Consider the following 140,731-nt stretch of genomic DNA (forward strand, 5'->3'; position numbering starts at 1 on the left):
CAACCCAGTCTATAAAAATGACATGTGTCCATTTTTTTAATAACATGTGGGATGCACATGAGTTTTTAATATTATTTATTTCAACTTTGTCCCTACTATTAAAAAACATGTGCATGTCATATGTTCAAATGACACGTGTTATTTTTATAGATTGAATTGGAGGAAGTTCTTTTATATATATATATTTGAAAATTTTTATTATTTTATAGTAATAAAAACAAGGGTATTTTGGACACTTTGATAAAACTTAACGAAAAATTTTAACGGAATAAGATAATTGAAAGAAATTGAAAGTCCAATATCCTTAATCAAAGAGTTTTTAAACTCTCAAAGGTAATATTAAATGGGAAAAAGTTCATGAACATTTTTAAAATTTTCCCTCCTTAAAAAAAAAAAAAAAAAAAAAAAAAAAAAAAGGGCAAAGAAGAAGAAAGTCAAGGTCCTATTCAATCCTTGGCTCCTACTTGCAATACATTTTTGCTAAAGTGTAATGATAAATGATTGGGCCCTTAAATGTCATTATCATTATTTATAAAAGAGTGGGGGAGGTACCAAAAACATTTTTCCAAACGTATAGTTTAAACCTACTTTCCCTTCTTTCTTTTGTATTTATTTATTTTTTTTTTTTGGGGGGGTGGTCCAGGAGTTAAGCCTACTTTCCATTAGCTTTATACACCTTCCACAGCCTTTTGGGAAGAAGTGGTCCTTCACAGAGAGAGCTTCTAGCAACTTCTTAGGCCATATACAGGCTAGGAAATGGAGCTGTCCACCTCTAAACGACAAATGAAAACAAAAGAAAAGCTGTGTAGTTTGGAGCCAAAGGCACATGTTTCATTTGGGAAATTAAGGAGAAGGCCCGAAATGCACGTTCAATTCATTAAAACAATCCCACAATTTCAAGTTATTTGAGACAGTTTCTTACATGAATTTCCCCGATGTGGGAAACATCTGCAGTAATTAGCCTGCGTATTATTGTCCCACACCCCAAAGCTCGTACGCCAATTGCTTGCATAGCTAAAAAGGCTATCCCACAAAGGATCCAAGTCCATGCCATTTACTCAAAATTAATGCTTTGAATTAGGCACGTTATCCTTATAAAAAAAAAAAAAAAAAACACAAAAACAAAATCAAAGTAAGAGTTTGTTTGACCACTCTTAGAAGTGGTCGATCGTATTTTAACCAATGAAGATGATCCATCGGTAAGGATAAGGATTTTCTATAATTTTCTTTGAATTTGTAGATTCTAAATTTACGTAATTTAGGAATTATCATTATTAAGAAAGTAGCTTGTTAACGAGGCAATTAAACATATTTTTTAGGGAAAAATTCACTTTATCTTTTAAAGTTTCAGAAGTTTTTCAATTCGAACCTCAATGTTTAAAAATTGATAATGTACCTCTTAATATTTCAAAATTTTTTAATTTAGACCATTCGTTACTAATTTTCGTCTATTTGGACGGAAATCATTCCACGTGCGTCAAAAATCATAATCGAAAATTAGAATAAAGGGCATCAAAATTTCACGTGAGACGCACGTGTGATGATTTATGTCCAATTAGACGAAAATTAATAACGAATGGTCTGAATTGAAAATTTTTGAAACATTAGGGGGGTACATTGCCAATTTTTAAACATTGAAGTTTGAATTGAAAAACTTATGAAACTTCAAAGGATAAAATGAATTTAACCCAATTTTTTAACCTAAAAGTTTTTTTCACTCTTGCAGAAATACTAAAATACTTCTTCAGAAAACTCAAATAGAGTAAGAACTTGAGATAAAAACTCATAAAAAGCTGCAGTTTTAAAGACGTCAGAATCCGCAATTTCAAATAAAAATTAGGGATTTTTGATCCAACAACAGTCACCCATCACCCTCAAGAGGAAAAGATGCTACGATTTCTTTTAGTATTTTCCTCCTCGTCCTAAGTAAATATTATTTTTTTTTAACAGCATACATCAGGTAAAGTAAAAAAAAAAAAAATCATTTTTTTATATAAAACAATATCCACGTAAGATGAAAAGAACGTTAAGAAATACAGCAACAGCATTTCTCCGATTAGCTGTGATTAGAATTGCATGGAAAATTTATGGAATCCCAACGCTTTTAGGCAGGTAGCTTTCTCACAAGATCATCTCTGCAGAAAACGAGTTGTCAAGACAATCTGTAATCCCGAGTTCAGAGGTGAAATAAGAAAGTTAAGTGAGAGCTCTTTCTTTCGATCTTTTTGGAAAGTAACAAAAAAAAAAAAAAAAAAAAAATCTTTAGAGTTTTGTCAGTGAAGGGAATGAACCGAGGCGCACAAGGCAGCGAGCATTTCAGATAATGAAGAACTCAGTGAAACTTTAATCATAATCGCTTGAGCAACTTTACAAGCGTGTTCCCTTTGATTTTCATGGATAGTGACTCTTCCTGAATTCTTTGCTTATTACTATTAATTTTAAGCTAATTAATCCAGTTTCTGAATATAGTAAAAATAATTAAACAATCTCGGAAAAGAATATATATATCGGTAATTGCATCCACTGTATACTCAACTTTTCGGATATCTGTTTTCTGATGCGTGAAAAAGAGCGAAAGATGCTGCTTTATATTTTCGTTTTTTCTTTTGTTTTTATCTTTGAAAATCAATTCATTAAATAAAAACAAATTAATGTTTAATATTTCTTTTTCTTTTTTTGCTTTATTTTTGCATATGTTGCGGCTAGCACATGTATACAGTGATTGCATTTCAGGTAGAACATTATAATCAACTTATGAGCTTAGCGAAAAGAACCCCCCAAAACAATGGAAGACTTTGACCATGACCAGTAACATATATGATTAACATTATTGTGCTTTTTATGTATTTGTATTTTTAGAGTTTTTAACTTTCAAAATTTCCCTTTTTCCCCCTTTTTTTGGAAATTCATCATCTCCGTTTCAAATGTCATTTAATGAAAAATGTCTGAAAATTGAGACAAAATTATCCTCATCTTTTAAGAAAATAACAATTATGTCTCACCCTTTTGCCTAAAAGGATCCTTTTCGTTTCCCTCTTTTTCCTGCATTGATCTTACAAGTTGATAGTGATGATAACTAGTAAGCCGCATGGTGATTATTGAGTAAGGGTAACAATTTGTGTTTGTGAATCGTGAATCGGGTTTGAGTCATGTCATATAAAATTATATAGGTAGGTCAACTCTAATTGGTCGACTCATTTGATTAAACGGGTCAGATCCCTCAACTCTATCCTTTTAATTTCGTGTTGAGTCCATATATCGTAACAAAAATTATCAATCCTAAATATCGTATGTCAGGTTTATGCATATCAAAATATGTGTATAAGATTATATAGGTCAATCATAATCCGACACATTTAATTCAATTGATCAGTCCCTTTAACCATAATTCGTTAATTTCGTGTTGGGCTCGTGAGTCATATCAAAAATTGTCTACCTTAATATTGAGGTACAATTACGACTAACAAATATATTTCCAACCTAGAAAAATCAATAATTAAAGGCCAAAATAATGAGTTGAGCATAATAGCTTTCATCATAATGTTTGAGCTTTCCATTTTCTAGAATTACAGAATTTATTTGTTTCGGATACAAATATATAGTGGGAAAATTTTAGGTTAAGAAAAATGTAAAGGAAATTTGAATGGAAGTACATTGGTTTTCTTGCTAAATTGAGCAAATAATATTTTTCCAATTTGTCTGCATACTAGTTATAAGAGCTGACAAGTGACAATTATTTATGACTTATACCATAAACAGGTAAGGTATAATATTAAAAATAAAAAAAATAAAAAATCACTTTAGATTCCTAAACTATCATGCGTTTTGAGAAAACTCACAAATTTCAAAATTATCAATTGAACTTCCTAAACTTTCAATTTGATTTAATTGGTCTACTTCCGTCAAATTCAGTCATTAACCCCTAATGGAAATTATTAAAACAACCAAATTACCCTTCGATTTTTTTTTTTTTTTTAATTTGAAACTAAGGGTAAATTTAGAATTTTATAAAAAAGTTAGGGGTATAAATATTATTTTATCACTTTTAATGTTTAAAATCTGACAGATGAGGGTACATTGCATCAAATTGAAAGTTCAATTTGTGAAATTGAGAGTTTTTGAAATTTAAAAGGGTTTTCTCAAAGGAAAATGCTAGGCTTACAAACACATTTTACCAAAAAAAATTACAAACTAATGTGACACAATATGATTAGATTTTTCTAAATTTAAATTTATCTCATATCCAATCATGTTGTACCACTTCAGTTTGTAAACGTTTTTTTGTAAAATGTGTTTATAAGTCTAGCATTCATCTTTCTCTAAATGCATAGTAGTTCCAAAATCTTAAGTTAAATTTTCTAAAAAATTATATATATATATATATATATATATATATATATATATATATAATTCCAAGAGTGCTAGACAGGCTGCAAGAGTACTATTCATTTATCCTGGTCACGAGAGGCCTCAAACTTTTATTTTATTTATTTTATGTTTTTTATTTTTTGAGCGACTCCAAGCTTTTCTTGTCACACTATAATATGAAGTGGGATTTCATAATATTATGGTACCTCCCTAGCATGGACACAGAGATGTCACGGTATAGACAGATCGAGCTTGATTGTTTTTGCAAATGGACACATAGGTTTCCTAAAATACTGCAGAAAACAGTTGAATTATAAGACCCTGCTGTGGCTGCCATGAGATCCTATATATTCATTATTGTCGCAAAAGCTTACTATCTTTCATTATTGCTTCATTTAAAATTGAAGTACTGTTTGCAGATAAGAATTTGGATGGATTTCAGTCTTATTCAAATAGCTTGAATGAAAAAATAGCTTGAATGAAATATAAGATGTACTCAGTTTTTTTTTTTTTTTTTTTTTACTAAAGAATTCATTGAGGAATTTGAATTTTGAGGTGATTATATATAAGCTTCACCAACTTATTGAATACCAATGGAAATAGAACACACAACTAAAACAAAACAAAACTTAATAGCAGCATGACAATTCTCAGTTCTTCCGATTCCTTAATGCGTTGACATGCATTAATATATGTTAATATATATAAAAAAAACCGGCTAACAAGAAAATAGTCTTAAAGAGCTTAGACTTAATCCACGTGCAGAGGATACTAGAATTATAACATACCATCAAGGGTGGAATTAGAACGTTTAGTTTGGGGGAGGCAAAAGTTAATTTTTAAAGGTATATTTTATTTTATTTTTTGGACCACCCTATGGTGGTTCCGTCCTTAATTAATGCGTTGACACGCATTAATATATATTAATATATAAAAAAAATCGGCTAACAAAGAAATAGTCTTAAAGAGCTTAGACTTAATCCACGTGCATAGGATACTAGAATTATAACATACTATCAAGGGTGGAATTAGAACGTTTAGTTTGGGGGAGGCAAAAGTTAATTTTTAAAGGTATTTTTTTTTGGACCACCCTATGGTGGTTCCGCCCTTAATGCGTTGACATGCATTAATATATATTAATATATATAAAAAAAAATCGGCTAACAAATAAATAGTTTTAAAGAGTTTAGACTTAATCCACGTGCATAGGATACTAGAATTATAACATACCATCAAGGGTGGAATTAGAACGTTTAGTTTGGGGGAGACAAAAGTTAATTTTTAAATGTATATTTTATTTTATTTTTTGGACCACCCTATGGTGGTTCCGTCCTTAATTAATGCGTTGACACGCATTAATATATATTAATATATAAAAAAAATCGGCTAACAAAGAAATAGTCTTAAAGAGCTTAGACTTAATCCACGTGCATAGGATACTAGAATTATAACATACCATCAAGGGTGGAATTAGAACGTTTAGTTTGGGGGAGGCAAAAGTTAATTTTTAAAGGTATATACATATATATATTTTTTTTTGGACCACCCTATTTTGGTTCCGCCCTTAATGCGTTGACATGCATTAATATATATTAATATATATAAAAAAAATCGGCTAACAAAGAAATAGTTTTAAAGAGCTTAGACTTAATCCACGTGCATAGGATACTAGAATTATAACATACCATCAAGGGTGGATTAGAACGTTTAGTTTGGGGGAGGCAAAAGTTAATTGTTAAAGGTATATTTTATTTTATTTTATTTTATTTTTGGACCACCCTATGGTGGTTCCGCCCTTGCATACCACAACGCTTTACAACCGATATTCACAACTGCCCACTTTTTCTCTTTTAGCGACTCTACTCATCTATCACTACCTATATAGGTCGCCCTCTCTATGACTAGACCACAAAACCGTATGTGCAACCTCTTTGATTGATTCTATTCTCGACGAGTTCTATCTGATCCCATACATCACTTGATGTTGGTTTTGATACCAAATAATACAAACCTTCGAGCAAAACTCACTATTGAAAACCGGTTGGCAAGAAACGGGTGTCAAGCGTTCCATACTCTCATGATTGTTCTTCGTGTGTGTGTGTGTATATATATATATATATATATATATATTTGAAATCCTTAAATTCAAAAGCAACCTACGTACGTGAATAACAACATTTCAACGACCATAATGCATGCCCTACATATAATTGTGGTTTGAAGATTCTCGTTGGTTGAGTTGCAAAATATGTTTAGCTTCCCCCACAAATATCGTTTGCCGTACAAAGAATTGGTTGAATATATATATATATATAGAGAGAGCAAACATCTAGATTAAAGATGGAAACATCTCCGGGGCATGTGTAACACCTTGATCCCATATTGGAAAGATGAGAAGAAGTTTACATAAAGTGAATGATTTATAAAAATAATTATGAGTGTTAAGTCTCACATTGCCTAAGAAAATTGAGCTTTATAATAAATTTTATGAAAGCTCTAAATTGACTTGTCATTTTGAAGTGATAGTTTAGATATAGCTAGCGTTTTTTTTTTTAGTTGTTACAACGTAGAGGTGCCCACTCTTTTAATGTTGTCGTTTGATTCGCTGTAACCCACTTTCCCTTATTTGATTAAAAAAAAAAAAAAAAAAATGGAAACATCGGTCTCCAAACGCGGTGGATGGAAATCTGGGCCCGGTCTGAAAATTGTAGATCCTAAAATCAGCATCCAAACAAAACATATTTGATTCTTTGAGTTTTCTCTTTCTTTTTTCTTTAAGACACGCACACACGGACAGACATTATTATGAGTCACGATCGACCCAAAGTTATCTGATTCTATCTGTTTTCCTCAATCTTCAACGCTTTCCTAATACCTGGTTGAAAAATCTGAGCTATAAAGTTGCATTGTCATTGTGTGGTCAATCCATGAAACCACCATTTTCACTGCTCCCCCCTAATGGGTTTTCAAAAAGCGGAAGAAAATGTCATATTAAAACGGTACGATTTGTTACACCAAATGACTTTTTTTTTTTTAGGAAAATAAATATATATTTTTTATTGTGAATAAAAAAAATAAAATGTACTCTTTTTAATCATCTTCAACCATATATTCTTCATAATAATTTAGCTAATAATTACCATGAATTTCACTTTTTTATTTCTACTATGGATGAAATTATGAGCAAACAGCACGGAAGAAGAACCGCTACAAAGAGGATGATGGTTTGGTTTTACTATGGGTGGCGTTTGAGATTCGAAATCGACGATGAACTTTACTGTTTGGTTTTTTCTTGATTTACTTTCACTTTATGACGTGTGTTAATAGGCTGACTTAGGGCTGAGCAAATTCACTCAATTGCGGCCAACCGACCGAGTTTCAACCATAGCCGACTGTAACCGCCTAAATGATGGAGGAGAGGCGGCATGATTTTTTTTATTCTGAATTTTTCAGTACGGTAGGCGGAAGAGGTTTTTCTAACTGAACTGACTTTGCCGACCAATTTTTCATTTTTCATTTTTCATTTACCGACCGCCATTATCGAAACCGCCATTACCGACCACCATTCGGTGACGGAACAAAAAGTTGACGGAATAAGTCGGTGAAATTTTTAACTTTACCGACATTGTCGGTGCAAAATGCAAAAACACAAATTTTCTATCGAAATCAACATTACTGACCGACTCTCAGCCTTAAGTTGACTTGTCAGTCCATCATGTATTTTTTGTCGTAACCAAAAAAATCAGACACATGTCATTATACCATTGATAAAGATGTGTCAAGTTAACAAATTCCGTTAACTTTTATGACGGATAACAACAATTAAAAATAAAAATTTAAGAACAACATTTGAGGTCGTCAGATTTAACAAGGATTTCACTCATTAACACCACAAGTTAGTGAGGATTGGATCCATGGACCATATATGGGTAATACATAGACTATTTGTATGACGTCATATTTACATATGACAAAAGACAAGCATAGTACAAGTTGAATCTTTTCTTGTTTTATTTATTTATTTATTTATTTTTGTGTTGAAAAGTTGAATCTTAATTATTGCTATGAGTTTACCCAATAATTTTCTTCTTTTGTGCGTATGTGTGTAAACAGAGTACATTAATCTTTACTAAAAGAAGGGTTAGAAGTAGATTTTATTCCCGAAAAGGCCATTCTCTCGTTTAGATTCATCTCTCAAAAATGACCACAGACATTTTCAATATACATATATTATATAAATATAATTTGAGGGTTAAATAGGTAATTTTGGTTAAAAGAAAAATAAAGGGAAGTGTAAAGATTAGATGCAACAAAGGTCCCATTATTGGTCCGTTCAATCCAGTCACTCTCTTTTCTGTTTTTTTCTTTTCTATATTCATTATCTTTATCGTTATGTCCTTTTTACTTCTTAACAACAATAGTTTGAAATAATTTCTTCAATTCAATCTCTAAAAAAAGTCACCGTATCCTTAAAACATATGAGAGTCATATGTTGTTTTGCTAAAGAAATCACGTGAAAAGTACATGATATTTAAAAAGGGGTGATGTTAAACATCACGCCCAGCGTGATGCACACCAGAGTGATTTGATATTTTAAAATAATAAAATATAATATTTTATTATTAAAAAAAAAAAAGCCTGGCGTGCATGAACAGTCATGCACGCCGGCGTTCTTAGTATCATGGCCCTTAAAAAAAAGTAATGTTGTTTAATAAATTTTTATACAACTTAATGATATAACAGTGAAACCCAACATTTGAAATAGCACTTGTAAAAAAAAATTAAGGATTTACTTTTATTGTTTAATGATTTCAATTGTATGACAAATATATAATAACATACTCATTAAAAGACATGCATTTCTCCCATTAAATGAACATATTTAATTTTTAGATACTAAGTTTGAAGAAAATTTAAAATATGTGTTTCTCACATGTTAAGAGATGCATCTCTTTTTTAAAGACTGAGTTGAAATAATTGGTATAGGACTGTCAATTTTTAACACGACTCACAAGCCCAACACAAAATTAAATGTGTTAAGATTGAAGAGTCTGACCCGTTTAATTAAATTTGTCGGATTATGGTTGACTTATATAGTTTTTAAACTCATGTTTTGACACGAGCCGAACTCGAAGACGATACATAATGATAGACAATTTTTGACATAGGCCGTGAACTCAACACGGACCCAATACAAGATTAAAGAACCACATGACTTAAATCCTACATGCAAACACGAATTGTCATTTTTAAATTTTGAAAAAACTTCACTTTTAACCCCTGAACTACTATATGTTTTGATAAAACTCCACAAATTTTAAAAACTCTGAATTTAGCTCCCTGAGCTTTTAATTTAATTTAATTAACTTATTCATAATATTCAGCCATTAATCCCTGACAAAAGTTACTAAAAAGGCCAAATTATTAAAATTTTATTATAATAAAAAATAAAAAAATAAAAATTATTTTATTACTTTTAACGTTTAAAATTTGATAAATAAAATGCATTGCATCAAATTAAAAATTTAAAAATAAAATTAAGAATCTTTTAAATTTAATTTTTTTTTTTAAAATGCGTAACGATTCACGAGTCTTAATTAAAAGTTTTCTCTTAAATTTGTCTTGAAAATTTCAATCCGGTAAAATATACAGTAAAAGCTGGTTCGGAGCAAATTTACAGCGAGTGAATGAGACGCTTAGCACGGCCTTCTAAATATAGGCTGTGTCAGCCTTTGTCCAATGTCAACAACAGTGCTTTTGCTTTATGTCAACAACAGTTTACTACTATCTGATTGGACCGTGGATTATAGTTGCGCTAGAAAATGCGTAGAGATAAAGCTCTATGAAACCAATAAGGGAGGTATGAATAATAATGTTTTATTTGTTCTGTTTTTAGTGGTATTTGTGAAAAAGTCCACTTCTTGGTTTTAGTTATTAACAATTTCACCCATGGACTCTGAAGAGATTTTTTTAACAAACCCTCGTTCAAATTCCATTGTCAAATGTCAAATCGCGATTGCAAAAAAACAAAGTTCTCTATATAAATCACAGCATCTAGCATATGATGTTTGGACTGACATATTTAAATGTGAAATCCCATCACAGTTGAAGTCTAGATTAGCTGCATTTCTATATTCTAGTAATAAAATAAATAAATATCATTTCAATTCATATCCTTTTTTTTTTTTTTTTTTTTTAATTTTTAATTTTTAATTTTTTTTTATGATAGAATTTGAACTCATTCATAGTGGTTATTTGAACTTATTTCCTAGTAAAGATTAGAGAAAATTTTACTGAAGACCTCGAACTTCCACCAATTTTGAAATATTCCCCCAAACCAGCTCATTTTTAATATATATATATATATATATATATATATATATAGGAATAAATATATCAAATTAAAATATTGGGTAAAGTTCACTTAACCCTCTTAAACTACCATTCCAATGACAATCTACCTCGCAAACTATCAATTACGACAATTTATCTCTCAAACTATCAAAACAATGCAATGTACTCCCAAATGCTAGCAAAATGACGAAATTACTCATATACAATTTTTAATAGGGCAAACATACCCTTAAAATTTGGAAAAAATAAATAAATTTTAGTATTTTTGTTTTTATTTTAGTAAGGGTAACTTCGTTATTTTGTTAAAATTTTGAGTACATTGTCATTGTTTTGATAGTTTATGGGGTAAATTGTCGCAATTGATAGTTTGGTGGATAAAATGTCATTGAGATGGTAGCTTGAGAGGATTAATTGGACTTTACTCTAAAATATTTCATGAGGTCATCAAACTTAAAAAAGAATAAAAAATAAATAAATAAATATTATTTTACATTTTTTGTTCATTTGTTGTCAATGGACCAAAGAATGCAAGGCAGTATATCTAGAAAGAAAGAAAGAAAAAGGCTTGATAACTTTAAATTTTCAATCAGTATGTGAAAATATTCAAGTATCTTGACCTAACCTAAAAATTTATGTATTTTACCATTTCAAGTTGTTAATTGAGGTTTTTCATCTAACTTGGTATGAGGTTGTACATTTAATTGGACGATTATAGAAATTTAAAATTGGGTTTCATTTGAACGCAAAGAAATCTTGTCGTGACAATCAGGGGTGTGCACAGAATAAAATGAACGGTTGAGACTAAAGTTTGAGGAATCTCGTTCGAATGAGAATGGTATCTCCACGTGTAGTTGTTATATATTTGCTAAATTCACGAACTTCTCAAATATAAGGCTCATTGTTTCAGCGTAAAATATTTTTTGAAAAAATGTTTTATGTATTTTTCCGTGTTTGATATGACTGAAAATAATAATCAAACCAAAAAACATTTTCAGTTTGACCTAAAAAATTTATTTAGTTTCAGAAAATGGTTTTCATTTTTAAATTTCGTAAATCTTTTTTCCGAATGTGAGTTTCTCATTCTCAAATCACCAAACTAGTTACTGCTCACCTTTAGTGTACATCTATTGGACCATCTCCAGTCCTCCCCTATGACCATTGCCGAACCTTCCTTGCACACTGACGAACCTTCACCAAAGATTGCTGAAAGCTGTCGATCGTTTTCTGCACTTGCTCATTTTCCATGCGAGCCGAATGTCAACAATTATTTTTTTTTTCTTTTTAAAATATAATTTCATTAAAAATATTTATTGTCATAGAACATTTTACGTAAAAAGAAACAGAATTTAAATCTTTTAATTGATTAAATCTTATGTAATAATAATAGATACCATAACAACTCACAAACGCTCCCTACAAAAAAAAAAAGAAAAAAAAGAAAAAAAAAAGAAAGAAAAAAAAAAGGTGAGCTTGAGCCAGAGCCTACTCATTTGGAAAATGATGGCATCAATGAAATCCTAGGAATGATAATTATTAATTAGGCTTAAGCCCAGCTGTTTTTAAGACATTTATAGACGACTAAGAAAGAGGTATTTACAAACAAGGGCTTCCTCTACACCTGAGAAACACTCCGATCCCCAGCCTGGAAGAAATGGGCTCATTGATCTGGGAAAAATGATGCCATGGAAGAAGAAATGCTAGGCTACTATTTCAGTGTATTGTGAATTAGAAAGAAAAAAAAAAAAAGTGTAGTGGTGTTAAATATATTTATGTATGAGTTTGTGGAGATATTTATGAATAAGTGAAGAATATAAGGGCTTCATCCACAACCCCCCCTCACTTCTTTATATTCATATATTTTATGATATAAAAATTGAATCAAGAATAGGCTCACTGTTGCGACGCTTTCGGTACCAGGGTCCCCAAACCCAAACTCTCTCTCTCTCTCTCTCTCTCTCTGAGACTCTCAGCCCCTCCACGCTATCAAAAGCTCACGATCTAGTTTAATTAAAATAAGCCTTTTTCTTATGAAAACCTAGATCAGAGGGGAGAAAGAGAGAGAGTGACTCACCCTTAGCATGAGAAAGGACCGGACGGAAATGTCCGAAGATGACGATCGCTCCCCGCCGTTGGATCTTCGAGGAGCGGACATAGCTGAGTCGTCCAGCAAGACCCGGAACTGCAGTGGAGTGACCGGCTCGGTGGCGGGGCCAGGGCCAGGGCCGAGTTCCATGGACTTTCAGGCACCGTACCCGGACCAGGTGCTGGAGAACGTGCTGGAAAACGTGCTCCAGTTCCTGAGCACACGGCGGGACCGAAACGCTGCGTCATTGGTGTGCAAGTCGTGGTGCCGCGTGGAGGCGCTGACCCGATCCGAGCTCTTCATCGGGAACTGCTACTCGGTGTCGCCCCGGCGGGCCACGGCCCGGTTCGCGCGGGTACAGGCTGTGGCCATCAAGGGCCGGCCCAGGTTCGCCGACTTCAACCTGATGCCGCCGAACTGGGGGGCTTTCTTCGCGCCCTGGGTGCTCGCCATGGCCACCGCCTACCCCTGGCTTGAGAAGGTGTACCTGAAGCGCATGTCCGTCTCCAACGACGATCTGACCCTCCTAGCCGATTCCTTCCCGTCCTTCAAAGAGCTCGTCCTTGTTTGTTGTGACGGCTTCGGCACCGGCGGCCTCGCCGTCGTCGCCAGCAAGTGCAGGTACCCCCTAAGCCCTGACCTATTTAGATCCATCTCAGTTTATGTGCGTACACACGCGTGTATGTAAGCTACTGAGGGTTTTATTCCTCTTCTGTTTGGGCTTCTGTTTTTTTGTGTTTTTTTGGTAAGAGGAGACGAGCGTGCAGATCTGTTTGGCGGATTTGGTTGGTTTGATGTGCTTTTTGTGATGCTTTGCTAATTATGGTAATAAGAACACTAATTAGTAAGTGATGAGAGTGAGGAAATGTTGGTGAATTTGGGATGGGAAAGATGGGTTCTAGTGTTATATGTGGATGTTGAATGTGATTTTTTGCTATTTAACTTTTGCTGGCAGACTTCTGAGAGTGCTTGATCTGATCGAATCTGAGCTTTCGGATGAGGATGTGGATTGGATAGCTTGTTTTCCGGAGAGCGGAACGAGCTGTCTGGAGTCGCTGATTTTCGATTGCGTAGAACGCCCAATAAATTTCGAGGCATTGGAGAGGCTGGTGATTAGGTCCCCCTCCTTGAAGAAGCTTAGATTGAACCGCTTTGTTTCAATTGGGCAGCTGTACCGCCTGATGGTTCGAGCTCCGCAGCTCACACACATTGGAACCGGCGCGTTTAGTGCACCAGAGGGCGTAGCTCTGGGTGATCTAGAGCCCGACTATACCGCTGCCTTTGCTGCTTGCAAATCGTTAGTTTGTCTCTCGGGCTTCAGGGAAATCTTGGCGGATTACTTACCGGCCATCCACCCTGTGTGTGCTAATCTCACCTCCCTGAATTTCAGCTATGCGAATATTAACGCAGAACAGCTCAAATCAGTGATTCTTCACTGCCACAAGCTCCAGACTTTCTGGGTAAGTTTCTGTGTGGGTGTTGTATTTATGTGCAAATTTGTGATCTAGTTTTTGACTTGTGAAGCGTACTTGTGCTTTTCGTAATGCAGGTCCTTGATTCAATATGCGATGAAGGACTACAAGCTGTGGCTGCAACTTGCAAGGACCTGCGCGAGCTTCGGGTTTTCCCTATCGATGCTCAGGAGGATATTGAGGGCCCTGTTTCTGAAGTGGGCCTCGAAGCAATCTCCGAGGGTTGTAGGAAACTGCAATCGATTTTGTATTTCTGCCAGCACATGACAAATGCGGCTGTGAAAACCATGTCGAACAACTGCCCGGATCTTGAGGTGTTCCGCCTCTGTATAATGGGTCGACACCGCCCTGACCATTTGACTGATGAGCCCATGGATGAAGGTTTTGGAGCCATTGTTATGAACTGTAAGAAGCTCACTCGGCTCGCAGTTTCTGGTTTACTGACTGATCGTGCTTTCAATTACATTGGAAAATATGGGAAGTTGGTTCGGACTCTGTCAGTTGCATTTGCTGGAGATAGTGACATGGGGCTTAAATACGTGCTTGAGGGCTGTCCTAGACTGCAAAAGCTTGAGATCAGGGATAGCCCATTTGGGGATGCAGCTTTGCTTTCTGGTTTACATCACTATTACAACATGAGATTCCTGTGGATGTCCTCGTGTAGCTTATCTCCCCCAGGTTGTCAAGAGATTGCCCGAGCATTGCCCCGGCTGGTGGTTGAAGTGATCAGTAATGAAACTGACAAGCTGAATGGGGATGACACTGTTGACATATTATACATGTATCGATCTCTTGAAGGTCCAAGAGAAGATGCCCCGGGATTTGTGACCATCTTGCAGTAAAAGAAGCTGATTTGGCTGTTTGGTGGCTACTGAGCAAGTTGAGAGCATTTTTGGGGGGAAAAAATTGAAGACAGCGGGTGGCTTTTATACAACCCGCAAGGATGTCCATGCAATCCGTGTCTGTCAAACAAAGATGAACGAACAACTCCTGTTCCTGGCTTGAGCAGTTGCAAAAGCATCCAAAGCAGAGGCAAGGTATTGGACCGTCCAGTATTGTTCTATTGGTAGCGCTTCTAAATTTTAAGTTTCTTTTGCTTTCCTATTCATTTTATCATAAACCAAGGCTGCCAGAAGAGGAGAAGGGGGAGCGGTTGTGAAGCTGCACTGAGAGAGACTAATATGAGTGTAACCTGGATCATATCATTTATCCTTTGGTTAAGAGATGGAGATGGATCTTGAAGAATTGGAGGTTCAGAAAGGTGAAATTTCGATTTTCTCTTCCATGCCACCACCAGTAGAGAAGCAGGAGCTAGTGTTCACTATTGGAAAAACTTAAAATCTGTTTATTTTGATTCAAATGGTAGTTAGTTTAAGCTGTAGCTGCTGAGAACTAAATGCCCAGGTTATTGCATCTCTCTTTCTCTTTCTCTTTCTCTTTCGAAGTGTTTGTTTTTTCTTTTCAGTTGTGTTGTAGCACCTGACTGTTGAATTTATTATTGTTATTGTTAGCAAATGTGAGATGGGTAATAAATGCCAAATATGCATGGACCATATGCCATATATACTTGGTGGGATCTGTCTTTGCCTCTGTTTTTTTTTTTCTGGATGTTGAATGATCAAATTGACAGTGAAGTCCATTAATGATGTGCCAAAAGTGCTGTATAAGTACAGGACAAAAATTCTCTCAATTGCAAATGAAAATATTATTCATTTTATAGTCGAGATTTAAAGTTGGAGATTCCAATGTACATACACCATCATAATTCCATTTCTCTTTGGTCGTTGGAGGAGGAGCCTTCCTTTTAAAATGAAAATGGAAAACCAGGGAGGGGTGTTTTACTTTGTTGCTCTGTTTAGCTAGCTGCTGAATTTGCATTTGTTGAGTTGCTTCTGACTTTCATTCGAGTATGTGGTGCTATTGGTGGGGTGTGGGGCCTATGATGATTTGTCACAACCCCTGCGTTTGCGTTATAAAGCAGCCAAGGTCCACCAATGGACTATCTCTTTCTCTCTCTCTCTCGCTCGCTCATAATGAGGATAGATATCCATCTGCCTTCTTTGTTGGTATTCTCTCTGGCAGGACGGTAAAAGCAAGCCTATCATCAAAGTGGGATCTGACTGTGCAATTGAATAAGTGATGGGAAGCAAAGCTTCGGCTTTCTTTCTTGTCGATCCATTTGCAGCCGGCCAGCTCTCTCAATAAGTGGACCTACGCCCAAATGTTTTCCTTCTTCCCCACCAGCCCGAATGGAAAATCAGGAATTTTCCTTTTCTCTCCATGTTTGTGTTATGTGTATTATGATGATTGATGAGGTTGAGGGCCAGTTAAAAGGATAAGGTAGGATGTGGGTGGGTTCAGCAGAAACGATAAAAACAACACACATTTGGGTTTCAGTACTTGTTCTCTTAGCTTATCCATATTGCTTACGGTGGGAATAGTGAATAAATAGTGAATAGTGAATAGTCAGTCCCCTGGACGACCATTGCCTTTGAATCATAGCCTTTGCTTTTTAATTATATCTTCCCAGTTCACCTTTTATTTTTCTTTTTCAGCAACCATCCTTGTCCCCATGAGAAAAAGTGAAACCAACCAAACAAAAAAAAACAAAAAAACAAAAACAAAAACAAATGATAATGACCTTACTTACACAAGGACGGCGACGATTTAGTGATTTACATCCCCTCTCCATCGCCGCCGTCTGATATTTTATCAATCCCATCATTTGGCAGATAAATATTCACCAAATTATGTGGTCCTGAATGAATAAGCACATCAACCCCATTCCCATTTGGTTAGCACATGCATTATACTGTTTACTAAGCACATATATATAATAATAATAACAATATGGTGCAATGACAAAAGTTGGGCTGCTTTGGGGGTTTGATTGGTTGAGACCCATCTCAACCTCTGTCCCACCACCTGATCATTCAGTGTGTGGGCCACGTGTACGGCATGGGAGCTGGAATACATTAATGCCCCTTGCCCCTTACACACATTAAAATAAATAAATATATAAAAATTATTAATAATACTATAGTATCCTTATTGTTTATCTATTACGTACAAGAGAACAGACAAGAAAAACCAACTAATTTGCAGGTTGGTGGTGCTAGTCCAGTGGGTGCAGTGGTGGTGGGAGATAATAAAAAGTCGGTGAAGAAGCCAAAAGGGGTTTTGTCTGTTAACCACATTCATGGCTGAACTAAGCACGAGGTCAACCACTAAAGTATGCTTTTCTTTCTTTTAAATATACATTTCACTCTTCATCTCCATCTCCATCTCCATTTTCATTTTCATGTCTGTTTTTTACTGTTGCATATTTTGTGTACACACACACACACACACTCACCAATGGGAAACATTCAGCTTCATTGAATTTACCATGAAATTTCCCTTGGAGTTGGAACCATCCACCCCCATTTATTTATATTTTCTCTCCACATCTCCATCCGATCGGATCACACGGAGGTGATTTGTTTAATTATTAATATTAGAGCTAGGTAGGCCTGATAGTGACAGTGTTGCCAAACCTGACATGCTAAAGAGCTTCTAATTAACCTCAAAAGTGAATAGATAAATCTTTGGAAATTGTGGGCATAAGCATCACGTAAAAACAAAAATCTTGGCTTTGACGTTAACCTAATACTTGACTTCATTTGAATGGACTGACTACAACACACACTATATATATTATATATATATATATATATAGTACTTTAAGCAATGTGAGACACTAAAGATGGTATGCATATTTAAAAACAGTGTCAAATGTAAAAGAAAGAGAGGCTATTATTGGAGGAAGATAGTTTGACACATAATTAAAGCACTAAAGGGTTAATTTTATTGTTACGAAATTGCAGTGAGAGAGGCTCTCCAGACCAGAAAAAAAAAAAAAAAAAAAAAAGGTTTGAAATTTTTTTGAAACTTTTTAATGGGATAATAATTTGAGGAAATGGGAAGAGTAGTGTACTAGACCTATCATGCATTAGTAGTTTTTCTTTTTCCTTTTTCAATGAATGAACCTAAAAGTAGCATCATTAAGGTTTCATTCAAACGACTAATCACCCAATTTAAGAGCTGTGTCGTTTATGTATGTTTGGTTCATGTATATTTTACTTCGTGCGCTAAGTATCGAACGAGTACATAACAACTACACTCTTTACTGAAATTTCTTCCCAAGTTGTAACAAAGATCTCCATACGAGAGAGGCAATTAGTGATTGGTGTGTCTCAAAAATGGGTCAAACTCAATTTCTCTCGTCTCATCAACATCAACCGTGCTTGTAGCTTCCATCTTTTACGGTATCCTATAGGGCTATACGTGTCAGAAATGTGTTGTTAGGAACGGGCATGATAAAGATTTCTTACAATTTTAAAGAAATTATAAGTTCTAAAATTATGTGAATTCATGCAATTTTTTGCATTGATGGGTTAAAAAATACTAATTAAAAATGTAGCATATTATCGAGACAACAAAAAAGATGTTTTTGTTTTTTTTTTCCAAAAAATATCTTTACTTTTGATGACATGCTTTTTCTTCAGTAAATCAAAAAGATAGTTTTTGGTTTAAAGCTTTTCGACTATATAAAGCGCAAGAATCTGATGAAAATATACTAATTTATAATATGTAGCATTTTTCACGTTGTTCGATGCACAAGACGACCTAAATTTAAATAATTTGAGAATCTATAATATTTTTAAAATTGTAAGGGATTTTTATCCTGCCAGTTCTAATATGCATTGTACGGATCGATATCATATGTCATACTTAGGGTATCTACGGGCTGTAATTCACTTAATCTTGATCATTCTTTTTGAATGAATGGTCCAATTTCTGTCTCTCATCTCTACCAACCACTGCCTCTTTCTGTTCTGCTCTTTTGTGAAAGAATGGTCCACATGAGAAAAGATTGGACGATTAAGATTAGATTAAGATTAGAACTTGAGAAAGTGCATAGGAACAGGAAAAGCAATCCAGGATGACAAAGCTGATTCGGTAAAATTAACCTTTTGGCCAAACCAATTAGATGATTTATCTAAGCAAGATAAGATGGATAAGGCTTTAGAGTTGTTTGCTCTTGAAAAAGCAACAACTCATCCACAAAGAGCAAATGAGAAATAGGAGGCCTACGTCTAAAGATTTTGATGCCATGAATGGACCCTCTATTTTCCTCTTTCAGAATAAGTTTGAAAATAATTTCAGATCCCATAATAAAAAAAGAAAAAAGAAAAAGAAAACAGAGAATCTCCTTGTCTAGGCCACACAAAAGAAAGAATTTGCCTTATAAAAAGGCTTCAAAAAGAATGGAGAAGAGGCTGTGGAAAGGCATACCCCTTGCTTAGGCATGCGCTTCATGTGCCAAAAAGACTGACATCAGACATGTTAGAAGTGCACCTTGCATCCATGCACCCAATAGGCTGACGTGTTAGCATGCCTCACATCCACTCATAGTCATCGGGGTCCAAATAAAAGTAGACCCGTCCAATTTCCTACCTCATTATGTCTGACCACAACCCAACAAGCTAAGGTTCGAATCAAATTCGACCCGATTCGTACCCAGTATCCATAGTCTTGCCTTCCTTCTCTAATGAAAGAGTCTCTTGCTTTTCTTTCAACTTATTTTAGTTGGTTTCTGTCAAGTTCGGTATCCAGCCCGACGCCCGTTCGTTTCGGTCCACACTTTTGACCCGTCCGACCTTAGTCAACTAATTAGAAGACTAGAAGTAGAAAAATAAATAAAACCACGTGCATGTCACGCTCATGAATCCCATATGCTCCTATCACAGTCTAGGTTGCGTGCTAAATTTTCATTTAAAGTCATTTATATCGCACAATCTTACTTAGTATATAATTAATGTTGAATTATGACTCTTTTGTCTAAGCCGGTTCCTAATTACACGCATTATTCATACTAACCGTATGCTTTTTTACATGACTGAGAGCATATTTGAAATTGTGTTTGAAAAATAAAATTTTTAAATAAAAAATAATTTTTTGTAAAAGCTTAAAAATTAAGTGTTCGAAAATTAAGCTTAAAAATTAAAAGCTTAAAAATCGTCAAGAGTATTAAAAGTGTATTTTTTTATTCATATGAACTTTTTGAGTATTAAACGCACTTTCGAACCCTTAAAGCGCATACACAAATAGACCTTGACTTCTTGAGTTTAAAGGAGATGCTAAAGTACTAAACGTGTGGATTAAACTACCATACTACAATTGAATTGTGTGTATTTTATTGTTACTTTTGGAATACAATATATTTATTGTATGTAAATACACGATAGTGATCAAGTCAATAATAAAAAAGATGTAGTCTATTGGACTTTATAGGTAGGTCATAGGTGTAGGTTTAATAGACCGAATCATGTTAAGTCCTTGGGTTCTTTTTTACCCCCTCAATATTTTATACTTAATTCTATTTTCTTCTTATATTTAATTACCTTTCTTCCTTATTTATTTTCATATTTGTTTCTGTCCATTGAAATGAACTTTGACTTATGGCATACAATTTCTTTTCCCTGTCCTTTTAATCAATGTATGTAGTACATTGGACTTTAGCCTTTTAATTTAATTCAGACATTTGTAAACCATTTGGAGGGTGCGGAGTCTACTGATTTAGAGTGATGTTGTACACCGCACCAATATTTTATAAATATCTCATTATGTTGATATTATAGATTAGCTATTGTTTATAAAACAAATGGGTTAAGTATAAAATTGTTTCATATGTTTAGGTGCATATCAAATCAGTCTTTGAGTTTTCAAAAGTGATAAAATTAGTCATTATGGTTTCTAACAGCGTATAATCAATTCTTACGTCTACTTTCGTTAACAAACTATTTTTTTTCTTGGCGATTCTTGGTTATAGGTGAAGGGGTAACGATGGTGGATTAGGTATGGAAAAAAATATTCAATTTGATGATGGGTTAAGTGGGATTTTGTTTCTGGTGATGTGGCAGGACTGACGTGAAGCTAGAGAACCGTATGAAGAACTGATTTGACAGTATTTGATGATTGTCAAGTAATAATTATATGGAGATGATACACGTGACCCAACACAATTGGACCAATTAGCTTCTTTTTTTTCATATGAGACAAGCAACCCACTAACGAAAGTAAACAAAATGATTGACTTTAAACTGTCTTAGAGCTAATTTTATAACTTTTGAAAACTTAAAAGTTGATTCGATCGGCACCAAAAGCACATTGACCACTTTTGTATTTTACCCTTAAAAAAAATATCTAGTAACTATTAGACTTTATCACATCAATATAACAAGATAGATTTGATATATATAGCATTTCTCTTTGACACATAGCTCTTATCTTAAGCTCACCGGAGAGGTTATGGAAGACAACAGTGGTGTTTGGAGACCCCCCGTTAGATGCCTACGTGTCCAAATTGTATGGCTAGATGTGGGGGGGTCCTCACCCGTAATCTAATTTTTCTTCATTGTTTATGAGGGACACCATTATTTGGGTCTAGAAGACTCAGATTGAACCCACTTTAAATGTTCCTCCCCATTCAAAAAGGCACTGAAAGGAAAGCTCTTTTATCTCTTATCTCCATGCCTCAACCATTGTCCCAACCGCCAATTACTACAATCTCATCTCACCATTGCCCACCAAATTATTATTATAACCATTCTTTCTCACTAAATTTTAAGCAAAAAAGTATTTTTCCCTTTTGACCAGAACAAACCCCACATCCAACTTCCTATCGAGTTGGACAGGAAATATTAAAAACTATTAAAAAAAAAAAAAGGATTCTTGGTGAAAGTGGTTTTCTCTCAATGCATTTAGGGATTACAACATTCGTTTTGGGACGTGGCCACTTGCAGCACAAAGAGAGAGTAAATCGGGTCAACTTCCATTAGTGGATAGCTCCAACTCCAAGCATCAAAGGGGAGGGGGGGTTGAATGAGTTATGTGTTTTTCCAGGGTCAATGGTCTTTTTGCATACAAGTGATGACGGGGATCGAACAGCTTTGCCCACTTGTGGGATATTAAAAAATCAGGGGCTCCAAAGGGATTAATGGGTCATATGCAAAGGGCCTTTTTAGATGCATGATTTGAAAGAGAGAGGGGGGGAATCTGCTAATCATTTCTCCTTTAGAACTAAAAAAATTCCGCCATATCTACTTCTTTGGGGGGGAGGGGGAAGGGGATTAGGGGAAGGTGTACCAACAGAGTGTTTGAATTTTCTCTCAACGCATCTGAAAAATCTTTTTATTTTTCCACTCATTGAGAAGGAAGACCACCATTACAAAAAGAAAGTGGGTGGTCACCTACCATCAACTTGCCTTTCAGAAAAAGAAATAATAAAAAAAAGAAGAAGAAGAAAAAAAAAAGGAAAAAAAAGTAGTGTTTCAGGTTTGAGCTTGAGCTTGAGCTTGAGCTGGTCAAAGAACCTTGAAAAGATTTTCCAGATTTTTTCAATGGTGGAGCCCGTTTTGGTCATGATTGACATCCCCTTTCAACATAGCCCATCTTAATATCTAGAACCATCCATAAAGGAAACATCCAAGCTTGAAAAGAAGGCTACACCAACTACTATTGGAAGTTACACTTACCCGTCTCTATCCATCGTACAATTTGCAATGCCCTTACCATTCTAATCTATCCTTAAATCTGACCGGATAGAGGATATATGAGCATTTTGCGCGACTATTTTAAAACCCACGGCGGCTTGACCCACGGCCAAGTGCGAGTCTACACAAATTCAACACTATTTTTTAAGTTAAGGCTATAGTTGTAATTTTAAAAATTTATGAAAAATTGATGGTCATTTTTACATAACATGTGGGTCGCGTTATGTGCTCGTCATCTAACTTTATGAAAATTATTGATGGAGGGAGACATTGCAACTCCATTGATAAATTGCTAAGAGACGTTACAAATTTATTACATTATTAACGAAATTGGCAGATTGGGAGGAAACATTGCAAATTGCTTGGTGGAATGAGGGGACTAAATATAATTTTCCCTTAATAAGGAGAATCCATTTCTGTTATGCCCGTGAATATGATTATGTTCATTTCACTTCTATTTTATGGTCAGGATTTAAGGTTTGTCGTATCTTAGTGCAGATGATGTCACTTGATAAATATATTAGCATACCATTCAAAAAGTTCAAATAATATGGCATCATTTATACCGTTAGATGCAATAATACTAAATCATGACAATTAAATAGCTCAGCTTTATCTCAAATAAAATTGTATCAGATTTCAGATTACGCATAAAAATTTATAACTCTTGGATATAAATGTGCCCTCACAATGCCATAATAACATTGCAAACTTGCAACAAATAACCTAGAGTTGCTTCACAACGAAGATTTAAGTTATACTCATGGAGCCAACCGCTCAATTTCCCACACTCGTCCTCCATTGATCTCCCGTGGAGAGTACTGCAACCTGTCAAGAAGATATAATTGTGATAATGATGAGCACAAATTATGTGACATCTTTCAAAATATGTGAACACAAATTTCTAATGCAATTTGTGCTTGAACGACCACAAACATGAGTTCCCCATGTCAAAGATAGACAAGCAAGCAGTAAATAGGGCATGAAACAGATATAATGATTGGAATCCATGAAGATTCAGCCCAAATGTTCTGCAGAAACCTGGATTTCAGCCAAACACTACTGCCCTCACGAATCGCATTTCAGATCACTCAATCTGGAATGTAAGATCAACACAACAATGGAAAGCAAGGAATGGGAGAATCAGCGAATTTATTCACGGGTTCTGGAGATTCAAGACAAACCCAACTGGGATTTTTGAATTTACACCATAGGCCCAACGAAATTCTATTTGAACCTCTACAAAAGGTTCAAGCCCAGGATATATGAACCCCTAAATTTAACTGAATTTGGCCCAAACCAGCTTCATTCATTCATCACAGGCCAACCACAGAAATAGTAGCAAGAAAAATGGAACAAAAAACGCGTTTCATAAATGGGATGAAAACCACCTGTCATGCAAGCGAGACCGCTGTCCTTGCCAAAACTCAAACAGCTCTGGTTTAAGCCTGTATCCTCCCCAGTTTTTAGGTTTTGGAATCCAACTTCTGCAGAGGCAAAACAAGAAAAATTTTATATCAAATTTCTCCGTGGTATATATATTTATATAAGATAGTTATCTTTTGGGTGTGGGTGGGTGGGAATAAGTACTTAATATTCTTTGACATTTGTGATTATTAGCTTATAAAGGTCTAATACATGGAAGGTTTGGAAGAAATGTAAAATTATTACGAAAATTGTACTTATGGTCCACAGCCAAGGGACAATCATATCTCACCCTTCTTCAGCTTCCCCCCCCCCCCCCCCCCCCCCCCAAAAAAAAAAAAAAAAAACACACCACATAAAGAAAAGAGAATAAAGCTTACCCATCAGAAAATTTTTCCTCCAGTTCTTTATATTCTTGGTGCAGAACATGCCGTCCAGGCACTACAGTACTCTGAAGATAGCAAGGTAATGATATCATACATCTATAAAAATATGTTATTGATAACCCCAGAAAATAAATCTCAGTTCAGAAGAAAAAGGGCAGAATAGGAAAATATTCTGATCCTTAAAGATGCTAAAGTTTCTCAAAACAACTTCCTTCCACCCCAATTTAATTACTCGGAAATTCTCACAACATTACCTCCTTAGCCCACTTATTATTTTTTCTTTTTTATTAATAAGTTACACGTGCATTCAGCAAATATGGACCATGACTTTACCTTTCACCCTATTCTTACAGGAAGAGGAGGTGATATTTGAAATTTTTACAACAACACTTCCTTAACCCACTTATATTTCCTCTCATTAGATTTATTTTCTATTTTTATATATTTTTTTCATGTTGGTTTTAGCTTTAGGGCATGTTTGAGATTGTGTTTGAGGGTCCTAAGAGTGATTTTAACACTCAAAACATTTGTTTGAAGAAAAAATTGCTTGTTTGGTAAAAAAATTAAAAGTGATTTTAAGGGTTCAGAAAGCCTAAAAATGACCAAAACAAGCTTTTGAAACTTTTGCCCAAAAGCTCTTTTTTACTTAAAAGCTCTATTTCTCAAACGCAATCCCAAATAAACTCTTAATTAATTTAAGATTCCTACTAACCATTGTAACATTGGAATAATCCTAAAATTCAACTAACATAAAAAGGAAAAAAGAAGAAACAGATTAACATAAGAAAAAATCACAACAAAAGAAGAATTATGCTACAATTTGTGGATAGTCTCTACTGCTCATAAAAGGTTTGCTAGAACTTTTTTTTACCACATATTATTGTATATAACTGAAATATTAAAAGCGTCTAGAATTACAGCAAAATATCTGCAAGAAACACTTTTTAGAAAAGAATAAATAAAATAAGACTTTGCACATGCTTTGTGTGTACAGAAAGGCTAGTATTCAATAATCATAAAAACATAGTGAAACAAACCTGCTTGCTGACTATTGCTCCAATCTGACTTCCTCGAGGACGGCTATGAAAATACTGCTCAGATTCCTCATCAGAAACTTTCTCCACAGATCCTTCAATCCTCACCTAGAAATCAAAATTAATGTTAAATTTGGTTTCATCGAGGAAGACTGATAATGAATTGTGTGTGTTTAGTGCAAAAGTTAATTAAGTTACCCTTTTTTATGGCAATTTTAGATTGAAAAATGGCAGCTTGGTAAAGATTAGGTTACCTCGTCTAAAGATCTAGCAGACTTTACTGAACTACAATGTTCTTTCAGAATGCCAAAACAGATTTACATCACCATAAGGATTTACTATGGAATTTCAAACATTAACTAATTGCAAAAGAGCAGATTTTACAATGCAGTGACCTCACAAAATACCTTAGATGATGAGAAACAAATTCCATAGCATACCGCCACAACCACTTTCCCAAAAGAGCTTGATTGAATTGAATCAAATTTCTAATTCCCAACCCACTTGATTTTATTGGAGTGCAAATCCTTTCCCAATTCACTAAGTGAAATTTGAACTCATCCCCAATACCACCCCATAGAAAATCCCTTTAAAGTGCAAATCCTTGCACAATTCACTATTTATAATTTTTCTTTTTCTTTTTATATTTTTTTACATTTTTTATTAAAAGGGATACGTGTCATCTTTTGAATGGATATGACGTGGCAACAATGTTAAAAATTTAACAGAAGGTGGATGGAAGGATCTCTTTCATAATGGTTATAACCTTAGAGAGTAAATTTATAACTTTTGAACCTTAGGAACCGATTTGATAATACCTCAGGGACCAGTAGTCATATCCAAGTTCTTTCAGTAGAATCTTCAACCACAATAATTCCCATACCCCATGGGTCATGGCTCGGAATTCAGCTTATGCAATAAATCTAGCAACTAAGAATTGTTTCTTATTACGCCAAGTAACTAGATTTCCTCCCGCAATAGTGCAATATCCTGAAGTGGATCTACAATCCGTGACTAACCCAACCCAATCTGCATTTGTACAAGCTTCTACTTTCAGGCGATCATGTCGGGCAAACAACAACGCTTTCCTTCGTGAAGATTTCAAATCTCGAAGTATTCTGTAAACTGCTTTCATATGAGATTCCCAAGGTGAATGTACAAATTGACTCACTACACTGATTACATAGGCAATGTCCAGATGAGTGTGCGACAAATATATTGACCTACCAACCAATTGATGGTATCCACCTTTATCCACCAAAGAACTCTCATCACTTTCTTCTATATTTTTATTATGCTCTACTGGAGTCTCAACAAGGTTCATCCACTATAATCATATTCCTAATATATATAATATATAGATTACTTCTATACGATAGAAATAAAACTTTTGCAGGATCCATGTATCTACTCCAATCATAGCTATTTGTTTTGTACCATTATGGAAGAAGATTCGGCCTAGCATCTTCAACTCCAACCTGGAGGCTAGCACTTCCAGACTTCGTCGGACCTCCATTCTGAACCTTCAAAACAGCCTCAATGACTCCCATTTGCAATGAACCAGAGACAATGACATGGTAGCCATCCGCTAACGGAACGAACCCCATACCCCCCTTTTGATCCTTAGCTCTATACCTTTGCTGGCTGGTTGTCCCACAGGGACTACTCCTTCTGTTCTTTATTGTTGGATGGGCAAGAACAAGGTTAGACTGTCTTTGTGCAGTGAAACCTACTATTGATGGTCTTTAAGTTTTGAATCTACTGGATTGTCAACAATCTTACAACCAAGCATCCTTGTTTCCTTGAGTAGATCAAGAACATATTTTCGCTGGGAGAGGAATATACCGTGTCTCGATCTTGCTACTTCAATACCCAAAAAATATTTTAAATAAGTTAACTATGTCATACTTGTTTGACAGTACATTCCAAAAATAGGGGTCATATTTCAAGACCTGAGGACTTTCTTCAAACACTATCAGTCTATTTCCAAGTGGCTCAAGAGGATTATAGGATGCATGATTCCAGGTCAATTCATTACTCTACTGATTTCCAGCATCATGTTAACGTAATTCTAATTTTTGCATAATAATCCAGTTTATCAAATTTCTAAGCAAGATAAGAATTCTCAAAATTGTTTTAAACTGATGATAGTGTACCACCAGTCCCAAAAGCCTAGCCTAAGCTATGGGAAGCGAGAAATTTAATCATGTAATTCTTATTCTAACAACTCAGAAGTGCAGTTACCTGTCGATTAAGACCATCCCAATAGAAAAGCAGTGATGCATTGGGATTATCAGATAATTCACGTGCCTTTCGACTTTCATAATTGGTGTACCTGCGTATAGTAACAGCAGTAAGATAAGAAAAAACAATCATTTGCAGGAAAACATTGTCAACTGTATGTAATACCACAACAGTTAGAGATTAGTACAAACCAGACAAAACCATCCCTATCAACTCCTTTTAGCAACACCATTCGTGATGACCTATAGCAGAAAGTAAGATGACTTAGAATGAGTAAGAATAGGTCAAAAAGTTCCATATAGATGAATTCAACATTCATATAAATGTTCAAAATGAGACAATGGGCATGAAACTTGCTTATTTTCATCAAATCCCCATCCGTTTCTTTGAAGAAACCCAAGACGAAAGGCAATATGTATGTTCTGAATGCAGCCCCTCCACCAAATCATCATAAAATGAGTAAAAAGGTTACACAAGAGGAGACTATATATATACAAGCAGCAGACAAATCGAGCCATTTTTTCACTAAATTTGGGGGAAGTTTTGAAGGTTCAACACCAGTCTCCTTCATTTTAAAGGCCCAAAACCAACCCCTGAGTGAAAATACTAACTGGCTGTGGTGCATAAGTGCATACTGGGCTTCCCCCTATTTAGGAAGGGTGCTTTTTCTGTTATCCTCTGTATAAAAGAACCTAAATAAGGAAAATATAGAACAGAAATGGTAGAATAATGAATGGTGGCAGCTGACTCAACCAAGTCACGCATTACAACAAGATAGATTATTTCTTGATCTGTGCAAATATGTTGAATTAGAATGGCAATGATTGTCGAATTTGACAAAGTTTACAACATTAAGACTTCGATTCCCATGTGAGTCAAATTTCAACAGGCTCACAGGGTACTTAGTTAGAAGAATTATTGTGCATGTATTAATATCAATAGAACAAGCCAAAACAGCAAAGGAGTGAATCCTGATATCTGTGCAGATATGTCGAATTAGAATGGCAACGAATACCGAATTTGACACATTTAAATCTTTAAAGTATTAAGATTTAGGTTTTCATGTAAGTCAATGTCCAGAAGGGTGACAAGGTACTTGTAAGAATTATCAAGCATATATTAATATCAAGAATCAAGCCAAATTAGCGACGGAAGTGAATCTTACGGTTTTCCGTCCTTCCCAGCGGTTGACAATGCCATAGCATTTGGTTCCCTCAAGCCAGCAGCCACGGCATCATCAAACCATTTGCGAAACTGCAAGAAAGCTAACAGCTTATTTCTGATGTGACTGATGGATTGTACAATTGATTGTGACAAATCATGCAAAAATGTCTGTTCTTATGTATAAACCTTAAAATTAATTATTCAGCTCAAAAGCATCAAGAAAATAAATATATGAACCCAGATTAATGCTTTACTAGAGCTAATACCTGATCAATGGGATCAGCATCCACCTGGTCCTCACGGAATTCTGGAGAAATATAGTTTTCTCTGAGTGCTGATATATCAATTTTTGAAGGCTTCCCTATTCGGACGCACATTGAAGTGCCAGGATATGGTGGAAGACGAAGCTTATATTTTTCTGCAACAGATGGTGGGACAAATCTACCACCTAGAAAGTGGAGTGGGCCACAAAACTTCTTTGCACACAACTTTGGAGCAGTTAAAGAAACCTAGAAAAATACCAAAGTTGCATTTCTTTATTATTCAATATGTAAGTTCGTGTAATTCACTAAGAACATTTTGATGCATGTTTGCCTAATTGAGATTTCTATCAGAAACATACCAACATGTCAGGTTTAATGCCTTCACCATCAATGTCTCCTTCTTCGACATGCCACCCAGATGGAATGTCTATAGAGACAATAACAGGGAATTTTTGACGTGCTTGGTCATAATGTCGTAAAGAAATCAGTCTTTGTATTAGATCATCAAAAGGCGGCCTTGGGGTACCTAACCAATTAAAAAAAGTACTTGAGTTTGAAAACGCACAACACTATATGAGTAGGTTCCAATCAGACAGCAACCCTACCATCAGCCCAAGATCATTGACATAATGGAGCCTTAAACTATCAAAGAAGAAATGTAATGGTGACAACACAATGTTGAGCTTTGTTTGCAGATGCGCTATATACTTTTGAAACACTTAGGAATAAGTCTAAAATTCATAAGATTTTCTAGTTCTAAATAACATCCATACGACAAGAACAAACCATAAAAGCTAAAATACTAGCAATGAAGAGTATACTGGCCTATAGTAGACATTAACACATAAAATCAACAACCACTTAAAATAAAACGACTGATTACCATGTACTTATCAAAAAAAAAAAACGACTGATTACCATGGAATGAGAACCCAAACATTGCATCTACTAGAATATCAAAATCCTTTGACAAGTCCAAAGGCAGATCTTCCACTGACAAGAAAGGAACTGAAAGCGATTCCAGCTACAAAAGTACTAAATCAAATAAGATAAATTCCGACCAACCCAAAATTCAAAAATAAAAAGAAGGGGCACTATCTAAACCTGAGTAACCAAACCAGAATAAAGAGGCTTCGGAGTGCGCTTGGGATAACAAACAAAGGGTTTGTAACCAAAGTGATGCAGATGACGAGCAGCCACAAGACCATCGCCACCGTTGTTCCCAGGACCGCAAATAGCGAGAACACGGTTGTACTCACTTGCTTTGTAAGCCTGTCCAAAACAGACACAAATATTTTTGACCATTTTCACACAGAAAAGCAAAGCATCAATGCAAGCCTTGAATTCCTACAACACTACCTCTGCTATGGATGTGGCCACGCTCAAACCAGCCAATTCCTAATTGCACGAACGAAAACGATTCTCAGGAAAAAACAATACACAAAAGAAAAAAGAATTTGGAAAATCAATCGGTGATTAAGAACGACCATAAGCTGATCGACGCTAAACCCGAGAGGACCCATGAGGGTCTCATCGATCTCGGCGGCTTCTCGCTGCGTCAGGTACGATATAGAGTCCGCCGGGCTTTGAGCCACTTTGTCTCCCATTCCTCCACTTCCCTTCGAACAAAAAGCACGAATTGCAGGACCCGGAATTGGAAAGCGAAAACCCTGACCAGCAAGTGGGTTGGCAACAATTGTCAGTTACAGTGATTCAAAGCTTATGAGAGAGCGAGAGAGAGAGAGAGAGGGGGGGGGGGGGGGGGGGGGGGGGCTTACCGGGAAGAGTGTGGCGAGAGGATTGTGGAGAGAGCAAGAAGGTTTGTGAACGTTGGAGGGGTTAAAAATGGGAGGAAGCGAGTGTGGAGTGAGTGAAAGGCATGTCATTCTTGTTCGGCTTTTGCATACCAACGACCGCCACATTCTTGAACGCAGCGTTTGGTTTGGGTGTTTTGCATCTCTCCAAAATGGTTGTTGCTGTTTTTGGTTTCTTGGATTGTGTTTGGAAATGGTTGATGATGGAAACGCAAATGGGCGAGTTTGTCTGGGTCCTGGTTTTGTACGCGGCCTCTATCACCGTTCGCAGTAGCTACCGTCATCTTAAGCTGCAATTTGTCCACGTAAATAAGTTTGAGAGTTTCATCTTAATTTTAAATTAAATATTTATGTTTAATTTTATATCTAAATCCTTCGTGATGATTCTCTGATAACAAAAAGCAACAAACTTCAAGATTATTATTGTTATTATTATAAATAAAAATCTAGCGAAAAAAAATTATAAAACTAGTCCAACATCATGATTTTATTGTGCTGCAATATTGAGACACGTGTCCTTTACAAGAAAAAATTTTAAAAATATATATTAAAATAGAAAGACAAAAAAGAAAACTTCACTTCCCGTATTAATTGGGTAATTTTTTTTTTTTTTTTTTTAACATGTCTGCACAAGAGGGGGATGAGATTCGAACTAGTGACTTCTGTTTCATTAAGCATGGTCACAGTCGATTGAACTACCTTTTGAGGACGCTTTGTTATTAATTGAGTAATTTTAGAAGGCCTACTTGTGTCATACTAGAATGATGTGACTATTAAAATCATTCTTTGATCAAAATTTACTAATGATCGATCACAAGCCCAATGATGATTTTAATAGCCACATCATTCTTAATAAGACATAAGTAGGCCTTATAGAATTACTCTTATTAATTGTTTTGCAATTGTAATTTTCAAGTTTAAAAAATTTATAATGTCGGTATTTTATGTGTCAATTCTTTTTTTATTTTATCCCTTTATTGTTAAAATGTCCAATATATATATATATATATATATATATATATATATAACAAAGTGAAAATTTAAAAATGCCTTGCACTAATCCACGGCTTCACTATTTTTTCTTTTATTATTATTATTATTATTATTTTTTCCAAATTTTCACTTTAACAAGACGAAGGGCATTTAGACAAAATGATTAAAAGTTTAATTTATCTTCTTTTCTTTTTCTTTTTCTTTTTCTTTTTTCCTTTTAACTGGATAACATTCTTGTAGACGTTTCACTCTTGGGCAATCATAATGATTCATGCATAATGTTTTTCTCTCATATATATATATATATATATATATATATATATATATATATATATATATATATATATTTCTAAGCCAATTACAAACAAAGGAAATGATTATACATGGGATTGAGAATCATTTCAAACACAAAGTTGATAGTGGTCTACTTGGCAAGATGATGTGCACCAAATACAATCTTAAAAATGTCAAAGTTTCAATTACAGATCATAAATGATAGGAGCAGAGGACCAATCTAAAAGATGAAAAAGGCTTATTAATAACCATAATTGTAACGAAAGAGTCACCTTCCATTAATTTAGAACAGCTATCAAATAGGGTGATATATCTACTCCCGTTGAAGCTGCCATAGCTTCCCTTTTATTAATATTTGAGAATTCAACTTTTTGGTGAAGGCCACAAAGTTGCCCTCTCGTTTAGGAAGTCAGAAAATAAGTGTCGTTCATCTAAGGTTACACAAGTTACTAAAAGACGAGTGCCCCTTTGTATGGATTGGCTGCTGTTTGACAGTTTAGACGATTATGAATTTTAGAAGAAGTGCCGTTTGGATCTTGAAAAGGCCATTTTTGTAAATGATGATAATAAAAGATGTCGAAAAGGCCCTTTTGGATTGCTTAATGTAGAAATTGAGTAGTGATTTTTAGCACACCAGCGTGTTTAAACAGTAAACTCATCAGTGTTAAAATATTATTATTATTATTTTATTATTTAAACATGATTTTAATAATATTAAGCACGCCGGTCTACAAAAAATCATGCTCGTAGAAATTTTCTCCCATTCAAAATAAAAAGTCAATGTGGGTTTTGCTATATGAATTTGGACTTTGGAGGAAATTTTTTTCTAACTTATTTTAATAAGTGGTAAGTGTCATCTCTCACATGTTTTATTTAATAATCATTTATTGTCATTCTATTAACTTATGAATCTCAACAATCATTTTTTGTGTCCTTGCCATATATATATATATAATGAATCAATTTATTGCAAACATTTGAAGTTAAAAACAGGTTATCAGCCTTCAAAAAAAAAAAAAAAAAAAAAGATATTGACACATAATTATTATTTTTATTTTTATTTTTTTTAAAAAAATTAGTTCAGTCTCATTCATTGATAAACGAGCATAAAGCTCAAATAACACAGCAAAAGTTCGAAAACAACCATTGTCAAAACTACGAGATTACAAGCATAAAAAATGACGTTACATGACACAGAATTAATCCCTAAACACGTTGAATGAAACACATATTATTTTCTAATGCCAGAAAAATATCCTCGTATAAGCATCTAGCCGTTACTCTTCTTTGTCGGACAACATCCTTTGAATCCTCTCAACGAAGCTCTCCACAGTTTGCAAACTCTTTTCATCTGAAATATAAAAAACAGAAATTTACATCCTCACGCTAGCGTACAAGAATTATAAAGAGAGAGATAGAGAGAGACACGTAGATTACCAAGTCTGGGTATTGTATGGCCTTTGGGATGATGAATCACTACGGAGTCTACGCAAGATTCCAGGAGCTCCTTTCCATATGGCTTCAAGAAATCCGTCTCTCCTGAAACAATGCATTTCTCTATTGGTTGGTTTTACTATCATCAAGCTTAGCCGGTTAATCAAATTATGTGAGGGTTTAAAACTTTCATTAATTTTTTAAAAAAATTAAATTAAATAGGATATATATATATAGATTAAGAAACAACCAACGTTAGTTCCAACAAGAAAACAAACAAACAAACAACGAGAGTACCTAAAAAGTGGAGGGACGGGCATTGAATGGGTGAGGAGTATGCATTCTCAGCCACCGATGATGCTTTCAACTTGGCGCCTCCGATAACGATGAGAAATTTAATCTTAGGAACCTTCGTGAGCGCCACGCCCTGCAATAATTCGACCAAAACCAAAAGCACCGACTTAGCCGACCAAATCATATCTCAATTTTACCCGTTAACCAATCAACTGTTTACACGTACGTACCTTGGCTTGCAGCCCCGGCAGCCCAGCCGACAATATAGCCCCCTGCGAATCGCCGACGAATTGTAGATGAAATGAAATCCAAATTAAAATGATTTTCGAATTACTTGTTGAATTTTTGGAATTTCATTTTTAAACAATGTGAATAAGTTACCTGAGAGAAACCAAGGAGGCCATCAAATGGTCCGTGCTTAATCATGAAATCCTCGATGAACGCAAGACACTCATCGAAGTTCGTGTATTCTGTAAATTCCTGTTAGAAATTAGCAAGCTTCTTCAGGGCTAAGAGATAATTGCTTTGCTTGTCAAGAAATGGAAATCAAGGAAACAAGAAAGAGGTAAAAACTGACCTTGTTGAACTGGAACCATTCGTAATAAGGAGGATCGAAAATTCCTTCGACGTCGGATTTGCCTTGGGACGGAAAAGGACCATCGGCAAAGACGAGATCGATTTTTTGTAGCACGGATTCCGGCCACTTCCCCAGCTGTTTCTTGAGAATCTCTCCGCTTGTTCTGAATCCGTGAAGGCATAGAAACCTCGGCTTCCTCACAATCTCACCTTCGCTTCCCATCTTTCTTTCTTTCTTCCTTTTTTTTTGTTTTTTTTTTTTTAGGTAAATTTGTTTCTTGAGAGGTCCTCTCGGTTCCCACAAGAATGCGGGAGGGTGAGGGGGGTTTTGGCGCAATTTAAAGCGTTATTAGTGACGCGCCGATTGGGACCCACTGCCCACCTGTCACGTAGACCTCTCTCAAAGAGGCAATCGATTGAGATTCGAAACGGCGGCGTTTGAGAGATGAACAGGTGACCAAAAGTGCACACGCGCGCACAGGAGTTTATTGCTGGGAATTGTCAACCATTGCCCATCGGTCCATTTTGGTGTGGACAATGTGCACAAAATACACTCGCTTTTACCGGCAGATCACGCGTCTAAAGTATGTTTTACTTGAGGGAAATCTGCACGTTACTTTGACTCGCGTGGGCTCCCACCAACCGCCGAATTTATCGGACAAAATTTTCCTCCATATCATTATAAAAATACGGGAAATAGTAGGTGCTTTCTTGAAATTTTTTTTAATGTTTTTTTTTTTTTGAATATTATTTTCTAAAATATTAAAAAATAAACTTGATATTATTTTTTACTTAGTTTTTAGAAAATGACAAGTTTATTTTTTATTTTTTTTTAAATAATATCCACCTAAAACTAAAATGACCGTAAAAATATTTTAGAAAAACACCTAGTTTTTTTTCATATTTTATGCTTACATTTTCTGATTGCAACATTATTGCAGCCAGTAATAATGTGATCTCCCATGTGATGTGCTACCTGAATACTCAGGCAAATTAGGCAATCTCCTTAGGCCCAATAAAAATAAGGCTCCAAATAATTACTCAATGCTTTTTTACAACAATAAAACAATGTGTTAATTGTAAGATAAAATTCCAAGATATTGAGACTTTGAAGGAAATGAAAAAGTAAAATGGAAAGTCAAGTTAATTGCAGTCACAAAGTAGTTATTAAACTCTTAATTTCACTTTTAACTTAAAACCAACATATTTGGCTAAGTTCGCTCCTTAAATTTTACATAAAAAAGAATTATATGTAGTTCAACACAAAATATGATATTTGTTGAAATTAAATGCCTTCTAACAATTTTTTTTTTTTTCCAAGTCATTTGAAAAAAAAAGTTAATGAGAAAAAGTACAAAGAATAATTTAAAATTAAAATTATCTAATTAAATATTTAAATATAAAAAGACCCTACTTTAAGTTTGTGGCCTTAAAATCTATTAAGAGTCTGTTTGAAAAATTGAGCTTTTAAGTCAAAAAAAAAATTTTGGGCAAAAGTTTTATTTTTAAGCTTTTGCCAAAAGTATATTTTGGCTATTTTTAGGCTTTTTGGACCCTTAAAAGCGCTTTTAATTTTTTTTTACCAAATGAGTACTTTTTTTTTCAAACCGACTTTTTGAGTATTAAAAGTATTTTTAGATTCCTCAAACGCAATCTCAAACAAGCTCTAAGTCGACATTGTTCTCATTTATCTCTTTTTTTTTTAAGAAAAAGTGTATCCTATATAAATCCTTTCACGAGTAATGATATAAAAATGATATAGTCATTCCAAATGTGCTATGACATTTAAAATTGAATGGTAATTTTAAATGCTACATCACATAATGCCACGTCACATTTGAGATTACTATATGAGAACCTTAATCCTCATTTTATCATTACTCCTCTTTCACACGTGCCGACCCTAACGGACTACTGTAGTCTGTCGGCAAGCTCATAAATAGAAAACGGGTGTCCTATCTTTCAAGCCGCCGATCAAAAAAACAAGAACGAACGAGTGGATTTCTTCTCCGACACATCATCATTCACCATCAACCATTCCGTGTAAATTTCGGAGTCGCGTACCGAAGCCAGCCAAGATCGACCATCTTTATCAGCTTCCCCTGAATTTCGCTGGTGTTTGAATTGAATTGAATTGAATTCCACGCAGTATTCTTTTCTTCGTTCTAGGGTCTCCTTTTTCTTCTCCTTCATCTTCAATGGCATCCAATTCCTTTTACGGCGGTGCAGCCCCGTACCGATCAAGGTACTTAGGGTTTCTATTCGATATTTCTCCCATGTTATGCTCCTTCTGAAGATTTCGAGGGGTTCTGTTTCTTTATTTTTTTCCTTTTAAATTTGCGAAATGTTGTGTAAATTTGGGTTTGCAGAGAGGGTCTTAGCACGAGACCAGTGGCTAGTTCTGATGAAATCCAGTTGCGGATTGATCCGATGCACGCTGATTTGGACGACGAGATCACCGGCCTCCGTAGCCAAGTCAAAAAATTGAGAAACGTATGTCCTTCAATTATTATGCATTTTTTGTTTTCAATTACAAGTTGACTGCATAAAAGATATTGATTAGGCTTGTGAAACGAAACAAAAAGATGCACGTAAATAAATAAATAAATAAGGGCTAATAATATTTGTTGGGTGGTTCTGACTGTTTCTTTGCAACTTTGATATCTAATGGCTGTGTGGATTTTACAATTTGTATATGTTCTCTGTAATTGCTTGTTCCAAGTATTATGTGCTGTACAATGAAGAGTGAAATTTTCTTTAGAGGTGCAAAGTGGACTAGTTGTTAACATGCCCATGTCTTGAGCATTTTCTTAACTGTACCACTTGAGAGAATAAATTACTTTTCGAGGTGGCATGCCTCCATTTTAGAAAGCATTTGGAAAAATTTGTACATGATTGGGGGGTCTGAAATGCTTTGTTCTATTCAGAGTATTAAAGTATAAAGAATTAGCTTTGCTATGCAAATTGTTATGAATAGAGAAGGGAAATTGAAGCTATTTTATTTGACATTGTATAATAGGCTATTTGCCGTGAATATATGATATATGATATATGAGTGCATGCTCTAATCTTTGATACATGTATTTGGGCGCATGTTCTACTTTTGCATCTCGATTGCATGTATAATAGAAAGCAGTTTTTTATTTTTTGGCTTTTCTCTGGTAATGGTTAGACAGATTTCGAACCCCAGGCACAAATTTCACTATTGGTTGCTATTAGCTTTAGTAATATTGGTATATGTGAGCCAGCGAGAGGTTTCTTATTTGGACTTAGTATTGATTTGTAACAGACGGATTATTATTTTTTTTACTCAGTGCAGTATCCTAGTTCCTGGGAAATTGTTCGAGTGTTCAAAATAATTTATTTATATTAGGAAGGTTAATTTTGTTTGAACTGATTCTTTATATTTATAGTTCTAGCTAGGAGAGCCATGTAACCCTCGATTAGCATAAGGAGATTGAACCTAGGACCTTTGATCCGAAACAAGGAATTTGAATTCAGAGTCTTAAAAAGGCCTTGTGACGCAATGAAAGGTGTAGGGATGTGAGTTAAGCAATGTTAACTCAAAAAAGATCTAGAACCCATCATAAGGAAACTAGAATCAATCAAAAAAAGAAAAAATTCTCTTTGATCATTTGGAGTTATCTAGTGTCTCTCATTAATGGAATGCAAGTTTTTTAGAGCGACACACAATTAGGAGGTGGATGTCTTTGCTTTGTTTTTCAATTTGTGGTACTCCTTTAGTTTGAGACGGAAAGGTGAAGATAACCTTTGTTGGACCCCTTTCAAGAGAGGCTGTTCGATGTTAGTTATTTCTACAACGTCGTTGTTCCCCATGATAGTACTCCTTTGTCTGGGAAAAGTATTTGGCAGAATAAGGTCCCCATGATATCAATGTTGTATAGGCATTTTTACTTGATTAGTCTATGCAATCTAATTGTTCAATTTTCTAGATTTTACTTTATTCATCCCCATTTCTCTTCATTTCAATATTTCTGGTGCAGGTTGCTGAAGAGATAGGGACAGAAGCAAGATTTCAAACAGATTTTCTTAATCAGCTGGTATAGCAAGTTCAAATACCTTTTCTCCACACATAAACATGTATATTCTTAAGATATGTGGTAATCTCTTAGTTGTTACTGTCAGGTTATCCTGAATTTTGTCAGAGGGACTATCTCGTCTAATTAAAATATTGATTGAGCATGATGAGTCTATTAAGTAATTTTTTTAGACTGGTCTGCTGAAAATAGAAAGGAATAGGGAGGGATACTACAGTCAGCATGTAGTAATATAAAAAATTCAGGACAGAGAGCTGATTACAGTAAGTTCAAGCACCTATTACTTAGAATTTGTAACATTAGATAAAAATGAATGAAAGGATGATATGAGTAATAACATGTGTATTGCTGTTGTGCTTATAAGAAAGAACTAAAATGATGAGGACTTTGTGCTATGTTTACCAGTAGTTCCATGTCTCACCAAATAAGAATCTTTTCCAACAATCTCTCTCTCTCTCTCTCTCAGGAAAAAAGGAAAGTTTTTGGCTTATCTTGTCTTTGATACATCTTTGGAATTGTTTGTTGGCTTTTTTAGTCATGAAGTAGATAATAGGACAGCCTTCTTGAAAGTCATTCTTTCATCTGTTCATTACAGCAAATGACAGTGATCAAAGCTCAAGCAGGGGTCAAGAACAATCTCAGAAGATTGAATAAAAGCATCATCCAGAATGGTTCAAACCATATTGTTCAAGTGGTTGTTTTTGCTTTAATTTGTTTCTTTGTGGTTTACCTTTGGTCCAAGATGTCTAGAAAATGAGGACTAGTCCAGTGCTGACCTGCCGCATCAAAGAACTTCAATTGGAAGGTTTTTCTGGACCAATTGATTTATACTGGTTCTGTTGTAAAGCCTTTGGCATGACACATCTTTGACATGGTTCTGTAACACTAGCTTATTACATGTGAAAAAGGAAAGAATTTTAGTGGTCATCGCGTGTTATAATATTGTGCTGTATACCTGCATTTTCAGAAATGGTTTCTGCATAAAAGGAAAGATTGACTTTTTAAATGATGTGACAACGTATTTATCACGTGGTATTATGTACACTGACCATCACTCACAAGTATATTCCATCAATATATGTCTAAAGGCACAATTAGGCAAGCATAGGTTGGAAAATACTTCTCTTCTAAATTATTTTTGGTATTTTTCAGTGTTTCTGTTGCTTATGTTGCGTATTTTAGCACAAAAACGTCATAATATGTATCAACTATTGCGCGTAGTACAGAAGGAACCATATGGCCTCTTCTTCATCGAGAGAAACAACTATATTTCATCCGTATGTTACCGACAAAGATTTTCAGCAATTTGAGCAGTAAATTGATGACACTAGCAAACACAAGCGCTTGGTTTCAGCGGTGCACTCCAGGTGGCTTCTTCAAGCTTACGCATCCTTACTTGGTTGAGGACACTTCTTGTCCACACTGCAAACAAGGTTTCGTTGTGCCCAACTTTGCCATCTTCTGATTTTGGAAATCAAAGCATCTGGGATCTTTCTGGGCAAATTGGCATTGCTTTTCGCCACGTGGATCCCACCAGGCACCCTGGTGTTTCATCCCGGATAGGTCTGCCATCCAGTGATGTGCATATTGGCCTACGCCGGCGAGCTCCAACCATCCTTTGGGAAAAAATTCCATTATGCTACTATTTCTATCCATGAACAACATGTTTGTTAGCTGAGCTCCATGAGGCTGGCTATGCAACAATGTCGGTGTTTGTCATAACTCTCACCTGAAACAGCACCATACATTATAGAACACACTGACATTAGAGGCAACCTCAATTGTGAGTACACACAAGATTCTTAAGACCCGATTAGCTTAGCAAGTCAACCATGAAAATTGGGGTTTATTGTTGGGGATATAAATTTTAGACGGATCTGACTCAAGCAGCTTTTACATGGAAGATAATCAGGCCATTAAATCACACAATCTCCTTCATAAGAAAAACAAATCAATCGTTTTAAGAATCTTTTCCACGTGAAAACTATACACCCCCATGGCCATTAATAAGATCTACATGATAAAATCACACCCTATAAGGAAAAGTATATACCATTAATACTGGTGTTACCATGTTGAACAAAGAGACTCCCATGTTAAAGGGGACACACTTCTCAGATTATTCTTTTCACTCCCATATTTTCTTCAAAGCAATGTCATTAAATTATTTTATTGAATAGTTTATTATAGGAAGCTTCCATCACATGTAAGAGACATTTATCATGAAATTATTCTATTTTTTTTTTCCTAATTATTGAAATTATTAAGTGTGGCTAGAAGCTTCCATTACATGTCATGAAACCATTTATTCTAGGGTTTAAGTATTACAAAACCCATTTTATTTAACATTCATTGCATCAAATACTATAATTATTATTTTTTACTTCATCTTTTTCACCCATATAACACTCATATGAATTGTTACGGAAATTTATTACAAAAAAAAAAAAAAAAAAAAAAAAAAAGAAGGTAAAAACTGTAATTAATATCCCAAATATTGTCCTTTTTCTGATGTTTCCGTACAATTATTGAAGATGAGAAACAAGCCGTGAGAGAGAGAGAGAGAGAGAGAGGGGCTCAAAAAGTCCTCAGCCAAAGTGGAATTGAAGTGGTTTAGATTATGAGTAAAGCACATGGAAATGATAAAAAGAGAAGAAGCTTGTAAACTCGTCAACAGAGTACCGGAAACAAGCTTACTTAAACAAGCAAACTTTGGGGAACTTGCAGTGGAAGAATTCAAGAAAGGAGATGGGGCATACTGTTTTTTGAGAGAGTAATGATACTGTTTTTTTATTTATTTAAAAAAAAAAAAAAAGAAAAAGAAAAGAAATATCGATCGTCCAGGACATTTCCCCCCCACCCCAAAAAATTTCCCCCGAAACCCTTTTTCCCTCCACCCCATTCTCCCTCCACCCAAATTCTCTCTCCACCGGCACCGGCGCCGGCTCTGTGATCCCACTGAAACCGGCGCCGTGATCTCCTCTCCCCCACTGAAATTATTGCTCAAAATTGTCCCTCTGGGAAACCCTCTCTTTTTTCGCTGCCGCTTTCTGAGGCTTCTTCGCCTACCCGACCCGGTTCACGCAAACCGGATCCGAACAACCCATCGATGCTTGCCGTATTTCTCACCTGGTAACCAACCTTCTATTCTCGCATAAACCCTAAGCTCAGGTCCGATCGCTTCGCCATGGGAGACTACAACGAGGCTTTCATGCGCAACCAGCAAAACGCCGCCGTTCAGGCCAGGCCCGCACCAAAGTCCAAAACCGAGCCAGCGTCCAACAGCTCAAACTGGTTCGTTCTCTCTCCGCTTCCGGCTCCTCGTTCTTGTTTGTGAAATTCTCTGGGTTTTATTGTTTGGTCGTAGTTAAGGTTTTTTGCAAAATCTCCTCAACCCTAGGTCTGACTCAGAAAAAAAGGTTGATCTATATTTTGATGGTACAGATTTGTTAATTTTAGTTGGGTTTTATTTGATCCATATTATTACTTTTTTATATTTGGTGGATTTGGTTCAATGGATTGATTATACATCTAAATTTTTGATACAACACATCTTAGTAGAGGAAATAGAAATATAGTGTTCTTATCTGAATTTCAAAATTGCTAATTTTGCTGTAAGGAATTTAGTGTTGGAACAATTTTTTAATCACAATCATTGCAACAATTTAGTTGGGCTTGCAAAAACATCATGGTGAAGTTATGTGGTGGACTTGATTATTGACTTTCGCTTGCAATGCAGATTGGGCAGAGCCATCCCACTGGTCTAACAGCCAACCTGTTAAAGCTTTTTGAGCCTCGACCACCTTTGGAGTTTAAACCGCCTCCAGAGAAGAGGAAATGCCCGCCATTAACAGGTTTATTGTTGTGGTCTAGAGCGTGTTTGAATGGTTTTCGTTTTGATACTGATTTGTAAAATTATAATATGATCATCGTTCTTCTTAATATTATGAAGGGATGGCGCAATTTGTGAGTAGGTTTGCCGAGCCTGGAGATCCTGAATATGCTCCGCCTGTCCAAGAGGCTGAAACTCCTGTAAGATGTTACATTTCTGTAGGGGGTTGATCTAGGGTTTAGGGTTTAGGGGGTTGATCTAGGGTTCAACTTTTCAATTCCTAAAGACCCAAAAAGATGATAATATTACTTCACGCTCACCATTTCTCTTCCCCCATTTTCCAGAACAAGCTCAAAGAGAGAGGACGAGAAATCAAACTCACCAAAACAAGCGCAACAAGAGAAAATCGGAGAAATTCAATACTTTGCGCGCCCCAAACTCTACGAAATGAGAAATGAAGTCTGAACTGGGACTACTGAATCGTAACTGTGAAGTTTTTTGTTTTGTAACTGGATTTCATAATGGGCTCATGGCCCGGTGGGGGAGAATGGGTTTGGGGAAAATTTAGGGGGCAAATGAAATGTGTGGTAGGAGGGAATGCTTTTGGGGGTTTCGGCCGGAGCTAATGGAGGGCAGTGGAGGTGGTCGTTGGCCGTGGTGACGGTGGGGAGAGGAGAGGACACATGGTGGAGAAAAGGGGTTGGGGAGGAAAAATGGAGAAAGGAAAGGGGTCGGTCGATGGTGGGGGAGAGCAGATCACGGCGCCGGTTTTAGTGGGATCACGGAGCCGGCGCCGGCGCCGGTGGAGAGAGAATTTGGGTGGAGGGAGAATGGGGTGGAGCCGTGGAGGGAAAATGAGTTTGGGGGGAAATTTTTTGGGGTGGGGGGGGAAGACGATCGTGTTTTGTTTTTATTTTTTTTTTATTTAAAAAAAAAAACAGAGGTTACGACGTGGCACATGCCACGTCAGCGGCGTGCGTTACTGTTCATGCACGCCGCGTAACCTGTATCATTACTCTTTTTGAGAAGGCGGTAGCGATGAGGCATAATGTGGGGGGCATGGGGAAGGAGAAGAAGCTGCAAGTTTTCGATTTATTGAGATGTAAAGCAAGGGGGTTTTGTGGAATAAACCCGGGTGGTAGGGGAAGAGAAGTGAATGAAAAAGGGGAGCCAATCATAAGGCTAACTTTGCTAATGAGGAGAGGTTCAAGATCATTTAAGAATGTGAGCGCTGTGATTGACATATTTGCAAGGGAGTGTGCGACGGTGGAGGGATGCCTGTTGAAGGTAGCTCAATCAAAAGATCTAAGCTTCTGCGACCAGGTTTGTGGCCTCTTCTATATATGTTGCCTCATGCATTTCTTGCAATTTTCATTTTGTCCCTTTAGTTGTAGAGAACTTACAACGCATTAATGGTCATAAAAAATCAGAGAAAATGGTCATCAGAAATCCGTTGGTTTTCAAAGAATTGGAGATACTCTAATACTTAAATTAGTAAAGATTGTCTGAGAAAAATGAATCGGGAATGGAAAGCAAAGTGAGTATGTTCAAAATCATTCATCTATACGTTAGGAAATCTTTTGAAATTGGGTTCCAATTGAAAGACTTCCTAAAATATACATTCTTGGCGTAGACAGTTTTACTTCTAGACTTTTAAACGTTGACTCGTCAACAGACTTCTCTCTGTCTGTCTGTCTGTCTCAGCCTCACTGGCCCTGGGTCTGGGGGCAACAGTATAAATTGCACACCTTTGAGCATTTGAGTTTCATTGCTGAATTGCTTTTGTCAATCCAAAAAAACTCAACAAGTCTGTCTTACCAAGTCTTTACGAAGATTCTTTAAGACTTGGTAATTCTTTTTCAATTTAAATTTCATTCTTTTATGGTTAGGATATATAGGACAATAATTAAATGAACTTTTTGCATTCTGAATACCTAAATTTGAGCTAAAACTCGATTTTGGAATGACCACCCCAGTTGTCTTTTTGAGTTTAATTGTGCTTATCAGCAGTTTGTTTGAGTTGATTAGAAAACTTACACTTTTTGCAGCTTAGGCTTTCGGAACCCAATATGAGTTTGAGGCTTTAGGATGGGAAATACAGAGTACTGGAAACAAGCTGCTCAAAGCCTCAAACTCATATTGGGTTCCGAAAGCCTGAGCTGCAAAAAGTGTAAGTTTTCTAATCAACTCAAACAAACTGCTGATAAGCACAATTAAACTCAAAAAGACAACTGGGGTGGCCATTCCAAAATCGAGTTTTAGCTCAAATTTAGGTATTCAGAATTCAAAAAGTTCATTTAATTATTGTCCTATATATCCTAACCATAAAAGAAAGAAATTTAAATTGAAAAAGAATTACCAAGTCTTAAAGGATCTCGGTAAGGACTTGGCAAGGCAGACTTGTTGAGTTTCTCTAGATTGGCAAAAGCAATGAAACTCAAATGCTCAAAGGTATGCAAGTTATATTGTTGCCTCTAGACCCAGGGCCAGTGAGACTGAGAGAGAGAGAGAGAGAGGAGTCTGTTGACGAGTCAACGTTTGAAAGTTTAGAAGTAAAGTTGTCTACGCCAAGAATGTATATTTTAGGAAGTCTTTCAACTGGAACCCAGTTTCAAAAGATTTCCTAACGTATAGATGAATGACTTTGAACATACTCACTTTGCTTCTCATTCCCGATTCATTTTTCTCAGACAACCTTTACTAATTCAAGTATCGGAGTATCCCCAGTTCTTTGGAAACCGACGGATTTCTGATGACCATTTTCTCTGATTTCTGATGGCCATTAATATGTTGTAAGTTCTCTAGAACTTAAAGGGACAAAATGAAAATTGCAAGAAATGCAAGAGGCAACATATATAGAAGAGGCCACAAACCTGGTCACAGAAGCTTAGATCTTCTGACTGAGCTACCTTCAACAGGCATCCCTCGCACACTCTCCTGCAAATATGTCGATCACAGCGCTCACATTCTTAAATGATCTTGAACCTCTCCTCATTAGCAAAGTTAGCCTTATGATTGGCTCCCCTTTTTCATTCACTTCTCTTCCCCTACCACCCGGGTTTATTCCACAAAACCCCCTTCACATCTCAATAAATCGAAAACCTGCAGCTTCTTCTCCTTCCCCATGCCCCCCACATTATGCCTCATCACTACCGCCTTCTCAAAAAACAGTATGCCCCATCTCCTTTCTTGAATTCTTCCACTGCAACTTCCCCAAAGTTTGCTTGCATTAGGTTCTGAAGCCATGATCCTATTCTACCCCTGAGCTCTCCCCAATGGTACAGCACCCATTTTGTTGGCCCTATGCACCCATTCATGGACCAACCAACGAATGGAGCCATAGCAGTCACCCCATGCCATAAATTTACATAATCATAGTAAGTGTCCGACACGAAGGCCAAGCCCTTCATGTACACTGCTGATTCTGGAAGACTCTCTGGCCATGCCAAGGCATTTGAATTTTTGGTGCCGTCTCCTGTGTTGTGACCCTTGATGCACAGAAGCCTTCCCATGGATGCTTGTGAAGGGAAGTAGAGGTACTCTGCTTCTTTATCCTCGTGGGTGTCGTTCAAGGAGCTCATGCACCAAGTGTTCCCTGTCATAGCAGTTGCAGCAAATCTGAGGTCTTTCGGAAGGAAAGTAACCGAGTCTCGGAGCTTTGAGGTTAGAATGTCGGTTTTGTCGGGCTGACTAGGATTTGGGTTGGCATCATCAAGTACCATTCCTCTCCATTTATTGAAGAAAACCCATGATGCAGTAGAGGATGAAGATGAAGAATCATCGAAAGGGGAGGTTTCTGTACGGGAAAGGATGAGAACCAGAAGCAGTAAAAGGACCCATATGATGAGTTTGGTTGAGAAGAAGTCACACTCGTCCTATATATGGGTCAAAAGCTTTGCGGGTACTTTCCTCCAACACCATCTCGCTCGAGATGAGTTGACATGCGAGAGTTCAGAGTATTTTCATGATTTATATGATAGAAGTTCTAGTCTCGAGATTGATCTCATTTTATTTTGGATATAAATTTCTCCAAAAAAGAAATTTCCAGCCAATATTTTAGGCTTTAGCAGAGCAGCGGATGCCGAATCTTCCTTGGTGTCGTGTGTACAACTCGCATTAGGGGTGGTTTTGATACACAGAACTGATCTACAACTGATGTTGATAAGATATAATAAGATTATATATAAGCCAAATATCGAATTCTTTACCTTGTCAGCGTTGGTGGGAGAAAACATTATGGGTAAAGTTTATATACCCCCTCAAACTACCACCAAATTGATAATGTTTCCCCCAAACTTTCAATTGTGATAATGTCCCCTCAAAACTACCAAAACATTGTCAATGTCCTCCCCCAAGATTAACAATAAGACAAAAATGCTCCTATAAATTTTTCAATAAGACAAAAATACCCCTATAAATTCAAAAAAACAAAATTTATTTTCTTTAAAAAACGAAAAATTTTAATTTAAAAATAATATTAAAAAAAAAAACATTTTTTTTAAACAAAAATTTTTATTTTATTTTTTTTAAAACGGAAATTTTTATTTAAAAAAAAAACTATTTTTTTATTTAGTTTTAAAAAACAAAAAATTTCATTTTATTAAACGAAAATTTTATTTTTTTTAAACGTAAATTTTTATTTAAATAAAATTATAAAACAAAAATAAAAACGAAAATTTTTCAATTTTTATATAAAAAAAAAAAGAATCGAGATTTTTTAAATTTTTTTCTTATAAAATTGATTTTTTTAAAAAAAAAATATTGGCCAACGTTTGAATTTTTTTTTTTTTTTTTTTTTTGTTAGTTTTAGGTTTTTTCTAGAAGTTTTAGTTTTTTTTTTTTAAAAAAAAAAAAAAATTATTAAGGGTAATTTCATCACTGAGGGAACATTGACAATTTTTGGTAGTTTGAGAGGAACATTGTCACAATTGAAACTTTAGGAGAGACATTGTCAATTGAGTGGTAGTTTGAGGGGGTTATGTGAACTTTCTCCAAACATTATTTATGAAGTTGTGTTGAGCGATCCACCATTAACGGCAGTTGACTTTGAATAGAGCAAATTAAACAATGTCCAGTGGATGAGAGACAAGGCAATAAAAATGCTCTGAAAATCCAGGAGCCACTAAACAGTAAAGAAACGTAAGAGAAGACAGAAAATATCACAACTAGAAAGAGCCAGAAATTCCTTACATCAAAAAGCCCCACGTTTCTTTTCTTTTAAGGAGATAATATTCTACAATTTTCTAACAAATATTTACACGAAGGGCCAGTATTTGCCCATTCTGCAAGTGTGGGGGGGATGTCAAATCATAGAACGCTAATGATTCTATTTACACATTAGTTGTGTCAGTAGATCATATTAGAACCATTATTAGGTCAAAATAGCAAACACCAAAATAAAGAATAGAAATGAGATCTCAAGCTACAAATTATCCGGTCACCATCTTGATCTGGAAAGTCAACTTGTAATCATCATTTGCACCAATTCAAGCTCATCTCAAATCCACATAATGAAAAGAGTGGAGAAAGTGATATTGGTGGAGTCAGTCTTGTCGGTAGGATCAAAAAGCTCTGCAGAGATTGTTAGCCTTCATGTTAGATGAACCATGCTGCTCTATTGGACCTGTAGTACCACACACTCTACTCCTCTTTGGTCCAGAAATCCTAACATGTGAGACTGCAGTGGCTAGGGCATCGACTAAACCCAAGTCATCCTGATCCTCTGACTTGCAACTTTCAGATAATGAACCAGGGCTTGAATCCTGGCTGAGAGAGCCGCTGAGTATCCTGTTTCCATCTGACTTTAATCCAGGTGCAACCACATGTTGCCGGTTAGGTGCTCCGATATGGTTCTTCAATTTCGATCTAAGGGGTAGAGTCTTGGGCGTGCACTCTGTGTAGAACAATAACCATGGATGCCCTGAAGCAACACCGATTCGAATCTCAATTAGATAGAAGAATTACATCCCCAGAAATCAGTCGTCATTTAGTCTAAGAGCAGATCAGGATTACAAAGGAAACACACAAACACGGCCTGCTCAATTGTGCTAAAAGGTTAAAAGGAAACAAGCAAACAAAGAAAAGAATAAAATAGGCCAGTGCAAGCAGATATAATATGACCTTCAGTGATTGACAGACCAGCAACGTGTGTCAAAATAAAGGGACAGGTTCACCGTGAAAACATTTTAAGGCAACACGGCATCTGAATGCAAAACTTACAAGATTAGGCAATATTTTGTAGAATATTTAAGTATGCAGGGTCAAAAGGGGAGCAGATACAGAAGTTAGCATAGTCCTAATTAAAAGTTTCCTTGCCGTTAGTGGAGTAAGGAATTTCTCGCTAGTGGTATAGATTCTTACTTAATACTTCATCTGCAGTTATCCTTGCCGAAACATCCCTCGTCAGCATTCTACCAAGAAGATCTTGAGCAAATTTAGATATCGACTTCCATTCCCCACTGTGGAAATCAAGCTCGACATTCTTAATCGCCTCAAAAATCGCTTCTTTGGAATCTCCACGAAAGGGAAGAGCACCGACCAAGAGAGCATGGAGGAGAACACCAGCACTCCAAATATCGACCTTCTCAGAATATTTTCCTAACAAAACTTCTGGGGCAACATAAGCAGGACTTCCAGCCAATCCGGTCAAGCTCTGGCCTGCAGTATAATAATTTTCTCATTTCATAAGTAGGCTGACAGTTTTCACAGATAACCAACAATCTACAAGAAAGATGCTAACGACTTAGTTACATTTAAAGAGGGAAAAGTGTAATGAAAGCCAAGCAGGAACATAGAACACAGGACCAATATCAGATATGGTAATAAAAAAAAGGGTTGGCATACAACGGTATATATAAAAGCAGTTGAGAAATAATTAAAAGAGAAAATCCAACAAAATGATGGCAGATGGTTGACAATGATTTCACTAAAGATGCAAGCTCATTACTAGTGGTTAATATCCTCTAGAAATTCTCATCCCTTTGCTAAGGCATGCAATAACAAGACCCTTTGACATGCAAACCCACAAGCTTAGTCACAGATATCAAGTTTCAAAATATAACCAGGAACATGTACTACCAGCAAGTATAGAAAAATAAAATCATGCACTGCCAATTTAATGAGACATTTTTTTTAAATGATCACCAATATCATGAAACATGATAGAAATATCCACCTGCAAAGACTCGAAACATGATTATGTGTTTTATATAATTTTTTGATTATCTCCAACCAATAAAATACACATGCATACATGCACGCACATGCAAACACACAGAGTATATAGGGACAGCTTGGGTTGACTCCTCCATTGGTCTCTTTACATACCAAATATGAAAACTAACCCTCTTGACTTTTTTAAGTTAAAAAGTAATTCAAGTTATAGTAGTAATTATTGAAATGGTTATTCAGATAAAGATAGGCACCCTTTTCCACAAAGTTCTGTCTGGAGGAAATGAAAGAACCCCTTCACTTCTGATCTTCTGCATTTGATTGTTCCATGCAATGTTTCTGAAACAGACACAACTTTGGCCCCCCACATTCAGCTACCTACATGTTGTCTGGGAGTATGCATGATGGTTGTCTGATATGCCTATGGAAAAGGAATGAAAATACAGTTTCAAGGATCAATAAATTCGAGAGGCCTAATCCTAAGTCCTCCACTTTAGACTTCCCCTTAAGACACTCCTCTTCCTTTGCTGCTTCACTTGCAATCTTGGGTTTCCCACTTCCAAATGAATGGAAGCCTAATTAATCAAGTTTGAACTGCTTTGCTGCCCCTTTTCCAGGGAGACAGATGACTGGCTACAGGATGACCATTGTTTTCTAGTTTGAATTTTAACAAATAAAATTTTCAAGTCTAAGTCTAAGTCTTATCTAACCTAATTCCTAAATTAAAGAATACGATATTAAGGGTTCATTTTCCTAGCATACATTGATCATCCTTCGTCCAATACATTATTTTTCAATATAAGGATGTCTAGTTGACATCAGAATAGAAATCAGAATTAAATGTAAGGATGCATAGATGGCAGTTCAACTTAATGGAACTGTGATAAAAGACATAGAAACACTTCCTAGGAGCATCCTTCATCAAACTTCCATATTTGATTCTGATTCTTAATCAGATGTCAAATAGACATAGTAATTGACCCTGTAGAGCATATACATACGCTCGTTCTGATAGAATTTTTTTTTAAAAAAAAAAAAAAAAAAAAAAAAAAGAATCATTTCTCAATTAGGTATAATCAGTCATTATAGAAAAATGCTCAGCAGGATTCCTTTTAGAAGCTAAATTGATACGATCCATTTGGCTTTTTTTCATTTGTTGTGGTCTTGTCACAGCTGGCAGATCAGGCGATGCATGATCAGCGCCACCCTTTTCGACGAATCTTTCCACTTTTGGACTCCTCTGTCACCCTTGGTCTAGTTTATCCGATCTTTGTAACAAGCCCTTCTCGAACAACACATAAAAGAACTTCTTTTATAAGAAAATGAAGAGAATGGGCTGATGTTTTCTCCTCTATATACCATGGTGAAACACTTACCACGCTCAACATCAAATCATTCTCCTATGATCCAGATTGACAAAGGTGTGCCTTTTCATCAGTCTTCATTCAATTGTCGGAGCATGTAGATTAAACACAGAAGCGTAATACTTAGTTTAATCAAACAGCAACAGAAAGGTACAAGCTGGGGGTATCACTCCCTGCTCTCTTGGTTAATCTATATCATTTATCTATTAAAATGATGTATCCTTCGCCCGACCCTCAACCTCTGTATTTTCATGTGCTTGGAATATTTGTTGCTGCTCTAAACATGCATTTAAAACATTTTTATTGCGCAAGAAGCATTCAAAAACATTCAAACACTAAACTCGTGGTGCTACAGAGTCAGGTGAAGAAATTACAATAAAAAAGGGAACAAAATAGACAATTCATAAGTAACATTCTGTGTAGCAGGTATTCAGAACTAACCATTAGAAATTCTCGTGGCCAGGCCAAAATCAGCTAGCTTTATCTTTCCCAATGTAGTGAGCAGAATATTCTCAGGCTTAATATCTCTATGCACAACTCCCATATCATGACAATACTTTATCACTAACATCACTTCCTTGAATATATTGGCCGCACGGTGCTCTGAATACTGAACTTCTTGGACCATCTGATTGATCAAACATCCCCCAGAGCACAACTCCATCACAAGATGAAAACAGTCAGACTCCTCGTACACAGCCTGCAATGTTACAACCCCGGGATGACCAGACAAGTGCTGCATTATCTCTACCTCCCTATGAACTGTTTCCTCCCCCTTCCGCAAAGTCTTGCATGCATATTCCACTCCACTAACCCTAGACCGACACATCCAAACTGATCCAAATTTGCCTTTCCCAATTGTGGCACCTGAAATGTAATCATCCTCAATCTTATTCTTCCGACCCATTTGGGTAGCAACATCTATACACCCTATCTTTCTCTTGAGACCTCTCCCAGGTGGGACCAAAGAGGAAGTCCCACACGGCGGAGCAGTGGCAATGCCCGCAAGCCTATTTTTACAAGAAATAACGGATTCAGTATCGGCATCTTCTTTACACCTCTTGTTCAGCCTTGTATAATCTTCTAGCGAATAATGAGAGGTGAAATACGATGGTGGCGAGTCATGGGTTGGTGTTAAAGTGGCTGGTGAGCTCGCATCTGTTTCGCTTCCTTTCCTCTTCTTCCTCATCAAATCAGATAAACTGATAATATCATACCCTCTATTTTGCTGCTCAGAAAACATTTAAAAACGAAAAAAAAAAAAAAAAATTATTCGAATAATAACAAAATATCGTCATACACTACCCAAAATTTCCAAGAAGAAGATTCAAAACCCAGTAAAATGAAATTTTCAGCTCTCTAGGAAAACGAAAAGCGATGAATTACACAAAATATGATTTCTTTGCATTTGTCGCACCAATATACAATTGATGTCAGATTAATCTTCAAATACTAGGAAAAGAAATTGAGGGTCATTAAAGAATTAAGGAAAAAGAGTTAACCTTTGCGCCAAGACAATGCCCCCGACTTCGAGATATCAGATTGTTGGGTACACAGAAAGAGATCCAAAAGCTATGAACAATGATTGTTAGAGAAAATTGGAAACGAAAATTGGCCTATCCGTATCAAATCGGGAGGAATTAGGATCGGAACAGAAACCCTAGAAAAAAAGATTAGGAACAGAAGTCTTAATTTCTACGTATCAAATAATTAGATAGAGGTGGGTTTGGGCTTTTGCCTGTTTTCGCCTAAACCACGCACGTGTCTTAGCAAAAATATCTGACTCTGACCCTGACCCTGACCCTGACCCTGAGGGCCTGAAACCTTTTTGTGTTGGAGATTATAACCCGGGTGCAGTAACACGGGGGATTCGGTGTGGGCTCGGAATCTGTAACGTCGATTTCTTGAGATGCGCGGATATCGGAGAGATCTTGGGATTTGCGCCGATGTTTGTTGGTCTGAGATACCGACATAAGACTATTTTGACACATGTGATGATTGAAGAGACGTGTGCGACAGCGTTGCAGGCGCACTTAGATCTGTTTCTTTTTCCCTTTTTCTATTGGTTGGGTAATCTTTTAAAATTCTTTGATTGCATTTAAGGAAATAAAATCATATTTAATAGTAGCTTTTTCCAAACAAATAGCGTTTTTTTTTTTTTAATATAAGGACAGAGATTTCTTCTAAATTGGTTGGAGGAATTTTTTTCAGTTCAGGTTATAAAAGCAGAGTAATGCTATAAGTTTTCTTAGAGTCTTTTTGGAGTCATCTCAAATGTGATATGGCTTTTAAAATCATTAATAGATCAAAGTTCAATACATTATATCTTAAATTCAACTATAATTTTAAAAGTTGCATCACATTTGAGAGGACTCTAGAATGACTCTAAGAAGACTCATAATATTACTCATAAAAGTAATATGTGTCAATTTTTTTAATAGCATGTGAAATGCATATGAGTTTTTAGTAAAATTTATTTCAACTTTGGGCAACCGGTGGGGTGTATTAGGCCATCCAGGGGACTAAGACAAGGGGATCCCCTTTCCCCTTATCTTTTTCTTCTTTGTGCGGAAGTGTTAAGCTCACAATTACAACAAGTGGAAAGAATAGGTCGCTTAAGAGGTGTCCCCACCTCTCGAAAGGGGCCTAGGCTGACTCACCTATTTTTTGCTGACGATTGTTTGCTCTTTTGTAAGGCTAATGTGGGTGAATGGCAATTTATGTCTGGATTGCTCGAAATGTATGAACAGGCATCAGGGCAAAGGCTAAATAAAGAGAAGACATCGGTTTTTTTTCAGCAGAAATACTAGTCCAAGCTCTCGAGATGAAATGTTGCAATTGATAGGCGTCCTAGCAGCCAAACGTTATGACCAATATTTGGGGCTGCCTGCTTTAGTGGGGAAGTCTCGGGTTCGAGAATTTCAACATATCGCTGAGAGGGTTAGGAAAAGGGTGAATGACTGGAAAAATAAGTTTTTATCGCAGGCGGGAAAGGAGATTCTGCTGAAAGCCGTGATCCAGGCTATTCCAACATATTGTATGAGCATCTTTTTACTCCCAAAAGAATTATGTCGGGACATAAATTCCATTATGCAGAAATTCTGGTGGGGCCATAAGGAGAACGATCGGAAAATCCACTGGATGAGTTGGGAAAAGATGAGTTTGGCGAAATCAAGTGGTGGAATGGGTTTCAGAGATCTTCGCTCTTTTAATAAAGCCCTTCTAGCCAAACAGTGTTGGAGATTAGTGCAGCAGCCGGAGAGTCTATTGGGGCGAATTTTTCAAGCCAAATACTTCCCTACATCAGATTTCTTGAAGGCAAAACTTGGCACTAGACCATCTTTTGCCTGGCGGAGTTTACATGCAGCCCGTGAGATTATTCATGCAGGAATGTTATGGCGAGTGGGCGATGGCAAATTGATCTCGATATGGGGCGATAAATGGGTCCCTCGGCCTATTACTTATGAAGTGCAATCCCCTCCTTGCAACCAGGTCCAACGGGAAGCAAAGGTGTGCGATATCATCAACCCAAGTACGGGAGAATGGAAGATCTCACTAATAAAAAATGTGTTTCAGGAGGAAGAAGCTGCAATTATTTGCAACATTCCCATTAGTAAATATGGGCAGCTCGATAAGTTGATTTGGAGAGGGACAGCCACAGGTGAGTTTACTGTTCGCAGCGCATACCACCTGGAGAAGGAAAGACAGGAACGAAAATATGGGGAAGGCTCTAGAAGATCGGGGTTTTCTCCCTGGTGGAAAGATTTGTGGGGTCTAGATATCCCAAATGCAGCAAAGATCTTTCTCTGGAGGGCATGTCAGAATATCCTTCCCACTAAGGTTAATCTTCGCAGGAGGGGCATTCTCAAGGATGATAGTTGTCCTCTGTGTAACAGAGCTGCTGAAACAGAGCTTCACGCTTTATGGGAATGTCCAGCTGCAGTTGACGTATGGAGTGCATGTGATAGAAGTATTCAGAAGAGCCATGGAGTGTTCCATTCGTTCTTGGAGGTATTACTTAATCTGAGGGAACGATGTCAGCGGCAGGTTTTAAACAAAGCAGTCTTAGTTGCAAAGAAGATTTGGGCACGCAGAAATGCCGTAGTGCATGGAGGTGCATTCATCTCTCCGAATAGCCTGGTCAGTGATGTGGAAATAGTTATGCAGAGTATCAAGACAGGCAGAGAAGAGAGGGTGAATGGGAGTGTCCAGAACACGATGATGGGGTCGGTGCCATGGGAATGCCCTCCTTTTGGGCGACTTAAGGTGAACTGGGACGTTGCCATAGACAAAAACCTCCAACGTATGGGAATTGGGATTATCATCCGGGACCACTATGGGCGTGTTTGTGCAGCTAAGTGTAAACGGATTGATGGGATCCAAGAACCAACGGTGGGGGAAGCAATGGCAGCACTGGCAGCAGTGGAATTTAGCCAGGAGAGAAATGATCAAGACATCATTCTTGAAGGAGACTCCCTACTGGTGGTTCAAGCTTTGAAAGCCACTGAACGCAGTCTAAGATCCTTCGGGCATATTATTGACGATATACGGACGCTTCTAGGTACGAGAAGGAGTTGGATGGTGCGACATGTTCGACGATTTGCAAATCAAGCTGCGCATGGGCTCGCAAGGCTGGGACTCCAGAGTGTCGAAGAGCATATATGGGTAGATGAGATCCCACCTGCTATTATCTCTATTGTGACTTTAGAGCACCACGCTCATATTGTTTAGAACTTGTTGGGTTCTAGATTCTTTGTTTCATCTTTATGAAAGGAATGAAAGTTGCGATTTAAAAAAAAAAAAAAAAAAAAAAAAAAAAAATTATTTCAACTTTATCTTTACTATTAAAAAAGTATGTTCATCTTAAATGTTTAAATGACACGTGTTCAAATAATACATGTCATTTTTATATATTGAATTCGAGGAAATTCTTCCATCCCGAGAGGAAAACTCTGTCCTAAATGTAATCATGACTTACAACAACTATTTCAAGAATGTTGTAATCTCCAAAACAAAATTTTATAATAATCAACCTTTTTCATTTTTATAGAAAGACGTATTTTGTGTCATTTTTTTACAAATTTTTTTTGTTCATCTTAAAAAAAAAAAATAAATTACCACTGAATTTGTATAACTCAAATGTGGATCCGGCAAATTTAATGATAAATTTGTGTATCTCTTATATGGAGATGGACAACAAATGTGCAAGAAAATTAATTTAACCATTTCTTTCTAATCAATACGAATGATGACCATTAAGAAGTAAATAGACAAATAACTACTATTATGCTCTTATTCACCCTGTATTTTGCTTAAATAAAATTGTTATTCATCCTTTCAATCTGAGAGGCCATTAGTAATTTAGTAGTCCATTATTACTACTATCATATATTAGGTTTAATAACCAAAGATTTATGATTATATCCCTATCATATAATTAGAATGATTTAACAGTGAAAATCAACAATTTATTTCGTTTTTAAAAAATTATCAAATAACTAATTTATACTGCTACACATTATGTTATACAACAGTCTATTAAATAACATTCCTTTTATTTTTAATACTTTTATTTTTTCCTAATTTAATAATGAGATCTCCTATGTCTTAGGGTTGACCCGTGAACTTTATACGAATCCAACACTAAATTAGTGAGTTAAAATTGAGTAATCTTACACGTGTTAATTAAATTGATTAAGTTAATGTTGGTCTATATAATTTTATATTCATGCCTTTGAGACAACCCCGACATACGACATTTGGGATAACAATTTTTTATGCAACTCGCAAACCGGATACAAACTCAAAATAAAATTAGTGGGCTAAAGTTGAATAATTTGACAAATTTAATTAAATAATTTGGGTTATAATTGACATATGAGTAAGGCTTTATACTGCACAAATATTCAAAACCATCATACAAAGTTGATGTGACAAGATGAAATGTAAATTTGATTTTTTTTTTTTTTTTTGTAAACAATGGCTGATTTAAGTGCTATTAAAATATTTGTAAAATGTTTATATGATATACAACATTATTTTTAACATATAACTTATAGGACAAAGTTTTATTTAAAACTGAGTTTAAAGAATTTCCTTTAACCTAATCTATAAAAGGACATGTGTCATTTGAACATGTGAGATACACATGGCTTTTTAATAGTAGAGACAAAGTTGAAATAAATTTTATTAAAAACTTATATGCATCTCACATGTTATTAAAAAAAATGATACATGTCACTTTTATCGATTAGTTCCTCAAACCCAGTTTGGAGAATAACTTTGTCCTCACTTATATGATTTTATTATTATATGTGAGAGAAACAATAAAAACGCATTCACAATGGAGAGGCCAAATTTGTCTGCAAAATGACTTATTAAAACTCATTTTATCTAGTTTAGCTAATGAATTTTTAAAGGTCTTCTACATCCGATTAGCTATATTTTTATCTATATCATTTAAATATTATTAAAAGTGAGAAAAGTTTTGGAAAAAAGAGAACATGCGAGAGAAAAAGTATGAAAATATTTGGGAAAAAGAGAAAATAAGTGAGAGAAACAATAAAAAATAAAATGGCTCCCTTAAAATGTACGGCTACATTTAGCATTTTTTTTTAGTTATTCCAATCAAATATCTATTTTACTTTTTTTTTTTTTTTGGCTAATCCAATATAAGGGTTTTTTTAAATATTTGAAGAGCTATTTCAGATAAAAGTAACATTTGGCTCTTAGCATTCACAATGGAAGAAGTCATTTTGCATAAAAAGTGCGTTTTAAAAAATCGTTTTTTATAAAAAATTGACTTCTCCATTTAAAATGCTCTTAGTACTTCTATGTCCTAACTCGAAACGTTTCGTTAATTCCTCTCACGTCTCTCAGTCTCATACTCTCGCCGCGCGAATCGTGTCGGGCGAAAAAGGCCTAGTCAAAACGGTCGTTATTCTCTATTTCTAATTTCCAAATTGATTTTAATTTTTTTTTTTTTTTTGTTTCCACTTATAGCGCCGACCTTCCCCCAATCTCTGAAACGCGACGCTATCTTGCGCACCTCACTCCCTTCGACGAATCCATTAATGCCACCAAAGCTAGAGCTTCAAAGCGCTCAGTTCTGAAATCCCCTTCCTCCCCAGCGCCGCAAAACCGAAGGAGCCGGCAAGGCCCACGAAGGCACGGACACAGTGAGAAAATGGCTCAGTGTATGCCAAGCCTAAACCCTCCCAAAACCCTCAAACCCAGAATCCAATTCACCAACCCCTCTCTCTCTTCGATCTCTTCCTTCAAAACAAGACCTCAATCGAAGAAGTTCATGGCTATTTCTGCCTCAGTTATGTCGAGCCAAAGCCAAAACCAAGACCAGCCACGACTTTCATTGGACACCCTGATCAATAGCAGTCGCAAAGACGAACTTTTGGACCCAATCAAAAGCTCTCTGTCCCATTGTCTCTCGGAAACCAACCTCCACCTCACAGTCCCTGGCCTCAAATCCAAAATCAGGGGCAAGGTAAAGCCTATCCGAGGCAAAGACCAATACTTTATTGTGCATTGGGTGAGAAAATAACTTACTGCACTGTTTTTTTTTTTTTTTTTAACAGGTTAGAGATATTTATGACAGCGGCGATTACCTTGTTCTTGTCACGACTGATCGGCAAAGTGCTTTTGACAGAATTCTTGCTTCTATTCCCTTCAAGGGCCAGGTCTTTTTCTTTCGATTATTTCTCTCTCTCTCTCTCTCTCTCTCTCATTTATTTATTTATTTATTTTTATGAGATTTTTATTTGCTGGTTTTAGTTGGAATAACCACGGCAAAAGAAAGTTGTGTTAGCAAATGAATTAGTAAGATATTTTTCATTTTTCAGGTTCTTAACGAGACGAGTTTATGGTGGTTTGACAGAACCCGACATATAACTTCGAATGCGGTCGTGGCGTCCCCAGATAAAAATGTTACAATTGCAAAGAAATGTTCGGTTTTTCCTGTTGAATTTGTTGGTGAGTTATTACACGCATATTGATTTCTATGCGTGTAAATAATAGTAAGCATAAAATTATGGCCTGTAACAGTCATAATGAGCTTCTAAGAATTCAATCTAATGTCAAGTGGTCTACTTTCAGAAAACTGTCCTTTAAAATTGATCTTCTGGCTAGTTGATTGGCTCTTTCTTTTATTTTTATTTTTTTAATTTCTCTTCTAATCATGGGTGCATGGTAAGTGTAGGCACCCATGATTAGAAGAAAAAACTTTCTTACCTTCGAAGATCAGGTTTCTTGTAGCCATCCTTTTCCATTTGTTTGTTAGTCCATCAACTCTTCAATTGACACCGAGTATGTTGCTAATTTGTAGTTAGAGGTTATGTAACTGGAAGTACAGACACATCATTATGGACAGTCTACAAGAATGGTGTGCGAAATTACTGTGGCAATGTCCTCTCAGATGGTGAGATTTGAATTTGTATATTGCTATCCTTTTTATCTTATTGTACCCCACCCATCTGATGGTCTCTGAACATGTTATAAGGCTTGGTAAAAAACCAAAAGCTTCCTGCCAGCATACTCACACCAACAACTAAGGCTGCAGATCATGATGTCCCTGTGACTCCAGATGAGGTTTGATCTCTTTAATATTATTTGTCTCTACTGTTTCTGCTTTAACTAATTTTCTAGTTACAAACTACCCTAGTTTTGAAAGGGAAAGGAAGAAAGACAGAGTGAAAGAAAGAAAGAGCTATCTGCTGTTAGACAGATGTACAAAGTAAAATTTGAAAGTCTAAACTCAAAAGCTTGAGATTTGTGCAAAAAACAGTTATAGTGAACTGTTTTCTGATGTCATTCTGTTCATAAAATTAATGAATTAGGATTCTTACACCTGTTGGAAGTGAAAAACAGGTGGAAAGCATATCTATGCAATCAAAATATTTTTATGGCTAAATTATTCTTGTGGTCATTTTGTTTCAAGGGCATATATAAAACTTCTTACAGGTCTTGCGACACAGTGAGCTTGATATTTCAATGGCTCACTGTTACTAAATCTCTGTTACTAAATACTTATAAAAAAAAATAAAAAAATTATGGCTAATCATTGGTGGTTTTTGATATTATGTCTATTTTTCTGGTATATCTTCAATGTTACGACCTTGGTATCACATCTCTCTCCTCCAAAGCTTCACTAATATTATTTAAAATGCTCCCTTTGGTTGCATTCTAGTACTTAATAATCAACGATGTTTTCCATTGACAAAAAAAAAGTATGTATTTATTATTGGTTTCCTTAATGTCATTCAATCATTCAAAAAATAACTGCTCAAGCAAGGTCTGCTCTACTGACCTTGGTGCCACACTATTTTCAAAAATGATTAGAAGAGATGCTTAAGATTTAATATTTGAACTCTTATTGCAGGCAACCTACTTGGCAATCATATTTAACTATGACCTGTTTTAGCTAGTTACTTGTGGGTTGTCATGTAATCTTTCTTGTCCTTTGACCTTACGTGATTCAAATGCAGTGCTCTTGGATACAGATTGCAGATCTCTGGGTTTTTTATGTTTGAAATATGAGGGATTTTTTTATGTAAATGCTTAGGATGTTGTTTTCTGGTTGTACTTGTATATATATATTTGTATTATTTTATATTATATAATATACATGCACACGCAATATATATTTAAGGGGCTAGTGGTGGTTCAAATGCTAGCTTTGTAATTTTGGTTTCTCTAACCAGTTTGGTTAGTTGACTTACGTGATGCCTTCGCCTCACAGATAGTTAAACGTGGACTGATGAGTCAAGCTGATTATGATGAAGCAAGTAGGAAAGCACTAAGCTTATTTGAATATGGACAGGTAATTTGCTTGTGTTGGTAAGCTTTCTTATGGTCAAGACTCAAGAGCTCATTGAAAATGATCGTTCATATATTGGGACTGCATTAATCGCAGTATAAACTTTGTAGAATGATATGTTCTATTTAGCATGGTTCCTTCCTTTTTCTGGGCTGGTTTTTGCGCATGCGTCCAGATGGAAGGACCATAAAGTATAGCATAACGGATTAGCTCTGTTATTTCCTATGGCAAGTAGGCTCCAATTCAGTATCTAGTGTATTTGTAGTGTCAATGAGTGTTTGAATGCCAATTTTGTTGAAAGGAAAAAGTGCCATGCATATCATTTATTATGTCACATCTGACATTTTATTTTTTTCGTTCAAATCCAAAATTTAGAAATAGATTATTTGTCAACCAAATCCCTGCTTTTGTTTCTGCCTGTAACTTTGGATTGTCATTGACGCCTTGCTTTCATCAACATCTCCCAATTGGTTTCTTTAGGAATTTGCTTTTAAATACGCACAATTGGGCATATCATTTATTGGTAAGTTTGTTGTGGTTCTAGTCTTTCCTCGAAACTTGAGCTCAGATTGTGCCTGAAAACACCCAAGAGCTGATGACTGGTAGTTGCACAGAAGTAAGAATTAATGTTTCCATTGTAATTAAACCATGATATAGATTAAATCAAATAGGAAGAATGACTTATGTACTAGTTGCAGAAGAAGATAGTTGAGAGAAACTTTTACAGCCTCCGATTATTTGTTACCTTAACCTTTCACTTTACTCCCTCTTTATGGTATTGATGTGACGTGCAGAAGGTTATGCTTCCTAACAATTCAAAAGTAAAATCTTTGTGTCCTGACAAAACTGAACACTTGGTCATGCGGTTGCTACTTTTAGTATTAATTTTTTGGATCTTGCCTTACAATGTGGTTTCTATATGGGCTTCTTTATACTGACGAAGTTGACTGGCTTAATCATTTGGTTAATATTGCAGCGTGTAGCTTTGGAACATGGCCTGGTTTTGGTAGACACTAAATATGAATTCGGAAAGGGACAGGATGGTTCAGTTCTTTTAATTGATGAGGTTTATCATCTTCTTTAAAGCATTCATTTCTCTCTCTCATTAGATACACTCACATTAACACAAAAGTAATACTATTGTGATTGGATGACATTTCTTGTTTTGAAATTCTAGGTGCATACTCCTGATTCAAGCAGATATTGGATTGCCCATTCTTATGAGGAACGCTTTCAGAATTCGCTTGAACCTGAAAATGTTGATAAGGTGTGTTATTTGTTCTGTAATGTTTGTTAGTTATCTCTGTAGCGTACTTATGTGTGTCTGTTAACGTCAGGCTTAATGGATGTATATATTTGTCATGTTCAATATGCCTGTTTCAGTCTAGTAAAACTGTCTCTTATGAACTACTAAAGCCGACACTATGTTTATTATATAGGAGTTCTTGAGGTTGTGGTTCAAAGATAACTGCAACCCATATGAGGATGAGGTAATTCATGATATCTACCCCTGTTGATATTGCTTCTGGAGTTTGTGGATATGCATATGCATCTTATCTCACCGTGGTGATACAATGTTCAGGTCCTCCCTGATGCTCCTGAAGACCTCGTTTGTGAACTAGCTTGGCGGTATGTCTTTTATGTTATTTACCATGGTTCAGGTCATATACCTTTTCTATTAAGTAAATAACGACAAAATGATCCAAGCATATATGCTCATGTCCAAAGGAATGATGCCATTGTAGCCATTAATAACAGCACTTCTATTGTCTTTCTTCGGTCAAATAATGTCTTCATTGTTCAAATCTGGAGAAATATTTTGGAGCCCCATCAACTGCATATTGTCTCATGGTTTTAATGTATTTGCTTTGATCAATGTTTGATCTTAAGAGTTTTTTATTGGTTCGATCCCTAGCTATCAGCTGTCTGTAACTGGAATGTGAATGGTGTTGTTTATTCTGTGGTGTAAAATAAGCAATTATGTAGGCTGGTGAGGATAACTTGAACTGGGCATAATTTCCGGACCCTGCTCACAAATTTACTTGTAAAAGGTTTTACGAGGAGAACCTTATATATGATCTGCAGAGGAAAGAAAGCAAGCGAAGTAAAACTGTTTTTCTCACCTGCTTAAAGGATTTCCTCAAGGCTGTTTCTAGTTGGACAATACCCGGTTAAGGAAACTTACCGGGTGGTGACTGTTAACCTTCTGTGTGGGTTTTTTTAGCCCACTCTATCATTACATATTTACATGTGCCTTAAGAGATTGTTGCTAATATGCAACTCATCCTTGGTTTTTGCATGCACGTGTGGGCAGCACTGTGTGCAGGCCTTGTCTTTTCATTGGTGGTGAACATGTTACTTTGTCAAAGAGCTACTCAACTTCATCATGATATAGTTGATCATCATGTTCATGATTGAGCCTTATTTCCAATAATGCTTGTGTAGATTATTAACCCTCTAGGATTGTGTATGCCAAGTTTCGAACTTTTTGTATTCGAATGTATATGTCATTCATTTATGTTGAGAGCACTAATACTATCCTATAATGACAGATATATATTCTTGTATGAGACGATAACAAGCTCAAAATTCGAGATGCCATCGATTGAGGTAAATCAATGACAATATTCTTATTGTTATGTATAGTAAATACTAAATGGTAAAGTAGTTTTGTTTTTTTGTTTTTTTGTTTTTTATGTTTTTTCCATGCAGGAGCCAATACATGATCGAATTTCTCGAAATGTTGCCCAGGCGCTGTCATCTCTGCAGTAATTTTAGGTTTAACATATTGGTCCGGTGGATTTCTTGCTAAATAAGCGAGAGAAGAAAGCACAAATTTTTTTTACAAAAAAATGATGGCCATTTGGTCTTCGGAAGCACTGCGAGTTGCTGATGCTGTATGGAATTTTCCGTCAGGGGAGAAACGTTTTCCGTCATCTAACTAATGAAGTGGGCACAGCCAAACAAAATTATCCGCAAGCTTACTAACTTATATACATAAAATGATAAAAAAAAGTGTCATCATTTGCTTCTGACTGCTCGGATTTTTGTTAGTTTATGCAGTTCCATTAAAATAGGAAAATATTGTTCACCTTTATTTTGGTTTGAGCGAGGCGTTTACTTTTGTTTTTGCTAATTTGCAGTTAGTTTTGATTAGGGCTAATGATTTTTGTTACGATTCGTGAATTTAATATGAATCTAACAAGAAATTAGAGGGTTACAATTGGGGGTCTAATTTGTTTAATTAAATGGTTATAGTTTTATACTTATTTCTTGATACGATTCAAACATAACCCGGTACATTTAGGGTTAACGAACCTAGTACGAAATTAGTGGGTTAAGGTTGAGGGGTATGATTTGTTTAATTAAATTGGTTGGGATATGATTAATTTTTATAATTTTATACTCATATCTTGACAGGACTTGAACTCCCGAAGTCTGCAACTATTTGAAAGCAAATCTTTTCAATGTGATTTGGTGCATTTTTTTTTCCTATTCAATGTTGGGGAAAGGGAAAGGGAAATGGCAATTACAAGAAAATAAAACACAAAGACGACATAGTTTTCTAGAGAACCGTTGGAAATGAGTCAAATAAATGACACAACTCATCAGACAAACTTAAATCACCAGAAGATACAAAGTTCTGTAAACAGGACAAAATCACAAAGGGCTCGCCGTGCATGTGTTAATCCTCTTGGGACGAGAATTTGATATTTTCTTTTAGTTTCAAAAGAGAAAAAACTAAAATAATAATAATTTGGAAATCTGCCACGATTGCGACCGTCTTGGATTGCCAGTGCCACTCTAGTTGGATCTGCATGGTTATATCACTGTATAGAGTATGTTCAACTTCATGGCAGCGCATATGGATTGATAATCTTATTCTAGCTTCTATCAATCAAGCAACTTGAACCGGAAAAACACCCCTTGCCACATTCCCATTTCTCTCGAGAAATGAGAACATAATTAGCTTAATTGACTCATTCAACTACTTGAATTCTAGACATCTTTAGACTGGAAAAAACTCTATGGAAGCCAATGTTGAATTTCCAGATATCTTTAGACCGGAGGACAATTCATGGAAGCTTTTCGAATATAAGACATTAAGAAGAGTTACTTGGACAATTAAGACTTTTCTTCAAGCATGTATAAATTATCACAACACAGCTTGGACACCTGCTTTGTAGAAATTATTGACAATGGCTGGAGACACTGTGAAGTTGTTAGGGCATTGGGGAAGCCCTTCTGCCCTCAGGGTTAAGTGGGCTTTGAAACTGAAAGGGATCCAGTACCAGTATGTAGAAGAGGATCTCCAAAACAAAAGTCCCATGCTCTTGCAGTACAACCCTGTTCACAAAAAGATTCCTGTTCTTGTACATGATGGCAAACCCATGGCCGAGTCCCTTGTGATTATTGAATATATCGATGAGGTTTGGAAGCAAAATCCACTGCTTCCACAAGATCCGTATGAAAGGGCCAAAGCGCGGTTCTGGGCAAAATTTGCTGATGAAAAGGTTAGAAAATAATCCACACTTTCTACAATTTGAGCTTATAGCTATAATATGGATTAAGATCTCCAACAATTTATTAGTTGCCGGATGAGTGAAACACTCTGTTCTTTCTCCTCAAACCCTCCATAGTCTCCCTCCAATGGCTGCCATGGGCTCCTCATCCCCTTTCCCCGTAAATCCCTTCTCCTCCTCCCCCCTCCCCTTCATGCCTCTCCGGAGGCTCAAATAGCCTCTATGGAGGCTCTATCAGCCTCTTTGGAGGCCTTATCCAACGGCTTTGGCGTTTTGGCGCGTGACGCCTCTATTCTTCCGCTCTACCACCTTCAACAGCTGCCGTAGGTCTCATGAAGCCATCTTTCATCTCACGGCGTCCCTTGCCGGCGTGTGGTCATCATGTGCTGGTGAGTGGCTTACACACGCCGATCTTCAATTGTGTACTGACTGCCTCCCCCAACCTCGCCTTCGACTGATACTATTGTTTTTAATTTTATTCGTTTTTATGTTCTGTTGTAGTTTCAGGGCTTTAGATGCCTTTTCCACCTTTCTTGGTGCTCTTTCGTTTGGTTGCAGATCGTTATGTGGTGTCATCGATCTGGACTCCGTGTTGGTTTCCCTTTTAACTAGCTTTGATTCGACCTTCATTATGGTTCTCCATGCTCCCCTAGCTCTCTTTCCCTACTGCAGTTGTATATTTCTTGTGTGCATCATCTCTGGTGCACCTTGTCAAACCACCTTAATTGGTGGCCAAATTTCTTGGTCTTCGTGCCAAGAAAATATAAGGCCGCGTCTTTTATTTGATGCATTTCCTTTTAATTTTTGTTTACTATTACTGATGTGATCGTTTTGAGGCTTATTGTTGGGTTGCCTAGCCCTTTGTTGTAATTTCTTGTTTTATCTATTAAAAAGATAAAAAAGAAAAAAAAAGAAAAAGAGCAATTGTAACAGAATCCATATAAGACCTATCTGTTCAAATAAATTTTGGACTACTTAGCCACCTACTTGAGAGATGGTCCTATAAAAGCTCTTTAACAGTTGCTGCATAAGGATCTCTATTCATGCAGAGCATGTTGGCCAAAGGACCGGACCCAAAGACCCACAAAATTCATTTCAAAATCAATTATAACATTCTTACTTTTTACATCACATCAATAACTTTTTATTACTATTTAAATAAAAAAATCACTACAAAATAATTTTTATTTTATTTTTAATTTAATATTTTTTTCTCACATCAATCAAATCCGTTACAGTTTCGGTCCACTCCCTTTTTCAAGTCTTTTGCCAAACACCCGCAGTTTCCACCTAAGCTAGCCAACCAGAGCATAGAATACTGAATTCTTGTTTCAAAACATTATTAAAACAGTAATCAATCTACTCTATTCAGTGTGTGCCAGCAATAATGACTGCATTTAGCAGAACGGGGGAAGAGCAAGAGAAAGCTGCGAAAGAAGCTCGCGAGAATTTGAAGACTCTAGAAAGTGGTCTCGAGGGGAAGCACATCTTTGGAGGCGAAACAATAGGCTTTACGGATATTGCTGTTGGCTGTGGCTTGGATGCTGGGCTCGAATACTCGGGGAAATCGTGGGCATCAACCTGATTGATGCAGAGACCATGCCTTTACTCGATGCTTGGTTTCAAGAATTTCTTGAGGTCCCCATTATCAAAGAGTGCATGCCACCGCAAGATAAATTGCTAGAGCTAAACAAGAGCTTTCACAAAAATTTGACTGCTGCATCGAATTGAAGTCTAAATAATATCTCTGTACAAATGCTTGAGGGGTGCCTGCATATGGTGTATGAAGGATTGCTAATGGATTATGTACAACAATAAATAATAGGGATTTGCTGTTTACTCATATCATGCATGTAAACAATGTCCAATATTTGATGAATAATATTTGCAAAATTATTTGGCATCTCTTGCAATCACAAATGCAATGATGTAGTTTAACAAAATGATTACAGGAACATTAATACCTCTAGGTTGCCATAATATCGCTGAGGGAAAAGTGCCCAAGTGACATTTGTCTTCCAACATCTACACAATTTTGTTGCACAAACAACAGGACACTCTAGGTTAGCTTCAGCATCAAATATTTACTTCATCTAAACAATAAAGAATCAATTTCCCTGAGAGAAAGGACCGTGCTTGTCATAGATAAGATGTTATGCTTTCCTCTTCTAGAAAATCATCAGCTGCACGCATTGATTTTTCTGCGCTTATGAATAAAGAGACAATCCAAAAATATGAATCTGTTCTCGGTCTTTGCAAGAAGCCATTAGGACTTAAATCTGTAAGAATGACTTTACTTATGCATCAAAGGCTTGAACAAGGGCAGAGATCTCATCATCCATCTCAATTTTGCTCTTCTCCATCATCTCAAGGATGTCAAAAGCTGGTCTCTTAGCACAAAGATGCATTCTAAGTAACGATTTATACAAAGGTAAACTCACAAGGCCTCTTTGATGGATAAACCTGATAAACCAATCTGCGTCTTCGAAATTCCCATGCTTCTCAAAATACTCTGCCATGGCCATTAGAATATCATGAGATGGCCTCCAATCACAATGCTTCAACATGACACAACCTTTTCTCAGGGCACTAATGGCTTTGTCCATGTTTTGGCTTTTCACCCATCCCTCTGTGAGAATCTCCCACGTCTTATAATTTGGACAGCCGCCTCTCTCCAATGTGCGGAGATGTAATGATTCAGCGTCGTCTATCATTCCATTCCTCACATAAGCACCTAGAAGGACATTGGAGACTCTTATGTCATAATTCCGGCAACTAGATTCCCATTCCAAAAAAATTCTCTCGGCCTCCACAAGATCGCCTAGCTTCACCACGCATGAAAGTACACACATATAATTGGCACACGTGATTTTCCCACCAACTTCTTTACTACCCTTCCAGAGCCTCAAAATTCCCTCCTTATCACTCAAAGAAGCATATTGCGTGATGAGGAAGAAATAACCAAGACGGTTACAATTAGATAGTTTCTTTTCTGCATTCCTAAGGACCAAAGTAGCTTTGTCAACAAGTCTCGCTTTTATATACACATTAGCTAAAGTAGAAAGGGTGCTCCATCCCACTTGTACATTCTTATCATTCACCATTTCTTTGTAAACCATTTCTGCCGAAGCAACGCCGAATACCTCACCACACGCACTGATCCATATGTTGTAGGACAGAAAATTTCGGAGTACATTGTTTTGCTTCATTTGCTGGATGACAAGGGGCACTTTCTCACACCGAGACGTGGCCATATACAGCTTCATCATCTCGTTAAATGGATGAGGGGTTACAAGCAGCCCCAACTCATTCAGCTTTGCCATGAGAACCTCAGCTTTCTCAGTGTCCCTCTGTTCGACATAAGCATGAAGAAGAGGGAGACACGCAGCTTTCCGTGAAGCAGTATTGGGTAAACGCTTAAAATACTCTTCTGCCTCTCTTAAACCGTGCAATCTAATGATTGATTCCAGTTTGACGGCATGATCGACCGGTGACATTCGAAAACCGTTTTGGGTTTCCATCCATGTCAGTATCTGTATCATTCAACAACCATCTCATTCATTACACCATGAATTGCCTACTAATAACAATAATTAGAATCAGTTTTTGGGATACGTTGAAGGATATTGACCCAACAACCATAGTGACCTAACACTGCTAGCATAACCTATAATTAGCAGTGACAAATAATGTAAAAAGTTGAATTTGTTTTTGTTTTCCTGATTGATTGTATATAACCAAGAATCAAGATCGATTACGAAAATTGGCACCAAAAACAAAAAGACAACAAAAAGATTATAGAAATAGGTGTTAAGAAGAATCAGGGACCTGAAGGGCGTGGCGGTAGCGTTTGGATTTCAAAAGTTGTATGGAGATGCGTCGAAGTTCAGAGAGCGAGAGCTTGTGGCCGTGGTCGACCCGATCTTGAAGCAAGGCGGTGGCGCTGCACCTGGGCGATTTCAGCTTGAAAATCTCGCTCTTGAGGTCGTCCTTGCCGATGCCAGACTGTGCGAGCGGCGATGAGTGTGAGGATATGGCTCTCCACAGACTTGTTGCTCCGAATGGACGATTGATGCTGCGTTTAGATATAGTTTGTCAGAACTGAGAAGCTATTTCTCAGAAAGAGATGAATGTGGAGCCTACCGTCTTAGACCGGCGAGGAGCGAGCGAGTCGCCATTAGAAACCAGTTGTTTCAGCGGATTCCAGACCGTGCCCTTTTCGTGGAGTATTTTGTACAACTAGAGAATGTGGCGCTCGGGATCTGGGCCTTCCGTTTGTGTGGGTCCCAAAGAACTGACGGCCCGGATCCATGTCCACTTGTCCAGAACATGTCAGATGAAACGGTCGCCGTTTACTTACCCTCAGAAAAATGGATAAAACGAAATAAAACGTCGCCGTTCTAGTTTTCCTAAGCCCCTAAAAAGATTCAGTACGCAACCGTTGCATAAAACCCTAAACCCCTGGGACTGACATTTCTCCGTCCACTGAAAGGAAACCGATGAGTAAAATCGTCATCGTTTTTCAGCTCTCCGATCATACTTTTCTTACATAACAATACAATACGGCTTCTTTTATCACCAGTAATTTCGTCCTCAAATGGGAAGATTCAGTCGTTTAGGCCTGGTAATTAGTCCGTAAAACCCTAAACCCCTTTTGATCAATTTAACTTAATTACCTTTACGACCATTTTCAGTGTTTGGTTGTACGCAGTATCGGCAGCATTTGCTGTCATCTACAGCCATGGATAAAGATTATTTGCTTGCAAGGGTTTCTGCATTTCGCGCACAAGGTAACTTTGTTGCGCCGATATGAGGTCTAAATCATATTAAGTTGTTAAAGCCTCTGTGATGGGCTTGGCTCTTGCTTCTTATGATGAACTTATTCTTCTTTGTATGTTAAATTATTAATATCTGATATGAGATTTATGAGTTTTTGGTTTTTGGTAATCAGCTTCGCACAGTTGCGGTTTTGTTGTTGGTAAACCGGTTGATTATGCAACTGCAAGATTGCCATTGGGAGATCGTTATATTCATGCCACAGGTTTTCGATTCCTCTTAATAATTAGATACCTTGAAAGTTCAATTTCTTTAACCAAACAGGACCGGCTTTGTTTATTTCTTTATTACTCTGCGTTTCCAGGATTTCGTTCTTCCGCTGAACGAAACTACTATGAAATTCTTGGTGTTCCCGAAAATGCCAGTCGAGATGACATTAAAAAGGCATTCCATGCGGTGCGTACATTTTGGAATTCATGTCTAGTGTCAGGTGTTGCCATGTCGGAGTTTAAGTTTAATATCTTACAACTTTCAATTTATTTATGTTATTTTTATATGTGTATATCAGCTCAATTGTATGTCAAAAGTGGGCCTACATGTAACCTAGTCAAGAAGCTAATCTATATAGCTAGGTTTTCATCATCACATGTTATTGTAGTCGCCTTTGTTTGATCCTGATTCCTGTATACGAATATTTAGCACTATATTGTTGTTATCGTGTGAGTTTCAGACCTAGTATGTTGGCAGTACGTGGTTGAAAAACCATAATAAACTTGGCCATCTTTACTGGAATTGTTTCCAAGTGATTTTGCTGGAACTTATTTATGTCTTCATTTGCATATTACGTAATATCGAAGTCTTTTGAAGGAACATTTTTATTATATCAGTATTGCAATGTCTTTATTTTTTATTTTTTGGAATCTTAATCATCATTTTTTTTTTCTTTAGTTTAATTTATATGAAGATAATTAAGGTGTTGTTTGCATTTTTTTTTAAGTAATCGAGATATCATTAAAAGTGTAAGGCGCTTTAGATACACAAGAAGTATACAAGAGAAGTCATGTAGCTAGTAGGAGCAAAAAGAATTAGAAAATCATAATAACTTATCGCTAAAGAAGAAACAAAAGCAGTTGTCCAAAGATACATGGTGTTTAAAATAAAGACTTTCTTTCAAAGTCCTCTCACGGTCCTCAAAACTTTTATCGTTCATTTTCCTCCATAGACATCACAGAAGGAACGAGGGCACTATCTTCCACATAACAACACTCTGAGTGCTGTCAACAGTCCACCAACAAGTATATAAGTCGACTACTCGTCTAGGTATAACCCAAGACAGCCCAAAACAATTGAAGAAAACATGCCAAATGGCATAAGCAACCTCATAATGAAGAAGAAGATGGTCCATGAAGTCCTAATTCCTTTTACACGTACAAAACCTAGCAACCACAATAATGCACCACTTCCGGAGATTGTCCATGGTAATGATCTTTTCTATGGCCGCTGACCAAACAAAAAAGGCCACCCTCAACGGCACCTTAGTCCACCAAACACTCTTCCAAGGGAAATATAAACCATCATTACAATCCATGACACTATAGAAGGATTTAACACCAAACAACCCTCTTTTGGATGGGACCCACTACAACTTGTACTCCTCTTCTTGTCTCATTTTCACTAAAGACAACACCCTGAAGAATGTGGCAATGGCATCCACCTTCCAATAATGAGTTGCTCTAGCAAAGCTCATGTTCCATTGAATAGAACTTCTAGAAAATTCTACTTGAGCCGCAACAAAAGCATCCATTGCACAAGCAATACCAAATAGAACTAGAAAGGCTTCCAATGTGATGCTAAATTGAGAACTATTATTCTGTGTTGTACTTTAGAAGAATCTTGATTCAAAGTGTTGTGCTGCAATTGAGATGGTTGTTACTGATAGCTGACTCGTGAGATTGGGGAGCATTTTGTGAGGGGTTGAAAAAGTATAGAATGGCACTTGCAACTAACGGAGTGTGAAACCTAGTTATTAAGTGCCTGCCTATAAATTCAACAGGAATGTGCCTTCCCCCTTGGGGGTGGAAATGAGATTAAGCTTGTAATCTTGGCAAATTTTGTTAAGTGGGAAAACAGGGATAAAGTTGGGCAAATGTATTCTTTTACGAGTTTTAGATGTCTTAGCTTTAACTTACTATGCGATACAAGAGCGTTAATTTGTTTTATATTTAATAAAAGGTGTCTTAGCTTTAACTTACTACATGATACAATACTGTTAATTTGTTCTATAGTTTCTAAAAGAGAGGTCAACAAACTACTGGCAGCCTTCGTGACTTTTGGAGGAGTTTCTTAGTGGAAGTTATAGTAATTGGTGGGAAGAGAGGTGGGTGCATATATTAGTGGAATCCCTCTGGGATGGTTCTTTTTTTTTTTTTTTTTTGTGTGTGTGTGTGTGTAGTTTAGCTTGTGGGAGCTTCTTTTTTTTTTTTGTGATAAGTAATTGTTGTATATATCAAAAAACACAAGCACCGGTATACAAAAAGTATACAAGGAAACCACTGTAAACCCACAAAAACCTAAATAAACCCAACAATAAACCCACAAGAAATCTCACGAATCACCCAACAACCCATAAAACCTGCCTAGGGCACTACAGGGTAATAGTCTTGCCCTTAGTCCCAGGCCACACGATCGTTAAACTAAGATCCTCTTTCACCTCGTTCAGCCACACAACCTTTCGATCCTCCTCCTCATCATCGCCCTCCAACAGCCCCTCCTTGCGTGCTACCTTATTATCCCAACGAAAATCCTCTTCCACGATCTCCAAGAGCACCAAGTGATCTTCTTCCTTTAACTCATCACTGGCTTTTAACTTTTCCTTTATCCACTCAATCTGCCATTTTTGAGATTTGGTCAGACCGTTAAGCATAGTTGTGGTGTGAGAGGAGCAAGGCCCAGTAGTACTATTAGACCCTTGCGGACTGGAATCCAGAACAAACCCATCCAACCTAGCCTCACCTCTGGTAAGGAAGATGAAATGGTATGACATTGTTAATCACCATTTATCTCAAAAGCTTAAACTGATAAGAATTGATGAATTTAATAATTCAATTTATATTCGAACACTCTTCCTCACATATAGACCCAAACTTCCCCCTTAATAGGTGATGCACAATATGTGAAATATTTAATTGAAATGGGAGATGAATGATAGAGACATGGTTCGAGCTTAAGACCTCTAATCTGGTACCATTTTAAATTACCACTTATCCCAAAAGGTTAAGCTGATAGGAAGGAATGAATTTAATTATTTTATTTATATTCTAATAGCATAAATGCGGTAAGAAAGCTTTGTAATTTTTTTTTTTTTTTTTTTTGATAAGAAAGCTTTTTAATTCTCTATAGTAGTATGAATGTGATATTAATGAAAATGGGATCCTTGGCGGATGGAATTTTCATTTTTCATACCTTTTTGGACAACATATCCAACTTTGGTGTTTCAGCTAATGTGCCTGCTTGCAAACAATCATTCTCTGTTCAAGTTGCTGAGTTTCAATTTACTATGTAGCTTGCAAAGAAGTACCACCCAGATGCAAATAAGAATAACCCTTCTGCAAAGAGGAAATTCCAAGAGATAAGAGAAGCCTATGAGGTTTGGAGTTGTTTTTCTCATGTTTTGATCCTAATTGTTCGGTGTTCCCCTCTCTGTTAGTATTGGAATTATCATTTTTTTAATGATTTTAAGTTGCCTAAGTTTGAATATAATTGCTAATCTAGTTCTTGGTTATGTTTTGGTGAATTTCAGACTTTACAAGATTCAGAAAAGAGAGCAGAATATGACAGGGTAACAACTTTTTTCTTTCTCCATTTGTTTATCTATTATCTTTTATATTATCTTCATTATTATTTGTCATCTACTGTTGCTATTTGTTTTGGTTATTTTCTACTTTTGCAATCATCCAGTGGTTGGTGCTGAGATTGGGTCAGTTGATATTTTTGTAGTTTTTGCAATCCAAAGCTTGTGTCCCCCATTTAAGGGTTTAGAACTAACCAATTCTTCTTTATATCTTTGTTTCCAATAAAGAAGTGCAGTCGAGGCACAGAGAATGTCGAATATGCTGCTGGTGATGCAGATGGGTTTAGATATGCGTACCGAACTCATTTCTCTGATTCATTCCATAAAATATTCTCAGAGGTAGCTTTTCATAACCTTCAACATCATGCAGTTTATTGTCATGAATATACTAAAATCATTGGATGCCTTACAGATCTTTGAACAAGGGACAGATCGTTTTGCATCTGATATCCAGGTGAACTTGTTTTGTCTTTAGTTTCCAATTGTTATAGAAGTATAGAAGAAAAAAATTCCTGTAGTACCTTGCTAAAACATGTTCATCTTAATCTGTTTGAAATTCCATAGGTTGAGTTGTCGCTCTCCTTTTCTGAAGCTGCACAAGGATGCGTAAAGAACCTGTCCTTTGATGCATTTGTGCCCTGTGATTCTTGTCGTAAGTAAACTTATAATTTCTTGGAATCAAATTGTGTGTGAGAGATCTTTGCAGAAAATTCATCTATTCTAATTTTATAAGTCGGTCTTCGTATGGTTTCCTTTTAAGCCACATTAGGAAATTTTTTCGCGCTTCCATTGGGATTGTTTGAGTCTTTAGTGTCATGCAGATTAAATGCTTGCATTTGTGTTATAGCTTACTAAATCTATCTTATTTATGTCTTTGGAAACAGTGTAACATCTTGATCTCATATTGGGAAGATGAGTAGTCCACATACAGTGAGTGGTTTATAAAGATATTTATGGATACTAAGTCTTACATCGTTAACTTATTAGGTGAAACTAGGCTTTATAAGTGATTCTAAGGAAATTCCAATTGTAACTTGCCTAGTCTTTTTGGGGTGATAGCGCAAATGTGAATAACATAAATTGTTACAAATGGTATCAGAGCCATCTAATAGCGCCATGTGGTATTGGAGCACTATATGACGTGGCTCCGACGAGAAAGTCTGGGGTTTAAGGAGGGAGATTGTAATACTCTGATCCCATATTAGGAAGATAAGTAGCCCACATATAGTGGGTGGTTTATAAAGACACTCATTGGTCCTAAATCTCATATTACTTACCAAGTGAAATTGGGTTTTATAAGTGATTTCAAGGAAATTGGGTTATTACAAGTCAACCACATGATTGTAAATTGAGGATTATAAATGTTCAAGTCAGGATAACCTGATGTTAAATGATTTTGAGATGTAATAGGTTTCAAGCCAATCCATTGACCATATTCAAAATTAGAAATAGTCTTGGCCCTAACTTTTATCCTACTTATTAGTGATTCTCTTAAATTCCAGTCCCTAAACTCCAATTTGATTAAAGAAAAAAGGTAAAATTTTGTCATGGAAAGCTATTTTAAACCAAAGATGGTCAAAATAATGAGAGCCACAAGGAAAAGCTTTTTGATTTGCATAACATTACTTATCTAAAAAAAACAAAAGCATTTTCAAGGAAAATTTTGCTATATTTGCTTATTGTGTTAATAAATTCTGTACAAAGATGGAATGGATTTTCTATAACATGTATTTGTAGCTAGACAAAGTTTTAAAGAGATATTTGTCAAAAAAGGCTCTTGGAATGCATTCATCACTATGGGCATAATTGGCTCAATTTAACTAAAACTATCAGATTAACTTTATTTTTGGTCAATAAACCTACTTTCTTTGGTTATTAAGGAAAATCCAATTATTTCAAGTTTTTATTGTAACTTCTTGAACCCGTTATAAACGGCTGGATTTGTAAATTGTTGCTCCGTTTTGATTAAGATGTTTCAATTAAAGTGGGCTTTGATCTAAATTCATGCCCTTTATATAAACTATTAATTTTCCTGGCATAAATGATTGAGGTTGTCTTGTCCTTTTGTCTATCTCATGATGCAGATGGGCATGGCCATCCACTTGATGCCAAGTCAAAAGTTTGTCCGACTTGTGGAGGTGTAGGGAGAGTAAGTGCTTTCAAGATCTACACTGATGTTGATTAGTGGATAATTCGTTCTGAAAGGACTCACTTTTTGAGAATAACTTCGTTTGGTTGTTATTTTGGAAGTGTGACAGGCTATTGGTTTTACTGTTTCTTCTGTTTCTAATACTATCTAAATCATAAACCAGGTTACAATTCCTCCATTTACATCCAGGTGTGGCACTTGTAAAGGGTCTGGCCGTATCATTGAGGTCTGACGTGAGTTCCAGTGAATTAGCTTTGTTGAGCTTGATCTCTTCATTTAACTAAAAGATGTATTTTTTATTTATTGTTATTCATCTGGTGCAGGAACACTGTATGTCATGTAGAGGATCAGGGTTGGTTGAAGGCATCAAGGAGGTTAATGTTACTATTCCAGCAGGTTGGTCTTAGACATTTCTTTTTGTATACTTCCTGTGTATTTGGGTTACGTCCCTCTGCGCTTTTCAATGATACAATTGCTTATTTATCAAAAAAAAAAAAAAAATCACCTAAAAGATGTAGCTGGGGTGACCTAGGATGTGGTGGGTCCTATGTATAATTGTTAGCAAATAGAAGGCGAAAAATAAAAGAGGGACTGCCAATGTGTTTTCATGTATATTTGTTTTTTGGTAATAATCTGAAACATACTTTTTGAGGTTAGCCTAACAAATATTGTCCTGGCATGTCTGCATGCTTAATACTTTTATTTTTTTTTTATTTTTTTTTATCAATTGGGACAATCATTTTGAGAGTTTATATGTCATTAAGTTGTTTGGTGAAGAATTTTTTATTAGATTTTACTATGTATTACATTTCTCATTGATTGAGTTCTCTATGACAAGGACATGCATTAGTTTTGTGTTCAACATGAATGCAAGATGTACCTAAGACACTTTTTAAAAATTGAAGTGATTTGACTGTAGAAAGGGACAGGAATTACATTTGAAATTGAATATGAAGTGCCTTACAGGATGACAAAGAAGGGAAGATATCAATTTTTTTTTTTTTAAGAATTTTTTGTTTTTTAAACTTCCCTTTTGTTTATTTGATCTATCTCTATTGAGAGAGAACCCTTATATAGAGATCTTAGTGCTAGAAGTTTAACTATTTATCTTATCATTATTAATTGTGTTTTAAATGGATTAGGTGTGGATGCTGGAGATACAATTCGTGTACCCGGGGCTGGTAATGGGGGACGAGGAAGTCAACCTGGCAGCTTATTCATTAAATTAAAGGCACAGTTCTACCTATTCATTATATCGTAGTACTTTTGGATTGGTTGCTTGAGTGTGGAAGATTGTGATTGCAACTTTTTATCAGTTTCTATCATAGTAAATTGGTGAAGTTAATTAATTGAGGTTTCTAGGTTGTGGGGGGTAGTGGGAGACAGCGTTTAACTTTTTGTCCATATTTTTTTTTTAAAAAAAATTATAGGAAAGTCTAAAGAAGCTACCCTGTGGTAAAGAGTATTATTTTTTAATAATTAATCGAAAATATTATTAAAAGTGTAACACACCCATGTTTGCAGGAAGTATACAAGAGAAAACACTTAGCTAGAATGAGTAAAAAGAACAAAGAATTCATGATAACTAATCATCAAAGGAGAAACATAAGCCGTTGTCCAAAGATACATATTCTTGAAGAAAATGGACTTGGACTTAATCTCTTCCAATGTCTTCTCATAGTCGTCAAAACTTTTGTCATTCCTTTCCCTCCTCCAAATACACCACAAAAGGCAGAATGATACCATCTTTCAAACTGCTGCACTTTGAGGACTGCCACTCATCCCTTTCTAACATGCAAAAAGGTCAACCACTTTCCTAGATGTCACCTAGGCTAGCCCAGCACGACTAAGGATAGGCACTAGCAATCTCACAATAGGGAAAAAGATGATTCACAGACTCCCCACAACCTCTTTCGCATACAACACTAATTCACGACAATGACATGCCATCCATCATTTATATTATATGAGCAAATCCCTTGAATCTCTCTACCGCTTTCTCAAGACCAAGTTTAATTAATAACTTATTCGTATATAGCACCTCCTATTTTGTTCAGCATTTTCTATCGAATCTTTTACCTCCTAATCTGTTAGATAGGTAATTTTCTGCATTGTATACACTACTATCCATGTATACGAAGATTGAAACATCTTCTTTAACTCTAACATCTCCTTCTCACGATCTTCAAAGCTCCTTCCATTCCTTTCTTTCCAAATGCACAACAGTTAACATAAAAGAGCCAACATTTAAAATTCCAAAACTTATGTTGTCCCAATTGCCCCTTCCAACTCACCAACAAATCTCTCACCCTTCGAGGCATAACCCATACAACCCCAAACAATTGAAAAAGAGAGTTCCATAATTATCTTGCCACCTCACAATAAAGAAGAAGATGATCAATAGACTCGTCACTTTTCTTACACATACAACACCAATCCACCATAATAACATGCATCTTTCGTAGATTATCCAAATTTAAGATTCCCGAAAGCCGCTGTCCACAAAGAACACCACTATCGAGAGAGCCTTAATTTTCTAAATACTCTTGCATTGAAGTGGGAAATTCACCGGAGTAGATAACACCTAATAGTAAGACTTCCCTATAAACCATTTACTTTTAGCAGGAATCCAGCTCATTTTATCTTCACCTCCCTGTTGAAAAGTTTTTTATAGAAAGAGTAATAGAATAGACTTGGTTTATCATACTTTGCTAATGAAATAGACAACGAAAAATCTTGTAGATCTTTTGGTGTCTGAATGCTTCAATATCTAATCTATCCAGGTCTTAGAATAATATATGAATTTCTTTTACGATGGTGCATTTATCATTATTTGTTCTGAATACATCATTCAATTCTTAGACAAGTCCTTTTGAGCTCCGTCAAGTCGAATATCAATCGGCATGAAAAAGAAGAAGATTTTTTTGTTATAATGTTTTTTTCAACCTGGTCTTGAGAACAAATAAATAATGAGTATCTAGTTGTGAATGTATTGTTAAGTTTCATCAATTAAAGCTTGCTAGACAGAGGGAGTGAGCTTAGTAACTTATTTTTGGTTGGGTTGACCCCTCTGATTTTATGTTTTGCAAATTATTCTCACCCACTGTACATCAATTGAAACCAACAACTCAATTTTTTTTTTTCCATATCCAATAATTGGATTTTTTGGATTGACAATGATTAATTACTCTTTGATTCTTTCAAAGAACATATGAATAAGTACAGAAGTTCCTTCAGATAAAAAGTTTTAAAACTCGTTTGCAATCATTCCTCGTCTTTTATGAAAAGGTAAGGAAAAGTCCATCTTTATTTGGAATGTTCCCTGTGCTTCTTTATTTGGAAGAGAGTAATTTTCGTGAGTTCTTTGGTACAAGTCCAGTTAATATTCAGTTGACTTTTTATGTTATTAATATGCATGGAGGACTTTATTATTTGTTGTCATGAACTTGATCAGCAGTAATATGCTAGCTTTGAAGTGTAATAACTTTCTTGGAAATTTGGTTCCTTGGACTGGCTATATACACCTGTTTGAAGCATAGAATGTGAACTTAATTCTTCTTTTCCTACACTTTAGGGGCTATCTTTGTATACTTCTTATGTATTAGAATTGCGCCCCTCTGCGCTTTGAATGAATTTGCGTTAATTATCCAAAAACAAAAGTGAATTTACTTGAGCTTGATCAAAAGAAGGCTGGTTTGTTAAATGGTTTGCTTTTGTAGTTTGGAATACTATTTGTTGGTTGGCAATGCTTTTTTTTTCTTTTTTTGTTTCCCTATTCCTTCTGAACTTTACAGTGTTTTGGTGAATTAGGTTGCTGAAGATCCTATCTTTTCTAGAGAGGGTGCAAACGTTTATGTGGATGCTAATATTAGCTTTACGCAAGTGAGCAATGAATCGTTACTTAAATACTTGTCACGCTTGTATGGTTTGTTTTTGACAAAATACCCTATTTTGGCTACTTTCGAGATTTGCACAAGCTTTGTGGCCTTAGTTTGTTTGTTTATTAATTTTTTTACAGGAAACTTCACTTACCCCCTCAACGTATAGGCACTTTTGCAATTATATCCTCGAAGTTTAAAAATTTGTTATGTCGGTATCCCATATTTTAGCCCCTTTTAATTACACCCCGTTTAGGGTTAAATCAAATGATAAATAGGTGAAATATCCCTTGTACCCCTATAAAACTTATATATATATAAAGGGTAATTACCCTTATTAAATAATTAATTTTCTTTTTTTAATAAAAAAATGGAACCCACCGCTGGTTGTGGGTAAGCCAAGCAACACATTGCAATTTTTTTTTTTAATTTTTTAGCAGGGGTATTTTGGCTTCATTCGTTAGGATTTAATATAAAATCCTAATAAAAGGGTGTATTTAAAATGGGCTAAAACATGGGATACTGACTTTGCAAATTTTTAAACTTTGAGGGTATGATTGCAAAAGCGCCTATACTTCAGGGGGTAAATGAAGTTTACTCTTTTTTTTTATAAATAAAATAAAACAAACAAACAAAGGCCACGAGGCTGGTGCAAACTGTACTTGTATGGCTAAACTATACTTTTGATCCTTCAAATATATATATTTTTTTTCTAACCGATCCTTGAAGTATAGGTTAAAAATCCAATTAGGTCTCTAAATTTTTAAATGTTTCGATTTCATACTTGAACTTCTTAACTGCATGCAGCAGTCTTTCCATCCAAATTCATGACAGCATTGTCACGCAGATTGATAGTGGCTCATTTCAAAGCTTGCCACATCAACTTTTATGGCGACATCATCAGTTTTATGAATGAAGGATTGAAGTATTTAAAAATAGGAATTTCTGGGATGAAAAATCTTTTAAAGTTTTAGGGACTAAGTTGGAACCTCCTGTATGTTTTAGGGATTAACAATTTAGTTTGGCCTATATTTATTTGGGTGCATGCCAGGGGGGGGGGGGGGGGGGGGGGGGTTGAAGAGCCTATTGGCATTTTGCAAATCTGATTTAACTTTGAATATTGCATTTAAAAATGTAAACATTACTATCTATAGCACCTTATTTACATGATATTATGTCTTTCCACATACAAACCTAATGTAGTTTTTATCAATTAATGTGGGTTTTAAACTTTTTTTACAGGCTATACTTGGTGGCATGGTTGATGTGCCAACTTTATCAGGGAAGATGCAACTAAAAGTAATGCTTTTCTCTTTTTTATTATTCTTTTTCTTTTTTGTCATCTCTTGTTTAACATATTGCTTTCCTTTCCATTTTCTTAGGAAACTGCCTGTCTTTTTATTTTTTAATTTTTTTTATACATAGTGTAATGACTTATGGGATCTGTTGAAATATGGCTTAACTTGTATTTATCACAGTGAAGGCATAGCCAATCAAGAAAAGGTGTTATAGTTTAGAAAATGGGGCAAAGGTATAGAGAGAAAGAGTGCATAAGAAAATATGTATTTTGTTTTCCAGTCACTTACCAGCATTAATAGATCAATGTTGTCAGACAAAACGAGGTCAGAAATTTGCCTAAATAGTGTGGCAAACTTTTAGTATGAACATGGTCATGGGTCGTAGATATGATGTGACCCACCATGTAGCAAGGTTGGGCAGAACTGAATGTAGATAAGGCAGTAAGAAAGTAATGCAACACCAGAATCTCCAGTGCTCAACTCCCCCAAAGAAACAATAAAGAGAAGGAAGATATTTCTTCTGCTGTATGCTAGAAGTTTTATGTTAGCTATCTTAAGACTGATATTTTGGAAGTCTTTGCCCCTGTAAGTTCCAACCTTTTCATCGAATAAAAAGAATTTTTTTTATCGTATAAAAAATGCCACATCATGTCTGGTGGTGTAAAAGCATGGCCTTGTTTGAAATTACAATTTTTGGAATTGTGGCAGCTCAGTTTGAAACTGACTTTTTCATGCACTGCAATTATGGCCTTCCCAGATACCGAAAGGAGTTCAGCCGGGACAACTTCTGGTACTAAGAGGCCAAGGTATATTGGTTTTCTTCTTCTTTCAACTGTTTGAAGTTGCTGTTGGTATTTTGTACCTTTGAAATATGCCTACATCCTAACTTGCTGCAGGACTGCCAAAGCATGGTTTTCTTGTAACCCATGGAGATCAGTATGTGCGATTCCGTGTTAACTTCCCCACGTAGGCTTCTTATTCTTAGTTGTTTTACAAGTTTAAATATGTTGACAGTGCCTTTTTTTTTTTTTTGTCTCTAGATTTATATTGTTGGCAATAAGCTTCCGTGTTAACTTCCACACTTAGGCTTCTTACTCTTAGTTGTTTTTTAAGTTTAGCTATAATATGTTGACATTGCCTTTTTGATTAGCTCTATATTTATGTTGTTGGCAATAATTTTTTCAAGAGCTTATACTCACAGACCAATGTTAAACTTAATGTATGTCTTGGGAGTGTGGTGATCATTATCTCTAGGGCATCTACAGAGTGTGTGTGTTTATTATGTTTTTCTTTTTCTGTAATCTGTTTCTGCTTCTGGCCTGTAGTTTGAGTGATAATTCTATTTTTGCTGCCTTGATTTTGTACGAGTGGCGTATCATGGTATGTTTGAAACTTTAGTCTTGTAAGAATAAACTTACTGGTCAATAGATTTCAAAGTTTGAACTTTTTGGTAATCAGGGGGGCGCACTAGCCATAGACCCTACGTAGATCAAACGGTTGAAGTGATCCTAGAAAACTTGGGTCCCAAATGCTTTTTCAATAAAAGTCATCTCTCAGTTGCAACAGAGTCATCTCCTGGAAAATGGAGGCCCAGCAGAGATAAGACAGTTATGGAATTGCCTTTTTGTATACATGCAATTACAAATTAAAGCATTGATTTTTTCAGGAAATGGCATTTTTTATAACATTTTTTTATCAAGTTCCTGGTGGTTCGAATAAAATTTAAGTTAGATGGTATCTTGTGACACCGGTAATTCAAAGAATCATTCCTATGTTTCTGATTGTTCGTTGGAAGACATTCTTGTGGCCATTGAAAAATTTTCTTCCTCTTGGTTGCTTCCAAGTATATCTTCTTATTGTATGCACTTCAAGTTGATAGGTAAGGAAACCTGGTAAGATCATTTAGTTTCACATACTGCCATATAGAGGGAGAAATTAAACATAAATCAGAATGGCGATGCATGATTGCTTATGAGGAAGATAAGCCAGTTTTGAGGGCCACAGTACCTCATAAAGATGAAATTTATTTGATGTTTCTTTAAGTTTTGAAATTCTTACGACTTCTAAAGGAACTGTTTTGCTTATGAACTGCTTGACCTTATTAATGTTATAGCTGACTTATTTGTTTAGAAGTTTTGATCTTGATCTTGAGATTTGTGGTTGTTTGCTAAAAGTCAGTCAACCCTGAGCAGTAGTGGGCTTGGATTGATATTCAACTTTGTAATAATTGGACCAAGAAAAGCACAATCCTGCCTCATGAAAATGAAAATTTTATCACAGAAGTTGTCATCATTTTCCAAACCTTATTTGCTCACCTAATGGTCTGTGATAGTGGCCTTAGTCAAATCTTATGACTATGTAAGGTTGTCCAGTAACAAAATGGAAACAAATGTTATTGATTCACCTGATCTTACTCCTGTGGTTATTTTCTTAAGGGGATTAACCAAGTTGCAAAGCCATAAATTGAGTTGATATCTGTTCAGTCCTGAGAGATTATGTGACTGATTATATGTGGGCATGCTGTAATTTCTAGCAAGGCTCACTTTTGTCATGCCTTCTACCTTTTTCTTCATTACTTTTATCTTGGTTGTCGGTGGGGCTAGGTTCCAAGCAGAGCTATTGGAGCACATACTTCTAAAACTTTGTTTCTATTGGGGTTTATTGACATTGTGTATTTGTGTGGATGACTGGATCCTATTCATTTGCATTTATTAATGTCCGGATGAATATTACCACCCATTTATTGGAGAAAAGTACATAATGGGCTCTTTTCAAACGCTGAAATTGTGTTTTATGTTCCCAATTCTATAGTAAGAGAAATGTTTATCAAACTCGTTTACTCCCTTCCTACAATTACTCTTTATAGTTTTGGAGGTTGTTTTTTCTTTTTCAGTGAGCTGAATTAACTTGATTGTCTTCTGTTCTATTCTATTTCTTAGTGAAATAAATGAACGCCAACGTGCAATTCTAGAAGAATTTGCGAAAGAGGAAATAGATTGTGCGAACAGTAACTCAGCTGAAGGAAACTGGTGAGTGTTTAATTTGTAGTACCCATCATGACGATATGAAATTGAATGTGTTAGTACCCAATTCTATTGTGCAAACAGTAACTCTTCCAAGCCAACTAATGAATATTGTGTGCATGAACCACCGTTATAGTTTTCTTACATTGCGTACTGTCTTATAGTGCTTTATGTGAGAGGAGATGAGAATTTTGAACCAGTCATCCAGGATTGTTACATTGAATTCTGATGCATGAATTGTTGCTTGACATCAATTGGTAGTAGGAGACCGCCATGGCTTGTGCACATAGGCCTTCAATTATTCTGTACAGAGGTGGGGTTTTAGGTTCAGACGTTCACTATCCAGAGGAAAAAGGAAAAGAACAGAAAAAAGTTAAACCCCCAATATATGTCTCTACTGTTTTCTGTTTGATTTATAATTCTGTTAATGAGATCTGTTTGAATGACCCCAAGGAGTAGTTCAATCGGTTAGGGACTATGCTTCATGAAGCAGAGGTCATTAGTTTGAATCTCTTATTCCCTCTCATTGGGGTCAAAAAACTTATCAAAAATAGAAAGAAATATTCTGTTTGGATCAGTGGGCGTCATCATTGAAAATGAACTTTGTCTTCTCAAAATATGGGCAGTATTGTCATTCTTCTGACTGTAATTAAGATCCTAAAATGGATACAGGCTTTATCAGCAGCTATCTACTGGTTGAACTTACAGGTGGCAGCAAATTCTTGAACGTATAACAGGTCCTAAGTTTATGCTTGAGCTATCTCTATTCATGTTGATCCTTCTGTCCCTGAACAAAACAATGGGCTGATTGCCAACTCAAGGCAATTTTGATGGAGATATCTGGGCTACTCGTCAATGAAACAGGACACCTGCCTCTGTTATCCTTAGTAGTTTTGTTGATAGCAGCCAGCAGGTACACAATCATTCACTATAAAATTCTTTTCCGTTCTCAATTTATTGGTAACATTTTCATTTAAGTCCTATGTTTGTATACCCACAATGTTTTTGTATAGAACTAGTTATCTTTTGATTTTATAATAATAAAGTTCATCTAATTTTTTGAACGTCTTCCGTTCTTTTCAAATTTTTCACAGAAGTTTTTCTTTGTATAACACAATTCGCAAGCTAAACCATGAGAATGTGAAAGATATTTTTGCTTTGGAACAGAATTTGTACATGTTGTATGTGTGTTTGTGTGTGTGTGTTGGTGTTGGGGAAAGGTTAGAGTAAGTGGTTGGCTCGAAAATGGGTCGAACTTTTGTCTGCCAATGGGGCCTTACTACCAACCTAGGCTGTATTATTAATTTATTTTCAGCCAAGCTATAGACAAGCAGTGGAGTAGGTAACGATGTTTCATCCTGAATTAAGAGCCTTATGGCTTTGGCAAGTTTTATTGAACTATAGCTATCCGAACCACTGGTTTTGGGGACTTCAGAAGATGTTTGAAAAATCATATTTCTGAAGATTATTGGCGTTTGGAAGTATTCTTTTGCATGTTTCGTGAAGAGTGTTGAAAGGAGTTAGGCCCCTAAGGTTTAGAAGGGGTTTGATTACATAGGCGACTTTTGTGCCATTTTGGGGTTTGATTACATAGGGGACTTTTGTGCCATTTCATTAATTGGGGACCAGAGTCTGTTTTTCATGTTATAGATGGACAAGCCATTTCTGGAAGCTCATGTGTCTTTCTGCCCATTTGGAGCAGCATACAAGCACACACTTGCTTTGCCAAATATGTGAATTTGCTTTGGCATCAGGCGGCACCTTTTGTAGGTGAAAGGTGGCTCAAATGGATTCAAGACACAGATTGTTGCTAGTTAATGCAGAGGAATTGACAATGCCTTGGCAAATTGTTTAAACTGCCCATCCCTAATATGCTTATCAATTATTTGGCTTCCCCTCCCTCCTTATGATGCTTCTTTGCTAATCATGCCTTCAAGAACAGTTTTCATTGATCTAGATTCTCAACATCAAAAGGGGCCGTTTAAATTATAGGGCCGCTGATATTGACCACAGTATTAAGTATTTTTTCATTGAAGGTGCCCAATATAGCTCGGCAAGTCTGTGACTTGATTTGTTCCCTCCATGCTTTCCGTTCCTATTGGAGCATATTGTTAAGATTCCCCATGAGTTGCTTGCAACTTGTACTCCCTGTACGCATGATTATGCTAATTATGCTGCCTCCCCATTGTTGCTATTTCTGCATAAGTTGATATTGATTTTGAGTTTTCTGCTTGCTGAAAGTTAACAGGTGGGTGAAGTTGAAGTTATCTTGGTTGAGTTAATTACCTTAGAGCCCTTGAGCCTTTCATTGATATTTCTTCATGCTTGAGTTATGTTACAGTATCAGATGCAATAAAATGATCATATATGACGTTTATGAAGTCTCGTAGCATATGCATGTATTTGTAGTCATATATGCAATATTTTCTTGCAAATAGACAGATTGATATATATACAGAACTCTGTTGTTTGTTGGTCTGCAATAAAACGGTAAACACATGATATATATGCAATATTTTCCAGAAACTCAACCACAAAAACTCCATTAGTTGGTCGGCTCTTCCACAAGTAGAACCAACTCTACCTCCAGGACCAGAACCCTTTTGTTAAAATCATTCCTATGAGGGATTGATAAATAAAAACCGATGGGCATTGAGTATTATTCTCCCAATGCTACTTTAGGGATGGCAGTAGAATGGGTTTGACAAGTATCCACACTTGTGAATGCTATTTAGTATACTGTTACACGATTGCCATTTAATTGGGATAATGTTGCAGCTAAATTATCATTTGGATAAACAAGAGGTTGTAAAAATAAAAATCATTTTTATTGTCACGTCATTCTAATCATATAGTAGTCTACTAAATAATATTTCTCAAAGAATAATACTCTATACTGGACAAGTATTTGCCTTCCATCTACCAAAACTGATGTGATGTGGTTCCTCCATAACATTTGGTGGATGGAAGATAGATATTTGTTCAGTATATAACATTACTATTTCTCAAATAATATTAATAAATTATTAAACTTTATAACTCGCAAAGATAGAGTAGGAACTTGACCTTTGAAGAGGCTTATTCCAATATAAGTAATACTATTTAGTATACTGATATATGAGTGTCATATAATTGGGATGATGTGATAGTGAAAATTAGCCATTAATTAAATACTGATTTTTATTGTCACATCATCAAATTATATGACAGTCGTATAATAGTCTACTAAATAACATTATCTTTCCAATATAGGATGTCCTTTCTGAGGTTGAGGGCCAGCTTGTTCCAACATTAGATGTCTTTTTTGAGGTTGTATTGGGTGATTGCAAAATTTTCAGAGGGTACCACGTGAAAATGGAAGCTACACAATGCATACAACTTTATTTTGAAGAGTAATAGCATGAGATATTCACAATTTATTTATATTTTAATAGTTAGTGTTAGATGTCTCTTTTTCCCTTTGCATTTTCTTCTTCTACTGCATACCACACCAATTTTTTTTTTTTTTTCTCCTATTATGTTGACATGGGAGGGTGTAGTAGTACTTAGATCAACCATTCTTAAACAAAAAATCCAATAATTTTTAGACCTTGTCACATAGTGAAATAAAAAGAATGTGGTGTCTTTCGTCATTATGGAGGAAAAAAAAAAGGATGCATGCCAACAATTTTCTAGTCAAATTGCTAGCAACTCGTAAGCAACACATGTAAGAGAGCCCATATGAAACTTACATGTTATAGTAGGTGGTTGAACAATTCAATTTATTTAGACAGGTAGGTTCCATATGAGATCTCGAAACCCAAATTGCTAGTAATTTGAACGGTGTTACTGAAAATATCAATCCGACGCATAAAAGCATGAGAATAGGAATGATAGGGTATGTAACCTCAAGGTAGGAGCAGGACCAAATTAGCCGAACAACTTGGTGAAAATTAGCAGGAATTTTATTAGTGATATTTCGAATTTACTTTTTCAATGAGAGAGCACAACAACTAAATTTAGGTTTCTTATGAGACTATATTACAATCTTGCACTCTGTTTTGTTTACAAAATAGATAAAGCTAAAATGAAACTTCAAATATACCCTACTTGGAAAAATCAAGAAATACCACTTCAGTTGTGTCATGGATTAGGAATTTGAGGCATTTCTGTCTCTGGGGTGGGCTTCTTATTCTTGCTATGTTTTATCTCTTCATAAAAGTATGAGGTAAAGCCCCAAAGAGAGAGCGCCAGAGCAACTCCCTTTTCTGCCTGAAACTTTTCTTGGTAGAAAATAACAGCTAGGACCTCTGTCACTGGGAGTAGAACCGCGATTACAACAGCAGATAGCAAAGACGAGGCACAAAAGATGATTCCTATCGTTCCCAAGAAGAAAGCCTGCCAAAAAATTGCACTCCATGCTAGGACCACATAGTACTTTGTTTCCCCGAGCCCGAATTCACTCGCCTCTCTTGGAATTGCCTACAAAGTATATATATATATTTTCATGAAATATTTACTTCTCACTTTGATTGGCTTTAAACTATGTTAGTATATTATCTTATCTTAACGTATTACCATATTTGTGCTACAATATTTTTATAATATTCTAAGCATATTATGGTAATATTCTTTGTTAGTAAATTATCATAGTTATGCTAAAATATTATGACTATAGTTTTGTTATGATAATATTTACTACCATATTAGCTATGGTAAATATTTTAGTAATATTTGTGATTTTGTAATCACTGTATTTCTTTTATTTTTATTGGCCTCATTTAACTATAAATAGGTCATTTTATTATACATTTTTTGCCGATCAAAAATACAAACCTTTTAGCTTGTCTTTTTCATAGTATCATAACTACCATTTTCTTGGTGCCTCTCATAAGCCTCCGTTCGCTGTGTAGTTTCTAAGTGTTTCCTTAGTGTTTTTTACTGCCATAGCAATACACACTAAGTTGATCTTTACACTTGATGGAAATTTGGCGTTTCATTTGGCACAGCCCTCCACGTGTTGCTTAACATATTTGTCACAACCTTCATGCGCCACACTCATCGTCATCTCTTATACATCTGACATATCAATCTCCACAATTGGTTTGTCAGTAGTAGATTGACTTTTTGTGAACAATCAGTGTTCAAACACTATCAGACTCACCCTCGCGCACCACCTCCGGCTTGAGTCTTTTGCCACACCCTGACATTCATTGTCGGTGTTCTTGCACGTGAGATCCACACTTCCAAGCTCACCAGTATTGCCTTTTGCCCACTGCAGTGGATCCAAGCCTTGTGACTTTATGTGTGACTGCCGCACTAGATCATATCCCCACGGTTTCAAACTTCAATTGTTGCTTGCACCATGCCAAATTATTACCTTCTCCAAGCTTATATCTCACCTTATGCACCCGCCACACCTTATCCAAATCCCTTTCATCAACACCTAGTAATCTAATCTCACGACTAGGTATTTGTTGCTGCCACACTGGATTATTTTATTTTCCAAAAATAAGGTTTTGAACTTCTTCCAATCTCGACCATATTGTCTGTCTTATTGTCCGTATTTTGGATTGCTCTTATTATAATATGTAGGGTCAAAATATGGATTTTTTTTGAGAGTATAAAAATTATGGCGTTATATTTTTGGAGAAGTTTCTATACCTAAGCAAAAAGAAGGTGAAACCGAATATGATTTTGTACTTCGTCTTGAAAATTGGGATAATGTCAATTGTAAGATTCTCTCTTGGTTCATCAACACTTCGGATCGTTCTATTCATAATCTACTTTTTAAGCTTGGGAACGCAAATGTTGCTTGAGATTTTCTGGCAAAGTAATACAAGTGTACTTATGATGTCTCATCGCAATTCCAGCTTGAAGCTAAGCTTATCAAATGCATCAAGAACCATATTACTTATAATATTTGAGAACAACTATCTACCGTAGACCCGCAACTAAAGTGTTACGAAGATGTAGAATTATTTGCGGCATATCGTGACCATCAGAAGTTTATGCATTTCGCGATGGCCATTCGTGAGGACTTTGAGTCCACTTGGGCTTCTCCTTTGCACCCTACCCCTCTAATTAAAGAGAATCATCCTTCCACTATGAAAGTGCAATCTCCAAATATGATTGCGGCTGCGACCTCTTAGGGTGCTTCCAATTTCCCTCTTGGACCTCCTTCGGAAGGTTCTACATCTCAGTATGGTTGCTCCATCTATTTCTTCTTGAGTCTTCCACTGCGAATCAATCTCAATCATTTGCTCTCACTGCAGTTGATGTTGAGACATTAATTCATCTGGTTCTGTCCCATTCTTCTACTACTGCCATGTTTGTCACTTTAGGTAAAACTTCATGGTTTATAGACTCATATGACCCATGATCCCACTTTAATTTCTCAAAAGTATGCTCTCTATTCCAATCCAATCCTATCATTTTCTGTTTCTTCCCCAAATTTATGTGTTGATAACACATAATATGCTTAGAATATTATGGCACAAATATGGTAATATGGTAACACACTTGTGTGCTAAAACATTATAACAATACTCTTCACATATTATGGTAATATTTACCACCATATTAGCTATTATAAATATTCTAAAAATGTGTGTTTGGTAAATGATTTTAAGAGGGGAAATGATGAAAGAATTTTGATGCGATATAAAGTGAGAATGAGTTTTGAATTTTTTAAAGAAAAAGGTAAGCGTTATTTGCCAAACATTTCAAATCAAGCGAGTTTGGCAACACTTTTTTTCTTCTTTCTCATTTCTATCCAAAAAGTCACAACTTTTTTATTCACGTTAACAAACAATTTTCTTCACTTTCCTTTCGCAAAATATTTAAAACACTTCTTACCTTTATATCACATCAACCCATCTTTTTGTCACAACAATCAATTATTATTATTATTTTTTATTTTTTATTTTTTTCAAAAACATTTGTCAAAACACACCTCCATATTATTATTATTACAACTCAAAGGCAAAAATTAAGAAGATAATTAGTCTTATTTCTTTTCTTTCTTTTTTTTTATGGATAACGCTTTGGCCAGCAAGAGCTGGAGAGAGAGAGAACGGGATCTACATGCGTACCTTGAAGTCCTTGTTAATCAGCATCCCTACTGTGCAGAAAAGAGTCGCAAACAAAGACATCACTATCTGAGCCTCCATCACCAGCGAATACGTAATGGCCTGCTTGGCCTTCTTGTACGCCAACTCAATCAACGGCAACATCAACCCATATAGCGCGGCGGCTCCTAGCGTCGTCAGAAACCCAACCAAATACTGCTTATTTGATTCACCCTCCGGACGGTCGTTACTCGTGTGTAAAGCCAGAACACCCGCTCCAATTGTCAGCAAAACCAACGCGTTGATCTTATACGGGGTGAACTTTTGCTTCACCAAAACGAAAGCAAACCCTGCAGTGAAGGCAAGGTGAGAAGCAACGATCAAAGAAATGGTTGAAACAGGAAGTCGCGCCACGCCATAGGCATAGAGGTAGTCATCGAAGCCGGTGAGGATTCCTATCACTGCGGAGGCAACGAACAAAGGTGGCTTCATGAAGAAGAGTTTGGCTCTCTGGCCTTGGGTGCTACGGCGGTGAAAGTATGTGACGGTGAGCAGCAGGAAAATGATTGGCCAGCCGCCGGTTTCGAGCCAGCTGGAGAGCCACACTCGCTTGCCGCCGTGGATGAAGTAAAGCCTCATTATTAGTGGGCCGCCGCAGTTTCCGATAGATAATAGGATGCAATTCAGTACGAGAAGGACTTTCTTCATGGCAGTACTGTTACCTTGAGCTTCAAGTTCCATGATACTGTGAAACTTTCTCTGTGTGTTTGCTTCTTGATGATAATTGTATGAACATGTGGTGAAAGAGGACAAAAGGTGACAAAAGCGTAGGTCCTGATCAGGGCCGGCCCAATGGTTTTTAGGCCCTCTGGCAAAACTTTTAAATGGAGCTTTATTTTTTAAAATATTTAAATTTTAATTAAATAATATTTATTTTAATATTATTGTTATTATATTTTTATTTAAAAAGGATTATTCTCCCCAAAATACTTTATCTAAACCTTTTAAATAAACTAATCATTTTCTATTATGCTTCTCCCTATTTGATAATTTCCGTATATAATATGTACTAAAAAAATGCTTAAAGTTCTCATCTTTAGAAAAATCTATATTACTATCTTATTGGACCCATTTTCTACTAATAAATCCTTTAATTTTGCATTAATATTTTTCTATTGGCCTGGGTTATAAATATTTGTAACAATAGAGTTTTTTTTTTTCTTATTCAAATGAGGAAAGGGATAGAGTTAGATATTATTCAAATATTTGTACCAATAGACTTAGATACATCAATAGTATTTTCATTATCTTCTAACTCTTTTTATGAATTTCTTGTTCATTTACAAGTTTTTCACCTAAATTATCCTCTATATTTTATTTATTGCTAATATCAAATTTATTTAGAGCTCCTCTTTGAGATTCAATCAGTTTTTCTACTACCCTTTTTTTTTTTTTTTTTTTTTTTTAAGTTTTTCATATCCAGATACATTTTTTTGGTAGAAATATTTGATTAAATTTTTTTTTTAAAAAAAAAAAAAAAAAGTTTTTCGTATCCAGATACATTTTTTTGGTAGAAATATTTGATTAAAAATATTAAAAAATTAAACAAACATGATATATATATAATTCTGAATATTTCTCTGTTGAAGATGATAATTCTTTTAGTTTTGATAAAAGGAATATTTCTAAACTTTCTCCAAATGAAGTTTACACTACCTCTTGGACTAAATCTATTTTTAGAACTGAATACTCTATTAAAACTGTTGAACAAACATTTGATATTTCTGGCAACAATGAAAAATTTCAGTTGTTTAATAAAAAGTTTGTCAATGATTCTTTTGCTAAAAGATATAAATTTTTGCATGTCGGATCTGTTCAAGTTGCTGTTAAACCTTTGACTAGATTAGGCATCATTGCCTCTGTTTTATTATGCCTTCGTGATACTAGATTTGTTGATTTTCATACTAGTATTCTTGGTATGATTCAATCTTCTTTGTTTAATGGTCCTATTCATTTTGATACTTTCCATAATTTAACTCTTGCTTTGAATGATATTCGTATTCTTAAAGCACCAACTCTAAATGTATTAACTTCTGGTTATAATATAGAAGAAGGTAGCAGACCTCTTGCTATCATCTACCGTATTTATTATAAGTTGTTAAAAACCAATCTATATATATATATATAAACAATAAAACTAAGTTGTGGTTTTATTGTTCTATTTTTTTACTGTATAGCTAAGGAAGCATGTTATGGGCCTTGTGGGTTGTGGTCGTTGTGTTGCAAAGCATGCTGAGGGCCTCAATATTATAAAAAAAAATAAAATTATTTTTTTAAAGCATGTTGAGGGCCTCATTATTATAAACAAATAACATATATATTTTTTAAAACATGTTGAGGGCCTTGTGGCCGTTCTGCAGAAAGCATGCTAGGACCTCCATATTATAAAAAAAATATATATTATTTTGGGAAAATTTCACTAAGCCTTCATGAATTTCCGGCCGATTTTGCAGACCCCTCCTGAACTTCCAAATCTCTTATTTTGGACCCTTGAACTTCCATTTTCTCTCACTTTAGACCACTCTGTTAGTTTTCAACTTTAAAGTCAAACAATCTAACTTTTATGCCCATTATACCCCTACCTAGCCCACTTGAAATTTCGAAAATGCCCAAAACTACAGCACCCACCCCAGCCCAAAACGACACAATTTTGGGCATTAAAAATTTTCCTTTTTTTTTTTTAAAAATACAAAATATTAAAAATATTGAAAAACTAAAAAAAAAAAAAAAAAACACCCCAGCCCAAAACGGTGTCGTTTTGGGCATTAAAGTCAACAATTTTTTTTTCCTTTTTTTTTAAAAAAAGGCAAAATATTAAAAAAAAAAAAAATTCGGGGTGGCTGTTGGCCAAAATGGGGTGGTCGTACCACCCCATTTTTGGCCAAGGGGGTGGTCCGGCCACCCCCAAAAGGCAAAAAAAAAAAAAAAAAGGTTTTGGGATGGGTTTGGGCTTTTGGGGGTGGCCGGACCACCCCCAAGGGCCTAAGGGTGGTTTCGGCCACCCTCTACGGCCGATATGGGGGTGGACGAAACCACCCCAGGCCCTTGGGGGTGGTCCGGCCACCCCAAAAAGCCCCAAAGCCATTTCGTTTTTTTTTTTTTTTTTTTTTTTTTTGGGCCTTTTGGGGGTGGCTGGACCACCCCCCTTGGCCATGGGGGTGGTTCGACCACCCCTAGACCGGCCATGGGGGTGGCTCGGACCACCCCATTTTTGGCCAAGGGGGTGGCTCCGATTTTTTTTTTTTTAAATAATAATAATAATAATTTTAATGCCCAAAACGACGTCGTTTTGGGCTGGGTGGGTGTTGTAGTTTTGAGGCCCAAAACGGTGTAGTTTTAACGTGGGGGTATAATGGGTATAAAAAGTCAAACCGTTTAATCTAACGTTGAAAATTAACAGAGGGGTCCAAAGTGAGAGAAAATGGAAGTTTAGGGGTTCAAAATGAGAGATTTGAAAGTTCAGGGGGGTCTACAAAATCGGCCAAAAATTCATGGGATTTTAGTGAAGTTTTCCCTATTATTTTTTTAAAGCTTCAACTTCAAAAAAGCATGTTGAGGACCTTGATATTATAAAGATCTAGGTTCTCAACATCAAATGGTGAATCTTAACAATGTGCCCACTAGCTGGGCAAGTCTGTGACTTGATTTGTTCCCTCCATGCTTTCCGTTACTATTGGAGCACATTGTTAAGATTCCCCATGAGTTGCTTGCAACTTGTACTCCCTGTACGCATGATTATGCTAATTATGCTGCCTCCCCATTGTTGCTATTTCTGCATAAATTGATCTTGATTTTGAGTTTTCTGCTTGGTGAAAGTTAACGGGTGGGTGAAGTTGCAGTTATCTTGGTCGAGTTAATTACAATAGAGCCCTTGAGCCTTTCATTGATATTTCTTCATGCTTGAGTTATGTTACAGTATCAGATGCAATAAAATGATCATACATGACAATATTTATGAAGTCTCGTAGCATATGCATGTACTTGTAGTCATATATGCAATATTTTCTTGCAAATAGAAAGATTGATATATATATACAGAACCCTCTTGTTTGTTGGTCTGCAATAAGACGGTAAACACATGATATATATATATATATATATATATATATATATATATATATATTCCAGAAACTCAACCACAAAAGCTCCATTAATTGGTCGGCTCTTCCACAAGTAGAACCAACTCTACCTCCAGGAGGACCAGGACCAGAACCCTTTTGGGTCTGTTTGACAAACGTTTTTGGCAATGGTGTTGGGTTTTCCACTGTTCAATCAGTTTGAAAAAAGTGACTGAAGGCTGCAGCAGTAAAAGCCGGTGAATAGTGGAATTACTTCAAAAGCAGCGCCAATTTCCAAAATTCTTTTGCTGTTCCAAAAATAACCCTGCAGCAACGACCACCATATGGGACAGCAAAAGAATGCTGCAGGTTAATTTTGGAACAGCAAAAGAATGCTGGAAATTGGCGCTGCTTTTGAAGTAATATTACTGTTTACCAGCTTTTACTCATGCAGCCTTTAGTCACTTTTTTCAAAACCGATGGGTATTGAGAATTGTTCTCTCAAATGCTACTTTAGGGATGGCAGCAGAATGGGTTTGACAAGTATATTTCCACACTTGTGAATGCTATTTAGTATACTGCTACACGATTGTCATTTAATTAGGATAATGTTGCAGCTAAATCATCATTTGGATAAACAAAAGCTTGTAAAAATAAAAATTATTTTTATTGTCACGTCATTCTAATCGTATAGTAGTCTACTAAATAGTATTTCTCAAAGAGTAATGCTCTATACTGAGCAAGTATTCGCCTTCCGTCTACCAAAACTGATGTGATGTGATTCCTCTATAACATTTGGTGGATGATAGTTATTTGTCGAGTATATAACATTACTATTTCTCAATTAATATTAATAAATTAATAAACTTTATAACTCACAAAGATAGAGTAGGAACTTGACCTTTGAAGATGCTTATTCCAATATAAGGAATACTATTTAATATACTGTTATATGATTGTCATATAATTGAGATGATATTACAGTGAAAATTAGCCCTTAATTAAATGCTGATTTTTATTGTCACATTATCAAATTATATGACAGTCGTACAATAGTTTACTAAATAACATTACTCTTCCAATTAGGGGTGTAAAAAAAAAACCGTGAAACCGGAACCGAAACCCCGAAACCGGGAAACCGGGGAGCTGATTTTGGAATCGGTTGAAAAATTGGGTACCCCGGTTTTGGTTCTGGTTTTTGGCACCCAGTTATAATCGGGAAACCGGGTGCATATATATATATATATTTGGCTTTTTTTTGTATATATAATAATATTTTTTGTATATGTTACTAATTTTTTTTATTTTTTATATATATATATATATATTGCTCCTTTACAACTGTCCTACATTGCTAAAAAAAAATGAAACCCTCCAAGCTTGTTTTTCTATAAAAGGAAGGCATATCCTCTCATTCTAAATTCAACTCCAAGCCACTTGTTGAGCCCAAAGAGCCCAAAATACAAAAATTTTGGGCCAAAATACAAATTTTTGGCCCTCCAAGCTTGTTGTTAAATAAGCCCAAAATAATTTTTTTAAAAAAACCGGTTACCCGGTTTTGAAAACGGTACCAACCGGGACCGGAACCGGAACCGGGTGCCCGGTTAACCGGGTACGCGGACACCCGGTTCCGGTTCTGGTTTTCAAAAAAGCCAAAACCGGGGAGCCCAGTTCCGGTCCCGGTTTTGGCCAATAACCGGGAACCAGAACTGGATTTTCTCCCCTACTTCCAATATAGGATGTCCTTTCTGAGTTTGAGGGCTAGCTTGTTCCAACATTAGATGTCTTTTTTTAGGTTGTATTGGGTGATTGCAAATTTTTCAGAGAGTACCACGTGGAAATGGAAGCTACACAATGCATACAACTTTATTTTGAAGAGTACTAGCATGAGATATTCACAATTTATTTATTTATTTATATTTTAATAGTTAGTGTTAGATGTCTCTCTTTTTCCCTTCGCATTTTCTTCTTCTACTACATACCACACCAATTTTTTTATTTTTTATTTTTTCTATTACGTTGACATGGGAGGGTGTAGTAGTATTTAGATCAACCATTCTTAAACAAAAAAATCCAATAATTTTTAGACCTTGTCACATAGTGAAATAAAAAGAATGTGGTGTCTTTCCTCATTATTGAGGGGAAAAAAAAAAAAAGAAGAAGGATGCATGCCAACAATTTTCTATTCAAATTGCTAGCAACACATGTAAGCAACATATGTAAAAAAGCTCATATGAAACTTATATGTTCGAATAGGTGGTCGAACAACTCAATTTATTTAGACAGGTAGGCCCCATAGTTTCGAAACCCAAATTGCTAGCAATTTGAACAGAGTTACTGAAAATATCAATCCGACGCATAGAAGCATGAGAATAGGAATGACAGGGTATGTAACCTCAAGGTAGGAGCATGACCAAATTAGCCGAACAACTTGGTGAAAATTAGCAAGAACTTTAGTAGTGATATTTCAAATTTACTTTTTCAATGATAGAGCACAACAACTAAATTAGGTTTCTTATGAGACTATATTACAATCATGCACCCTGTTTTGTTTACAAAATAGATAAAGCTAAAATGAAACTTCAAATATACCCCACTTGGAAAAATCAAGAAATACTACTTCCGTTGTGTCATGGATTAGGAATTTGATGCATTTCTGTCTCTGGGGTAGGCTTCTTATTCTTGCTATGTTTTATCTCTCCATAAAAGTATGAAGTAAAGCCCCAAAGAGAAAGTGCCAGAGCAACTCCCTTTTCTGCCTGAAACTTTTCTTGGTAGAAAATAACAGCTAGAACCTCTGTCACTGGGAGTAGAACCGCGATTACAACAGCAGATAGCAAAGACGAGGCACAGAAGATGATTCCTATCGCTCCCAAGAAGAAAGCCTGCCAAAAAATTGCACTCCATACTAGGACCACATAGTACTTTGTTTCCCCGAGCCCGAACTCACTCGCCTCTCTTGGAATTGCCTACAAAGTATATATATATTTTTCATGAAATATTTACTTCTCACTTTGATTGGCTTTAAACTATGTTAGTATATTATCATATCTTAACGTATTACCATATTTGTGCTACAATATTTTTATAATATTCAAAGCACATAGATCATTTTATTGTACACAATATTTTTAGGAATATTTGTGATTTTGTAATCACTGTATTTACTTTATTTATTTATTTTTTATATTTTTTTGTCTCATTTAACTATAAATAGATCATTTTATTGTACACTTTTTACCAATCAAAAATACAAACCTTTTAGCTTGTCTTTTTCTTTATAGTATCAGAACCACCATTTTCTTGGTGCCTCTCATAAGCCTCCATTCTCCGCCCATGTAGTTTCTCATTTAAGTGTTTCCTTAGTGTTTTTAACTGCTATAGCAATACACGCTTAGTTGATCTTTACATTTGATGGAAATTTGGAGTTCATTTGGCACACCCCTCCACGTGTTGCTTAACATCTTTGTCGCTACTTTCATGCGCCACACTCATCGTCATCTCTCATACATCTGACTTATCAATCTCCACAATTGGTTTGTCAATAGTATATTGACGTTTTTGTGAAGAATCAGTCTTCAAAACACTATCGGACTCACCCTCACGCACCACCTCCGGCTTGAGTCTTTCGCCACACCCTGACACTCACTGTTGGTGTTCTTGCACGTGAGATCCACACTTCCAAGCTCACTAGTATTGCCCTTTGCCCACTGCAGTGGATCCAAGCCTTGTGACCTTACGTGTGACTGCCGCACTAGGTCATATCCCTACGGTTTCAAACTTCAATTGTTGCTTGCACCACGCCAAATTATTACCTTCTCCAAATTTATATCTGACCTTATGCACCCGCCACACCTTATCCAAATCCCTTTCATCAACACTCAGTAATCTGATCTCACGACTAGATATTTGTTGCTGCCACACTGGATTATTTTCTTTTCCAAAAATAAAAGTTTTGAACTTCTTCCAATCTCGACCATATTGTCTGTCGTATTGTCCATATTTTGAATGGCTCTAATTATAATATGTAGGGTCAAAATATGAATATTTTTTTTGAGAGTATGAAAATTATGGCGTTATATTTTTAGAGAAGTTTGTGTACCTAAGCAAAAAGAAGGTGAATCCAAAGATGATTTTGTAGTTTGTCTTGAAAATTGGGATAATGTGTCTTGTAAGATCCTCTTTTGGTTCATCAACACTTCAGTTCCTTCTGTTCACCATCTACTTTTCAAGCTTGGGAACGCAAATGTTGCTTGAAATTTTCTGACAAAGTGATACAATTATACTTATGATGTCTCACCGCAATTCCAGCTTTTCAAATGCATCAGGAACCATATTACTTATAATATTTGAGAACAATTATCTACCGTAGACGCGCAACTAAAGTGTTACGAAGATGTAGAATTATTTGCGGCATATCGTGATCATCAGAAGTTTATGCATTTCGCGATGGCCATTCGTGAGGACTTTGAGTCCACTTGGGCTTCTCCTTTGCACCCCACCCCTTTAAAGAGAATCATCCTTCCACTATGAAAATGCAATCTCCGAATATGATTGTGGCTGTGACCTCTTAGGGTGCTTCCAATTTCCCTCTTGGATCGGAAGGTTCTACATCTCAGTATGGTTGCTCCATCTATTTCTTCTACACCTGAGTCTTACATTGCGAATCAATCTCAATCATTTGCTCTCACTGCAGTTGATGTTGAGACATTAATTCATCTGGTTCTATCTCATTCTTCTACTACTGCCATGTTTGTCACTTTAGGTAAAACTTCATGGTTTATAGACTCATATGACCTATGATCCCACTTTAATTTCTCAAAAGTAAGCTCTCTATTCTAATCCAATCCTATCATTTTTTGTTTCTTCCCCAAATTTATGTGTTGATAACACATAATATGCTTAGAATATTATGGCACAAATATGGTAATATGGTAACATACTTGTGTGCTAAAACATTATAACAATACTCTTCACATATTATGGTAATATTTACCACCATATTAGCTATTATAAATATTCTAAAAATGTGTGTTTGGTAAATGGTTTTAAGAGGAGAAATGATGAAAGAATTTTGATGTGGTATAAAGTGAAAATGAGTTTTGAATTTTTTAAAGGAAAAGGTAAAAGTTATTTGCCAAACATCCCAATCAAGCCAATTTGGCAACACTTTTTTTCTTCTTTCTCATTTTTATCCAAAAAGTCACAACTTCTTTATTCATTGTAACAAACAATTTTCGTCACTTTCCATTCGCCAAAAATTCAAAATTCTTTTTATCTTTATGTCACATCAATCCATCTTTTTGTCACATCAATCAATTTTTTTTATTATTATTTTTTTTTTCTCCTCACAAAAGCATTTGTCAAAACACACCTCCATATTATTATTATTATTATTATTATTACCTTACTGCCATTCACACAACTCGAAGACAAAAATTAAGAAGATAATTAGTCTTATTTCTTTTCTTTCTTTTTTATGGATAACGCTTTGGCAAGCAAGAGGTGGAGAGAAAGAGAGAGAGAGAGAGAAAGGGATCTACATGCGTACCTTGAAGTCCTTGTTAATCAGCATCCCTACTGTGCAGAAAAGAGTCGCAAACAAAGACATCACTATCTGAACCTCCATCACCAGCGAATACGTAATGGCCTGCTTGGCCTTCTTGTACGCCAACTCAATCAACGGCAACAGAAACCCATATAGCGCGGCAGCTCCTAGCGTCGTCAGAAACCCAACCAAATACTGTTTATTTGATTCACCGTCCGGACGGTCGTTACTCGTGTGTAAAGCCAGAACACTCGCTCCAATTGTCAGCAAAACCAACGCGTTGATCTTATACGGGGTGAACTTTTGCTTCACCAAAACGAAAGCAAACCCTGCAGTGAAGGCAAGGTGAGAGGCAACGATCAAAGAAATGGTTGAAACGGGAAGTCGCGCCACGCCGTAGGCATAGAGGTAGTCATCGAACCCGGTGAGGATTCCTATCACTGCGGAGGCAATGAACAAAGGTGGCTTCATGAAGAAGAGTTTGGCTCTCTGGCCTTGGGTTCTACGGCGGTGAAAGTATGTGACGATGAGCGGCAGGAAAATGATTGGCCAGCCGCCGGTTTCGAGCCAGCTGGAGAGCCACACTCGCTTGCCGCCGTGGATGAAGTAAAGCCTCATTATTAGTGGGCCGCCGCAGTTTCCGATAGATAATAGGATGCAATTCAGTACGAGAAGGACTTTCTTCATGGCAGTACTGTTACCTTGAGCTTCAAGTTCCATGATACTGTGGAACTCTCTCTCTTTCTGCAGTGTTTGCTTCTTGATGATAATTGTTTGAACATGTGGTGAAAGAGGACAAAAGGTGACAAAAGCGTAGGTCCTGATCATCGTGTCGGGGGAAGGCAATTGTCAAAAGTGGCTGCTGATGGGCCAGAGAAGAGAGAACAAGAAGAAAAGTGTTTGATAAAATTCCTCTACGAGGAATTCTTATTATTTAGCTAGCTGGCTTAAGTTTAAGCAAAGTACTTCAATTTTAATACAACTCTAATCGCAACCCAACTAACACATCCAAATCGTAAGAGACCTATTAAGAGCCCTAAACCAACTAGCTAGCAATTCTTAATAAACTCCTCTTCGGTTATTTCTTCCACATCAAATAAGGTTGAATATTTCTCTTTTTGCTCATACTCAATCTACACCTCCCACATTACCTCTTTTACACTGCAGCCTCTTTCAATCTAGACCACTAATTGGGGCATCTATCTACGAGTAATGTTACAAGTCTCTCTTGTGTCCATGTAAGGATGATGTAATTCTTAAAATTATCATTGGGCTTATGATTAACTACTATTAAATTTTGATTAAATGATGATTTTAAAAGTCACATTATTTTTTGAGGAACACAAAGAACTTGTAAAATTACTCTCAATGTACAGTAGTAGTAGTGTCTCTTGTGTGGAAGATAGATGGTGGACTATTGGACTTACAGTGGTTGGTTGGTTGATTTTGATAATTTGCACAAATGTTGTGAGATCTTGGATGTTATTTCGTGCTTAAAATTTGAAATTATTGATATTCATTTATGTAAAAAAATATTGATTTTTTAATTTAAATTATACAATTTCCATTTTATTTAGGCTAACGTGGTAGTGTTCATCAACCAATAAGACCTTGGTAACAAAGAAAAGAAAATTAAGGATCGATGGAAACGTCATATCAACTTGGTGGGATGAGAGTGTAGTTTTAGTATTTCGCAAGTAAATAATGTTAATAAACTTTTACAACTCACAAAGTAGAAACTTTAAAGAGGCCAACTTATATCAATATTAGATGACCTTTCCGAGGTTGAGGGCTAACATATTCCAAAATTGGATGTTTTTTCGAGGTTAGATTGGGTGATTGGAAGATTTTCAAAAGAGTAAAATGTGAAAATGAAAGTTATACATAATGCATTACAACTTCTTTTTTCCCTAATCAATACAGGAAAAAAGGTTATATAAAAACACAAAATTAAGAGGGATGCTCCTCGACAACTTACCCAAAAAAAAAAAAAAAAATATATATATATATATATATATATATATATATATATATATATAAAATAAAAACAATAAAAAAGAAATAGGTCCATAAATGACTCATAGGGATAACAAATAACCCGATTTTCTATATGGACAGAATAATGACCCTTCGATAAAAAATGGACGGCTTAAATCTAAAATTTCAAAAACTATAATTTTCCTAAAAATTTAAGTGGATCTCGATCCCAGTAAAATACGTTAACTAAAGCAAAACTCTTGAAAGGCCTTCATAGAGAAACTTGATGAGCTGGCCGGGAGATAGAGAAGCATGGAAGCATGAGGACAGAAATGACAGCTTATGGAACCTCCAAGGTAGGATGATATGTTCGAATTTACTATTTCAATGAGAAACCACAACAACTAAATTCTGTTTCTTAATTATGAGATTAGATTACAATCGTACCCCCTGATTTCTTTTCAAAATATATAAAGCTAAAATGAAACTTCACATATACCCCCACTTGGAAAAATCAAGAAATATCACTTCCGTTGTGTAATGGACTGAGAATTTGAGGCATTTCTGTCTCTGGGGTTGGCTTCTTATTCTTGCTCTGTTTTACCTCTCCATAAAAGTAAGAAGTAAAACCCCAAAGAGAAAGCGCCAGAGCAACTCCTTTCTCTGCCTGAAACTTCTCTTGGTAGAAAATAACAGCTAGAACCTCTGTTACTGGGAGTAGAACAGCAATTACTACAGCAGATAGCAAAGACGAGGCGCAGAAAATTATTCCTATCGCTCCCAAGAAGAAAGTCTGCCAAATAATCGCGCTCCATGCTAGCACCACATAGTACTTTGTTTCCCCGAGCTCGAATTCCCTCGCCTCTCTTGGAATTGCCTACAAATTATATATATGTACTTCATGAAATATCCATTTATAGCTACAAGAGGGAGAGAGAGATCTGCATGCGTACCTTGAAGTCCTTGTTAATCAGCATGCCTATTGTGCAGAGAAGAGTTGCAAACAAAGACATCACTATCTGAAATTCCATAACCAGAGAATACGTAACTTCCTGCTTGGCCTTCTTATATGTCAACTCAATCAACGGCAAGAGAAACCCATAAAGCGCGGAGGCTCCTAGCGTCATGAGAAACCCGACAAAATACTGCTTATTTGATTCGCCCTCCGGGCGGTCGTTACTCGTGTGTAAAGCAAGAACACCCGCTCCAATTGTCAGCAAAACCACCGCGTTGATCGAATACGAGGTGAACTTTTGCCTCACCAACAGGAAAGCAAACCCTGCAGTGAAAGCAAGCTGGGAGGCGATGATTAAAGAAGAGGTTGAAACGGGAAGGCGCGCCACGCCGTAGGCGTAGAGGTAGTCGTCGAAGCCGGTGAGGATTCCTATGACTGCGGAGGCAACGAACAAAGGCGGCTTCATGAAGAAGAGTTTGGCTCTCGGGCCTTGGGTACTACGGCGGTGAAAGTATGTGGCGGTGAGGGGAAGGAGAATGATTGGCCAGCCGCCGGTTTCGAGCCAGCTGGAGAGCCACACTCGCTTACCGCCGTGGATAAAGTAAAGCCTCATTATTAGTGGGCCGCCGCAGTTGCCGACAGCTAATAGGAAGCAGTTGAGTAAGAGAAGGAATTTCTTCATGGCGGCGTTATGTTGAACCTCCGAATCCTTGGATGATATTTATTTGAAGAGGTGACAAAAGCGTCGTTCCAGATTTGTGGTCGGAGGAAGGCAATAGTCAAATCGGCCGAATATTAAAATATTTAAATTTTGTTTATTTAGCGCTGGTCCAGAGATAATCTGACAATGCTCACCTTCAACTTCGAGATGGTGATATATATGTGGATCTGGACCTCCGGCAATACTGCCAAAAATTTTCATCAGCTTTTTCTCAAAATCTTAGCAATTCAATATCTTTTAATTGTCACAATTTCGCCATGTGTCTCATTAAAAATAAATAATAAAATATTCTTTATTTTTTTTTAAAAAAAATAATAAAATATTAAAATTAAAAATTAAAAAAATTGAGGTGGCCAGCAAGCCCCAATATCATCTAATTGTCACAATTTCGCAGGCAATACTGTCAAAATTGTCCATCAGCTTTTTTTCAAATCTTAACCATCCAATATCATCTAATTGTCACAATTTCGCCACGTGTCCCATTAAAAATAAATAATAAAATATTATTTATTTTAAAAAAAATATATAAAACAAAATATTAAAATTAAAAATTAAAAAAACTAGGGTGGCCGGCCTGCCCCAATCCACCCCAACTTAGCCATGTTCCGCCACCCTAAAGGGCCGGTTGGAGGTGGCCGAACCACCCCCTAAGGCCATTGGGGTGGTTTCGGCCACCCTCTTGGCCAGCCCCATGGCCAAACCCCCAAAGGCCGCCCCCAACCAGCCCTTGGGGGTGGCCGAAGCCACCCCCGTGGCCATAGGACGAACCACCCCTAGGGCCATGGGGGTGGCTTCAGCAACCCCCAACCGGCCCCTGGGGTTAGTGGAATGGCTCAATTGAGGTGACCGGTCATCCTATTTTTTTAATTTTTAATTTTAATATTTTGCTTTATATATATTTTTTAAAAAAATAAATAATATTTTATTATTTATTTTTAGGTTTAGTTGGGACACATGGTGAAATTGTGGCTGTTGGATGGCCAGGATTTGAGAAAAGCTAATGGGCAATTTTAGCAACATTGCCAAGGATCCCAATCCGATATATATATAGGTAAATTAAGAAAAGGACTTTTTTTTTTTTTCCTAATTGAATAGGAGAGAAAAGGCTACATGAAAGGATCTTGACCAATCATAATCCGAATGGAAGCAAGAATGGAAGATCACGTGAGATTGTGAGAATGCTTAAAAAAATAAGGTTGGAAGCAGCCTATTTAGTAAAAGCATGTGCACGATAATTTTCATACCTAGACACTTTCAAAGCAAATCAACTTTAAAAGAAAGATAAATTCAATCTAATGTTAGAAACAGCAAAATTCCAAGACTCAAAAAGAGAGGGACAATTGAAGAATGCAGGGGTGCTGCTGGTCCAGGTGGTATTAATGCGATAGATATTATTGGTTGTTTTCGCTAGAAAAGTTGATAGGAGATTGAAGATAAGGAGCATGGTGGCATCAATATTCCTTTGCTGATCTTAACTTTTGTCTTATAAGGACTGGTTGTTCATTTTAGTTAAAAAGAATTAATGCCCTTTAAGATAAGCAATGGACTCAACTTTTGCTGTACACATAACTATACACCCTGTTTGCCAATGGCCCTAGAACGGTACTGTTCCAGGATTTGTACTGTAGCCTTTTTTTTATGAATAAGTGTTTGATTAGTTTTAGTGAAAATATTTTGTGGAGAAAAGTGAAAAAATATATTTTATATGGAAAAATGTAAAAAAATTGTTTTGTAGTAATTTTTTTATTTAAATAATAATAATAAAAATGATTGATGTGATATAAAAAGTAGAGATGTTGGGATTAATTTTAAGGTGAAAAGAATTTTTTTTTGGGATTGAGGGAGGCCTTAGAACAGTACCGTTCTAGGGCCATTCACAAACACACCCTACAAGTACTGATCATAAGGATTGACATATTGGACAAGAGTAGCGTCATATTTTGATTAGATGTTGGAGGCTAGATGATTGCTCTGTTTTTTGTTTAGTTTATGTTTGTCGAGAAGTAGTGATTTAGTGGATATCGGTGTGTATGAACAATGTGCACGTCAGTATTATAATATTATAAAATATTATTAAAATAATATTTAAACAGTAAAAAAATAAAATAATATAATATTATAACACTAGCGTACATACTGTTCATACACGCTAGTGTCCACTAAAACACTACTCGTTTGTCGAGTAATTGTTGGTTTTGTGTTTTGGGTGAATCTCTTCTGTGACTCTGAGTTGTACGTGTTGGTTTGTCGTTATTTTTGTAACTTGGTTACAAAAAGGCTTTTATCTTGTGATCGGCAATTAAGCATTTGGGGAAATTGTAGTTTAACATTTAAAATTGCAGTTTAGTCTTTAAAATTGTATTTTTTAAACAAAAAAACACAAAAAGGAACACAATTCCAAACAATTTATTTTCTGAAATTTGATTAAAATCACATTTTTTATTTATGAAATCACAATGTCAAACGCACACTTAGTAAAAGTGCAACTCTTTGTTTTAAGTACGGTTATTTTTATACTCTTTTCTTTACTTGTTTTAAAATATTATTTCACTTTTTTTTTTTTTTAATTATATCTATTTTCATGAAATTTTTTTTATTATATTCTATTTTCATGAATTTTATAAACAAGTAAAAAGTAACAATGATAGCAAAAGAGATTGACTGTAGCACTTTATGAATTTCACTTCTTTTGGCTGATTTGCTGGAGGAGAAAAAATGATCATATTAATTAGTTAAATATAATTAATATCAAACTTTTACTTAATTTAATTAAGATGCTATTAGTGGTGGGCCTATGAAGTTCCATTTCAAAGTTGTCTTATTTTCACTAAAGGTCGCAGGAAACATTATGGCATGTTTTTTTGAGTGGAAGTCTGAAATTATATCGCTGACATGATTTGAGATATATTTTTTTATTATTAAAATAAGATGAGTGTGTTCATGATCTTTTGGATGAAACGGTACAAGAGATTGGTTGTTTGTCTATTTTAAAATTAACACTTACTTCACAATTTCACATGTCAGCTTTCTTAGTGATTTTCATACTTTAATCTTTATTTCATTAATTTTCTAGTTCTCAGTGTCTTCTTTGTTCTCCTGTCTTGTCTTGGGACGTGGATTTTCTTCATTTTAAATAAAATGAAGGTGATTCATTTATTTATTTTTAGGGAGATAATTTTATCATTTTATATTTTTTTTAGACAAAAATACCCTCTAAAAATAACTAAATGTATCCCCTCCATTTCGTAATTTTCATTTATTCTCCCATGACTTATCCCTTTCTGGGTCATCATTGTTTCATTTAGATATTTTTTATTTTATTTTAATATTTATAAATTAAGTTAGAAGAAATGCCTTCAATTTAGGATTCATTTCATTTTAAAGAAAATTGAGAGAAATTATTATTAAGATTTTATTTAAAGGCGTACATAATACAACGTTGTAAATGGACAAAAAAATTGTTAAAAACTAGTTTGTAACTAATTCATACAAACCAATTTAATAAAGTGACATATTTTCATTAACATGTGAGAAGTACATATTTTTTTAATAGTTATGGGATACATGTCTTTATTAAATTAGTTTGTATTAATTAACTATAAATTAATTTGTAACAATTTTTTTTTTTTTTTCCATTGTAAACATATTATCACATCATTTAAATTTTTAAAAACAAAATATCACATTTTATATAATTAAATAAAATATTAACCATTAATTAATAGTTGACCAGGGCAGGACAAGTCGGTGCTTCCATAAAAAATACTAGTTCATGACTCACGAACATCCACCATGAATACTCTAAAACCGAGTAGTAATTTTTGGCCCACCGGTAAGCACGCCGGTGTTAAAATATTGTAAAATATTATTAAAATAATATTTAAACACTACCAATTTGATTTGCCAAACGAGATTTCTAGTGCTTCTACTTTTTAAAAGGCGATACAGTCCTGAAAATATCCCACCAAATGGGTCCATGTTTTGATTGGCTAAATTATTTGAGTTACAAAGGTACAGTTGTTTTGTTTTGTTTTGTTTTTTTGTTTTGTTTTTTTTTTTTTTTTTAACGACATGATGCTATTTCTACATATTTTATTATAATTTTTTTAACAAAATCATATTTTAATGGGAAAAAAAATTTATCAAGTAAATTTAATTGTTTAATGACCAATAATAAATTTTACATAAACTACCAACCATATCAATTTGTAAAAAAACTACGGTAAAAACTATAATAATTAGCCTAACAACCCTCTTTTATCTTTTAAGCATATTTCTCCGTCTCCTTACTTCAGTGAAGGAAGTCAAGTCATTCTAGAATATGTCATTATCTAGATGACCATGAATCCAATTATTCTCTCCTCTATTATCTCATGTGTCTATGGGAATCTTTATGTTCGGTACAAATTTAGTTAGACCGTATAAATTTAATGTGTCATTTAAATATTTATAGACACTTAGTGCTATTTTAAGAAGAGCGTTACACATTTTAAATTCGTTTTCAAAAAGTTGGTTCTCAAATGATGTGTCAATATCTCATGAGATTTATTATTTTGGAAAGTGTGTCACATCACTTGAGAACCAACTTTTGGAGGAACACAATCCTCTTAAGTCTATTTTAGACTGGAGAATATTCAGTTAATTGTCATGATTTTTTTAAAGATATCCTGAGGCCATACATAGGACATTTGTCCAATTAATAAAAAAAACCATAAAATATTATATATTTTTATAAAACAAAATTATAAAAAATTAAGGGGTGGTTAACCATCTCATTGGGGGTGGCCGAACCACCCCAGTTGGGGCTGGGGGTGACTTCGGCCACCCCAGACCGACCCCATGGCCCTTGGGGGTGGTTCGGTCACCCCAAGGGCCAAACGATTTTTTTTTTTTTAGTTTGGGTTTAGAAGGTGGCTGGACCACCCCCAAGGGCCATGGGGTGATCCGGCCACCCCCTATAGCCAAGATGGGGTGGCAAGCCACACTTTTTTTTTTATTAATTAATTTTTTATATATTTTTTTTAATTTTTTTTTTTTTTTTTTTTTTTTTTGGTAGTGGAACAGATGTCCTATTTGTGGCTCTAAGATTTCTAATAATAAATTTCAGCCATAAACTAGATATTCTTATAATGGACTGGAGAGGATCCTATTATACTTTTGGGAAATAAATTTGGGATGGGTTGAAGGATATTTTCTTCACTGGTTTGGAAGAAATTTATGTCCATATTTTTAACAGTCATTTATTTCCATTTTACTAACTTAAGAACCTAAACATTAATTTAAAAAAAATTCAAAAATATTGAATGACACATGTCACTTATTGAAATAGATTTGAAGAAATTTTCTTCAAAATAATTTGGAGGAAATTTGTATCTTTTTGTTTAAAGCAATACAAGGCTATAAGGCTATAATGGCCCGCCCTTTTTTTTTTTTTTTTCTAAATTGGGCCAAAACTTGGAAGTATGGGATTGGTGCAGCTGGACATGGTGGAGTCATGTAGTGCTGCTTTGTAGGGCAAGTTTGTTGCTCCAAGCCCTTGACTTCATGTTTAAGATAAGATATTGTTGGACTAATAAAGAGCTACATCAGGCCCAAATTCATACAGAGTACAGTCTCTGCAAGCCCAATCAAATACTAATTTGATTCTCGAATTTTGCTGAAATGAATTACAAGTCTATTTCACAGCTTTATATGCCAATGAAGTGGATTTAACTGATTTTCTTTTTCTTTTTCAATTTAATATATTCTTGAAATAGAGATGAATCGAAATTGTTGATATAGCATTTCAGACGGTCAAGTTGGTGACGGGCTACCTGCAAAACAAGGGAGACAGAGAACCTCTAATGCTTAAGTCAGTTAAATATTTAAAAGAAAAAATATAATTAAAAAAAGAGTTGGAAAGAAAAAAAAAAAAAGTTGCGTGTACTTAGGATGGTGATATCCCTTTTTTATAGTCCTTATCGTCTTCGTCTACGTTTGGCAAGTAGAACGAGTTGAACAGTAATTTGACGGTAATCAAAGGAAAGGGGTTAATACTAGAGCTTACCGTAAGCCATAAAGCCACTACGTTTAATTGGGTGTGTTTTCTAATGCAAAGTCACGTCAGTTGAGAATTTGAGTGTGCCAAGTTTGAATAAAAATGTTCAGTCCCTCCCCTCCAAAAAAACACGTGGGCACCTCGAATATTATGTCACACAAACGTGTGAGACCATAATACAAATTATTGTTTGGTTGGGGACAATTTAATTGTGAAATTTACGCTCATGCCACCACATCCAGCGAGCTACGACGTTAGCTAGGTACGAAATTAGGTATCTCTGTCACGTGCATGCGCCTTCTTTTTCCTACAAAGAAATGCAAGTTGCCACGCGCGCTCACCAATCACATATAATTGCGGGACAGATAACAACTCCTCTAAAATAATAGTATTATTTCCGCATGAATCAACGATCAGTCAAAACAAATCCCACTTATGTAGGTCTTCCGCCAAACAAATTTTAAAGCATTAAATTGTCTTACGCAACTTAACAATAAGTCCAACATATTAATATGATCCAACAAATTACGTGGATGATAGGAATACCCATGTTCTTGAATCTTGACAAATGTAAAACAATGGAGATCGATCGATAACCATGATCATAATTACAAGTATATGACGAAAAGTCACATTTGATGTCTTGGCTACCAACCTTGAGATTGACAAATATACACAGTTGTACTGTCTTAAGACATCCGATGATCACTGCCTGCTTGTCTGATTGGCCAATATCTTAACGCGGATGAAGCATAATACATCATTTATTGCTCCATCCTTTATTTCAAATCCACCCCATGAATGAAAAGGTACAAGTAAATGAATCCCAGCCAAAGTAAAAATAATAACAACACATAATAATAAGTAAAAGATAAATAATATTTAATAAACTGCTATTCGACTGTTATATAATTGAAATAACATGACAATTGAATAACGAGAAATGTTAAACATTCTAAATTTTTGTTTTAAAAGTTGACTTTCAAATGATGTGCCAGTCCCATAAGTTAATGACACATTTTTCAAAATAATAAATCTCATGAGATAGTGACACATCATTTAAAAATCAACTTTTGAAAAAAAATAATTAGAATGTATAGCAATTCTGTCTACTAAATAAGCATACGAGCTTTAGCTTTAGTAGCGTTGGTGATGGCCTGGAGGATAAGTGGTGGGAGAGCCAGGCACGGCTGGTTCAAGCGGAGAGCCTCCTCCGCCGGCAATCCCATGCAAACCCATGGCGCTGGTGCCCACAGCTTCGTGAATTCGAATATCATCCTCTACCGACATTGTTACAGTTTGCTCTCCATAGGGACCGGTTGCGATCGATTCATGGACTTCTTCGTGTTCTTCAACACAAGGGGCGGCTGCAGGAACCATCACTGGCCTCTTCTTCTTCTTTGCTAAGCAGAAGAGACCAACGAAGAGGAACGCAAGCAAGAAAACGCCGCCTACGGAGACACAGGCTGCGATAATAGTAGTTCGGTGGCCTCCTCCGGACGGTGGCGACGCAAGTTCGGATGACGGTGGCAGAGATTTAAAAGGAGGGGGAGGCCCAAAACCACCTGGCGGGGTATAGCCGGGTGGCACGTAAGGTCCACGTGGCGGTGTTGCTGTAGTTGGAGGTGAGTTTGGTTGAGGAGCTGGACCATTTTTAGGTGGTGTTGGTGAAGGCGTGGATCGGGGTGGCCGTGCATTTTTTGGAGGTGGAGGTAGACCAGTTTTTGGTGGTGAGTTTGGGGGATAAGCTGGACTGGTGGTGGGGCTCGGTGGAGATACATGCTGAGGTGGCGGTGCCACGTGGGCAGTTGGAGGGGCTGGAGTTTTGTGGGGTGCTGGAGCTGGAGTAGTATGTGGCTTTGGTGGTGACAAGCTATGTTGTGGTGGTGGAGATGCCTTATTATCTGGTGGTGGAGCTGGGCCATTATTTGGTTTTGGCGGCGGTGGTGCATTATGGGGCGGTGGTGCATTAGGGTGTGATCGCGGTGGTGGAGATGCATGTTTAGGTGGTGGTGCCTTACTATATGGTGGTGGAGCTGGACCATTATCTGGTTTTGGCGGCGGTGGCACATTGTGGGGTGGTGGTGCATTAGGGTGTGACCACGGTGGTGTATCTGGTTTTGGCGGCGGTGGCACATTGTGGGGTGGTGGTGCATTAGGGTGTGACCACGGTGGTGAAACTGGAGGTGGAGGTGCTTCAGTCGGATTCGGAGGTTGGATGACCGGGGGAGTTGGTGGAGGTGGGCATGGTGGCTTTGAGTAGCCTTGGTGGTGGTCTGGTGGTGGAGGTGGCTTTGCATGGGCATGGTGGTGTGGTGGTGGTGGCGGCGGCGGCAGCTTGGGATGGCCATGGTGGTGGTGGTGATGCGGTGGAGGTGGTGGTGGCTTGGGATGGCCATGGTGGTGGTGATGAGGTGGAGGTGGTGGCTTGGGATAACCATGGTCATGATGATGAGGCGGTGGAGGCGTAAATGGTGGTGGCGGAGAGTAGTATGGGTAACTCATCTCTTCGTGAAGAAATTTTGCAGGCACAAATAGATTGATAAAATGGCCATATGCCAGTGCTCTATTTGTAGTGTCAAATCAAAGTCTTTGGCTCCTCAAGTCAATGAAGCAGCCCTTCAACATGTACATTTTTTACTGGCGTCCAGTTCGGGCTTGCTCTAATCTTAAGATAAAGTCGAGTTGTCATTGCATTAAAAAAAAAAAGATGGCTTTTTTGAAGGCCTTAATTGTTTATCAATTTTACAGCCACAGTCCACATGATGGAAATGAGTAAAAAGTTTCAACACTGCAAGCTCATCAAGGGTCACGATTTCCTTTGTTTATCAATCATATGTCATTGTTCTTCAAAAATAATATAAAATTGCATATATTATCAGATTTCTTCAGCATGTTTTTGTAAAAGGAAATGAAGAATCATTTAACAGCTCGTTCTTCGACGAACCTTCCCCCACTTGATTGAGTTTCATAACCTAACCTTCCATATTAAAATAATTTGTTGTACATTATCTGTGACATTATTTTCTCTTATTCAATTTTTTAATTGAATGAGTAGGGTTTTAATCATCCAAAAGATGCCATACAGATCACTAGCTGCCGAACAGCAGACTACACCTTAAAAAAAAAAAAAAAAAGCAGACTAAGATTTTACATTACTTTTCTCACATTGCTGCTGTTGATTTGATTTGATGTTCCTCAACTCGTACGGCTCAAATATCATGAAAATGATTGTTTAAAAAACATGTTTAAGGAGGAATTGTGATGTATAACATTACTAATTTTTTCCTATTTACTAAAAAACTCTCTTTCCGGTGAAAGAAAATGCAAAGCTACTAGCTACTATAGACTACAACATAGTGGTACCTCTTAGTAGGTAATTTTATTTACTAATGAAATACTAATGCTTAGCTATAACAATAATGCAAACAATTAAAAAAATTTAGAAGGGAACTAATGAAAGAATAATTAACTATACCATCCATATAAATCATGATTAGAAATAGCTACAAAAAAAAAAAAAAAAAAAAGATGAGTTTCTCATTGATTCTTTGCTAATAGATTTAATGCATATTCAATAATAGATAGATGATTTAATTTGGGATATAAAAGAACATCGGATTCCATTTAAATGTGATTGAATTGAAAATTAAAATATATTGAGAAGCAATTATTTTGTGTTATTTCTTTTGCTTATATCTTTTTTAACACTAAATATACACTATTTTTTTTTTTTTTGTATATATTAATTTAATATTTAATCTTAAGATATTTATCATTCATACTTTCACATTCATGCCCAATTGCCCATCAATAGAAATTGTTGGTTCCACATCCCTAATCTCAGTCTAAATCTTCCCAAATTAAGTTGCTTCTGACAAATTGGCTAAAACGTGTAGAAAAGGTTTCCCCCCCTCCCCCGAGATTCTTTGCTTGAAGCTTGAACAACCCAATTGCATGCACAACGTGCCCTTATCTTTTTAGTAAGCACTAGTATTCCACCCCTTGGACCAGTCATAACTCTAGTTAATTTCTCAACTGGGATTGCTTAACTTAAGCAAACACGACAGAGTTGTCTTTCTATATATATATATGTCTTTTCATTTTTATTTTTATTTTTGTGTACTTTGGTTTGGTGGGTCTTCTCATCTTTTGAGTAAACATCAAGCCGGCCTAAATGTGCTGCATTGGTACACTCATTGAAAAATATAATATAATATTGGTAATAAAAGAAACTAAATAATTAAGACCAAGAAGCATTTGCATGTGGACCATATTTATTGCAATTATCATATGATTTTATAAATTCACTAATTAATTGAGACCGCATTTGTTTGTATGAGGGAAACTACTTGGTGAAGTCTAAAGAAATCCAGTCAATTAGAAAGTTAGTGTGTTTCACACTTGTACGGTTGTCCCAATTAAGGTTGCTTGGCTGGATGCCTGGATGTATGTAATTAGAAGTATGTATATAATGAGACGAAAATACGAGCAATTATTGTGTAATTATGGTGTATTTTCTAAAGGTATAAGTATATGTAATTAAATCAAATATCGGATTCATTTGGGCCAGACTGAGCAAGTAATGGTGAAGCTCAAGCTCAGGCCATAACTGTTTCCAGGCCCAGGAAATAGAGCCCAATCTAGCCTCTGGGTCAAAGGAGGTGGCTATGCCCGTAAAGTTTTTAACTGGCGCGACTCCTTAAGCCTATGGACACAGGTCACCCCACCTAGAATTGTCTCTTCCTTAGTGTGAGCTATCTCACAAGTCTTTTGATGGATTATTATTATTATTATTATTATAAATAAAAGAATTCTGTCTGTCGAACACCACAAGCTTATATTAATTACCCCAAAAAGACAATCATCACAGATACTTTATTCATGAAGTTTTGTTTTGTTTTTTTTTTTAAAAAAATAAAAAAATAAAAAAAATTGACAACATAAAAATGGATCCAAAAAAAGATGGAACATGTCAATTGAGAATCTGAAGGACTCCTATGTGTAAATGATATTGCGAAGGAAGGGATTAATTCGCTACTCCGTACCCGAAAGTGATTGATGACCAGAAAAGCTATTTACATTGCCAAAGAAAGGGACAAATTCGCTACTCCATAGTATTGATGACCACAAAAGCATATTATTCCGTGAAAAATATAGAACTTTGATCCTTTTCATTTTTATTATTAAGATTTTTATTTTAGAAAATTGAACTGTGTTTATAATGTCATATCATTTTAAATTATGTGATAACATATATATCATTAAATCTAGAAATCTAATCTAGACTATGAAATAGATCATCTCTTTTTTTTCTTTTTTTTTTGATATGTCCGCACAAGAGGAGGGAATTAAGGGGATTCGAACTAGTGATCTCCGTTTCATTATGCGTGGTTCCAGCCGATTGAGCTACCTCTTGGAAACAAATACTTGAGAAAATTTATTTTACGGCTAAGATTATGTTTTATTATATTTAACGGTGTACATAGTGTCACGTCATTTAAAATTATAAATAATGTGACTACATATATATCATTACATATGTGAATTCTAATCTTGATTGTGAAATTGATTCTCTCAATTTCAAGTGACATGAAGATGATTTACAACTAAGATTTTATTTTGTTGCATTTAAGGATGTATATTGATACCATGACATAATTTAGAAATCAAAACATATATACACAAGTAACAATGTGAAATCCAATCTAGACTATGAGATCTAATCTAGACTTTAAACCAAACTGGACTCATTACAAGCAATCCTTTAATCGGAGTCCATGAAACTAATGACAAATCAACAACGGAGCCAAAAAGCACAAAAACTGCATACAATAACAAGTAAATTAAGCTTGTTAAAAAACATTGATGGTATGAATGACAGATTTGCGAAGGGGTTGTAAGGTGTGAAAAATGAAAATAACATTTTCCAAAGCTTATGCATGCAGATGACAGCCTCAGCCATTCTTTAGATGGCCTTGAGAAGTGGAAGGCATAGTTTCTCCCGGTTCATAAGGACTCTTGGCGGTCGTAACTTGCTGATCAACAGCACTTGCACCTACAACTTCATGAACTCGCACATCATTGTCTATTGTGCTTGTCCTAGCGGTTGTATCGTCTATTGCGATCCTCTTGGCAGTCGTATCTTCTATTGGAATTTTTTTGACGGCTGTATCGTTTATTGCGATTGTCCTGGTTGTCGTATCATTTATTGGAATTTTCCTAGCGGCTGCATCGTTTATTGCGATTGTCCTAGTTGTCGCATCCTCTATTGGGATTTTCTTAGTAGCTGCATCGTTTATTGCGATTGTCCTGGTTGCCGTATCCTCTATTGGGATTTTCTTGGCGGCTACATCGTTTATAGCAATTTTCGTGGTTGCCGCATCCTCTATTGGGATTTTCTTGGTGGCTGCATCGTTTATTGCAATTGTCCTCGTTATCGCATCATCTATTGGGATTTTCTTGGCAGCCACATCGTCTATTGCGACTGTCTGGGTGGTCGCATCGTCTATTGTGACTGTCTTGGTGGTTGCATCGTCTATTGGGATTATCACAGTTTGCTCCTCAGACTCATCTGTGGTATTCTTCTCGCGAATGTGTTCAGGGTCTTCAAGAGAAGCTGCCGCAGGAACCATTAATGGCTTCTTCTTCTTTGTAATCAAGTAGTAGAGACCAACCGCAAGGAATGCAAGTAAGAGAACACCGGCTAGTGAGATGCCCACCGCAATAGTAGTTTTGTGTTCGAGGTCGTGGTCGTAATAATTTGATGACCACGGTGATGGTGCAGATGCCCAAGGAGGGGGTGGAGGTGCTATACACTTACATAATGGTGGTGGTGGTGATGGGTTATTGCTACTTGGAGGTGGTGGTGATGTGCTATTGCTACGTCGTGGTGGTGGTGGTGGAGGATGACGCAGTAGCAGTGGTGGTGGTTGTGGTGAAGGTAGAAGAGGCAGTAAATGTGGTGGTGGAGGAGGAGGTCGTAGTGGTGGTGGTGGTGAGGATGTTATGTTACATGCGGGTGGAGGTGGTGATGGTGGTGGAGGTGGAGGGGGTGGAGACGTGGTGTGGTTGCATGCTAGTGGTGGATGAGGAGGCGGTAATGGTGGCGATTGATAATGGTGTTCATAACCCATTCTATTGGGAAATATGGTGGAGAGATCTTGCAGCAAGTAAGAGATGGACACGATGAATAATTGTGCACTATTTAAACTGGTTGGAGCTTTGAAACCAGTCATGTGTTAACCATATTGCGTATGCTTCCTCACAAAGTTTTGCTCTCTTGCTAAGTTAGAGTTACTGATAATTGTATTTAAAAATGGATTTGATGAATCCAATGGCTGGCGAGTGACGACTTAAGATCTTGTTGGTGCTTGGAGCATAAACACAAAAGCACGCACATCACGTGGTTGAAAATTGAAATGAGTAAAAATTTGCAACTTGCAGCCGTTAACGGTCAGGCAATTCTTGGTCTTTGCACGAGGTTACCAATCAAGTTAAAAGTCATTTACATTCACATAAATAAGGATAATGCTTTTACACACATTCCTCTCATATATTCTATAATTATTGATCAATTCAATTCAAAATGCAGTAGTAATAATACAAGTGTGTGTAAAGCAAATTAATTAATTTTATAAAGCAAATAAATGGGTGTTCTTAGCCTAGAATATGATTCAGTTGGTTCAGAACAATACACTACACGATTCACATAAATTCAGAACAAACTTGGTGAATGTAAGAATCAACCATCCATTTAGCTTGTAACCACAAAAAAGAGAAAAAAAAATTAATTAATTTTTTAGTACTTATGGCAAGGGCATTATCAAATCGTCGTCTTGGTTTCAAAAGGTATTTTAAAACTAAATATCGAGAAATACGTATGTTCATGAATTTAATGCAGAGATACGTCAACACCTTTCAGAATGTAACACTTGTCTTATATTGCTTGATAATATTATTTAAAATTTTAAAAATTATATATATATATATATTTTTTAAAGGTGGAGGGTTCCTCGAGCCACCTCCAAATTATGGCCATCCCGTTTGGCTAGAGGGTGGTTTCGGCTACCTCCTATGGCCAGGTATGGAGTGGTTGAACCACCCCTGTGGCCTTGGAAGTGGTTTGGCTACTTTCTGTTTGGTTGAACCCTTAAAAAAAACAAAAAAAAAAAAAATTGACCCTTTGAAGTGACCAAAAAATTTGATGTAACACTCTCAATTAATCATTGTTAAATAATAATAATAAAAAAATCAGTAGTTGATTTGGAGTGCTACGTCAACATTATTGAACAATTGTAGGGTAAAAATATAATATCTACATTTACTCTTTGAATAATGCTAGTATGCTACATAGTATATAGTATATATATACCACACAAACATCCCATTAAAACATCACACAAAGTTGATGTGGTAAGGTCAGTAGCCATTAAATTTTATTTTTTTAAACTAAAGTTAATCAAAGGGCTACAAAACTTTGCCATACAAGTTTTGTATAATATTTGTGGGATGTTTGTATGGAATATAACTTTACTTTTACTAAAATCAAATACAAGAATCAGCCGAGCCAGACTGAGCCATTAATGGTGAGGCCCAAGCTCAGGCCATAATTGTTTCTAGGCCGAGGAAAAGGAGCCCAATCTAGGCGTATGGGTCAAAGCATTGGGCTATGACCATAAGTTTTTAACTAAGACTGTCGAGTACTCTAGCCCATGGACACCCCACCTAGAATTGTCTCAGTGTGAGCTATCAACCCGTAACTATTATGGCGTCTTTGGGTGGGTTAAAAACAAAAGTAGCATGAATATATATTACATATTTACATTTTATATTTTTCAGCAAATGACCCCGGGAAGGACTCTTTCAGTAGACTTTATTTATTTTTGTGGGGTATCATGTAGACGTTGTTAACTTCTTGTTAATGGCGGAGGGAGGGCTCCTACAAAACTATGTAGTTTGAATTACATCTTAAACATCATTTCAAGTATGTGAATGATGTTTAAGATGTAATTCAAACAACCACTTAAATATTGTTAAAACGATTACTTTGATTAATGGTTTGATAAAGAGTAGTATAATTAGTTTCATCATAGCATGAAAAATCACTACAAAAAAAAGGGAGTTTATTGACATGGCAAACAATAACTCATGTTTGCCATGTCAATAATTTTTGACGTGTGTAAATAAACACGTCAATAAAAAATTTATTAACGTGTCGGATTTTAACACGTCAAAAAATTTTGACGTGCCTTTTTTCCACATGTCAATAATTATAATTAGGTACTAAATTAATTATACAATATGTATTAAAAAAAATTATGTAGTAAATTAGGTAGTAAATTAATTTTAATTGGTATGAAAAATTAATTTTATCATATTAGTATAAATTAATTGGTATATACGTATTGTATATCAATTAATATTATTATGCATATGACTCAAACATTGGATTAATATTAATTTGAAATGATAGCCATATTAATATGATATGATATTATCATGCATAAATCATTCTAGTAATATTCTAGCATAAATCATTCTAATAATATTATCATACATGAATCATTCTAGTAATATTAATATAATAGCCATATTAATTTTTAAAAAATAGGATATACATAATACATTTATTTTATAAGACTCGCAAACCCCACATGAACTCGGCCAACACAAAATATGTGTTCAGCCAGTCCTTCACTTATCTCAATTATTCATTGATCCTACAGTGGAAATGTCTGGGAAGCTCGATTTGATTCTCAGTAAGTGGATTATTGAGCCTTCACGAAAAAATGGATTTTATTATCTATACATCTAGAATATTAATTTATTTGTTGTCTAATTAGTTTTAAGTATATTGTATTCATCTAGAGAAAAAAATGATATAAATTCAAAATTTAAAAATTTATCTTTCAATAATTTTTTGACATGTTTACAAGGGACACGTCAACAATTTCTTAATGTGCCACATGTGGACACGTCAATAAGTTCTTGACGTGCTACATGTGGACATGTCAAGAAACTTAATTCTTGACGTGCCGCATGTGGCACGTCAAGAACTTCTTGACGTGTCTTGTGTTGACATGTCAAGAAGTGTCCTCGGGAAGGCACGAATCCAACTTGCTGGGTTCTCCTTATTTTTCCTTTTTTCTTTTTGTTTCTTTCTTTTTCCCTCCCTCTCTTTCTTTCTCTCCCCCGCGCGCGCCACAGCCCTCCCTCCCCTCCGCCACATTTTTTTCACCGCCGGCCATTTTCCACACACCACAGCCCTCCCCTCCGACACATTTCTTTCTCTCACCCCGCGTTCTCTCTCTCACTAGCTAGCTCGATCGTTCTCTCCCTCACCGGCCGTCACTGCCGCTCCTCCCTCTGGCCGTCACAAGCTCCCTCTCCGGCCTCTCCAAATCAGGTATATATATATATATATATATATTGATTTATTTATTTATATATTATATAAATAAATAAAATATATAAATATATAATTTACAGTGTATATTATTAGATATTATTGATGTAGTTTTGTGCTATGTTGGAACGTAGTATATGTGTTGAAATTTTGTTTAATTAATTTGTGTTAGAATTTCATATATATTGGATGTATATGCAAATTGAATTGAAATTTTATATGTGTATTGGGTTGGATGTATTGGATATGTTTGAATTGGGGTTGGATATGTTTGAAGTATTTGATTAATTGGATGTATTTGATATGTTTGAAATGGGGTTGTATAATATGTTTGATGTATTTGATTAATTGGATGTATTGGATATGTTTGATGTATTGGATTAATTGGATGTATTTGATTAATTGGATATGTTTGATGTATTGGATTAATTGGATGTATTTGATTAATTGGATAAGTTTGATGTATTGGAGATGTTGTTGGATGTATTGGATTAATTGAATGTAAATGTAGAAATTAGATTGAATTGAATTGAATGTATTGGATAATTGAAATGTAGATATTTGATTGAATTGAATGTATTGAATATTGGATATTAGATATTGAACGTATTGGATTGAATGTAGATATTGGATTGAATTGAATTGAATTGAATTGAATGGAATGTATTGGATATTGAATTGAATGGAATGTATTGGATATTAGATTGAATTGAATTGAATGTATTGGATATCAGGTTAATACGAAAGGTATAAACCCTAATAATTCATAAAATATATATATATATATATATATGACGTGTTAAACGGTGTGACACGTCAAAACTTTTTTGATGTGGTAAAACTGGAATGTCAAAAAAAAAATTTTTTTACGTTCCAATTTCTGACACGTCGAAAATTTTTGACGTGTTGAAAATGCCACGTCAAAAGCTTGGATTTTTTGACACCTGCCCTTTTAACAACTGAGACACATCAAAAAGGACACGTCAGAAGAGTTTTCTGACGTGTCAGTGCCATCGACACGTCATAAATGGCTGGTAAAAAAAATGTCGATTTTTGTAGTGAATATTTTTTTAAAAAAATTCTTAATGTGAAGTAAATATAACAAATATGGTGGCCAGAATTTTGCTTGATAGGGAGCCAGATTAAAAATAAAATTTTAGAAAAATTAATTAAATAATATTAAAGAATATAACTAACAAAATAATTTTTTAACGGGTAATTGTATAGTAAGTTCATGAGGCAACCCTCCAAAATTTCAAAATCCTTTAAGTTTTTTTTTTTTTGAAAATTTACTCCTTGGGTCAATCGAAATGACAATAAAATTCTTAACATCAAAATTTTTTAACAGTCGTTAGTCCCAAGGCCACCCCCTGCCCCTGAGGTGGCTACCCCATAGGGGTTGGATGGTGGCTAGGGGTGGTACAAATTTTTTTATTATTATTATTTTTTCAGATTTAAATTTTAAAATTAAATTAATAAAAAATTAATATTTTAATGAGGTGAAACAATGCATTTTGATTGGGACTAATGACTGTTAAAGTATTTTGACGGTAGACATTTTATTATCATTTTGATTGACCCATAGAATAAATTTTTGAAGAAAAAAAATTTTAAAATTTTAAAATTTTGAAAGGTTTTTTTAAAATATATATACTGAAATTTTGTTTTACAAAGAAATTGTAAAAAACATAACAGAATTTTCAAAATTCGAGCACCAACTTTCCACGCCTTGATTTGATGGCACAAATGACACTGAGCAAAAAGCTGGATCAAAGTTGCTTCAGAGACAACACTACATATCCCGTCAAAGCGCAAGCCCCCGCGCGCTTAGACCTGAAAAGTTGCCAAAATTCCCGCTTCTGCAGAATTACGAAAGAACCAACCACAACAACTACAGAACCTAATCACCTTAATCAACCATCATCTCTTCTTTGCAGATACACCAGTAAACGTATCAGGAGATAAGTTCCATCTGCTACAATGTTGCAGATTTTCATTAGACTTCTTAACTTTCCTTTTGCCACAATTCTACCTCTAATCTTCCGAGGTATATTTTGCACGTTCTTCTCCTCAAATTTATGCTGATTATTGTCAATATTTAAACTGTTAGAACTAGTAATTCATATTCTTTCCAGTATAAAGAGTAATATTCAAATACCGAACATTTTAATTAAACACAAACATAGCCTCATGTCCATAACTTTCCATAAGGGTGTCAACCCAGTCCCAGTTCCTAGTTGTAGGCCAAAACCGACAATCAGAATTAGGGTACCTGGCTTTAATTATAACCGGGTACCCGGTTAACCAATTATGTCAAAAAAATAATTTACTCTTTATAGTCAAATTCTATCTACTGAGCTAACAGATTTTGTTAGTGTGAACTGACTTAAATATGATACATGTTCAAATTTTATTGGCTCTAACGCATCACACTAGCAAAATATGTTAAGTCATTGGACAAAATTTGACTGTATGAAATAAGTTGCTTTTTTTTTTTTTTTTGGCATATCTCAGGGATATTTGAGTTCATTTTGATACCAAAATGTGCTAATTGTAAATCAGCTAAATCACAAGGATTGATTTTGGATTTTTCCTTATATTTTTCCACACAAAGACTCTAGGATCTCTAATAAATTTTGTCTGGCGGGAGAGTTCATATGAGACATATATGTCTAAACAAATTTTAGGTTGGTCAGTCACTTACTCCAATAAATGGGTCTCATGTGAGCCCTTCCACATATCTTGCTTAAATTATTAGCAATTTTGACAAAAAATTGTAAAGGATACTTACCAAGACTAGGGGTAGGATCCCTTTACGTAGATTTTTTTTTTTTTTTTTTTTTTTGGGGGGGGGGGGGGGGGCATATCAAAATTTTATATTCGTAGTCCAATTCTATTGTCATGCAAGCATAAGTAAAAAACAATTAGGTTATTTTGCATTGAATCTCACTTACGCACTTACAGACCATTATCATTTTTGTCTTTCTCTCTCTAACACATACATATGTCGAGTGTCAAAGAAACACAAATAAATGAAAAGTAGATATATCACAATAGACATATGTTTAATTAGCAAACCCTAATTTGGTCTTTATATATACATGCATCATTTATTGGCCATCTCTATTCTCTCGATCGGTCGAGTTATTTTAAACCAAACAGGACTCATGATTAATTACAAGCAATCCTTTAATCTGAGTCCATGAAACTTATGACAAACCAACAGTACAGCAAACCACAACGAGAAAGCACACAAACTACATACAATAACAAGTAAAGCTGTAGACACCATTAATGGTATATGAATGAAAGATTTGCATGTGGAGTTGTAAGGTTTGAAAATATTTTTTTCAAAGCTTATATATGCATGTAGATATCACAGCCTCAGCCGTTTTTTATGTGGCCTTGAGAAGTGGAAGGTGCAGTTTCTCCCGATTCATAAGGAGGGCTCCTGACGATCACAGCTTGTGGACCAACGACATTCGTACCTACACCTTCATGAACTTGAATGTCATCATCTACTGTGACCGTCACAGTTTGCTCCCCACACGGGTTAGTGGTAATCGTCTCACGGATGTGTTGGTGTTCTTCAACACAAGCGGCTGCTGGAACCATTGCTGGTTTCTTCTTCTTTTTAATAAACCAAAAGAGACCAACTGCGAGAAATGCAAGTAAGAAGACACCTCCTAGTGAGACGCCCGCAATAATAGCTGTGTGGTCGTGGTTGTCATGATTTGATGACCATGGAGGTGGTGCATGTGCCCATGGATGGTGTGGGGGTGGTGTACAGTAACACGGTGGTGGTGGAGGACAAGGATGATGAGGAGGATAATGAGGAGGATGAGGAGGAGGTGGCGGTGGAGGAGGAGGTGGAGGTGGAGGAGGCAGTGGGGGTGGGGGTGAGGATGTCATGTTACATGCGGGTGGAGGTGGAGGGGGTTTAGGCCGCATGGTGTGGTTGCATGCTGGTGGTGGCGGTGGTGGAGGTGATAGATAATAGTGTTCATTACCCATTCTACTAGAAAAAACGGTGGAGAGACTTGCAACAAGCAGGAGATGGATTTGATGAATAATTGTGTGCAATGCAGGCTCTATTTAAACTGGTTGGAGCTTTGAAACTAGTCATATCTTAACCATATTACGTATGCTTCCTTACAAAGTTAATTTGCTCTCTTGCTAAGTTTAGAATTACTTATATTTGCATTTAAAAAATTAATGAATTCGAATCCAATGGCTTGCGACTTAAGATCTTGTTGGTGCTTAGAGCATAAACACAAAAGCACGCACGTGGTTGAAATGAGTAAAAATTTGCAACTTGCACGCGTTAACGGTCAGACAATTCTTGGTCATTGCATGAGGTTACCATTAACTGATCATCTCTTACGTACATATAAAACCTAATTGCTATATAAATAAGGAAAATGTTTTTTGCACACTTTCCTCTCGTTCTATAATTATTTAATTCAATTCAAAAATCAGTAATACCAATGAGAAGTGTGTAAATGATATTTTTCTATAAAAAAATATATCTTCTTTGGATGATAACATATAAAAAGCATCATACATTTTAATTACCTAAGCATCTGTTTAATTAGGTGACATGTTTTTGCAGAAAGCTATATATAGCTGAAATACATCCTAATTAAGGATCATCACAGCCGATTAGTGGAGTGTTTTTCCAAGAAAGGGAAACATCATCATGCGACCTAAGCGTGAGGTAGTTTGGACATTCAAAAACGCGATCTAGGTTAAGCTCAACATATAAAAATAGCAACTTGGGGGGGCAATTATACAAATTGCACAAGCCTTGGTGATACACTTGCGAATTTTATAAATTAGTTTCAGGGGAAGAAAATAGTTTCGTGTCGGGAACAAATAGGAAATGTGTTGAAAATCTAGTAAATGGAATTAATGCTTATCCGTTTGATCTCAGCATCAAAAAGATGCTTGCTTGCCTTCACACCGCCATGGATATTAGTAGTATTTAGTGTTACATCAGTGCACTAGGTATTCCTACAAGCATTTGAACAAAGGGGAGGGCTCTACTCTTTTGTGAGATTATTTTTTATCATACAAGTTGGTGTTATAGCGTGAAATGGAGGGACAGCCATTATTGCCAAAAATAAGGAAAATATAGTCGATCAGTTCAATATTCCAGATCCGAAGCTAGCAGGAAGGGAAAATTTTTGTTTCTAGATTACTTAATTTTGGGACTTTTTTTTTGTCCCACACATCCCTTTTTAGAATGAGATGTTTGAACAGTACATGTCCCCTTCATGTACTGTTCAAACATTTAGAAGGGGACGTTTGAATAATACATATCTCTTGTAGAAGGGGACGTGTCATGTGTCAGTGAAAATGTCTCATTGTAGGAATATTTTCACTGTTTAAATGTTTTCAATTTTAATTCTAGTCACTATACTTAAGAATACTTACAAAATGTCATTATTTGAGCGTCACTAATTAAATAGAGACGTTTTTTGACCTTAAAATGTCACATTAAAAATGTTCCTGATTCGAAAATTTTTTGTAGTGTGGTTCAGATCCAGGATCATAATAATAAATAAATGAAAAATGTTATATGTATTGTTCACTCCCAAATGCTCATTCATTGAACGTGGTAATGAAAATTACTATATAAAATGCTACATGTATTCATTTATTATTTTATTCATCTAATAATAATTTTTATTGTGACGTTATATATCTTTGTTAGCTTATGTAAGGAAGGCTGTATTTGTGCTGATGTAAAGCGTTTTTTTCGCTATATAAAACATTTCTGGTTTTCCAATATTTGATTGGTATCTTGAAAAACATTTTTATACGTTTGATTGATTCTAAGTTGCCTCGTTAAAAACAACCTCAAACCAGAATCCAATCGGGACCTACAGTCTGAAACTAGCTAGTCAAAATCCATAGGATCTAGTGTGGCCAACAACCCCCAAAGCAAAAGGGAAATGCTATAATGCAATCATATCTCCGCATTTAGCCCACATTTAGCTCATTAAATGCTGATGTGGCAAGCCCCTCTTATTAGTTTATTATTAAAAAAATTTAAATTTTTAAATCAAAATTAAAAGAATAAAAAATTAAATAAAAAAATAAAATAGAAATTGCAAGGGGTAGCTAGCCACCCCAGCTCATGCTAGGGGTGGCTTCGGCCACCCAAGACAGTCTAGGGTGGCCAAAGCCACCCCTAGGCTCTTGGGGGGGTGGTCCGGCCACCCCCAATGGCCAATTTTTTTTTTTTTGGATTTAGCGCTTGGGGGTGGCCGATCCATCCCCAAGGGCCATGGAAGCCACCCCCAACTACCCATTGGGGGTGGTTCGGCCACCCCAAATGGCTAAATAAAAAAAAAACAAAAAAAAGAAATTTGTTGGCCATTGGGGGTGGCCGGCTTTCCCTTGCAATTTCTTTTTGTTTTTTTTTTTTTTTTTTTAAATTTTATTTAGTTTTTAAATTTTTTAATTTTGATTTAAAAATTTACAAAATTTTAATAATAAACTAATAAGAGGAGCCTGCCACATCAGCATTTGATGGGCTAAATGTAGAGAAATGATTCCATTCTAGCATTTCTCAAAGCAAAACCAACTAACAACGACAACAACAATAAATAAAAAATTAAAAATTAAAAAAAAAATGGAAATTATTTCTTCACATTTTTGCTCAGCAACAATAAAAGATGACGACAATCAAATTAAAGTCAGACTTATCAACGTAAATGGATCATCATGAAGACATATCAAGAGTATGGATTAAGATCCCTGTAATTCCTTTTAATTATGACTAGCTCCGATTATGTCAATATACATTTTTTTAAAAAAAGGGAAAAATATAAAAAAGCCCCCCATACTACTAGCCGTTTTCGATTTAGCCCCATGATGTTCCAAAAGTCATAAAGTAGCCCCCCAAACTACCAATCAGTTGCAATTTGGCCACTCCGTTAGTCAACACCGTCAAATTGGATGGAAAATGCAAAACGACGTCGTTTTGGAAGGTTAAGTTACTAAAATGCCCTTTTGAAAAAAAAAAAATCAATTAAAAAAATGCCCACAAAACGACGTGGTTTTGAGAAAAAAAAAATTAAAAAATTAATTAAAAAACTGCACCCCGCGAGCACCGGCCTCGCCTCGCAACCCGAACTAGCTTCCTCAAGTTTTCCAAAACAAGATGAAGGAGAGAGAGAGAGAGATTTTCACACTTTCAAATTTGTTTCTTTGGATTTTGATTTTCACATCGATTTTCTCGACACATTCTTGGGAAAAATCGCAGGTTTCAGTTTCCTGTGAATATTTTGTTTTTTTGGGCAGGGAAAATCTATAGAGCTAGTTGACTCCATTTTTGTTGAGGAGATCTATTCTATAGCTTTGACAGGTTGTAGGTTTTTGGGTCGCAACTGGTTCTTTTCGCCTGGCCGTCGATCTTTGCGAGGTTTTCTTCAAGTGTAAGATTAATGGGTTCGATTTTTTCTTTTTTGAGACGCCATTGATTGTACGAAGAAAAAGGAAAAAAAAAAGTTGAAGTTCCTCTCTCTTTCTTGTGAGACTTGGAATTGTACTGTTCTCTTTCTCCCTGCGTGTGTTTTTTGCTGGGATTAGAATCGTGTAATGCTGAGGTCAAAGGTTCATAAAACTGGTCTGAAAACCTTTGTCTCAATTGGGTGTGTCTGGTTTTCGACACAGATCGCTAGGAATCAAGGTTTATGGAGATCTGAATCAAAGTCATCCTAGCCTCGCAACCCCAACTCAAGTTCGCCGACCCTCTACAGGTCTCGCCTCAAGGCCGTCGGCACTTCTATCTCCATTGAACCACCATTTTTTTAATTAATTAATTTTTTTTATTCTCAAAAATGGTGTCGTTTTGGGGCTTTTCTAAATTGATTTTTTTCTTTCTCAAAAGGGCATTTTAGTAACTTAACCTTCCAAAACGATGTCGTTTTGCATTTTCCATCCAATTTGACGGTGTTGACTAACGGAGTGGCCAAATTGCAACTGATTGGTAGTTTGGGGGGCTAAATCGAAAACAGCTGATAGTTTGGGGGGCTTTTTTATATTTTTCCCAAAAAAAAAAAAAAGGGAAAAAAAGCCAAAGAAGTTAAGGGGGTGGTCAGTGGTCTACTCCTAAGCCTGTTTTAACGTGGTCCGACTACCCTCGTACGTAGTGGCCAACCCCTCCAAAATAGGTTATTGGAGTGGTCTACACGCACCTTTTTTTTTTTTAAATATATTTTTTGCATTCTAGCGTTCATCTTATACATCTTCATTGAGTTAGCATGCTTTATCTACTATTGGTAGTTTTTATTTTTTTTTTAATTTTTAATTTTTATTTTTTATAAAATTAATGGTGAATTGAGCATGTTAACTCAATAAAAATGTATACGAGATAAACGCCCAAATGCAAAAAAAATAAAAAAATAATTCATACAAAATTGAAGAAATTGTGGGGAGCTCTATCCGGAAGGTATGAGAGATGAGAAATGCTACACTTTTAAAAAAAAATTTCCAAAATTTACTCCCCAAATCACAATCTTATATATATAATTTATTATTTTGAAAAATGTGTCACTATCTCATCATTTGAGAAGCAAATTTTGGAGAAAATTTTTATAAAGAAGTGTAGCTTTCTCGTGAGAGATTTGGAAGCTTTAAAAAATAATAATAATAAATAATTTTTTTAAAAAAAATTAAAAAATTCATAAGTCAGAAGACCTCCCTCATAGCTGGGGAAGGTATACAGAATAATTGAGGAGAAAAATTGTCATTTCTTGGCTAATTCGTTTACCAACTGCTATTGGTGGGCTTTAGCATTAGGGTTGCAAACTTGTAAGACCAATACGAGGTCTCGTAAGTTGGTTTTCGTACTTGGGCCTAGGAACCTTGGGAACATATTACATATGCCTTTTTGGAGTTAGATATGGGCTTTCTTGTATGTTCAAACTGTCATTATCATTGCCATTTCTAAATCCAACCCATGCTTCTTCAATTTTTTTTTTCTTTTTAAATTAAAAAAAAAAAGAAAGTCAAAAGAACAAATAAATTCAGCTCTTCAGAAACTTCATCACATTAATTGATGGTATAAATGTAACATAATATTGAAGTGACGAGTTCTTCCTATTGAATAATCACAACTAATAAGCCGATTACGCTAATGATAGAAATGTGAGTATAGTCCTCAAAAGGTAGTTTAATCGGCTGGGACCATGCCTAATGAAACGAAGATCACTAGTTTGAATTCCCTTCTTGCGAAGACATGTAAAAAAAAAAATGTGGGTATAAATAAATTAATAAAAAACCACTGAAAATAATAGATTAGGATGAGGATCCTCCATTAATGGCTAATTAAAGTGTAGGGCTTCCACTAACCAAATAATTGCAAAGCCAACGTTGTCACGCTTGACTATTATTCATGTTATTGTCTAAACTTGATACTAGTCGTACTCATGTTTTATACCTATATCTCGGTACATCTTTGGTGTGAACATTGACAGTGTATTTTTGTCGAATTTGTTTGTTTTGTCCGAATCCCAGTTAGATCAAGTGAGGCTCACCCATACTTTTATATTTATATTTTTAGAGTGTTTTTCAGTGCATTCCCCATAGTATGGAGAAGAAAAATGTTAGGGATACTAACTATTTTATTAAAAGATGAGTACTAACAAAATGTTGAGCTTCTTTTAAGACAAATTTTTTTCAACATTTTCTTATCCTTGCAAGATTTTCTATAAGTATCATACCTATTTAATTTAGACATCAATTTGACTGATGCATAAGGTTAGGATAACAATTACTAGACTGGACAAAGAGATTTTTTTTTTAAAAAAAAAAACTAATTTATGCTTTACACACCCAAAACTAATAACCTATGAGGAATATATTAAATAGGAAGCATTAAATTAGAATCACTCACCTAAGGCAAAAATCAATTTCCTTACAACGTTACATATAGGAATATTCCATCGTCTTTTTGAAAGCCTCGACTTAAAAATAAAAAATAAAAAATTTGTCACGTAAACTTTCATATGCATGGTTAACGTCATGATAAATGCTACATAAATTATCGCATTAATTTGTTCTCAAAATAAAAGTTGTACTACTCAAACTAAGAGTTAATTATTAATATTATTATTATTTTAAAAAAGATATAGAGTTATTGGATTCATAATTCAATCGTGAGGTGATAAGATGAGGAGAAGTTAACAATGTTTTCTCTTCTCCCGAGAAAAAGGCGGGTGGGGGAGGTCGTGTGGAATTTTGACGAGCTCATCAGTAGGCCTGGGTATCGGTCAAAACGGTCCGGTTAAGGACCTTATCGGTTATTAACCGATAATTTTCGGTTAAACGGTTTATTAACCGATACCGAACCAATAAGAATTTTAACTGATAATTTCGGTTAAAACGGTACACGGTTAAACGGTCCGGTTAAACCGGTTAACCGATTTAACCGAGAGCTTTATATTGATTTATTTTATTGGGTCAAAAACCAAAAATGAGTTTTTTTGACTTTTGAGAGCCCAAATACTTTTTGTTGGGCTAAAATAACTTATTAAAAATGAGTTGTTTTAGGGACCAAATACTTTTTGTTGGGACCCAAATATTTGTTTTTTGGGCTAAAAATTGAAGCTTTTTTATATTGATCCACTTCAACTTTTTTTTTTTTAATATTATAAAATACATTTTTCCAAAGCAAATGGACTAATTAACATAATGAATGCTAATTAGACTAGCAAAACTAGTTAATGAAAAATGCTTTTACCAAAGGCAAAGAAATCTCATCAAATGCCATCACTTAAAAAAAAAAACATCAAACCTACCCAAACCCAAATTAAAATAAAATTCATTAATGAATAATAAACAAACTATTAACTAATTAAAGTCACTTAGCAAAAGGAAAATAAGTTATGGGCAACACCATTACACAAATTCGGAAACCTGTGTCACTTGTGGGAATTTGGAAACCTCTCTAGCTTAAAGACTAAACGACGCCGTTTTGGGACTAGAACTAAAAAAAAAAAAAAAAAAAATTCCGGTTTCTTATTGGTTAAATCGGTTAACCGATAAGAACCGCTTAACCGGACCGGACCGAATTCCGGTATACTTTTTTTAACCGATAAGGATATCGGCATATCGGCTAAGGTTTATATCGGTTCGGTCCAAGCCGGTAGACGGCCGGTTAAACGGTAACGATTAATTTGCCCACCCCTACTCATCAGTGGCTCGAGTCCGCGGGTACATGGACAATAATAGCCGTGCGTCAACTGGAAAATTGAATCGTCCAAAATAATGGACACAAAATCCGACCTTACAGCTAATTTACGTTGTACACTACAAAACAAAACAAAAAAGAAAAAGAAAAAGAAAGGTACGTACATTAATATGACCACTCATCACCAAAATTAGCCACGACTGAGAAGCTGGTGTCTACTGATCTAGGTTTTTTTGGTCCTACTAAGTAGGTTGTTTATCAGTCAATGGTAAAAACTTGAAGTGAATTAATTACTTTGAGACCTTCATGTCGTTGTCGCAAGTTCTATAATATTTCAATGTCCTCGTCTTGAATGTGGCTCTTGTTTTTAAATTTTATTATTTTATTATTATTTTTTTTATAATTACTTTTTAAATTTTAAATATTATTTTATTATTTTAAAAGTTTTTTAATTTAGTGGGACTCGTGGCGGCATCTTGGCCTTTGAAATTAAAATTGACAGTCAAGATCTCTTAATTTCAAAATCTGGAATTCCCTAAAGATTTCAGAGGATTCAGATCCCATGTGGCAGAGGCCATATATATATATATATATATATATGACTGGATCAAAAGATTAAAAATGAAAAATGAGAGAGAAATGTGGTTAGAAATTGCGTGGAAATACAGGTAATTGGACTCATTCGGTTTGCGAATCAGATTTGTTTATCAAAATTCGTGCTTTTGTTATGGTCAAACAAAGAAAAGATAATAAAGCCTGGAGAAGAAGGAGGTTGCCTTGAGCTGTAATGCGAAGAAGATTGTCAAGAAAAGACTGATATTTCAAACATGTAGGTCCGATCCATTCACACACACACAACAAGAAATAGATTAATTGGGAATTTGATTACGACCTATATAACAAACCCTAGCCTTCTATTAATTTTCCATATTTTATTAATTTTTATCTTTTTTTTTCCGAAACTGTTCTCAATATATGTTTTTCTATTGATATGATCTAGAAAAAGAAAAAGTGAAAGCATGCAGTTGTAAACCTTGACCCGGCCGATTCAAATATATTTATATATGCTACTTAGACTCACCAATAATCAATCTCAAATTTGCTCAAATAATTAACCCAAAATTTGGTTCTGTCAACGTACATGATAATAAAAAAGATGAATCAGTTGTACAATATTGGTACAAACAAGTACATTTAGATTCAGATTCTTTTACCCGGTATATATGATTTTTTTTTATTATTTTTTTATTTTTTTACTCTTATTGTAAGACACGATATATGTGAGATAAAATTAATAAAGTAACATCTCTTGTAACTTTTTCGCGTATTTGATTAAAAAAAAAAAAAAAATGAATAAAGTAATCAGCAAGGAATAAGGTTCAATTTTTTCCTCATTTCTTTGTAGTGGTCACAGGTTTGAACCCACTTGCTATAATAATCCGCGAACCAAATACTACTAAGAAGGTATTTTACCAACTTGCATTTTGGTGGGGCTGTGGTGACGAATTCGCTTTCCCAGGCAGTAGCTATGGCTCAAATCGAACATTCTACAGCAAGTGAGAACCTTAATGGTCACGGCCAAAGAAAGAAATTACATTGGTCGCCATTTCCCTCCTTTTTAATTAGGAAAAAAAAAAAAAAAACGAATAAAAGTAAGGTGGAGTGGGATTTTAAATAAAATCTGATTTAAAGCATAAAATTATTCTAGATATATAGGAAAAAAACTTATACCAATGGCGATTAATCCTAACAAAAGGGAGAAAAAAGAATAATAATAATAATAGAAGGCAAAATCACCCTGATGCACATGGTCTAGCAGCCTTGCTATAAAACACATTAATATAATTATATTATAAGTTAGAAATCCTATGAAAAAAGAAAAAGAAAGAATGAAAGAAAGAAAAATTAGATACGGGGGTCGGGTGGGTAAACGTTTGTTGTGTTTGATGGCTGCGCTTCTGCACAACCATGCATGTCTGTCGCGCACCAACGAGACCGGGCGGAATAACAAAGGTCAAGTTAATGATGTCTTTGGTGTGACACTCGGCCACTACCTATCAAGTACATTGCACCTTGATTATATTTCTAATTTAAGTCATACTTTCAATTTGGAAAAACTAGCCACATTTTCAATTTTTTTTTAATCATATCCAACTGTTTAAATTATATCTAAAAATCTAAACATTTTACTTTTATATTTTTTAAAAAAACATTTCATTTGGTTTTCTTGTGCTGTTTATTGAGGCATGCAAGTAATTGACATGGCAAAAACTTAAAGAGTAATTCTACCTACTATACTCTCCTTTAACCCTTATCTCACTCGGCTAATATGTCAATGCTCATTAGTCTCTTCTTTTTCTTTTTCTTTTTCCTTTTTTTTTTTTTTTTTTTAAATAATGGTGGATCAAAGGCTAATGAGTACTGTCACATCAACCCAGTAAAATAAGAGTGTAATATATATGTAACATTACTCAAACTACAAGTCATTTAAGGCTCGTGGCAACGACTACTTTCCTTTTCTGCATATCATTTTCTAATAGTTCTCACATAAGTTAATGATAAACCCTACAAATATAATGGTTAATCTATTGAATTTGTACAAAAATATGACAGAAATATGAGTAAATTATTGATACCAATAATTTCTTTTTCTTATATAGTTCATTTCCATTTGGACGTAAGCAGAGGGGATAGGTCATAATATTACATAAAGATGATTGTTAATTTAAAACTCATATATATGGAGGTACATATTTACATTTTTGCTTCCATAAGCATATTGATATAGTAATAGTATTGCTCTTTTTATTTGTACTTGTTTCTCTCTAGAGATTTGTAATTTAAGATTTAGAATTTAAAACTTATAATTTCTAGATCAGGATCTATTATAGAAAATATAAAACCTCAAATTAATTTCTTTTGAACTTACAATTCGTGCTCCATTAAAAGAAAATATTCCTCAAATAGCCTTTTCATTTTTTTTTTTTTTTTTAATGTTAATTTCCTTCCTTTCCCCCCGCACCCCCCCTTCACGTGGCAACATTAATTAACATATTAGGGCCATATATATATGGTCGTGACTACATTTATTATTCCTCGACTCTCATGGCATTCTTCCTCCCTTCTTGTTCATTTGGTCACCTACCGAAAAAGAAAATCTGTTCCCCTAGCTAGCTAGTTTCCACATAATTGTTAGATAATTTGGTAGTGTTTTGTCTTTACTGCTTCTAGTACTCTCTTCTCACCATCATTGATGTTCTTCTAAATTTCAACAACATATTAAGTACTTCACCTATTCTTGTTAATGATTTTGTGTTGATATTACTATCCATTGAGCAAGACTTTCCTCAACGTACAAGGAAAAAAAACAGAAACAAAAGCGTATGATAAGGATATTATGCTTCATTTCTCATTGAAGTTGGGTCAGTTATAAATGAGCTAGCTTTATGTTGTTCTTTCTTTCTTACTCTGTGTGTGTATATATATATATATATATATATATATATATATGAAAACAAAGATGATTGGTTGGACGGTGTACAATGTGTAGACTAGTTAAAGATATAAATCTCATCTTATCCTCATCTAATTAAGAACAAACGGTAATATGATCATAATATCGTGATAATATGAAATGCATCGAATGGCATATCTCATGTACACGTATATAATGCATATGATATATGTGGTAGAATACGCCTCCACGGAAATCAACGGCCCTGATATTATTATCTTAATTGATTCCCGACTAAGAAAGACAAGAAGAAAAACCCTGCCTCCTATTCTGGCATGCTTAATTTTCTCCAATTTAATATACAAAATTTATGCCACACCCTTCTTAAAAAAATCAAATGGCTGTTTCGGAAACTGTCTATCTTCCAGCTTGCACAATCCTCTCTCTCTCTCTATCCATCTCTCTTATAATTCTTGTTGGATTGTATAGAGAGAAGCCATAGCTAGCTAGCATCAAAGCTCAAAGCAACCCACCAAGATAATAACATGGGGAGAGCTCCTTGCTGTGACAAAGCAAACGTCAAGAAAGGACCATGGTCGCCTGAAGAAGATGCCAAGCTCAAGTCGTATATAGAGCAGCAAGGCACTGGTGGCAACTGGATCGCTTTACCCCAAAAGATCGGTAATTAATTTCAAGCTTATTTTTAATTTTTCCCTTCTTTGTATTCGAAATATCTCATCCTATATATATATATAAGCTTCTGTGTTTCTGAATTAGGCCTCAAGAGATGCGGCAAGAGCTGCCGCCTCAGATGGTTGAACTATCTCCGCCCAAATATCAAGCATGGAGGATTTTCAGAAGAGGAAGATAACATAATCTGCAGCCTCTATATTAGCATCGGAAGCAGGTTTTTTCCCCCTCAAACCATTTGGGTGTCTTTTATTTTCTCTATATATTCACATCTATAGCTTGTTTGCGCGCGTGAACAGGTGGTCTATTATTGCAGCACAATTACCAGGAAGAACCGACAATGATATAAAGAACTACTGGAACACAAGGCTGAAGAAGAAGCTTCTAGGAAAGCAGAGAAAAGAACAGCAGGCTCGTAGAGATAGCAGCCTAAAGCAGGAGATGAAGAGAGGAGGAGCTGGGAATTATTCTGTGGTTCCCGGTAACAACAACAACAACAACCAAAACCCTTACTGGCCGGAGCTGCCTGTGCTGGCACCCATCCCATATTCAAACCAAGAACCTCGTTTTAATGATCATGCTTCTTTCAGAAAATTGCTCATCAAGCTCGGAGGGAAATTTTCTGATGCTGGTGATGATCTGCCAACCCATCAATTCGGAAATGGTGTTTCCGCCGCCACCGCTCAACAAATATATCAGTCGGTCAACGTGCCCTCTTCTTCTGGCATTCAATTTGCGCAAGCCCATGAGTCGTCGTATGCGGATGCCGGGGTAGAATTAAACATGCTACAAGGGCAAAGCAGTACTTTTCCAGTAGTAGAGCTTGGGGAAATCGTATACAACAATAATCCGCAAGGATTAGATGGGCTAGAGTTCTTATGTGGAGATCACGAGATGGTGTATAATAGAATTGGTGCTACTTCTGGTGAAAGTAGCAATATTGTCTGGGGCGGCGAGATGAGCAGCTCTCCGGTGTATCCTCCTCTAGCCTCCAACTATGTAGGAATGCAACAAGAATGTGATTTCCAAGAGTTGAGGTACCCACAAGCAAATTTATAACTTGCTGTTGTACATTAAGCATAAATTTGTAACAATAGGGAAAGTAGTGTAAGATTCTCAGAGAAAACCCTAATAAACTCAGTTGTCATATGTTGTAGCTTTTATCATGCTTTCTCTAGCTATACTTGTCTCTACTATTTTGTGCGCGATAATGGGGATTCAGTCCTCTCTTTGCACTGTATTTTTCACTCTAAATTTCTGAGGTTACTATATATAATGGGGATTTCGCAGCTACTTTTAAGATATTGGATTTGATCGTAAGTAACAAATCATGTGTATATTGTATAAGGAAAATCTCAGGACAATGCACCTATATATGATGGACGCCTTTGAAATCTTGGCCAAAACTTGCTAATTCAGCTTTTACAAGTTGGTTTTTTCATAATATGGCTGCATATATATATATACTGTCTTAGACTTTAACAAGATCCCGTGGGAAGATGCTATCATTCCTAAATGCATCTTCGAGTTCAAGGATATAAGCCCATGTAGTTTAGTAGTATTCGTGAATCTTCTAAGCAAAAAAAAAAAAAAAAAATGGTATTATTTGCCCGTTAATTTCTTGTTTATGCAGGGGGATAGGCAGGCGTCGATCGAGTGGATGAAAGCGGAAAGTACATATATAAGCCGAATTGTAATTTTTTTTTTTTTTTTTTTTTTTCCCCAATTAGCCGTTGTTGAAAATTATATGCTTTATCTCAGTATGCCAGCTTTATTTGATTACTTAATCATAAGCTATGTAGGCAAATCCATAAACACTTTGGAGTTTTTCTAGCCTTGTGTTCCTATTTCTCCATCTTGCTTCATCATGAATAACATTATCTTAGGTCAAGATGTTTTCTGGTCACCCATATTTAGTTCTTGGCCGGACTGATTTCTAGCTTTCTTGTAATTTGGAGTTTGCCTTCACAGCTGTCACCAAAGCTGCATTTTAATTTCCTTGTTGAACTTGAAGACAAGTGATCTTTTCAATGCCAATCATCACAACCAGAATGTTGAAAGAAGTAGTTCCTCTTTTCAATGCATTAATTTAAGCATAAGTAGTAGTACTCGTCCTCGATCCTTAGGTTTATCAATCAAGTTACCAATCTGCTGTCTTACATGCATGTTTATGGGTCATAGTATAGACTATGCCTTTGTGGTGTGACTTTTCTCATCAATATATAAGTTAACCTTCTTCGGAATTTAAAGGTTTCTTTTGTTTTTCTAACTTTTTTCAAACTTCTTTAACGAATATTGCCTTTTTGGTGTGACTTTTCCTAACTTGTATATGTATTCAATCGGCTATAAGTACCTTAAGTATCAAACTCTAACATGTATAAGCCTACGTTCAGTTTCTATATATATGTCACATACTTTTTTCAAGTAGCCATATGCATGCTTGCAGCAAAGACCATAGTGTTACACTTTTCACTGCAAAATTTTGAAATTGATGCAGCGTGGGTGTGATGTATCGCAGAACCAAACAACACAAGTATGACGAAGACAACATTTAAACTTAAAACTTTTACCCTAATACTGTGTTAAATCATTAATTATTCCAAAAGTTTAAGCTTATACGAAGATATGAATTTATTCATTTAATTTATATTTTAACAATAAGATTAACAATTCTTCTCAAAATCAAGGAATTAAGGTGAAATAGAGAAAAATCAAACTTTGATAGAGTATTTTCTTTTATTGAAAACTAAAGAAAATATTACATAAATTGTGACTTTAGCTGTCCTAATTGAGTTTATATAGAAAATAAAGTCATATAACCCTAATAAAAATGTAATTGAAATGATAAAGTTGCGATCTCGTTCAGACAAGGCTACTAACTCGTTGAGACGAACATCACGATCAATAAAGCTTCTATGAATACCCTAACTAGTCTGGATGAGGTTTAACTGGCTTTGCATAACTAGACATCTGAGTTTTTACTCTTTGAGATAGAGTGTGACCGTTGTACTAATTGACTGTCTCAGGTCTTGAACTAGTCTCAATTTTGGACACGTTGTTTAGACACTAATCGGTCATCATTTCAACCGAAACTCCCTTTAACTACTTTTGAAGTTCATCCTGAAGGCGTGCATGTTTAGACGATCCTTAGACCTTGTTTGAACACCGTAATATTTCTTCATGAAATCGAACACAACTTGATCTACAGTAAAAAGTCAATTTTTTTTATTTTTACTGTAAATCTAAGTTTTCAATTTTTCTTTTTAAGATCAATATAAGTTTTTCTTATTTAGCAGTTCATAAGTCATAACCCATTCATACATTTCAAGAGTAACCATAAACCATTTCATCAAGCAAAGTGTCACATAGAGTAAGAATTAGATTAAGTCTAAGGCCGGGTTTTAATCAATTAATTAATTTTTTTTAGCTTCAAAAAATTATCAGGAAACAGTCATAGAGTTCCTATATAATTAAATCTCTGAAAAACATAATAAAACAAAAGAAACACGATTCGCGCTAGGGTTTTCCTTTGAGGATTTCTATACTTCTCGTTGATATAGTACAGTATATATTTTATTCGCTCAAAGCTGGATTTGCATTCTGCTGTTTACTAAAACGTCGATCTGATCATCGTACGTATTATATACTAAATAATTCAGATGAGAGCATGAGAAGTATATATATATATATATATATATATATATATATGGCTTACACAGACCGACAGACATGAGACAATTAGTAAAAGAAAAAAAGAAATTAAATAGATCTAGACTGCAGGTGTCGAATAGCAATTTCATCAAAGCTCTCACATTTGATGCATGTGTGTTAAATCAATACTATTTGTTTTAAAAGCTTATATAATAATAATATGATAAAAAATTTAATTAACATTTTAACAGTACTACTGATCTCATTTACGTACATGTGAGTTGAAACTCTCCGTTAACAAGTGAGATTCAACACGTGTAATATTTAACATAAAATAGATAGTAAATTTGAAGAGTCATGATTCGAATTCAAGAT

At 35.7% G+C, this 140,731-nt stretch overlaps 14 protein-coding genes, 1 long non-coding RNA gene, 1 other non-coding gene and 1 pseudogene across 19 annotated transcripts; 8 read left to right on the forward strand and 9 right to left on the reverse strand.

Moving 5' to 3' along the window:
* The first annotated feature begins 12,625 nt into the window (after window positions 1–12,625).
* AFB5 (auxin F-box protein 5) lies at window positions 12,626–15,841 on the forward strand. Its single transcript, XM_059604630.2, has 3 exons — window positions 12,626–13,426; window positions 13,761–14,265; window positions 14,355–15,841. Exons 1-3 carry the CDS (start codon window positions 12,801–12,803, stop codon window positions 15,117–15,119), a joined length of 1,896 nt encoding a protein of 631 aa, XP_059460613.1. The 5' UTR covers window positions 12,626–12,800; the 3' UTR covers window positions 15,120–15,841.
* A 7,626-nt stretch (window positions 15,842–23,467) lies between these two features.
* On the reverse strand, window positions 23,468–31,462 carry LOC132190352 (pyridoxin (pyrodoxamine) 5'-phosphate oxidase). Its single transcript, XM_059605322.2, has 14 exons — window positions 31,169–31,462; window positions 30,878–31,060; window positions 30,750–30,788; window positions 30,495–30,662; window positions 30,309–30,414; window positions 29,750–29,916; window positions 29,394–29,636; window positions 29,129–29,217; window positions 28,155–28,205; window positions 27,964–28,054; window positions 25,723–25,827; window positions 24,680–24,750; window positions 24,266–24,361; window positions 23,468–23,702 (listed from the first exon to the last, which is right to left on the reverse strand). The coding sequence occupies exons 1-14, from the start codon at window positions 31,310–31,312 to the stop codon at window positions 23,636–23,638; spliced, it is 1,620 nt and encodes a 539-aa protein (XP_059461305.2). The 5' UTR covers window positions 31,313–31,462; the 3' UTR covers window positions 23,468–23,635.
* A 2,130-nt stretch (window positions 31,463–33,592) lies between these two features.
* On the reverse strand, window positions 33,593–35,045 carry LOC132189645 (uncharacterized). The gene is made up of 6 exons (XM_059604395.2): window positions 34,797–35,045; window positions 34,601–34,699; window positions 34,450–34,491; window positions 34,223–34,352; window positions 33,929–34,030; window positions 33,593–33,842 (listed from the first exon to the last, which is right to left on the reverse strand). The coding sequence occupies exons 1-6, from the start codon at window positions 35,016–35,018 to the stop codon at window positions 33,769–33,771; spliced, it is 669 nt and encodes a 222-aa protein (XP_059460378.2). The 5' UTR covers window positions 35,019–35,045; the 3' UTR covers window positions 33,593–33,768.
* Window positions 35,046–36,735: 1,690 nt separating this feature from the next.
* Window positions 36,736–39,780, forward strand: LOC132189785 (bet1-like protein At4g14600). The gene is made up of 4 exons (XM_059604575.2): window positions 36,736–37,040; window positions 37,165–37,288; window positions 38,800–38,856; window positions 39,449–39,780. Exons 1-4 carry the CDS (start codon window positions 36,994–36,996, stop codon window positions 39,608–39,610), a joined length of 390 nt encoding a protein of 129 aa, XP_059460558.1. The 5' UTR covers window positions 36,736–36,993; the 3' UTR covers window positions 39,611–39,780.
* Window positions 39,781–40,180: 400 nt separating this feature from the next.
* Window positions 40,181–46,935, reverse strand: LOC132191025 (uncharacterized). The gene is made up of 2 exons (XR_015909155.1): window positions 45,559–46,935; window positions 40,181–40,582 (listed from the first exon to the last, which is right to left on the reverse strand). It is a non-coding gene; the product is annotated as an uncharacterized LOC132191025 (transcript).
* LOC148583904 (uncharacterized) lies at window positions 41,420–45,474 on the forward strand. Its single transcript, XM_088510701.1, has 2 exons — window positions 41,420–41,614; window positions 43,705–45,474. Exons 1-2 carry the CDS (start codon window positions 41,487–41,489, stop codon window positions 44,096–44,098), a joined length of 522 nt encoding a protein of 173 aa, XP_088366827.1. The 5' UTR covers window positions 41,420–41,486; the 3' UTR covers window positions 44,099–45,474.
* On the forward strand, window positions 41,707–43,542 carry LOC132189646 (uncharacterized). Its single transcript, XR_015909156.1, has 4 exons — window positions 41,707–42,147; window positions 42,593–42,707; window positions 42,806–42,885; window positions 43,030–43,542. It is a non-coding gene; the product is annotated as an uncharacterized LOC132189646 (long non-coding RNA).
* A 907-nt stretch (window positions 46,936–47,842) lies between the features above and the next one.
* Window positions 47,843–52,965, reverse strand: PEPKR2 (phosphoenolpyruvate carboxylase-related kinase 2). The gene is made up of 4 exons (XM_059604684.2): window positions 52,722–52,965; window positions 51,661–52,447; window positions 49,046–49,342; window positions 47,843–48,605 (listed from the first exon to the last, which is right to left on the reverse strand). Exons 2-4 carry the CDS (start codon window positions 52,406–52,408, stop codon window positions 48,247–48,249), a joined length of 1,404 nt encoding a protein of 467 aa, XP_059460667.2. The 5' UTR covers window positions 52,409–52,447; window positions 52,722–52,965; the 3' UTR covers window positions 47,843–48,246.
* Window positions 52,966–58,202: 5,237 nt separating this feature from the next.
* On the forward strand, window positions 58,203–64,175 carry PUR7 (purin 7). Its single transcript, XM_059604354.2, has 12 exons — window positions 58,203–58,720; window positions 58,812–58,913; window positions 59,076–59,205; window positions 59,558–59,650; window positions 59,732–59,820; window positions 60,971–61,051; window positions 62,025–62,114; window positions 62,226–62,315; window positions 62,488–62,538; window positions 62,631–62,677; window positions 63,601–63,658; window positions 63,761–64,175. The coding sequence occupies exons 1-12, from the start codon at window positions 58,406–58,408 to the stop codon at window positions 63,818–63,820; spliced, it is 1,206 nt and encodes a 401-aa protein (XP_059460337.1). The 5' UTR covers window positions 58,203–58,405; the 3' UTR covers window positions 63,821–64,175.
* An 893-nt stretch (window positions 64,176–65,068) lies between these two features.
* Window positions 65,069–67,341, forward strand: LOC132191026 (glutathione transferase GST 23-like; annotated as a pseudogene). The gene is made up of 2 exons (XR_015909063.1): window positions 65,069–65,562; window positions 66,944–67,341. The product of XR_015909063.1 is annotated as a glutathione transferase GST 23-like (transcript).
* LOC132190408 (Tetratricopeptide repeat (TPR)-like superfamily protein) lies at window positions 67,251–69,804 on the reverse strand. Of its 2 annotated transcripts, XR_009441130.2 has the most exons (4): window positions 69,715–69,804; window positions 69,400–69,646; window positions 67,536–69,104; window positions 67,251–67,341 (listed from the first exon to the last, which is right to left on the reverse strand). XR_009441130.2 is itself a non-coding variant. In XM_059605387.2 (3 exons), the coding sequence occupies exons 1-3, from the start codon at window positions 69,747–69,749 to the stop codon at window positions 67,869–67,871; spliced, it is 1,518 nt and encodes a 505-aa protein (XP_059461370.2). In that variant the 5' UTR covers window positions 69,750–69,804; the 3' UTR covers window positions 67,420–67,868. The 2 variants fall into 2 exon arrangements, 1 of the variants encoding a protein (XP_059461370.2); XM_059605387.2 differs by lacking the exon at window positions 67,251–67,341 and having other exon boundaries at window positions 67,420–69,104.
* Window positions 69,805–70,024: 220 nt separating this feature from the next.
* Window positions 70,025–85,609, forward strand: ATJ1 (DNAJ heat shock family protein). 2 transcript variants are annotated; one of them, XM_059605730.2, is made up of 19 exons: window positions 70,025–70,195; window positions 70,283–70,361; window positions 70,523–70,612; window positions 70,712–70,803; window positions 73,910–73,993; window positions 74,147–74,185; window positions 74,426–74,536; window positions 74,610–74,651; window positions 74,762–74,849; window positions 76,282–76,346; window positions 76,510–76,572; window positions 76,670–76,742; window positions 77,489–77,577; window positions 80,157–80,228; window positions 81,467–81,523; window positions 82,280–82,328; window positions 82,419–82,488; window positions 84,462–84,551; window positions 85,254–85,609. In XM_059605730.2, exons 1-19 carry the CDS (start codon window positions 70,169–70,171, stop codon window positions 85,351–85,353), a joined length of 1,380 nt encoding a protein of 459 aa, XP_059461713.2. In that variant the 5' UTR covers window positions 70,025–70,168; the 3' UTR covers window positions 85,354–85,609. The 2 variants fall into 2 exon arrangements, with proteins under 2 accessions (XP_059461713.2, XP_059461714.2); XM_059605731.2 differs by having other exon boundaries at window positions 85,218–85,346.
* A 3,058-nt stretch (window positions 85,610–88,667) lies between these two features.
* On the reverse strand, window positions 88,668–92,344 carry LOC132190652 (purine permease 3-like). Its single transcript, XM_059605691.2, has 2 exons — window positions 91,619–92,344; window positions 88,668–89,006 (listed from the first exon to the last, which is right to left on the reverse strand). Exons 1-2 carry the CDS (start codon window positions 92,333–92,335, stop codon window positions 88,668–88,670), a joined length of 1,056 nt encoding a protein of 351 aa, XP_059461674.2. The 5' UTR covers window positions 92,336–92,344.
* A 5,803-nt stretch (window positions 92,345–98,147) lies between these two features.
* LOC132190026 (purine permease 3) lies at window positions 98,148–102,176 on the reverse strand. The gene is made up of 2 exons (XM_059604903.2): window positions 101,264–102,176; window positions 98,148–98,681 (listed from the first exon to the last, which is right to left on the reverse strand). Exons 1-2 carry the CDS (start codon window positions 102,086–102,088, stop codon window positions 98,343–98,345), a joined length of 1,164 nt encoding a protein of 387 aa, XP_059460886.2. The 5' UTR covers window positions 102,089–102,176; the 3' UTR covers window positions 98,148–98,342.
* A 1,219-nt stretch (window positions 102,177–103,395) lies between these two features.
* Window positions 103,396–105,095, reverse strand: LOC132190118 (purine permease 3). Its single transcript, XM_059605010.2, has 2 exons — window positions 104,191–105,095; window positions 103,396–104,114 (listed from the first exon to the last, which is right to left on the reverse strand). Exons 1-2 carry the CDS (start codon window positions 104,872–104,874, stop codon window positions 103,752–103,754), a joined length of 1,047 nt encoding a protein of 348 aa, XP_059460993.2. The 5' UTR covers window positions 104,875–105,095; the 3' UTR covers window positions 103,396–103,751.
* Window positions 105,096–112,008: 6,913 nt separating this feature from the next.
* LOC132191027 (uncharacterized) lies at window positions 112,009–113,472 on the reverse strand. Its single transcript, XM_059606045.2, has one exon. The coding sequence runs from the start codon at window positions 113,453–113,455 to the stop codon at window positions 112,088–112,090; it is 1,368 nt and encodes a 455-aa protein (XP_059462028.2). The 5' UTR covers window positions 113,456–113,472; the 3' UTR covers window positions 112,009–112,087.
* A 22,956-nt stretch (window positions 113,473–136,428) lies between these two features.
* Window positions 136,429–137,980, forward strand: LOC132190163 (uncharacterized). The gene is made up of 3 exons (XM_059605065.2): window positions 136,429–136,696; window positions 136,793–136,922; window positions 137,005–137,980. The coding sequence occupies exons 1-3, from the start codon at window positions 136,561–136,563 to the stop codon at window positions 137,762–137,764; spliced, it is 1,026 nt and encodes a 341-aa protein (XP_059461048.1). The 5' UTR covers window positions 136,429–136,560; the 3' UTR covers window positions 137,765–137,980.
* Window positions 137,981–140,731: the final 2,751 nt, after the last annotated feature.

The sequence above is a fragment of the Corylus avellana genome, chromosome 9, assembly GCF_965113065.1.
Source record: "Corylus avellana chromosome 9, dhCorAvel1.hap1.2, whole genome shotgun sequence".
NCBI classification, from domain to species: domain Eukaryota; kingdom Viridiplantae; phylum Streptophyta; class Magnoliopsida; order Fagales; family Betulaceae; genus Corylus; species Corylus avellana.

What these genes read in the sequence shown, in the direction of transcription:
- AFB5 (XM_059604630.2), top strand. Translation starts at nt 12,801, where the DNA reads ATGAGAAAGGACCGGACGGAAATGTCCGAAGATGACGATCGCTCCCCG. An exon ending in GTCGTCGCCAGCAAGTGCAG is followed by an intron (nt 13,427 to 13,760) that starts GTACCCCCTAAG and finishes TTTTGCTGGCAG; the next exon opens with ACTTCTGAGAGTGCTTGATC. An exon ending in ACAAGCTCCAGACTTTCTGG is followed by an intron (nt 14,266 to 14,354) that starts GTAAGTTTCTGT and finishes TTCGTAATGCAG; the next exon opens with GTCCTTGATTCAATATGCGA.
- LOC132190352 (XM_059605322.2), bottom strand. Translation starts at nt 31,312, where the DNA reads ATGTGGCGGTCGTTGGTATGCAAAAGCCGAACAAGAATGACATGCCTT. An exon ending in CTCTCGCCACACTCTTCCCG is followed by an intron (nt 31,061 to 31,168) that starts GTAAGCCCCCCC and finishes CTTGCTGGTCAG; the next exon opens with GGTTTTCGCTTTCCAATTCC. An exon ending in ATGCTGATCCCATTGATCAG is followed by an intron (nt 29,218 to 29,393) that starts GTATTAGCTCTA and finishes GCTTTCTTGCAG; the next exon opens with TTTCGCAAATGGTTTGATGA.
- LOC132189645 (XM_059604395.2), bottom strand. Translation starts at nt 35,018, where the DNA reads ATGGGAAGCGAAGGTGAGATTGTGAGGAAGCCGAGGTTTCTATGCCTT. An exon ending in AATGGTTCCAGTTCAACAAG is followed by an intron (nt 34,700 to 34,796) that starts GTCAGTTTTTAC and finishes AATTTCTAACAG; the next exon opens with GAATTTACAGAATACACGAA. An exon ending in CCCGTCCCTCCACTTTTTAG is followed by an intron (nt 34,031 to 34,222) that starts GTACTCTCGTTG and finishes GCATTGTTTCAG; the next exon opens with GAGAGACGGATTTCTTGAAG.
- LOC132189785 (XM_059604575.2), top strand. Translation starts at nt 36,994, where the DNA reads ATGGCATCCAATTCCTTTTACGGCGGTGCAGCCCCGTACCGATCAAG. An exon ending in GCAGCCCCGTACCGATCAAG is followed by an intron (nt 37,041 to 37,164) that starts GTACTTAGGGTT and finishes TTGGGTTTGCAG; the next exon opens with AGAGGGTCTTAGCACGAGAC. An exon ending in CAGATTTTCTTAATCAGCTG is followed by an intron (nt 38,857 to 39,448) that starts GTATAGCAAGTT and finishes TGTTCATTACAG; the next exon opens with CAAATGACAGTGATCAAAGC.
- LOC148583904 (XM_088510701.1), top strand. Translation starts at nt 41,487, where the DNA reads ATGGAAATGATAAAAAGAGAAGAAGCTTGTAAACTCGTCAACAGAGTA. An exon ending in AAAGGAGATGGGGCATACTG is followed by an intron (nt 41,615 to 43,704) that starts TTTTTTGAGAGA and finishes TATCATTACTCT; the next exon opens with TTTTGAGAAGGCGGTAGCGA.
- PEPKR2 (XM_059604684.2), bottom strand. Translation starts at nt 52,408, where the DNA reads ATGAGGAAGAAGAGGAAAGGAAGCGAAACAGATGCGAGCTCACCAGCC. An exon ending in GGCCACGAGAATTTCTAATG is followed by an intron (nt 49,343 to 51,660) that starts GTTAGTTCTGAA and finishes ATTATACTGCAG; the next exon opens with GCCAGAGCTTGACCGGATTG. An exon ending in AACTGCAGATGAAGTATTAA is followed by an intron (nt 48,606 to 49,045) that starts GTAAGAATCTAT and finishes GTGTTGCTTCAG; the next exon opens with GGCATCCATGGTTATTGTTC.
- PUR7 (XM_059604354.2), top strand. Translation starts at nt 58,406, where the DNA reads ATGGCTCAGTGTATGCCAAGCCTAAACCCTCCCAAAACCCTCAAACCC. An exon ending in AACCTGAAAATGTTGATAAG is followed by an intron (nt 62,316 to 62,487) that starts GTGTGTTATTTG and finishes TTTATTATATAG; the next exon opens with GAGTTCTTGAGGTTGTGGTT. An exon ending in TCGAGATGCCATCGATTGAG is followed by an intron (nt 63,659 to 63,760) that starts GTAAATCAATGA and finishes TTTTCCATGCAG; the next exon opens with GAGCCAATACATGATCGAAT.
- LOC132190408 (XM_059605387.2), bottom strand. Translation starts at nt 69,749, where the DNA reads ATGGCGACTCGCTCGCTCCTCGCCGGTCTAAGACG. An exon ending in CTCCTCGCCGGTCTAAGACG is followed by an intron (nt 69,647 to 69,714) that starts GTAGGCTCCACA and finishes ATCTAAACGCAG; the next exon opens with CATCAATCGTCCATTCGGAG. An exon ending in GCTACCGCCACGCCCTTCAG is followed by an intron (nt 69,105 to 69,399) that starts GTCCCTGATTCT and finishes TGAATGATACAG; the next exon opens with ATACTGACATGGATGGAAAC.
- ATJ1 (XM_059605730.2), top strand. Translation starts at nt 70,169, where the DNA reads ATGGGAAGATTCAGTCGTTTAGGCCTG. An exon ending in TTAAAAAGGCATTCCATGCG is followed by an intron (nt 70,804 to 73,909) that starts GTGCGTACATTT and finishes TTTACTATGTAG; the next exon opens with CTTGCAAAGAAGTACCACCC. An exon ending in TAATGTTACTATTCCAGCAG is followed by an intron (nt 76,743 to 77,488) that starts GTTGGTCTTAGA and finishes TAAATGGATTAG; the next exon opens with GTGTGGATGCTGGAGATACA.
- LOC132190652 (XM_059605691.2), bottom strand. Translation starts at nt 92,335, where the DNA reads ATGGAACTTGAAGCTCAAGGTAACAGTACTGCCATGAAGAAAGTCCTT. An exon ending in TGATTAACAAGGACTTCAAG is followed by an intron (nt 89,007 to 91,618) that starts GTACGCATGTAG and finishes TATACTTTGTAG; the next exon opens with GCAATTCCAAGAGAGGCGAG.
- LOC132190026 (XM_059604903.2), bottom strand. Translation starts at nt 102,088, where the DNA reads ATGATCAGGACCTACGCTTTTGTCACCTTTTGTCCTCTTTCACCACAT. An exon ending in TGATTAACAAGGACTTCAAG is followed by an intron (nt 98,682 to 101,263) that starts GTACGCATGTAG and finishes TATACTTTGTAG; the next exon opens with GCAATTCCAAGAGAGGCGAG.
- LOC132190118 (XM_059605010.2), bottom strand. Translation starts at nt 104,874, where the DNA reads ATGAAGAAATTCCTTCTCTTACTCAACTGCTTCCTATTAGCTGTCGGC. An exon ending in TGATTAACAAGGACTTCAAG is followed by an intron (nt 104,115 to 104,190) that starts GTACGCATGCAG and finishes TATAATTTGTAG; the next exon opens with GCAATTCCAAGAGAGGCGAG.
- LOC132191027 (XM_059606045.2), bottom strand. Translation starts at nt 113,455, where the DNA reads ATGAGTTACCCATACTACTCTCCGCCACCACCATTTACGCCTCCACCG.
- LOC132190163 (XM_059605065.2), top strand. Translation starts at nt 136,561, where the DNA reads ATGGGGAGAGCTCCTTGCTGTGACAAAGCAAACGTCAAGAAAGGACCA. An exon ending in CGCTTTACCCCAAAAGATCG is followed by an intron (nt 136,697 to 136,792) that starts GTAATTAATTTC and finishes TTTCTGAATTAG; the next exon opens with GCCTCAAGAGATGCGGCAAG. An exon ending in TATATTAGCATCGGAAGCAG is followed by an intron (nt 136,923 to 137,004) that starts GTTTTTTCCCCC and finishes GCGCGTGAACAG; the next exon opens with GTGGTCTATTATTGCAGCAC.